General features: G+C 38.0%; 1 protein-coding gene across 3 annotated transcripts; it reads right to left on the bottom strand.

The window, feature by feature from the left end:
• Positions 1-36,655: 36,655 nt before the first annotated feature.
• fgfr3 (fibroblast growth factor receptor 3) lies at positions 36,656-141,072 on the bottom strand. 3 transcript variants are annotated; one of them, XM_020919789.2, is made up of 18 exons: positions 140,675-141,072; positions 129,527-129,733; positions 99,435-99,698; positions 92,898-92,951; positions 81,595-81,764; positions 66,920-67,043; positions 65,884-66,074; positions 62,802-62,946; positions 57,345-57,520; positions 52,998-53,146; positions 51,783-51,904; positions 51,577-51,687; positions 49,771-49,961; positions 48,144-48,266; positions 46,967-47,037; positions 42,502-42,639; positions 41,763-41,868; positions 36,656-39,665 (listed from the first exon to the last, which is right to left on the bottom strand). In XM_020919789.2, the coding sequence occupies exons 2-18, from the start codon at positions 129,669-129,671 to the stop codon at positions 39,501-39,503; spliced, it is 2,445 nt and encodes an 814-aa protein (XP_020775448.1). In that variant the 5' UTR covers positions 129,672-129,733; positions 140,675-141,072; the 3' UTR covers positions 36,656-39,500. The 3 variants fall into 3 exon arrangements, with proteins under 3 accessions (XP_020775448.1, XP_020775447.1, XP_020775449.1); XM_020919788.2 differs by lacking the exon at positions 62,802-62,946 and adding an exon at positions 58,641-58,785; XM_020919790.2 differs by lacking the exon at positions 62,802-62,946 and adding an exon at positions 58,641-58,785 and having other exon boundaries at positions 52,998-53,143.
• Positions 141,073-144,179: the final 3,107 nt, after the last annotated feature.

Genomic DNA, 144,179 nt, shown 5'->3' with positions numbered 1-144,179 from the left:
AAATGTTACATCGTGCACCTTTTAAATTATATGAAACAATCAGGCAACCCATTGTACATTTGCATAATGCTTGATCTTATGTGCATTAATGTAATCTGTAGTACCTTGTTATTGTACAATAGCTCTTAAAACAGTCTTCAAATTTACAATCTTGGTCTTGTCTGCTAGTAATACCTATTTTTTTCTTTTTTCATATACCACCATGGATATTTAAAGCTTGTTTTTGACTATATATTCAAATGAACTTCCAACAACAAGAAATGTAGGGCATCTTCTCTTTTCTGGATATGTACTAATTCTTGGTACTATACATGGTACACTCACATGTTTACATTGTTTTACAGAACTCTTATTATAGACACCAAATGTTTGTATTCACTTTTTAACAGGTGCTTCATACAGGAATGGCTTCATAACAACACAAGTGCACAATAAAATCAAGGGCATTCAGCTTGTAATATTTCACACTTTACACAGGTGCTACATAAAAATGATTTTATCTTTTACTTATTATAACTACATTTTTCCTTTCAGCTCAAAGCAGTTTACATCTTTGATGCTTCATGCTCAAATATCATACTCTTTGCATTTGTCATATATTTACCACTTCAATAGCCTAATGCACTTATGCACTTCCCTATTAAATTCAGTGGAACCCATGTAAACATAATCCTTTACAATTTGGTCAAATATTGAGTTTCAATAATTTTCTGTTGAATTTGTGTTTTGGTGTTGGACTTAACTTAGTCATGTTTGGACCTACCCATGTACTTGTATGCCTTTTAATGCTTTCATTTTTAAAAACCCACGGAACAGGCACTTTGAATCAGAGCACTCTGCTTCAGGCTCATAAGTCTATTATTTTGTACCTTCTGTAATAACACGACAACTACATGCAATAAAGCTGATAACTGTTCTTATGTGAGTTTTGTAAATCATTCCAGGAAAAAAAAAAATCGAACCATAAAGTGGTTTATTTGCTCATACTTTGACATCAATTCACGTTTTGTCCACTAGATGGCAGTAGCAGATTGTGAATTTGTCCAGTCTGAACACCACCAAAGGCCCTTTACTGGGATTGTCTCAAGAGTCTAATAATAATAGACAAAGTAATTTCTCAGGTTTTCTAATATTAAGCTTGAAATTTAATATCCAAAACACATTTTCTTTTCTTTTTTTACTTTTTTTATTTGTGTACCCCTTTGAACATCTCAGAAAATGGCATACAATATATTTCTGTGATCCTGACGTCAGAGATGAGATATCCTGCAGCATCTTACTTTTTCTTACATTCTTATTACTTCCTCCTTCTCCCATTTGACGTTCTTTGATTTCTTTCTTGATGTTTTGTTTGTTTTTGCATGGCCGACCCTCGACGCTCCACTGATGGGTAATTTGAAGGGCCCAGCAGGTAGCAGCTCTGATACAAGCAGCAAATGAACCAATTTATGCCTCTCCCAGAGCTGCAGACCCTGACTGTAATAACACTGAGCCCGGAGCCAGTGGACTTCATTACCAAAAGTTTTCTGCCTCTGAGATGAATGAACAATATGGGGTTTTGTAATTCAGGGAAAGTATAGAGTAGCGTGCAGAAGCTGGATTCAGGCTGTAACACAGAAAGGTGTATCAGTGCAAAGTAATTTATGAGAGCACTTCTGACAAGGAACTGGTGTCATGTAGCAGTGATGAACCCAAACATTTTATAATTTTAGAGAAAACAACGTTTGATTATATTATATTATTTAGTTAGTTATTTTTCAACTGAAAGATTTTTGCTTTATTGGAGAAATTCAGTCAGTGGTCAGGACCATGGGTCAAGTAGATCATTTTTATTTTGAGTTTGTGTCCTGAAAAATGGTTCAGTTATATAATCACATATTCTAACACAAAGAAAATTTGACAAAAAGTTAAATTTTATTCATTTTTTTCAGACCATGGTTTAGTTTGTTTTCATACCAGACAGTTTTACCAGCTCTTTGGTCTTCCTCAGAGTGGTCATGTGATGCAGGTGTGTAAGAGTAAAAAAGCCCCCTCGTCTCAGTTTATAGTCCTGTGGGCATGTTTCTGTATTTCAATTGCCTCCTTAATCCAGCAACAATGTTTATTGTCCTCTTTTCCAATTTGTTTTGCATTGTCCCCAATCTATCATGTGGATCTCTCTTCTACAATGGCCAGAAAATAGTAGTCGGCAGTGGCAGAGTTAGCAATTTGGGGACCTTAGGTGAATTTTAGTTTGGGGCCCTCACATAATGCACTGTTTTGTTGGGGTTTTTTTTGCATTTCTTTAATAGTTATTGTCTGTTTTTTCCCATTGATCACGAGACACACACAACTTTATTTGAATTACGGTGGACTGAAAACTTATCTTATTAGTTAGGTAGCCTACTAGATAACCAGAGCTGAAAGTAGTTTTATTATTTTGTTAGTACAATAAAATTTTTGTTTACATCCATTACATATGATTATGATTATGCTATGATTATGTCCAGATCAGACAATCAGATACTATTTTGATGGTGTTTTCTTGTTTAAAAGTAAACTACTCTCATTTAATGTAATGGTAGTGCCGCCTCTGGTAGTTGGTTAGCAACAACCACATATGTCCAGTGCTTTGGATTAGACTTCATCAGTGGTCTTGGGCAGTGACGAATACCCTCTGAATCTTAAAACAATGTTTATTATTAGGGATGCAAGTATTCATGGTTTTGAATACTTGGTAAATGTGTAAAGCTATTTAAAAGTTATTGAAGTTAAGAAAATATTGTACAATTTATCAGTGCCAAATATGTAAACTTATTAATGAATATAATGAATATGAGGATAGTCATTTAGTGCAGCAGTATCCAACCTTTTTTTTTTTTTAGAGACTGGTATTGTCACAAGAGCTTGTCTCAGGGACCTGTTGAAAGGGGCAGGTCCATCAGCAGTGCAAACTGTACAACCCTTAATCCTTTATGTTTTAAAAAGGTCTGATATAACTCATGTTTGGTGTTTATTAGGTTAATTGGCACTACATTGTCATGGTAAACCACAGGGACATATCGATTAAAAAACAAAACAAAAATACAATATATTTTCCTCTGGTTTCCTCTGCCTGGTGGTTGGGGGCCCCTTTTTTAGTGTATGCCTCAATATCTGGCCTGACTAACGGGCCACTACAGGTTGTATCCCTTATGGACAAAGTCAATTCAACACCACAGCTAATGTAATATGGATGATGATTGACAAGGTAACTGACCAGGGGTTAGTAGTAAAAATCTATGACCAAAATGCATTACCTCTGCAGGCAGTTCTTCCACAAATGCGCTTGTCTCAGTAGCAGCAGGTGCAGTATTTTGGCTCCATCTCCTCATGACGTATATTCAGGTGCCCATACAATGCGCCCCCCCGTTCCTCTCTGTCCGTTGAGCTGTCCCTGCCCCTCTAATGAAAATAAATGGTGTTGTATCCGCAGTGCAGTGGGTGACCTGTAGCTCATCTATCAGCATCCAAACTAACCACACACCAAAACACACACAGAGAGAGAGAGCGGTGTGAAGTAAAAAGGGTTGAGACTACACAGGTTTATGAACCCAAAGACCAGTAAGTACATCTGACCTATGCAGACTCATTCATATGCTGAGAGATTGAAGGGCAGACATAATCAGATTTAGCCAAACTTTACTGATCCACAAGGGAATTTATGTGGACACAGTGCAGTACTTAATGCTAATAATGAATTCAAAATAAGTAGCATGTAAAATAAAATAGGTAAAATAACAAGAGACTGTTGTCAAATAAATACCTCCCCTTTGTATTCAGAAGAGGATTAATTTATCAATCATTCAAGCGTGGTTATTTGCAACATGGCACTAACAGATCATTGTTTTCTATTGTTCTATTATTATAATTTCTCATAGGGCTAGGGAGAACACTATAGTTTCTGCTCTATAGTTTGTGTAACCCCTTCATCATCCAGCTCAGGCCTTTAAATCCTTCAAGTGAATATGTTTTGTCACTTATCTGCATCACTATAATCAGTCATTATGTCATAATTGGCTAATTTTATATTGCAATATTAATCTAAAACAACTTAATAAAAGAAACTAGTCTGTTGACTTCTGTGTTAGAAAAATGCACTCTCCAATGGGAGCTGATGTCGCCGTAACTGTCATCACAACAGAGTTGGCACCTCTGATGGATAGTTGCAGATCACACCAGCAAGCAGCAGATTTTTCATTTCATTTGTACCAAAATGACTACGCAACTCTAGCAATTGACTCAGCATTTTTGGTAAACTTCATACTTTTACGCAATCCTCCAAGGGCGTTCACCCAAACAGGCTCAAATTTGGTATACATTATTTCAAAGGGTGGGACATAAAAAATTATACAAATTTTTCACACACGTCTGCGCAGTGAAGCAAGAATAATTGCCCAGAATTTCGGAAATTATTCATGTTTACAGATTGCTCCCCTTTGCACATATGGACATTTGAAACGGTTCTTAAACTCTCTGCCCTAAAGCTACTTAATGTGAAAAAAAATACATTTGGTGCATTAGTACCCCCTACAGACTGAAAAAAAATGTAATATGGGAGAAAAAAATGTCATTCACAACCAAGTCATATTTTTAATGCAGTTGCCATAGCGATGACATAAATGCTTCATATTATTCTAATGGAAAAATCACCAAATCACACAAAATTTGGCCAATTTCACTCAAACTTTAATCGTGGGTGCACACCCCGACCCTGAACAGATTGATATAAGAAAATATAAGAATGGGTGCAATAGCTCCCCCTAGACAATTTGAATGGAACAATGTTTTATTTGTTGTAGATATACAAAATTTGGTGCACACATTTGTTACATGATCTTGATCAAAAAACTCAATGATGCGCACATCCCATTTACATTGTGCTGCCATGGCGACAAGGCAAATATCTGTCCTTGCCAGTGGGATGTCATTACACAAACTTTGGCATAACCAAGCCAAATTTGGTAGGAACAAAAATATATATTGTGGCCATGCCCCTTTACAAACTGGAAGTCCGCCATCTTGGATTTTTTTTCTTTAAATAAACGTGTCAGAATTTTGAAAAATGGCAGGATTAGGTTAAGGGCTATGTTTAGGATTGGAGTTAAAACTAGGGTTAGGTTTAAGTTTAGGGTTATGTTCAGGATTAGGCCTAGTGTTAGAGTTGGGTCTAGGGGTTAGCGTCATGGTTGGGGTTTACAGTACTGCATTTGGGGGGCGGGCCGCGGCATAGGCACACTTGAGGGCTGATCATTGCTGCTTGCAGCTATATTTGGCTCTTGTATTCAAAACTCATCACACACAATGTTATGATATCTAAATATTTTTATTTATCATACTGTCTTAAATATGTTACACCAAAAATAGTTTAAAACTTGCTGCATGGTACGTCATTGTAGCTTCCTGTCACCTCTTTTGTGTGATTTTGTGCTGGTCGTCTTCATATCCCCTCACACTCAAACAGCTGAGGGCCCATGTGATTCTGCTGCTGCCATTACCAGAGTCTGAGCAGCCTCCCCCTGGGCCCAGAGAATAAGTGGCAAACCATTTCAGACCGCAGCCTGCATTTTGTTTTCTTCACAACAGCACGCTAAATTCTCAAGGGCTGAAGAATCCTCCATCTCATCTCGAAGCAGACGACACTTGAAAAAAATAATGGTGGGAAACAAGTGGGACAAGAATAGTAGCATTATTTTGAGCGGACGAAAAACAACACTGAAATAGGAAGAAGATTCACAGAGAAATGGTTTAGTGACAGTTTGAAAACACAAGAACAAAATTGTGGTTTCCCCATGTGTGAATGTGATAGACAGAGCAGGGATGTGTAGAGGTCCCAGGACAGTGATAGGGGTGTGTGAGGGAACATTATACTGTACCATATATGTCAGACTTGAATACTGGCAGGACTGAAGTATGTTTTAATAAGATTGTAAGATGAAAAATGCAGGTAAAAATCATGTATGTTGGTGCAACAAGGCCCTGTACTGGACTTTAACTTCTTCTTCGGGTTGTAATATATTAAAAATGAGACTTAAAATCATAATCTATACAGTACTTCGAACTATTTTGTAAAGTAATAACTAAAGGAGACGCTACTGACAGGGACACTAGTTTCATTCAGGGACACTGTGTACTAAGAATCATGGGAAATCAACTGCCTGACACTTTCCCAGACAGTTGATTCTCTGTCATGTTTTATTATCAAGAGAAACAAAAAAAACAAAAACACACAAAGTAGGCAGAGATAGAGTCACGTAAAAAGAACCACATAGAAATAACTATCTTTCAGTTGTTTCTATCTAATATGAGAGTGGCAGAAAACGGGCAGACTCATGGCCCAAAATCAGGTACAGGTCCTTTAAGGTCACTTATATCTCTGGACAGTGAAAGAAAGAAATTTGTGTCAAAAATTTTGCTTTAAACCAAGTTTGTTTTTATAATTAAGCAATCATTCAAAATCCAAATTTACAAACTGGGAACGAACACAAAGCCTCTAACATGGTTAATTGTTTATAATAAAATATATAAAGCACTATACAGTACTGCCCCCTATTGGCCACTTTTATCTGTATCAGTTTCAGAAAAAATTCATTCAGAAATAATTCACTTAAAATGTCCCTTGTTGTTCTGGAGATACAATTTGGCAGTGTCTTCCCGGAGATCCAGCTTTAAACAAGTCTCTGATAATCCTGCTTTATGGTTTGTCATTCCATCCCCTCCAGTCTTTACATCAACAGATATTCCCCTGAAACCAAATATGTGTACGTAACATTGAGCCCTGTTAAACTGTGCAGAAATGGCAGAGGGGCAGGTTTTAAGTGGCCTCTGAGTGCTCTCCTCGCGTGGGACCCTCCATCTGAGACCCCAAAACTCAGGACTCCAGGTCTGAATATATCTCTCAGTCCTGGTCTAATCCTCTCCCCTGTCCCGTCAGCTGTCCGCACCCCTACAGCTGTCCCGCTAATGATATAGCTAATGAGACATCTGGGGGGTCTGCTCTATGCAGCACAGTATGAGATAACCCCAAAAGTAAAGGGGGATGTCTGAGGGCCACTTTCCCACATGTCCCAGTATAGACCCATACCAAGTGATGCAATCAACGAATTTGTATTTGTTTTCAAAATGGCTGTCAGTCCAGTGTATTTTAATGAGGAGGCAAATGAGAAGGTAATGCCATGTATGGGTCCCATCTCTCAAAGGTTTAGAGCCACAATCTAGACTAAAACAATCATTCTGACAGTGTATAATGGTAGTTTCTAACAAACCCAGTGCAATATTGTGGTCACTAAGTTATAGCACACCTGTATTTTCTGTGGGTGAGATTGAGTTGTGTCACCCACATTTCTCCATGGAGATATATACATTTAATGCCATAGTGTGCCTCCACCAGAAATGTAACCTAATAATGCTACAATGACAAGTGACTCCTAGGAAGACCTCAGAAATTAAAAATACTCTGTCCTAATTTCTAGCCATCCTAATCTGAACCGTTATCAGTTGAACTGATCGTTAATCAGTAACCTGATTTTAACACAACACACAATTTTTTTTTTTCCATAATTTTACAATCATTGACTGAATTTTTCAGATCCGTATTCATCCAGAGGGATAAAATTGACCATGACGTTGCAGCTCGAGGCCTAAAGTTATCCGTGAAATCTGCCAATATTTGACATTCAGAAAGGGCCACATCCACTTGGAAAACTTTGGGTCGATCAATTACTTTCTCACAGCAGATCTAAATAATGTCATGGTGAATCAAACAAGGCTTCTGGTATTTACTCTATTCTGATATAAACTCACCCCCGATAAGGTTTATTGATTCATAACAGTACAGAATTTTACAGTATTTACAATAGAGCACTTTTCACCCTTCACAGGATATAATATTTAGTTTTGAATTGTTGATTGCAATGGCAATGGTGTTATTTTGTAATTACTCAGAAACCCATTGTTGATAATAATAATAATAATAATAATAATAATAATAATAATAATAATAATAATAATAATAATAATAATAATATCTCCTCACTCACCAACACTCACACCACTTTCATACTAGGTGATGTGGGTGAAGTGCCTTGTCTAATGACAGAATGACTGGCGCCCCACTGTGGCACCTAATTTTCTCCCATCCAAGTACTAACCAGGCTTGACCCTGCTTGATGAGGTTATGCCACACTTTGAGGGTGTTAAAATGGGAAAACCTAAACTTTACTATTAAATTGCAGTGAATGAATCTACTAGTGACTCCAAGAAACAAATGAGTCATTAACAGATATTTCAGACTCATCCTTACAAGAGAGAGTCCGTCAATTTTAAACTTCCATTTAATTAATGGGAATCCACTACCAAGAAATAATAGACTTTTCATAACAACATAAAGGATCAGAGGAAAGAATATTTTATTAAACCGAAACAAATCCTTTTTCAACCTTTTAGCTTAATGGATGTCTGAAATCAATTACTGCTGTGTGTTTATTCACAGTATAAGAAACTCCTTCATCCTGGCACGTGGCTATGGCATTAACAAATAGTGAAACAGTTGGATAAATTGTGCTTTTAAACCTACACAGTGGTGAAATAAAGCACAGGGGGACATTATAGCAGGCTGTTGAGTGGCTTCTGGCTTTAGCTTCAGTCAAATGTGCTCTGCGATGGCTAATGCATCACTGTAGCTTAAATTATAGCTTTGCTCTCACTGTCAATGGAGAAATTAATGACAAGGCAAACGGCTGCAGTTTGTTCACACTTGTGTATGGTTTTCACATTTAGGCCATGAAAAGTTGTTCCATTGCAGCATCAGAGGGAAAAGTCAATGAAGGTGCGGCTGCAAAACTTAAAAGGGTCTCTATTGTGCTTCTCCAGCAAGATTTTTATGATTTAGCAAGCACTTTACTTTCTGCAAATAACTGATGGGAATATTGCACAAGTGAAGTGTAATAGGGGTCTAAAGATGGCCCATTGGCAGGGACGAGCTTCATTTAATGGGTGGATAGGGGATTCATGCAAAGGCATATAGGGCTACAAATTGCTGCATAACTGACTTTGTAAGTATACATTAAACCACACACAAAATATCCTACTTTTCAGTTTTCAACCATTAGGCAATTGCCGTTTTTTTTTCAAGATGATTGTGGAACCTTTTCTTTTTCTGTCACCTGCTTATTTTCATGATGCTATTTCTGAGTATGATCCACTGTAGAACATTAAACATATTCATATTATATTTATTTAAAGGAAAAAACACCCATCAATTTTCTTCCACTTTATCTAAGAAGGGATGACCAGACTTCCTGCTCCACTCACACTATCTCCAGCTCTTCCAGGGGGATTCCTGAGGTGATCCCAGGCCAGTCAAGAGACACAGTCCCTCCAGGGTGTCTTGATTCTTCCCTGGGGCCTGGGGACATGAACACCTCCCGAGGGAAACAGATGCTCAAGCCACTTTAGCTGCTCTTCATCCTATCTCTAAGGGAGTGCCTAGTCACCCAAGCGAGGAAACCGATTTCTTGTATCCGGAATCTTGTCCTTACAGTCATTGCCCAAAGCTCATGACTATAGGTGAGAGTTGGAACGGAGACTAACCGGTAAATCAAGAGCTTTGCCTTTCGACTTAGCTGCTTCTTCACCACAACAGTCTGATACAGTGACCGCATCACTGCAGACGCTGCACCCTAATTTACAGTGAGAAGGGTCACCACATAATAAGAGCTGTAACTTGGCCTGGTGCATCATGTTTAATGCTATAATGTGATACATTTTAGGCAGCAGGTGGCATACTAGTAAAATCCACCAAAAAAGTGATTGCACCTTTGAGCTATTCTACAACAATAAACAAAAAACATTTAGAGTCAGTCAACATGTAATCATATATTTTAGGCTAGTCCCAAATGCCTTGTTTGAATGCATATGCCCCACATGTGACTGTGGTAATTGCCCCAAAGCTGAGAGGGCAGGAGCGGACTCATGGTTTACATTCTTGGGGTATTGCATTCTGCTTCACTTCTGCTCTTCTTAACAATGTCCCCCCTGATCGTGCCATGGCCGAACGAACTGGATGACAGCTGCGAAACCAAAAAACAAGACGCCATTTTGGAGCGAGAAATTCCTGGAAGATCTACGGCCATATAATGCACTGGTCTAAGGTTACATAATGAGGCCAATCCCCACTTCCTCTCTGCTTCCTCTTACTAATGTCACACCTTCTTGTCGTTCTCGTACTTGAAGTTGGGATGTCTTCGCACAGTCCGTCATTACTGTCTGAAATCATCTCCCACATATGAAGGATACAGAGGCACACAGCTGCGCCAACACAGCTGTTCTTTGAATGGACGTGTGAGTTTTGGAAAGATTTTTTTCAATGTTGGACAAGAGCTCCATATAAGTCTATACAAGTCAAACAGTCAATAACCATCAACAGGTAGCCTTGATATAGGTCTAGATTACAATATAGAGACGGGAAATTAAATTGAATAGAAATGATTCAAATAGAAAATAATAAAAATAGTACAAGTGACAGTAGCTCAGGTGGTACAGTGTTCATCCACTGATCCAAAGACTGCCAGAGTGAATCCTGCTCTCGACATAAAGATCATGGGTTGACAGGTCAGATGCACTCACCTGCAGGTTGGTGGTGCGATTCCAGCTCCCACAGATGAATGCTGTCATTGTGTCCTTAAGCAAGACACTTAACCCACCTTGCCCCCACTGTCTGCGTGCACTGGTGTATGAATGTGTGTGTGAATGGGTGAGTGGTTCCTTGATGTAAAGAGCTTTGAATGTCTTGAAGGTGGAAAAGCGTTACATAAACCATTTTGTATCATGTGTGAGAAATAAGTCCATGATGATAATTGTACTGCTGTGTGTATGAGAGGCCACCAGCCCCTTCATTGTCTGAGAAAGTTGTCTTTCTACCATGTGGACAGAACCATGATGACACTGTTCTATAAAATGTTTATGGAATCAGTTTTAATGTTTTTATTGGTCTCATGGTTTGGGAGCATCTCTGCTAAAAACAAGAGCCCCCTGAATCAGTTGGTTAAATGGGCGAGTGAGGTGATTGGCCATCCTCAGAGCTGCCTGGACTCCCTGTACTCAAGACGCTTACAGAGGATGTCCCAGAGTATGATAAAAGATGTGCAACATCCACTAAACTCAGAGTTTCAGCTGCTTCCCTCTGGTCAGAGGCTTTTAGTCCCAAGATCTAGAATGAATTGTTTTAAAAGGACCTTCGTTTGTACTTATGAATAAATTGTAATCTATTTATCTACCAATTTTAGTACGTTTGTCTTGGAAAAAAATGTTGGCTTTTTTTATATATATGTATTTAATATTTATTGTGATTTTAGTCAAGCATGAGGAATGAATTTAACTAATTGTTTATAGAACAAACTCTGCACTGGAGCACTGTAACACTATTTTGTAATTGAGTTTTTTAATGTGTTTATTGAACATAATATGGACGAATGAAATGTGAAATGTGGGACCTACCTCTCAAATCTCCAAAACAAATTTACTTACGGGTACGAATAAAGCAACCTAACCTAACCTAATTCCATAGGCTTTATTGGACAACAGATGTAAACTTGAAACGGGGTGAAGAGTGGGGAGAGACAGTCAGTACATAGTTGGAGCCAAGAGCCTGTATACCATATGTTCCGCAGCGATATCTGTAATCATGTAGCACCAGATCTGGGTAATTTTTTATGAATGAATTCTACAATGAAGACAGCAGATCATAAACAAAATGCTATATTGTTAAGATACAAAGCAACCAGTAACCATAGAAACAACCAAAACGCATTGACAATTTATGTGACTGAAAAGGTTTGTTGTGAGTCAAGTCAACATGATATCATAACATAGCTTGTAGTTGTAATATTTCTATGGACTACAGAAGACTTATGCTATAGATCTATCATAATGTTTCTTTTCCTTTGCTTTTGTCTCAGAACAGACTAAACTTGTTTTCATCTTTCCACATAAACTTTGATGCTATGTTGTAAACGGCACCAAAATCCATTTAAATTATGTTGACAACAAGAAAAGCTGCTCTCATAACAGTGTAAACCAACATGACTCTTCACCACAGCGGTTTTAAACAAAGTGATTGCGTTGTCCTTTGTCCTGTCTTTGCCCCTCTTGTCTCTGAGTACATGTGAAGTGGGTGTTGCATGAAAGTCCTATTTAAACCGGACCTATGAGACCCTGTGGTCCTAACAGCTGCCCACATGTGGCTCATGTCCAAACCATACTTATGCACTACAACTGTGGATCACTCATTCACTATAGACTTCAGAACGCATGGGGTTTATTCACTTGTGTTTTTGCAAGATACTTTTTGGAACCATAATAGAGAGATTTCTTAACCCTGACGTCACCCACTTCCATGCATACAACATCAATTTCCTCAACCAACAAGGCTATGGGTTAAATGGCGACTATCAAATGTATAGGACGTTAGACTTGGGCAAGAATATTGATCCACAAGGGAAATCACTTTGACAAAGCAGCTCAAAATTACAATGATTTTATAATAACAAAAAGCAAATATTAACAACATATTAACAAAAGCTGAGAGATACATTTATATATTTATACAGTTATGCCATATTTGACACCAGTCTCTTGTTATTTTGCTGCATATTTTGAATTTATTATCACATCTTATTTGGGATGTGACGATATCCATGTCTCAGGATACAATATCGTCACAGTATGAACCTCACTTTATGATATTTATTGCGATATTGTGGGAAAGCTCACGATTAGGGATGTAACAATATCCAAATCTCTCAGTAAGATATTTTCACGATATACATCTCACGGTACGATATTTATTGCAATATTTTGTGGAGGCTAACAAAACTGTGAATATGCTATTTTTTCCTCTCAAAATGCCTTAACAAGACTTAATCCAAAGAACTAAGGCTTCAAAGTGCTTAGAACTGTTATTTCTTCATGTAGTTTACACTGAAATGGAGCAAAGGATCATGGTCTATGTAGTTCCTTTTGTCTTTTTTTAGCTGTTGCTGCACCATAACTATTAATTTAAGCAAAGAGACTTGTAATTTGATATTATTGTGATGAACTTTGACGATATGATATCACAACATTTCGGTTATTGTTACACCCCTACCATTTATAAATTTGCTCTTGTTGCTACATTATATTGTGATGTGTGAGCTACAGTGTCCAAATAATTTCCCTTGTGGATCATTAAAGTTTGTCTAAGCCTCACCAAAACATGTTGCAAATAAAGGTGCAAAAATACATATTTTAATTGTGTTGTAAAAATGAAATATAACTAAATATAATATCCAATAGAGTATACATAAGAGGTAAAAAGTATATATTGTTCTATTTTTCCGGTTCTATTATTATCCTGTGACTATGTATATAAATTAGCCTATTCAAACAGTTTTTAACTAATTAAATTTCAGTGTAATGCTAATTGAAAGATGTTCTGCTTTTGAGGACCCCTTGTGGCGGCTGGGGGTCCTTGCGTCCTGTCTCTGTACCATAAAAGAGGACTGGGAAAAATGGACAGTTCTTGTGGGGTGTTCTCGGTCTACACAAGTCAGAAATGAAACCCCAGTATATTCCAACACGCTTTTATCTCCACACAGCTTCCATAGTTTTAAGGCACGTCCAATATTTTTTCTTTTATGATTTCTTAACTTTAAAAAGGCGTTCCTGATTGAAAAGATGAAAATGTCTTTTTGAATGTAAACCACTGTGAGGGGAATGGTAATGAGGGGATCAAACGGACACCTCTCCAATCACACAGATTAACCGTGATTGGTTGACCCTCACTGGGCATTGTCCTCTCCCTCTGTCTCCCTCGGCGACAGACACATGGATCAAAGACTACACAAGGAATCAAGTCAGGTGTTATTTCTATTTTCCATAGTATAACAATAGTATTTTTTAAATTATATTTCTGTATTTGTTATGGCAAACTCTTACTTTAATGTCATTTTTTTTTTTATTTTATGTTTATTATTTTAAAGTTGTTGTTTTTTTTTTTTAATGATCTCACAATATTTTCTGTATCAATGGATTTTTTTTTTTCATTATAATTTTTTATACCCCACAAAATTAGCATTCCTTTATTTATTTTTTGTCCCTTTTTTGACATTTTTTTGATCTATCATTAGCATATCATTTTACCTCAATACTAACTTAAATTAGCCAGGTTGGTGCCACCTAGTGCCTCCGCTCAATTTAATTTCTCTCCAGCGACTAGGTCAGGAATACACCAGATGGTTTGCAAAAACCCCAAAAGTGCAAAGTTCAGGCACCTGGTGAAAAGTTCAGTCAGCGAAGAGCCATGCATTCTGTGTTGGCAACAATTCCCAAGATCGAGGATTTAAAGCCAGAACAAAGAGAATGTTTGGTGAATTTTATGAAGGGGAAAGATGTTATTGCCCTTCTTCATATGGGATTTGGGAAAAGCTTAATATACCAGTTAGCCCCATGAACGGCGCATTACATACATCATGACCAAATAGCAGTGTAAATCTACTTGAGTTGTATTCGAGTGACTAGTTAACATGTACTTTTTGCTTACTCTCCTCACGTCTCATAATGAGGGTTCTCTCTGCTCATTTCCCGCGGCGACAGCAGTACAGATCAAAGAATTACACTTCCTGCATCTTGGCACTCCACTTGACCTCCAGGTTTATCCTCTTCCCCCCGTCTCTCCTCTGCCCTTTTTCATAAACCCCTTCTCTTGTCCTCCGCTGCCTCTTCTCTTTAAACCCATGCCTTTCTCTCCCCTAAACCCACACCCCTCCCCGATTTCTTGCTTTGCTCTCTTCTTTCCACCTTGCTCTCCTATTTCTCTCCTTTTCCTCTCTCCTCCCTTCTTTCTTTTTAACCTCTGTCTCTTTCTTTCTTCATATATCCATCCCCACTCTCTTTCGTTATTTCCCTTCTCTTCCTTACCTCCTCTCTATCTATCTATCTATCTATCTATCTATCTATCTATCTATCTATCTATCTATCTATCTATCTATCTATCTATCTATCTATCTATCTATCTATTCTCTCTCTCTCCCTCTCTCTCACCCATATCTCTCTCTTTCTCTCATCCATCTCTCCCACCCATCTCATCCGTCTCTCTCTCACCCATCTCTCTCTCTCACCAGTCTCTCTCTCTCTCACCCATCTCTCTCTCTCTCTCTATCTCACCCATCTGTCTCTCTCTCTCTCTCTCTCTGTATGTCTGTCTCGCTCACCCGTCTCTTTCTCTCTCTCTCTCTCTCTGTATGTCTGTCTCGCTCACCTGTCTCTTTCTCTCTCTCTCTCATCCGTCTCTCTCTCTCACCCGTCTGTCTCTCTCTCTTTGTATGTCTGTCTCTCTCACCTGTCTCTCTCTCTCTTTCTCTCTCCGTCTCTCTCTCTCTCTCTCTCTCTCTCATCTCTCTCCTCTCTCTCTCTCTCATCTGTCTGTCAGTCTGTCTCTCTCACCTCTCTCTCTCTCTCTCTGTCTGTCTCTCTCACCTGTCTCTCTATCTCACAAGTCTCTCTCTGTCTCTCTCTCTCTCGCTGTCTGTCTCTCTCTCTCCTCAAATCACCCCTCTCAACTTTCTTTCATTTTGTTTCCCCCACACTTCTCTTTCTCCATCCATATTCCCTCTCTCCCTCTCCTCTGGTATCTTCTCTTTTCTTTCCACCCACCTCTCCTCTTGCCCCTCTCTACTTTGTTTAATTCTTTTTTCTCTTTCACCCAATCTCTCTCTCTCCACTCTCTCCTGTATTCCCTTTATCTCCTCTCTCACTCCCTCTCACTCTCTCTTTCTCTCTCCTGCATTCCCTCTCTCTGCTCTCTCTCTTCTCTTTTTAAATCCAGACCCTTTCACCTGAGCGCCCCTCTGGCCCTCTCGGCGCCTCCTGCTGGTGCTGCAGAGCTGATAACCTCCTGATTCTGTGGGTGGCATCTGCAGCCCCATTTAAACTCTTTCTAACCGACTCATGAAGGAAACGGCTTTTAACCTCAAGTACAACACTGTAAATCACTTTCGAGTTATGTAACAGGCCCACATCTGTAATTTTATAATGTTTGAAACTGTGGAAATTGTGGCGAGGCTTATCCATCATCACCTGTGTTTTAATGCATAAAACATTTCCAACTTAAATATTTCCATAATCACATAATCACACTGTTGGAGTCTATATGATGTTTGAAATATGTCCTGATAATCTGTCTGTCTTGGACCACGCTTTCTAGTGGTACTGTGGTACATTTATCCAGCTCTGAAAAGAGATATTCTACTGCATTACTACAATCTTTTCTCGCCAAACTGGCACAGGTTATTGCTCTCACCTCACAGCAACATGGTCCTGAGCCTTCATGTGGTCGAGCCTTCATGTGGACCCTAATAAATCTTACGTCACTTTTACATTAAAATATGTTTGTTGACACATTCAAATCTGATTTTATTTTTGCTTACATAAAAAATATAAAAGACGGTGAGGCGACATATGTTTATTAAAAGTCAACATTTACCCCACACCATTTAAACATGCAAATAGGTTTGATTTAGATCTGATGAAAAGGTTCCAGTGGGTTTTTCCGAAATGTTAAAATCAGTGGTGGAACCCAGTGAAGTAAAAAATGAAGCAAAGTACTGAACTGGATACTTTTTGTTTTTACTTCACTACATCTGTGAACTTACTTTTTACTCTTCAAGTACATTTTTAACTGTACTCAAAAGTAAAAGCATTTTTTATTATAGAAAAAAAGCAAGGAAAAAAAACAACAGCTTCTGTTTTTTCTGTGAAATAAAATTCAACACAAATCTTCTATCAAAACTCTACATTTGAAGCTTTATCAAACCTCAAAATAGGTGTAAAATAGTTTTACTTTTTACTCTTCAGGTACATTTTTACACGGGAACTTTAATACTTTTGCTTAAGTTGATTATTTCATGTGATACTTTTACTTGAGTATGTTTGTTGCTTTGCTTTTACTTAAGTAGGCTAACAAAACTGAGTACTTTCTTTCACCACTGGTAAAAATTCATTTAAAAATGATAAATACTTTCCAATTCAGAACACTGAAAGTGGTAACAATGCTATAAAAACACCCAAGGCAGGAATTCCTCAAGGCTGTTCAAAGACAAAGAAGACATCACCAACAAGAGAGGGGAAAAAAAGTATCTAGATGAACTCAACATGGCCACTGCACCTGTCAGACCCGTCGCTATGGCAACACCTCCCTCTTCCTCTCTCTCCTCCCTCCGTCTCTGCTCTCGATCGCCCTGAAAACCGGCTCTTCTGCTGACACCGGCGTTTTGAACTGCCCCAAATGGGATGCTCTCATTTGGGTGGAGGGTTACAGTGGTGAGCCCATCAGCTGCTGCGGCGCGGACAGCTTTACCGCCGCGATAACTAGCCCTGGGTCTCTCTGTGTTTTTTTCCATTGGCCTCCCTCTGCTCTGCCCTCACTAACAGCCATGAGAAATCAGGCATGGGATTATTCAAAAAGCAATTCGGCTTGAAACAGTGGGGAGGATATGGAGAGAGAAAGGAAGAGGACTGAAAATGTGCTGCTACCACCACTCTTCATTTCAGACTCCAGTGATTAAAAAACTAGTGACTTATTCTGGCAGAGTTAAAGACTTAGCTCTATATGTGGCTCTGGAAAAACCCACAAAATCTAACAATAATAGAAAGTAATGGTTTTACTGATCTGCACATTGGATTTTTTTTTGTTTAATTACACAGCGTGGGAGTCATGTAACGCAACTCCAATTTCCAAACACAAACTCCTTTTTGTTAAATTGTATTCTTCCACTTAAAAGTCCTACATTACACAAAACTGACTCTTGTGAGCTTTATGTCATGTTAGAACAGTGATACTCACTATTTTCTTCACAAGAGTCACATTGGAAGAGCAAAATTAAGAGGAGAGCCACTTATACCAATCATACACCAACATACCAAGTCACCTTTGCAAATGTGCATTTCTACAGATAAACTGGACATCCCACAAAACAGAAACACAGACAATACATTTTCAATTAAAACCAGATTTACCTTAATGCTGGCATGAGCAGAAGCTGGCATTCACACCCTTCACTTTCTTCATGTTCATTAAAGTTTTTATATTAAAATGATCAGTGTTATTATTACTAATCTGCAAAAATATACTCAACTTTACAACATATAAACCATAACCACTATAGAGCCACATCAGCCCGTTTGACATTATAATGTATTTAATACAGCTTTGCCGCATTTGTTTACGTTTTACAGAATCAAAACTTAAAACCACATGGCTCATTTGCATAAACTGTAAGCCTGAAAAAAGCATCTTTCCTTGTGCGCTGATGCAGTTCAGCTTCAGTCAGAATAAAAGACACAACTCAGTGGAATATGAGTGTTCTTTCTATGACAGAGGGATGTAGATGATGATGATGGTGAGTCTGTTTTGTTTGTATGTCACACTGGAGATGGTTCATGTTTTCAGAGATCATACGAGTGCAGGTTTAGCGCAGCTCTTTATTTAACAGTCATTACACTCAGTCACTACACAGAGCATGGACGACTTCAAAATGAGGCTTGGGCATTTTAAAAATGTTGTTGGGTACAATATTTTCAAATATTTTTTGTGGGCGGAGTTGCGGGTGGGTTAGCCCCCTTTAGGAAACAAAATTAATGAAGCCTTCATTTATAGTTAGTGTAATGCAAATGTTTGTGTTGCATTGTCCCCTACATGTTTATCTAGCACATTTGAAAAAATATATTGACTGTGTTACTATTTTTGGTATAAGCTTGTGAGCCACCCATTAAATCTTGGCTCGCGAGCAGCGCAATGAGTATCCCTGTGTTAGAATATTGTTACCTACTCAAAAACAGACTTAGAGTTGTGTTTTATTTCATTCATGCATGTTTGACTAAGTCTGCATTATTTGTTTGTTGAGATCTCCAAAGCTCAGAATGCATCCTTGTGATGTCATGTAGAGGTAGCTTTCAAGTTAACAGCTAATTTTTACCTTCAGTAGAGACTGGCAATTCCAGAGCTGAAATTATCCAAATGATTCTGGTAAAGGTGAATGGAGCTAAAAACACTTTTTGAATTACCACATGACATATGCGCAGTTTGTATATTAAACATGTGCAAAAGAAACAAAACACAACTCCGGGTAAGTTTTGAGGAGGAAACCACCAGAAAAGTTACACAGTTAAAAGTTACACTTAACTGTGATATTTGTTGTTGGCTGCAGCAGTTTGATTATTTGATGATTTGCTGCTATGAACCTGGGAAAAAAAATCAAGAGTAAAAAGTGCACAGATGCTTTTCAACATATAAAAAAGTCTGCAATAAATTAAAATAAACAGTCCAAATGTGAAAGCCACACAAAGCATTTAAGGGAACTTTCATGAAAGTGAAATTATGATGCAACAAAAAAAAAAAGAATTATGCTGGTTTTGCTCCCTGGACCTCAATAAACTGTGACTCTACAAATGAGAGGTGAAATGTTTATTTATCCAATCTCAGACCAAACAGGAGGTCTATGGGTGGTCGGCACTCAAATGGTTTTCTATTGTGTTTCTGGATTTTTGGTCGATTTAGCAAGTTCCTCTCCATTGGGTGAAAGAGACAGATGGAGACAGTGCTGAAATAATGAATGGGAGTGAGACATGCAAACTCCATATAGCCAAAATTAATCTTGGGACGTTCTTGATGTGAGGAATGATGTAAGGAAAGAGTGAACACAATTTTCAAATATTTGCTTTTTTGAATTTGAAAAACTGATTTTGACTTTTTTGTTAGATTTTTTGGTATTTCTGTCTCAATTTCTACTGAGCGCTGCAGCCTACAGGAAGTGTTCTAGCAAAGAAGTGTATTGAGCGTGCTCAGTGTGTCTCTGCTGGGCGCTGGTTGGCTGTGGGACAGTTGTCATGGACAGGGGCAAAGAAATCCAATCTGAGTTTCAGAAGGTCACTGTTGTAAGAGAATTTAAGTAATTTATCTTCCACATACATCTCAGTTTAAAATTGTCTCACAAAAGCTATATTTACACCATGATCTTCCTTTGGCATACCATGGCATACCTCTGTCTAAATTGTGGCATATTGCTCTAACTCGGGCCTTCATAGTCTCACCACTTGCTTTAGAAACCTCCTCCTAAGCACCGAAAAGGGGCTTGAACACTTAAAGATTATACTATGTTCACTTTTGAAATCATACTGACTTTTCAAGTCATACCCCCAGGCTTGTATTATTGATGGTAAATATACTTCTCCTGCTTAAAACTCCAGTTGGTCTCCAACCTTTTACTTCCACCCTTTCTTAGACAAGCTGAAAACTTCTACAACAACTGTCAGGACTCAATATCCTACATGAGGATGAGTGAAGATTATGATGTGATACAGAATGTGTATTAATTAAACTATTTTGGGGACCTGTAAAAATAAAATAAAATAAAAAGTTATATCAGAGCATAACATCCTTGCCTGAGCAGTCAGTCCCTTTTATATTCTGTTTGAATCCAGCAGGGACTGGAGTCGGACCACTGAGCATGAAAAATCTCTGTCCAAATTTGAAACAATCCAACCATAGCAGCTGATTTGTAGCATGTGTCGTCCCCCCCCAAACTGTGATAATTTGGAGAGGCTAATATAATTGCACATGGGACACTTTTTGACAAGATTTTGGTGTGAATTATTTCCAACATAATCCCAAGAATTCAAGTAAAAAACATCTATCTTCATGTTGTCTGCACTGAAATTAATTATGGGATATGTAGTTCCTGATGTTCATAAGCTAAGATGTGGTCCAAATCCACTCATTTTTAAGTTTTGTCAAAGCGTGTGGCTCTGGCTGGTCAGGTAAATGTAGGTGGCACTTTTTGCATCTTCATGAACTTTAACTATAAGTTTTTTAAGTACAGTAATTTACTTTTCCCGCCTCTAAATTAAGACACGATCAAACTCTGGCTGTACTTCTTGGTGGTACAGCCGGAGCGAGTTTGCACGATATACGGCATCATAGGTTTGAGTCCAGTCTCAAATGGGCAGTCTCTCCATTTTCTCTCTTCCCATACTGTTCTGCAATACCAATAAAGCCTTCTATGACCAAAATGTCTTGCCCAAGGACACAACAACAGTTTGTAATGAGAGCCTTGTGTCTTTTATAGGCTAATTATGGAGAAAAATAATATTGCGCTACAACTGTGGTAAACTGGGCATTTTCTTCCCCAATTAAACTAGACAAACCGCAAGCTCTTGGACTTGACATCTACAATTATCTGTAAGACAGCCATCCAAAACCAGGATTCCCATTTTAATGAAAAACACACATAATTACTGTATAATTTTACTCCTTCGATTGTAACATATATTTTAGAAAGCTGAATGCAGTTGTTTTCATTTTATTTTTGAATCTGGGAGCTCAGAAACGTAAACATGCAACTCTTCATGTGTTTGATAGTTTGGTATTGTGTTTCACTCAAAAGAAAAACACATGGGGAATATACAGGAGGCTACATACATATAATTATAATGTAACCAATGGAGACCTGTGTTTAGAGATATAAAAGGCCATGGTACAGACAGAAGGTAGTTTTTGTAAAGCGTATTTCAACAGCAATTATGACTTTAACTTTTGGATTTTTTTTGAGGTGGCAACTTTGCAGTAATAATTCTTGACTAAAAGTATTCAAGCAGTGATGGAACATAAAGTAAAGTACTGTACTTAGTAGGGCTGGGTATCATTATGAAGCTGCCGATGCGATATATACCTCGATACATAGGCCAAGATATATGCGATTTCAAATCGATTCGATATGGTTCAATAAAAATAAAGGCTAAATCAGAGCTGTGATACTAGTAGTCTTTGTTAAACCATTTTTTGTGCAAAGTTCATATGAAACACAAATATTTTAATCCTCAAAGCAGTGAAAATGTCGCATAAATGAGTATTTTTCCTCTGAACAAGCAACAAAACTGTAGCACTGTAACAAAATAATTTTGTAAAATATGCCAAAAAATAGACTTGTCGATATATCAATACAGCAGCCCACTATATCAATACTGTATCATTGTATTAAACAATATTTTGATATTTTTGCACACCCCAAGTATTTAGTATAAAATGTATCTGTACTTTACTGATGTAGCTTTTAAAGTGCTTTTACTACAAAGTGTTTTTTAAAGTGCTTTTACTTCCCTACATTTTGAAAAAAGGTATCTGTACTTTCTACTCTACATTTTTGAACATTCTTGAAAAGTAAAAGTATTTTTTATTATTGCTTGAGACCTGTAAAGACAATCATAGTTTTAGTAAAAAAAACAACACACAAATAAAAACTGCTAGGAATATATAATCTGTTTCTGTTGAACAAAATTCTGCACTAAGTTTTGTCAGAATCACTACATTTGAAGCTTTATCAGACCTGAAATTCTGTGCAAAACACTTTGACTTTTTACTCTTGAAGTAAATTTTTAAACAGGCACTTAAATAAATTTTTTTCATATGACACTCTTACTTTCACTTGAGTATTTTTTTTGCTCTGGTATCTGTACTTTTTCTAAAGTTTCAAAAAAAGAAAAAAGAAAAAACAACAACAACACAGTATTTAATTTAGTTTCTCTTTACCTCCTCTATGGTCAGACAGTAATGACTTTATGCATGATATAATTCTCGACCTATAGCATAGGGTTACATAGGCTTTTAGTTTGTACTTTTGACAGCACAGAGGAAGCAAAACATAAACAAATCAATAATGTTTTTTCTCAAACATTGTTGAGAAGAAGCCAGTTGCTTTAGATGTAAAATAACATTTGGCAGGGCATGTTTCAAGCTGCGTCACTCGAGAAACACAGAATGCAATTTGGTGGGGGGCTCCAGGATTTCTTTTTGGGGGCTATTTATCATGGGGCAAAAGTAGCTCAGCGGAAAGTTGTTTGTCAACTGATCTGAAGGTTGGTGATTCGAATCTCACTCTTGAATGTTGTTGTTGTGTCCTTGAGAAAGACACTGAACCCACCTCACACCTACTTTCTGCGTACATTGGTGTATGAGTGTGTGAATGGGTGACTGATTCCTTGATCACAAACATCACATTTATTCAAAAATCTAACTCATTATGTTTCTAAGTTAATGAATCATAATTGTTGTAAAATAGCAAGCATATTTTGAGAACAAATATCTGCTCCAGAGTTTCAGTTTTATGCAGTTCAAACTTGGAACAGTCTTCTTACATGAAAAATGAAAAGACAGGCCTCTACTTTGACTATGTTTGAATCCAGGCTCAAAACAGTTCTGTTATGATTTTAATGTCTTTCTTAGTCTGTATAAGCACTTTGAATTACTTTGTGTTTGAATTGTGCTATACAAAAACTTGCCTTGCCTTGCCTATTTCACTTTCACACTTTCAGGGGACCAACAAACATACAATATTAAACTTTCTTTTAAAATATAGAATTTCTCTCACAACAAAGTAGTACCCAGTGTGTGTCTGTGTCGAGTGCTCCTTTTTCTCCTAAACATCTTGTATTTTATTAGCTGCGGGTCGACCAGGTGATTTTTCTTCTGAGCTAAAAGCGTGAAGTGCAGGTGCATAATTAGCCCTGGGTCTGTTTTATAATGGGTTTAGTCCTATGTGGGTCGTTCCTTTAGGCTTTACAAGCAATTATCATAATGCTGCAGTTGTACGGCTGTTTCCCTGTTTGGTTAAAAAAGGAAGAGATGCACACTATATACAGAGGGGAAATCTAAGGATGAAAAGTGTTCTATTATTTCAAATGTAACTTTATAAATGCAGTGATTTGAGAGTGGGAGGGTTGGAGAAGTACTATTTTTGTTAAGCTTTCTTTGGATGTGTCATACATAATATTGTTTATTTGGCTATGTTACAATCTTCTATGTTTTTATTTGTTAATAAAAATGTTTAATAAAGGTTGTGTCTCCACTGGTTTAGAAGAACAAAGGATGACTCAAAAGCTCCTCAAGCAAGGCCCTGAGGTCAGGCTTCTTGGACATGTACAAATTAAGGACAGACCGGCATTCTGCAACACAAAAATGGAAAAGTGTAGGAATTTAGCAAGGTTAAATATAAACCCAGTTATTTATCTCAAAGCACTCAATACTTAACATGCTTATAAATGTAATATCCATACCTTCGGACAGGCCAGTGTTCAACCTCATTAGCATTTAGTTGTTTTAAAGGGCTTGTTCTGGAGGAGGTCATAGAGGAGTGTGTCCAGATGAAACACTGTGGTGGGCTCAGCTCTGTGCCATTCAGGAGGAATGGATTCCTGAAATCACACAATGTCAGGTTTAATATTTTTTACACCTTATAACTCAGTACTGTTGGGAATAGTACTAAAAAGGAGATGAAGTACTTGTATAGTAATCATAAATCCCTTCCTTGACGAGACACGAAGTCTTTGACCCAGACTTTGAGGCTTCCGTCCCCAGTCTCCACCAGGATGTTCTGGAGTTACAAGTCATGGTGGAACACATCATTGTTGTGCATCTGGAGGGAGGCCTCCACCATCTGCCTCAGAATCACTTTGGCCTCGTCCTCCTCCACCACATCTCCTCTGACCATATTATAATACGGCAGGTCCATTGCGGGATAGGACCGCTTCATAATCAGGATGACCTCCTCTGGGAGCTCAGAGCAGTCCAGTAAAGAGGCCACAGCAGGTAAACTGTCCCCTGGGACAGTTTATCCATGAGAACCACCTCCTCGATCAGGTTATACTCCACACAATTCTGCACCTGACAAACACAAAAGCATTTTTACTAGTAATGCTCCCTTTAATCTTTGTAATTTTGTTTTGTAGAAGTTAAAGGTGTATAATTTAACTTACCACTTTTTTTTTTTATAGAATACTTTCTGTGGCGGGATGTGCTTGATGGCCACCTGTAACAGTTTTACAAATATTAGTGCTTTATACTTTATATATAAAAAAAGCTTACAAAGTAAAAGTCATTTATGCCAAGATTGTACAGCTCAAGGTACTTGGACTGGAAGTACTCAGCTCTGCTGGTGCTGACCTGGAAGCTCACATCATAGAGTTCATCTTCAGGAGAACTGGTGCAGTTGCCTCTTTGTGGCTTGTAGTGGCCTCATTGACTCTTGGTTTGGTTTTACTAAAGTACTTGTTCTGTCTGTAAAACGGGTCTGCTCTCAAGCAGGATTTGGTTTGGACTGACAGAATCTTCAGCCACCCTTACAGAATGTTCCTGCCTTGACATGATGGCCATGAAGTTGCTGTACTGCATTCCTTCATGGCCATAATTAATTATCTGTTTCAACTGTTTTATAATTTGTAATTCATCAATAAATGTGTTTAGATTTTGTCAAAATGTATTTTCCTTTTCGTAACTATTAGAATACTTTAATGGTTTTGCTTAAATAGTATGAATTTACTTAACCTCAATACCACAACAGTAACAGGGTATTTTTTGCAAAGTATTTACAAAGTGTTATTTGTTCTGCATCAAAAGTCCATCCTGGGTCTTGGTCTTTTTTGGATTTCACTTCAAACCTCCATCCACAGGAATTTTTATATCTAGTTCAAATAGTGCAAGTCCTTCTTCTTTTTGTCCAAAGATTTGTGTCTGGCCTCAAAGCTATTGTAAAAGCACATTCACTAATGGTTCAAAAATACCACAGTATTTTCCCTTGGTTACCTTATTTTTTGTCATCTCCAAAGACCTTCCGGCCCACTCCTCTTCTCCCTTTGATAATAAAGATGACACTTGTCTGGACTATGGTAGTGAAGTTTAGCAGCTGAGGGTAAAATTCCACACAGGTAGAACAGAGCTACCTCAGCGCCATCGCTCATGTGTCCTGACAGGACAGGAGAGAGAAAGAGAGGGTGGGTTGGGGTGTGAGTGTTGAGGTGCGGCCCTGGAAAAGAGTTATTGATGAAAGGATATGATTCTGACATTGAGGTAAGTGCTGGAGGTCGGACCACTTCACATCAGTCAAAAGGAAACTTTCAATCACTACTTTCTTCTTGCACATAATTTTTATTCTTTCTTACATTTATGACACATTTTTCTGAAAAGAAAATTAAGCTAAAAACTTGAAATGATTGTGTGTGTGATTGTGTGTTGAATTTATTACAAAAAAGGACTGAATATATAGAAAAAAGAGATAAGCCAAAAAAAAAAAAAAACTGAAAGAAATGGACCAAATACTGATCCTTGAGGTACACCATTTTTACCTTAAAGGGTGAGTGCTTATCAGCTGTGCCATTGCCATTTTACATATTAGGTAAAATAAAATAAAAAAAGATGTAAATTGGTAATGGCACAGTCAATAAGCACTCGCCCTTTAACCAGATGGTAATTTAATGGTAACGGGTTATTTTATGTTATGTTGGACTTCTCATATGTTTTTTTTTTTTTTTTTTTTTTCTGCTGTTCTTTCTTTTACCTGTCTTCAAAGTGCATTTATACAAAGTGTTTTACTGATGCGATTGTGACGAACTTCTGCCTCATGTGGAACAGTTTACTCCTGGTCTTAATGACTGTAATTTCACGGTAAATAAACAAAACAAAACAGCCTTGGGTACATTTAGAGAAAATCTCTTTTTTTCTGGTAAGTGCAGGTTAAATGGTCCCTCCTTATCTCTTGTTGGACCAGAGGCTGACCCTGGTATCTACTGATCCTGATCTGCAGATTTTGGATTGAATGTACACAGTTTTGGTCTGAGTCTCGCACGCAAAGTATAAAATGTTACACAGTCTAGATCTCAACTGTTAAGAGGCCAGTTTGCCCAAGTTAGGTGTGCAAAATGAAATTGCATGCCTTATGCGTAGAAAAGAGAGGTTAAATAAGGATAGACATCCACATTTAAAAGTCCCACATTACACAAAATTGACTCTTGTGACCTTTATGCCAGGTTATAGTATTGTTACCACATATCTGGAGTTGAATTTTTTTTCATTTACACATGATTGAGTAATCCTTTATTATTAATGTGTTTGTTGTTTCAATGTGATGAGTGGAATTGTGGTACTTTTCAAGTTAACAGATCCTTTTACCTTGAATTCAGTAGAAATTGGCAATTCCAGGGTTGAGGTGATCCACATGATTCTAGTGAAGGTGTATGTTTCAAACACAGTGTAGCACTTTCTGTATTGTCACAAGGTGTACCGACAGAAGAACTCAGCCTAAATATGCAGGGTTTATGAATGAAACAAAACACAACTGCAGGTCTCCTTATAAGACATATACTGTAAACTCAGACACTATACAGTATGCCTGTTTTTGTTGAAAATGCTTACCGATATATAGTATAATTTTCATTTAATATACACAACTTTTTAACTTCTTTCTCTTTAAGTATGACCTTTTTCTTGGATGTCGTAAATCACCTCAGGCCTATGGCTGTCAGACACTGCCCAAACCACAACCAACTGTCCATAATAATAAAGGTCAATGGGGAATAGAATAGTTACACACATATGGTAATAAAAAAGGTTGGTTGTTTCTATATACGCCTTTGAACTCTGCTTGCCGAGTTGCTGATGAATCAATGATGCAACATATTTTTGAAGATCCAGTTGAAATGTGACCTCTTTTTTCTTGACCCCAATAGCCCAACATTGAATGATGTAAATGCCTTTTTGTATTTTCTACAGTTACTTCTGTGTCGTGGGTTTGAACAGTGGCTCCTGGTCCAGTATCTGTGTGAAGCGTCTCCCTCTGAAACTCAGTTTTGAAGTCTGCTCCGGCACTTTGACTCAAAACTATTTTGCTTCTAACACAAGGTTTGTGTAGGATGGTCATGTGGTTTGAATGTATTTATTCACTATTGGGCTCATTTACTTATACATATTCACATGAACACTGACAAAAATACAGTGACAGTGATTATTTAGGCCAGATGCCCTTCCAGTCATAACCAATAAGGATATTTTAAAACCTTGATTTAATGATCTCAAATATGATTTACTGTTGTGTAAATATGTGTTATAGGTTTGCTTCCTCCAACCAGATAACATTACTAAGATGAAATGGTGAATCTAAAATTACTTTGTGATGAAGGAATGCATATTATTTCAATTGTATCTGCTCTGTATCTTATCTATTTGACCAGACAATAGATTTTTTTATGCAAGACAAACAGACAGAAAGACAGAAAGTACATATTAGTACACTTGTACAAGGCAGGTAAGGAAGTGAATGCTTAACTGGGTCAGGAATTGTAAACTATAAAAATGTCAGATGCACTTAAAGTAAGTAAATAAGAAAGAACACACATTTGGGTTTGGATATGTGCAAGCAGTAAGTTCAAACTGAACACTCAACTTAAAATAAGAGGAGTTATCAGTTAAATAATCCCTAAGGAAATTATTGCTCCAGAAATCACATAAAATAACATAAGAAATTGTATAAAAGTCAAAATTTTAAATGTAAAAGTAGTAAACTTAAGTACTTAAGTACTTAAGTTAACATTTTAGGTATCTGTACTTTGCTTAAGTACATTTTAAAATGGAGACTTTTACGTCACTACATTTGAGAGCAGATATCTGTACTTTCTTCACTACATTTTTGAACAAGACTGAAAAGTAATAGGAAAGTATTTTTTTATGATAGTAAATTCAATTGTTTATGCTCCGGTATGTGTACTTTTACTTAAGTAACAAAACTGAGTACTTCCTCTTCCACCAGTGGTTGTAACCTTTAATAACCTTGTGTGGATATATATGTGAATGGCACGTTGACCTCTGTGTGTTTGGCTCCTTTCCCCTGTGATTGTTTCTCAAGTGTTTAGGGCACGCTCTGTCTTTGGGCCGGCCCGTGTTGCCCTGTGAACTATCATCAGCTCTATTCCTGCTCGGCGCAGGGACCTCCGCGCTCAGAGGAGACCCCATCGTCCCCGGATACTGTTACCATGCACCTGTCCCCCTGCGTCTCTCCACGACACGCCTGTCCCGCTGCACTGGGGATAATCGCTGATTTGGCACACTTACAGTAACAACATACCAAGGTCCGCTTTCACACACCCACCGGGCGTCCTATCTCTGCGGGGACAGGAGTACACCCAAACATTATCATATGTCGATAGGGAAGACTCAGTAAAGTAGCATAGGGTTAAACAAGAGGTACTTCAGCATGTTTCAAGTGTTTTTTTCATTTCCTTTCCCTTTTTTAACTTGTCTGTTTTGTCTCCATGGATTTATTTCTTTGCTGCCGAGAATGTTCATTATTGCATTCAACTTATCGATCCTACATTTACTCAATTTCTGGTGTTTGTATTGAACAAAAATGCTTATTTCTTACAGTGAGCCTAGTCTTGTATCCAGATATCTGACTTCTGACTTGCCCTGGTGACATCCCAATGGAAATAAATAAGAGAAAATACCATTGTGTGACTCATTCTAGGCAAAAAACACCCACATCAAGAAAAGTTACATAGCGCAAGATTTGTTTTTATTTTATTAATTTAATTTATTTTTATTCTCCTTGGAAATGTTACTGCTTTGCCTTGATTATTTTGCAGTTTGAAAATAAACTTGGTTATCACAATGGAGACAAGTTGATGGTCAGATCTATGGAGAAGCAAGCCTGCACATAGTTAGAATTAATGTTTTCCAAGGTATTTTTGAGCTATAAAACACTGGTTATTGAATGAACGACAGACAGATGTGCTTAATGCTATACTGTGCAACATTCAGCGGAAAGAAAAAAACATCTCCATGGAGACATGCAAGCAGCAGACCCTCCACCTTAGAAGTTACATTTGTATAATCATATTTGTCTAATTTTGAAACATAGCATGGGGACAATTTAAAGTTTTCAAACCTTATTGCCTTATTATACACTTAGGTGTTATCTAATTGCATTTTTTCTTTTTATACCTATTTTTTTAGACAAAGGGGATATGAAAAATTTATGGATGTCATTTTACACTGGTTAAAATTCCTAATATAAAGAAGATAGAAATCTACTCTAGTATAGGCTAGGTCTTTCTTGCTGATAAATACGTTGCTATCATGGTGCCCCCTCCCCTTACTGTGCATGTGTATGACTTGAACATGTGTTTAGTCACCCATAATGGAACCAACTGAAAAAAATGAATGAATGACCTATACAGATATTTATGAATTAGCTGTACGCTTGAATGCCTCAGTAAATCTTCATGAAGTAGGTCTAAATCACACTGAGTGCTGGGTCAGTCCATGGTTTGTTAGTGAGAGCTTATACAACAAGCTCTTCTTATGCCCATTTGAAAAGTGCTTATGTCGTCCCAGGACATTTAGGGGCGTCTGGAGGTCGCCTGAGCGTGGAGCCAGGGTTTGATAAACGACACAGCAGAGGAGGAGCGTGAGGACCACAAAAATCTAGTGTGTAAGGGGGGCCGAGCAAACATGTACCAAACAGAAACAGCTATTTAGGCCTGAAAAACAAGCCCCCTCCCCTCCACCAGCAGGACCGCCGTGAATGGGGTACTTGAGCGTCTCAGGGAATGGGCAGGATGTTCCTCTCTGGATGTGCTCAGGATGGGGGGCAGAGGCGCACACAGAGCACCCTCTCTCTGGGTCATGATGACAATTTAACCAGTGTAGAGGTTTATAATTGGATTAAATTGTTTATTTTACAGAGTTACACACTGCTCGCAACAGTATGCAAACTATTTTCAACAGTTCAGCTTTGGTCCCTGCTCTTATTATTTTTAAAGTGGACTATAAAATGTTCCAGTGAAGCTAAATTAAGCTTAAAGGTGCACTGTGTAACAGTTCTGCTGGAGACAAGGTCGTAGCAAACCACCAGAAATATTGTTCAGTGCACCTTAATAACTTAATAATAACTTAATAATAATAATACTGCAATAATGTCGCTTTAATAGCAATCAGTAGTTAGTAAGTACGTATTTTATTTATATTGCACTTTTCACAGACATATGTCACAAAGATGCTTTACAGAGCATTATTTAATTCACTCCATACCCGGTGGTGGTAAGCTACTGTTGTTGCCACAGCTGCCCTGGGGCAGACTAACTGAAGCGCAGCTGCCATGCCAATTGGCGCTATTGGTCCCTCTCACCACCATCATCACTCACACACACAGACCACTTTCATACTAGGCAATGTGGGTGAAGTGCCTTGCCTAAGGATACAGCAGCAGTTTTTGTGACTGGCTCCCCCCTGTGGCACATGGAATTCCCAGTGGTCTCCCATTCAAGTACTGACCAGGCCCGGCTTTGCTTAGCTTCTGAGATCTGACTGGATCAGGCTTTGACAAGCGGATGTGGCCACAAAGCCAGTACGGCCACATAGTCCTGCATTAGACATCTGTAGCGCTTTTCCAGATGTTCAAAGTCAGTGCAATTTTGTACATTATTCATTTAAGCCATTCTCGGTGGTGGTAGCCACAGCTGCCCTGGGGAAGACTAATGAAAGTGAAGATGCCAATATGAGCCATCATCCTCTCTGACCACCAGCACTCATGCACACACCACATTCATACTAGACGAAATGGGTGAAGTGTCTTGCTTAAGGACATATCAAGAGTATGCTTTATGCACTGTTGTCCTGACTGCACTATGGCACCTTGTATTCCCCGCTGTCTCCCATACAAACATACAAACATACAAACCAAGCCCAGCCCTGCTTAGTTTCCTAGATCAGGTGAGATTGAGCATTGACAAGGAAGCATGATTCAGGATCTCTGTGAACTTTACTACTGTTTACCATGCAATTAAAGAAAATTATTTGGTCAGTTTTACTTCCATAGTTCACAGTCACTGCATTTAGTCATAATAAAAATGTATTATGATATTATTATTATTACAGTAAGCTCATTTCTTAGTCCTTTGCAGATATGACAGTGCCAATGCTGATTAAGAGCTGTTAAGGTGGTATTAAAGGTGGTCTTAAGGTGATATGCTGGTGAAAAGATGACTTGTTCACAGATGCGTGCTCCTGCATTTCTCCCTTTAGTTCACAAAATCTCACTTTGATTACACACAGTTTACCGAAGGCGGTTTACTTTTCCTCGCACCACATCCTGAACGAAATTATACACTCGTTTGAACATTTTAAAGTCATCTTTGGTGGAAATCAGCTCTCAGTGCTTATGATTTCTGCCATGATTAAAGCAACCATCAAATAACCATTTCACCATGTTACAGTGAACGCAACACTTGATGACGAGGATTTGTATACTGTGGTTTAATGAGATAATATTCGGATACTACGATGGAATAAATATTTATCTTCTTAGCTTCTCTGCTGTTTGTCCGGATATAAGCAGTGGATTAGAAGTGTTGACCGGAGCGTGCTGTTGCTGTGTCCTTGAGCAAGACACCCAAGTCACCAGTGTAAAAAGATGGTACGTGAGAGAGGTTTACAGTAGATAGTGGTCAAAGGGGCTGATGGGGCAGTTTGGTAGATTCACAGACGTCACCCTAGGGCAATTATATGAGAATACTGTAAACTGATGAAAAACACAATGTGGAGCTCTGTAAGCAAAGCATTACAGTCTGTGCTGATGTCTATGGCGCCTGAATGTTTCCTAGACTGTTTTTATCACAAGCTTTTATTTATTTTATTTATTTTTTATCACTCTGTCTTGACCAAATTATTATTATTATGTTTTTTGTTCAAGACTTTTTTGTCAGTTCATTAAAGAAAAGCTTGTTTGTTTCCGGGTGAATGCTATACTTACCACAAAGTCATTATACTACAAAAATTAAGCTCTAATCTGTTCATGCAACTGTCCAGTATGGGTTTCAGCATAATGAGAATCGTTGCCATAGTGATTTACAACATTTACAACAAAATATTATATTTTTTCAGTGGGAAAATCCTCAAAATATTGTATTTAAGACAAACTGGAAACCCATGAATAATGTAATATTTATTTTCAGATTATTATTATTATTTTTTTAAACTAACCTCATTGAATTTTGAGTTAACATTGAGGGTCCATTATTACACAAAATTAACTCTTGTGAGCTTTAAGCCCTGTTATAATGCTGTTAACTCATTAAAAATATAATTGGAGTTGTGTTTTATTTCATTTACAACTGTCTGACCTCAAAATGCTCTGTTCCACTTTGTGATGTCATGTAGTTGTCGTTTTCAAGTTGATACCTTTTATATGTAAAATCCTGTCTCAGCCCATAGGATTTTTTTTCCAGTGAGTGTCACTACATCAACTGGAGGCAACTACAAGCAGCAACAACCTATCTAGTTATTTTAATAGATCCATACATCGAAGGCCCTGCAGGTGTTTCTTTAGTTCCAGTGCCTGCAGGGAGTCACTGATTTACCCAGATACCATTGGAAGAAAAGTTGTGATTGGTCAATTTCCATTCCATTATATTAACCCTTTGTTTCCCAAGAAATATTAGTCCATGTTTATAACAATGATCTAGAAAGTATTACTAGTGTAGTGTTTATACTCACTGAACAAAAAATATAAAAAAAATATATTAGTAGTACAAAAATTCATTCAATATTTTTTTCCTGGGCCTTCACTAAATAACTTGAAGGCGCCAACTTTCTTTCTGCTGCTTGATTACCGTTTTAAATTTTCAGTGGTACAGAAGTAATGATACGATTGATGAACATGATACAGACAGAAGAGCGGCTCTTACTGCAGGAGACATGCGCAGTGACAGTGGTACCGGAGGAATGGAAGCAGCAGATACTGACACACAAGCCTAGAGCCTCTTACGAATTAGATTTGTCAAAGTAGCCATCTAGCTGGTGTATTTAGTATTTATCTATCTAGTAGTAGTATCTAGTAGTGTATTTAGTACTTTGTGCATAGTTCAAATGTTCCATGTGGATTTACTTTTTGGATTTTTTGGATTTATTTTTTGTTAGAAGTTCTAAGTTTGGAAATACACCATGACTTTTTTGGACTCTGGAAACACTGTAAGTTTGGTAAGTGAACCTTCTGAGTTTGTAATTAAGTACCCCTGCTTTATGATTTAGAACACTGCTTAAAAGCCTGTAATAAATCATAAATATTATTTTAATTAACTACCATATAATTTTCTTAACCCCATGAGGGCCTCTGTCTTGTATTATATATACAATAATATGGTATCCTAATATTTTATGATTATAACATATTATTATAATAATTCTGATCAATTGTAGCCTATAAAAAATTATATATGTTATATAATATGCGGCCCACAACCACAACACTGATTTTATAACTTCTGCCCCTCCTCCAATTGAGTTTGAGACTGGACTAGAGGGTAACTTTCTCCTTAAATTCTAAAAAAAATTCTTACGTGCATGGGGATATGGGAATACTAAACACACACAACCATTTAGCATTCCTCATCACCAGTGATATCAAAATGAAGTAGCATCAGTCACCAAAATGTTATTTTAAAACTAATGATAGTGATGATAGTGAGTGAGAGAGTTGTCAGTTGCTCATCCTAAAAGAATAAATATATTTTTTTTAAAAAAAGGTAGATTTTACTCACAATTTCAACTGTGTACACCTTTATTTGGTCTTGGTATAAGTTTTAATTTTGCTTCACATATTGTGTCAAAAAATGTAAGTATCTATATAATATCTTTATCTCATATCACATGGCCCTTATAAAATATATCAGACTACGATGCATTCAAGTTTAGTCTATGTGATAGTTTGGTTGTCGTATATAATACGCTGATTTTATAACTTTGGCCTGGCATGTCAGTCACATACACTGAAATATTTTTTTTTTGGTATGGTAGCCCTACCATACCAAGCATTAAGTATCATTAAGATAATATTTAACATCATAATAATAAGTTAAAACATTATTAGTCACATTTAGAAACACATTTTTGCAGGACAGGGAGGGCTCTTCTTTATGACAGATGCTGAGTTTTGGATTTACATCTGTTTCCTTCAGGACAATGTCTGTGCACCTAAACTAACTACACAGCAACAGTCAGTATGCTATGATAGCCTCTTCAAATCAAATAAAATAATAATTTCCTCCACAACCAACTAAATCCTAAACTAAGTCTTATTCTGCATACAAACTGCTAAGCCTGAACCCTGAACAGATTAATAAAACATAAATCACAAGCCTAAATATTTAACAAATTGTGACATTGATATAGTTCAGCCAATAGTGGCCAAAATGACTGAATGTTTTCTGGCATTCGTTATAATACTATATAGCCTATATATAAAATACATATATTTATCATATATATTTATAATTTTGGCCCATGCACCCCCCACCCAAAAAAAAAGTTAAAAAATTATACCACAAGTCGCCACTGAGGGCACCTTTAACAATCACCATGGAGACCAACCTTCTGACCTCCTTGACAGAAAACCCCTCTCTCATTTCTCACGGGACTTGCGTGTTTACCAATAACAGAAACACGTCTTTGGCAGTTTACTCCTTACTTCACTTTCAATGGAGAGGATTCCTGCGTCACTTGGACCACAGTTTGTCTTGTCTCTGTCTCATGTTGCAGTCTGTGTACCAACCATCAGTTCTCAGACAAAACATTCAAAAACAAGATTCAAACAAGGCCCGCTGCTGCACACTCTGTGGCATTTTGGTCATGTTTGTCAAACAGAAATCCCCCTAAACAGACACAAAACTCAACACTGGCTGCTATTGTAAGATGTTTATTTGAAAACCTTTTGACAGCAACTGTGTCGGGCACAAGGAGACTGAAGTGTGTTTTCGTACTGGTGGGATGTGACTCATTCCGCAATAATGTATTCAGGTATAAATGATATGAAAAATAAATGAAATATGAAAAAATATAATGCCAATGTTTAGTGAAAGCTATTATTATTATCGTTTAGTAGGGGTGTAACAATAACCAAAATATCTTGATATCGTATCGTCAAAAGTCTCTCAATAATATCGTGGGCCATCAAAATATTTCGAAGTTTCTTTCATTGTTATGGTGCAGCAATAGCTAAAAAAAACAAAGGGAACTACATCGACCATGATCCTTTGCTCAGTTTTGGTGCAAACTACATGAAAAAAAATAACAGTTCTAAGCACTTTTTAATCTTAGTTCTTTAAATTAAGTCTTATTCACAATTTTGTTAGCCTCCACAAAATATCGCAATAAATACCATACCGTGAGATGTATATCGTGAAAATATCATACTGTGAGATTTGAATATTCTTACATCCCAATCATTTAGTCTAATAAAAAGGATAAATAAATTTGTGGGAAAAAGTATGTGTTTTTACTGTGGTGAATACAAGATAAATTTAAAAGATACTAAACAAAATTAAATTGTTAGCTAAATTTTATCTCGAAACTCAATGATAATGTACATGTTGACTTTTTGAATGATAAGGAAATGGTTATATAGTCTATTTCACATGAGTTATTCTCACAAGAGGTTTAGAACTCAGTCATAAACAACAGACAATAGATGAATCATATATGTGAAAAAAGGTTGCATTTTTAGCATAGTAGCTACAAAACTAGCAACATGAGCTTTCAAAGTTTGCAATGATTTACTATATTATTATTTTGGCATAGGTCGTCACTTAGAGTACTTCTAGTTAACTATGTACATTTGAATGTCTTATCAAAATCTGTGCAAAGTTGTTTTAACATTTATTATCTATAATTCTCATAACCACAATTCCTCTCGGTCTTCTGTTGATTCAAAGTCAATAATAATCACTCATGGGATTTGTAGTTTTCAACATCTTGTAGTTTTATTCGAAGCAGATTGTGTTCTGTTACAAAACATGTTAAAAACGTCTTATTATATAAAATGCTTGGTGTCCATTTCAACTTGAGTTTAATCACTGCCAAAAGCTACACCTCCATTTGAAGTAGTGATCTAACAGAGACAAAGAAAACAGGAAAAGGCCTTATAGGATTTCAAAATAAAAGCATGAAAAGTCAGATAAATACAGCAAGGCCTGATGGGAAAATTCAGCATTCAGACAAGTGAGCGTATGGTAAAATACAGTTGGATAAAACACTCTCACCATAGGGAAAGCTTTTTACTCAACACGGAAGAATAAATTATCATCAACAATTTGAAGTGCCTCTCTTTCTCGTAAAGTAAATTATATGTTTATTTGTATTATTTTTTTTTACATTTTTTTTTTTAAATTTTACATTCAAAATAAAATGTAACTCTCCAGGCACTTCAGATGTAGACCAAAACCAAATATATTGAAAAAAAGACAAGCTTTTGTATTTCCTGTTATAGTTTACTGTACAAAGGCCTTTATTTTGTTAACAATAAAAACTGGCATTTTTAAAAGAAAACATTTACAGCCAAGCAAATAAATACGTGTAAGTACTCACAAAAAGTTGGGAGGATAATAAGTACTGGGACAGACAGAGGGTAAGACCAGACTGAATAGAAAGATGGACATAGGTGTAATATGAGGTAATTTTTCTGTAGCGCAATCTTAAGTTTGGCTCCAGTTTTGCAGGCAACATTGTTGTCTATGCCTACTGTTTTTTGACAAGTATGGGGCTTATATTATCCAAATATAGAGATGACAATAATTATCTATTGTTTTCATCTAGTAAGCCAATAAATGTTAACATTTTCATTCACAGGCGATTTAAGAAATTTAAGCCAAAACATCTCATTATTGCTTAATGTATGACTGACATATGCCAATAATTGAATAGCTACTATCTGGCTGACGTCAATATTCCCTGTGTCCATCTTTATATCAAATTCAAGGGCAGAAAACCATAGAAAATACTGAAAAAGGCCATTGCACAGTGAAGTGTATTCGTTTAGCAGCGAGTGAATGAGCGTCTAAACCTTCAATGACACTAGAAATCGCCCTCCCTTTAGCGATGTGGCTCTGTGTAAACATTTCACCCCTGCTTTGTGTTTGGGGTCAGCTGACAGATGTTGAAACAGGAAGAAAAAAGAAAAAGATGTCCGTTTGGCAATCCCATGATCCTTCACTGCACCCGCCTGCAGCGAATCAAGCGAAAATAAGACTAAATTTGGCACTTTTTACTACAGTTTCCTTAGACAAACTGATACAAATATACTGCTTAGAAATATTTATTAAAAGCTGTGAGGGCCAGCGACCACACAGCATTCCTTCATTTCAGTTTTAATACTAGACAGCAGCGATAACATCTGGGCAGCTGTTCTACAACAGCTCCTTTAGCTTTAGCATCACCACAACCTCCTGCTACAACAACAGGCCTTCTGAATAAAAGAGTAGGACATATCAATCAAACATAAGTTTACTTTCTTTCAGCCAATGGTAATTGACCAGTTAGGTGCATGAAATTCACATTAATAATTTAAAACCACCAGATTGAAGTTTAAATAGGTGTATTTTGTGATTGAAAACATTATGATTTTATTCAGAAGGTCATCCTATAGTGAGGAGTGGTCCATGTCTCTAATGTCTCTAAGTACTTCAGTCGTGCTGAAAGGCCTCTCTGGCACATAGAGTGAAGCGCTGCTTTTTCTTGCCCAGCAAGAGCTCATCGTTGCTTTTCACTTTCGCAAACATCAACAAAACCACGAGTCTCTGCTGGGGCTCGAGTCACACTCGCTTTGTACAATAGTCTTCTGTCTGTCGTACATTCGCTCTTTAAAAACTTGTAAACAAACCAAACATCTAAGATGGATCAAACTCAGAGAAGCCTGCCAGGTGTGAAAATCACGTTGCAGTTCTGCCATAAAATAAGTTACAAAAATCAAAATAAAAATCTGCGTACAGTACTAAAACCTAGACTAAACTTTTCTTAGGAACCACATGTTAACTCTATAAATATCTTTACAAATATACATGTTAATTATTCAAATAAACCTTTTCTTAAATGATTAAATGTTTTACACATCGACAGTGTCTTCTAGACTGCAACGCTCCGGTCCTAAACAGTATTTAAAAATGTTTTTTGTCTTTTACAGCTGAGGATATATCATACATATTTGCATTTGTATATTTACAATAAATCATTTTTAGATACATTAAAAAACCCTCCAAACATTTGTACTTATGACTGAGCGACCCTGAATGTATCACAAAAACAGCTTGTTCGGGTTGTGGGCGTAGAAACTCAAATGTTCACATAATAATCCTTTGAAAAATGTGTGAAAAATGTTTTCGGAAGAATTAGTCCCATCCAAGTCAGTTTTATCTTTTCTTGCTGGTAACATTTCGACCAAACATCAAATGCGTTTGTTGCAAGTTCCTTCCTGGTGACTGACCAATGCCCTTCATTACGTCGTTTTAAATGTTCGTCATTTACTTTTTGAGTCTGAGGAGGTTTAATCCCAATAGGCACGGAATGGTTTCTCCCACAGATTGTCCGTATAACAAAAGACTGGCCCATGTACAAAAATATATAACTTTATTCAAGACAAAAACAAAATAATCCTTCACGTTTTCTGGAGTCTCGAAGTTGAGGAAGAAGTCTACAACTCTGAGTTTTCACAGAGTTTAAGACGGTGTATTGCATGAGTCTGTAGCTGAGATTGGTAGAGTGGGTGGTGGGTGACAGGGGGCGGGTGGTGGGTGAGACGGGGCGTGCTTTAAGTCCGGATAGCCCCGTTTGAAGACAGCTGCTTGGGAAGACAGGGCTCGTCAGGGAGGGGGTCATGGGCGAAAACAGAGTCATCCCCCGAAGAGCAGGTGGAGTTTGAGTCGGGACAGGTGGGGGAATACTGCTCGAACGGGACAGACAGGTCCAAATACTCCTGTGATAAAGAAGAAGATAATGGTTAATAAAAAGTTGCATTTTGATTCATGCATGTCTGAGGCATCCTGTCTTGTCCTGCATTTGAGGGTTTGCAAATTTCTGTTTTCACCTACCCCATCTCCACCCTCAGATCTATATTTACTTGTGATAAATTAAACAAATCACACTTTAGTTATACACACAAGATTCAAACATGCCACTTTGCCAATTTTCAACAATGAAAACATCTTAATGTTCATGTTAAAATATACTTCTGAGTTCTGCAGACCAAACAGACCAAACCTGCACCCATTTTCTAAAGTCCTTTCCAAGTCAGTTCTGTTTTTTAAGGTGCTTTTATGAGTTACATTAAAATTGTTAGTGTAATGACATGTTGTAATGTTGTGAGAGGTTTGGCTAGTGGGTGGGAGAATAACTAATGAGGATGATTCAGGAAGAAAAATGACTAAACAAAACATATTAAAACAATTCCTTGGCTGTTGCTGTTTTTGTGCAATTTCTCGAAAATATAAAACTAAATATTTGTATCTAAATGTCAGTGATCCCACAGTGTCTCGTCTGAACTAAACCTGTCCTTGTGTTGTCCAGACTGAGGTCCAGCCTTTGATTTGGTGCCATTTATCAAACTGAGAATAAGATCAAAACAGGTACATGACATTTCAGTGACAGCACGTTTGCGGAAATCTTCAGGTCACCGCTTTGTACTTTAGACAGGAATAAAAACGGATTCACTTGATCAAAACACAGGACCCAGAGTCTTTGATGTATTTGCGATCAATGACTCTCTGACATGTGTAGTCTATCCTCAGTGGGGAAAATGACCTTGAAATCAGAAGGGTACTGTACTAGTATTCTAATAATAGAAGTAGTAGTAATAAAGCCTGCATTGCTGTTTGCTTTCTTGCTTAATTTTGAGCTCGAATTGTACTATATTATAAAAGAATCTGTAATGCTAAAACAACTACAACAGCAAAGGCCCATAACTCTCCCATCCGACAGAAATAAATAGTATTCAGTTACATTTACTAGCAGTTTTTAATTTTGACACATATTTTCTTTTTAGAGTGTGACTGTACTCTTACATGAATAATGGTTTTGGTCATTTGTCGTGGCAAAAACAGTTGTTGACACTATTAATATTAGAGGTTCTTGCACTGCTCTTTTAGATATGATTAAGGGTGTGCAAAAAGATTGAAATATTGATATATTGTATCGTTCAATGTGCTTATACAGTATCGATATCGTGGGCTGCTGTATTGATATATTGCTAAGAGTGTTTTTTGGTATATTTTACTCAATTATTTCTACAGCGGTACAGTTTTGTTGGTTGTTTAGAGGAAGGAAACTTGTTTAATCAACATGTTTGACATTTTCATTGTTTTGATAATTAAAATGTTTGTGTTTCGTACGAATTTTGCACAAGAAGTGGTTTAACAAAAAATTTTAGTATCACAGCCATGATTTAGCCTTTATTTTTACTGAACTGTATCTAATCGATTTGAAATATATCGAATCGTATTGAATCGAAAGCTCACTGTAAAGTGCTGCGGGAAACACTATATCGTATTGTGGCCTATGTATCAAGGTATGTATCATATCGGCAACTTCTTGATGATACCCGGCCCTAGATGATATTGCTTTTTATCCTTTTGGTTTATCCTCCCATGTACTAGATTTTGTGCATTATTTTTGTTCTGTCCTTCCAATTACATTAACGTGTGAAGAATTAGCCCCATCCGAGTCAGATTTATGCTTTCTTGCTGGTAACGTTTCAATCAAATACTACTCTACTACTATAATTACTCTTGTATATTACTGTTACTGCTCTTGGACCACTACTTTGTACTTCTACTTAAGTAATTATCGAAGTAACAGTATTCTCATTCTCTCACTTAAGTACACTATTTGGCTCCTCTCCCCTCTCTGATCTCAGTAAATAGCGTCTATCTTTGTTCTGCTGCTTTGGCTTGGTTCCACACTGTAATGCCCCCTCTTAACCGCTCTGATATGCCTCTCTATGGCCGGGGCTGTTTCTAATCTCTGTTTTCCTCCCGTTTCCTCAGTCTCAGTGGCTGCAGCTGTCCAGAGCACTCACATCTGTGGAGGTCATAGATAAGATCCGGTCGTGGTCCTCCACCAGTTGTCTGAACGTGGGCCTCTGGGATGGAACGGCGTGCCAGCATTCCCTCATGATCATGTACCTATCACACACGGGCAGAGGAAGTACATTTTAAATAAACTTTAAATACACAGGGACATGTTAAGCCCACATAAATACATATGAACAATTTAAGTAAACTTTAAATACACTTTAAATCTGTAGTTGCTCTGATCTGCACATGGAACTAGTGGTGAAAATATGTGTAAACTAAGGGAAAGTTTACATTTGAACATTCACCACATCAGAATTGGGACTAAACCAGGACTACACCACAAACTATAAACCTGGATTAGGTCAGGACTAAACAATTGCCAGAACTGGACCAAACCAAGGCCATATCAGGACTAAAATGGGAGTGCACCACAAGACATATTTTGGATACATGAGCCTATAAACCTACATTTTAATCTTAGTTGTTGATCTTGCTTTAAATAGAAACAAAACTATATACTTATGATCAGTGCTGAATGTCTTACAATGCTGTTATGTTTACAGTTTACCTGGTTTGTTTAAATGTCAACTTGAACCTTAAGTTGAAAACACAATGTCCTCAGTCTTTGCTCAATATCTAAGATCAGTATAAACTTAACTAAATAAAACAGATTGCAATTTGTGAATCAACACTTCTCATCCATACATATGCGCTTTTTTTTCATATGTGATGCACTCTTACAGTTCATGTGTGCAGTTGGCTGGTTTGTCCATCCTGTGTCCCTCCTTCAGCAGTTTGAACAGCTCCTCCACTGGTATCCCGGGATACGGAGACCCTCCCAATGTGAAGATCTCCCAGAGCAGCACGCCATACGACCACCTGCACACAGAAAAAAGCAAATATAAGAAAAACTTCAGATCCAAAAGAAAAAATTAAATTATTATTTTGCACCAGTACAAAGCAGTAATGAGCGTCAGTTCCTATTTACTTATTTACTGAACTTAAAATCTAAATAAAAAAGAACAAACAGCCATAAAACAAAACCAGGAACCAGAATAGTTAGCATATAGTTTAGTACTTAAAGTCCTATTACAAACTGCACAAATACAATGTAAAAATACAATATCAGAAACACATTACAGGCGAGACAGAGCCTTGAGCTGTTTAACACAGCTGAATGAGAAAGATGAGTAGTATTGATTCTCTATGTTTGTGCAGTGAATTTAAGACTTCACTTGACTCTTATTGTTGTGGACGGAAGGTCAATAATTATTTAAACCAACAGGCCTCTCCTCCAGACAGGAATAAAAGGAGCACATCTCCGGTGCAATAAATGCTTTTTTAAAAATCTATAACCAGCTCAAGGCAAAGTCAATCATACAGACTTTTGTTGCCCAAGCTGTAACAAATATCCAACTCATATACGGCCAAATGCAATAACAGCTTTAAATGTTGGCTTCCGACCACTGCTGTTTGATCAGTTTGATTAGTTAAAGATGCACTATGCAACTTTTATGACAGAGTTATGCTTCTTGTTTGGTTTCTAAAGCCTTGCCTAAAAGGTTCCAGAGTATGGCATTAAATTATCTTTTGCCATGAAGAAAAGCAGGGGATGTTATCAGGTTACAGGCCAGATCTGTGGAGATGTAACCAAGTTCATAATGCGAATGTGTCTTTTTCAAGCTATTTTTTTTTTTTAGCAACACAATAGACAGATAAGGTGCTATACTGTGAAATATTCCAGGGAAAGCAATAATATCTCCATGGCTACTGGCAGGTAGTGGACCCTTTTAAGGAAAAGTTTCACAGTGAACCCTCTTTAGGAAAATGCACAATTACTTTTAAATCACTTAATGTTTCTCTTTTTACCAAAACATTCTTGACAACTACGGAATGAATTTGCTTTAAATTAATGAATTTAAGTGAATCCCACTGTGCATTTTTTTAACTACTGAACCAAAATGGCCTTCCTCCTTTTGCTGCACTTTGACAGTTTAATCTAATTATCCACGCTCCCGTTCAGGAAAAACAAACTGTCCCAATGAGGCCACCGTACCATCACTAACAGAGTGCACAGGGGAAGACAGAAGCTTCAAAGAGGATTGAAAAAATGCATGAATGAAAAATCTGGGGACAATCTGTGTGTCGTGACTTGTGCATGACATGAACCAAGTGGTGCGTTCAGGGTCGTGGTGCGTTCAGGAGCAGCAGGTGTTTTGTATTCAAAGTTGTGTGCCTGGTTTAATATTCACAGACCATTAGAGGCCTAATAGCAGGAGACAATTAAACATGACTTTATTTAGAAGCAAACAGAGCACAGAGGAGCGAGGAGAGACGGGAAGGTCAACACTGCCTTAATGTTACAGGTTAGAAGACTTAAACTCATTTGAATTTAGCAATAACTGAATGCATTTTCCCAGAAGGCCTAGTTATAAACATATCTACAGAAGTGTATTGCAACTTAAGGAGCTTACCACCCTGGTGTCAGACTACAGAGTAAATACTAAATAAATGACAAATCTAAGTGCTTAGGTTTGTTGAAATGCTGACTAAAAACGTCAAAGCAACATTATGTAATTTTGTGGAGATGGCACGTCGCCTGCATGAATCCATGGAAACAGAAAGTTTAAACCATACTTGAGAACATTCTCCATGGTTTTATGCCATATTGTGGAATATTATAGCCAAAGGAACAACATTTGCATGGAAACAAGCAGGAAGACGCCAAATAAGAGTCAGGTTTGTGGAGATTAAAGTCTGCTCACGATTGGAAACATGTCTTTTTATGTGTTTCAGTGCCATAAAAACTTCCAAAATGAAAACAAATGTCGCTTTTATTTTGGTATATTTTACGGTTGAAAAGTTACGAGAAGTAAATTTGGTTAAGTTTTACTAAATCGTGATTGAAATTTAAATTCCTGCTCTAGTCCTGCTTTAATTCAGGATTAGTTTGGTTTTGCAGGTGTCATAAAATGGCAGGTAAACTGTACTTTTTTAAACACGTGCTTATAAAACATATGGGAGCTATAAACCATCACAACCTCTCTAAACCTAAGATAGCAAACATATGAAGCTATAACTTTTGGCTAACTTGAAGTAATTTTCTTGGGTTCACTTATGAGCCGAGATTAGCTGTCTCGCTCCCTGATAAAGCACAGGGGTCAAAGGTGAAGTGTCCCGCGGCGTTTGGAGAGTAAAGCACTACTGTAGCACGAGGAGGAGGAGGAGGAGGCCGTTTTAACCCAGAGCTGCTGTAATAACAGACTGGGCTCTAATCGGGCCATACTGCTGCTGACAGGGCCCTCTGTTTGTGTTGGACCCCTCGCATGGGACAACGTCTGGAGCAACGGGAGAGAGAGACGGAGAGGAGAAGAGAGAAGAGGAGGAGAGAGGAGGAGAAGGAGAGGAAGAATGAGAGGTGAGAGGAGGAAAGTGGAGGAGGAGAGGGAACAATGAGAGGAGACAGAAGGAGAGAGGAAAAGGAGGAGGGGGAAGAATGAGAGGAGAGGAGATGAAAGGAGAGGGGGAGAGGGAGGAAAGCAGGAGAAGAGAGAGGGGAGGAGAGGGAGGAAAGAGAGGGGAGGTGAGAGAGGAAAGAGAGGAGGAGGAGAAAGGGGAGGAGGAGAGAGAAGGAGGAGAGGAGAGGGGAGAGGGAGGAAAGAGGGAGAAGAGAGAGGAGAGGGAGAGAGCAGAGAGAGAGAGGGGAGAGGGAAGGGAGTGAGGGGAGTAGTGCAAGAGAGAGGAGGGAGAGGGAGGAAAGAGGGAGGAGAGGGAGGATGGAGAGAGGGAAGGAGGGGAGGAGGAGAGAGAGGAAAGAGAGAGGGTAGAGAGGGGAGAGGGAGGAAAGAAAAGAGAGCAGAGTGGAGAGAGAGAGAGAGGGGAGACGAGGGCAGCTAATAAGAGACATATTGACCTGTTAACTCGCTGCCAAAACAGAAGCAAGAGGTTAAAAAGATGTGTTTGACTTGATTGTTTTGGAAAGTGGCGGCAGTGGAGCGTGCATTTCAACAAGTTTAAAGTATTTTTTTGAGGTATTTCTCAAGATTGATGAAGGAGCTCTTTTCAAAACAAAACTCTTTTTCTAGAGGTTGTATGCTATAACTTTTGTTACATTTTCCTTTGGACAAATTGAAATAATGACGAGACATATAAGCAACAGATAAATCATTGAACTCCAGTTTGTCAGTATGTGTGAAAAAAGGGTAATTTACTGCATATAAAAGACTATTATCCATAATGAATCACAAACATGCTAACAAGAATAATAAATTATAGTAATTTCACTGGGCAGTTCGTTGTAACTTGGTGAGAAATAACTGCAATGTCTAACAGTTTTTCAATCCAATTACAATAATGCAGTTGAGTTATATGTAAAAAATGTATGGAGTATATGCAGAGTACCGTATATACAAAGTAAAAGTAGTAAAATACACTACTTAAGTAAAAAAAAAATATATAGGTATTTGTATTTTACTTAAGTAGATTTTAAGATGAATATTTTTACTTTTACTTGACTACATTTGATAGCAGGTATTTGTACTTTCTACGCCACTACATTTTTGAACTGGACTGAAAATTAAAAGTATTTTTATTATTGTTTGAGACCTGAGACAGAAACTGAGTTTTTTTTTTTTTTAACGGGTTTGTAGATTGAGCAAAGAAAAATACTAGAAAAACAGCTAGGAAAAAAAAAAGTTAATTAAACTGTTTCTGTTGAACAAAAATCAGCAAAAATGTTTATCAAAATCAATACATATGAAGCTTTATTAGATCTAAATTTTCTACATTTTAAATGGGTATTTTAAGACTTTAACTTGTAGATTATTTCATGTGATACTTTTACTTGAGTAACAAAATGGAGTCCTTCTTCCACCACCGCCTCTACATTATAATGAAACCAGTAGCTTCTCAGCTCTTATTGATAATCTCTTTGACAGTTTGGTTTTGAGCTGATAAAACAACATTGTATCTGCCCCTCTGAAGTTCAGTCCGAAGTTTAAAGAACAAACGCGCTGAGGAATGTCCCCGTTTAAACAGGAATCTATGGGATTAGGAGAGATTTTTCATACTGGAGAAGTCCATAGTTTTACATTCACACCAGCAGTTTGACACTAACCTGCTCAGTCATGGCATGTCAGCACTGTAAAGAGGCATACATGAGCAGAGAGCTGGTATTTGGATCTGGTTTTGCATTATGAAAACTTACACGTCGCTTTGGTGAGTATAGACCCGGTCAAAAAGTGCCTCTGGTGCCATCCATTTCACAGGCAGACGACCCTGGAACAACAAAACAGAATGCATCGTCAGCACCGTCAAAATACAGATAATAACATTTCTGATGATGCTTTTCCCTGTAGACATGTTGTTGCTTTGTCTGGAATGTTTCACAATAAGGCTTTAACCTTTCTATCTTCATGGAGACTAAACCAGATCCGGTCAGATCTGTGGAGAGGCGATGCTGCTCACAGTCAGAATGTTTGTTTTTTTTAGTTATTTTTGAGCTATAAAACCACCTGTAATTGGATAAATGTAAGAGAGATCTGTTTAATGTAATGCTGTGGAATTTTCCAGGCAGAGCAGTGACATCTCCATGGAGACAGGTATGAAAAGTTGCACAGTGCACCTTTAAATATACACGACATGAGCTATAATGACACACATCAGGTTCAGCAGTACAGAAGAAAATGGATTAGTAGAGATTGATCACAGGGTGTAAAGTATAATCGCTATGAACAACCTGACCTCTTTAGATTACATATGTTTGGGTCAAAAGGTAATCCTATCATTCTTAGAGACAGGAATCATATAGGATTACTTTAAAGAAGTTAAGGTTTAAAATTTCTCTGTGCTGATCTATCTTTAAAGCGGGTGTATTATTATTATACTTTCTGATGTACAGTGTGGTATCTGAGATGTTCCTCATCAAAAACATATGTGGAGTTGCATTTTGTTTCATTCACACGTTTAACACACAAACCCTGCACATTTAGGCTGAGTTCTTCTCTCAAAAAGAAAAAAACACCCATGTTCCACCTTGTGTATTTAAACACCATACACCTTCACTAGAATCATTTTGAAGATTTAAACCCTGGTATTGCCAAATCTCTACTCTCCATCTGAACTAAAGGTAAAAGGTAGCTGTAAGTTAACTTAAAAACTACCACTTCTTGACATCACAAGGTGGAACAGAGCATTTTGAGCTTTGGAGATATAGACAGACTAATAATAAAGGGTTACTAAAACATGTGTGAATGAAACAAAACACAACTCTAGTATGTTTTTGATTATAACATCCCTTAAAGCTCACAAGAATCTATTTTGTGTAATATAAGACTTGAAAAAACAACAACTTATTAATTAGTGTGTGACTGTGGTGGGCTTACGTTGGTGGTCTTTTTGTAGTAGTCGATGTTGTGCACGTCTCTGGCCAGTCCGAAGTCTGCGATCTTCATCACATTGTCCTCGGTCACAAGGACATTTCGGGCTGCCAGGTCTCTGTGGATGCACTGCAATTGGAGGGAGAGGAGGAGAACGCATCAATAAAACAGTTCAAAACCATGCAAAACACCAGCCACCTCGGGCCCACTGGAGTTTAACTTTGGGTAAAGTCAAACGCATCATTTATACATTCAGGATAAACAGTGAGTGACAGTGTACTACGACGTAACCTCATCATGAACACAACCAAGCAGAACATTACGTGGATTAATTCTCCTTCCAAGAGCATTAAGTTTAAGTTCATAAAGTTTGATTTGTGTTATGTGTTATATAATATACTATATAACTTTTCTGAACAGGGCTGTGTATCATTAAGAAGTTGCTGATACGATACATACCTCAATACATAAGCCACGATACGATACATATCAATGCAGTGCGCTTTTGATTCGATGAGAAATATTTCAAATTGATTCAATACAGTTCAATAAAAAATTGCTGTGATACTAAAAGTCTTTGTTAAACCACTTTTTATGCAAAGTGAAAACACCCAGTTTAATCATCAATCAGTGAAAATGTCAAATGTGTCGCATAAACAAGTTTTCTTCCTCTAAACTAGCAACAAAACTGTAGCACACATATTTATACAGCAGCCCACGATATCAATACTGTATCATCACATTAAACTGTACGATATATCGATATGTCAGTATTTTTGCACACCCCTATTTCTGAAGAAAGGTACGCTACCTACTTATCCCATTACCTTAAACCAAATATCTCCATGGAGACAAGTTATACGTTAGATCTGTGTAGCAATAAAAACACCTGTAATTATGTACATTATGAACAGTAGAGAAGTTGAATACTCTGCTGTGGGTCATTCCAGAGAAAACAATAAATAATATCTCCATAGAGACAAGAAAGTAGCAGACCCTCCACCAGAAAAGTTACACAGTACATCTTTAATGTTCTGTTTGGTTGAGTTCTCCTATGTACATCTTTTTTTAATGTGTACATAAATATTGTATCATGGATCTGTCCCTCAGTTTCTAGTCAGAACAGTGGCAAAACGTATTCACTTGAAAACTTTTGTCCAGCTGACAGTTAAATTTCCTTTTGCTATTGTATAATGAACAAAATATTGCTTTTGTATTTCATTACAACTCTATTTGTGTGTGTTTTAATGACTTTAGTGTTTTTCACAGTGCCTTTGTTGTGCTATTGAGTCACTGACCAAGTAATTTCCCATGTGGATCAATAAAGTTTGTCTTAGTCTTAGCGACAAGCATTTTTTTCTATTCGTCTCTATTAAAACTAAACAGTCCAATTGAGTAATGTGTTGGTTGGCTATATAAGAGCTATTTGCTGCCGGTGTTCCAATCAGTGAGAACAGGCAGAGGGTACTCTTGGAAAAACGATATCCAGGCACTCCAGAATGTAAGAGTCGCACAAGGACAAGTATATTTAAAAGGTCTACATTTCAATTGTTTCGACCATGACGAGTCTTCATCAGGGCTTAGTCAGAATCATAACCTGTCCCTCTTTAAGTGTCGATGATTTGGTCCATACCTTCTGTGAGGCGAGATACTCCATGCCTCGGGCCACCTGGTACGCACAGGACACCAGGTCTTTAAAGGTGAGCGTCTCATCGGGGATTTTACACGTGTCAAAGGAGTAGTCCATCCCAGGAGGTCTCCGTGCTCTGAGGTACTCCCTGAGGTTTCCTTTAGATGCATACTCCACCAGCACGTACAGAGGACCTGGAAGGAGGTGAATAATATACGTAAGTATGTGTGCTTTTGGTATGGTGCTGTTTGTGAGTGGGACAAGGTCACATGGTACAAGATCTCACATGATTTCCTGGTGTCCACTGTCCAGGAAAATCTTGTGAATGTAATCTTGTGAATTGTATTTAAGTATTTGAAATTTGTCACTGCATACAATATAGGTTACTTTATATAGACTGCAGAAGTATGTGATAATAATATGATCTTGCCACCAGTCTTTGCTCGAGCAAAAGTGTTAATGAGGGGGCGTGTCCAAGTCGGACTGTACGTGGTCGCTGGGGGCTGGAGTGGGATGGTACAAGTACATATTGTATATGGTGACGGCCTCTGAACCAATCTGTGACCGCTGTGGCATTTAAAATTACTGCCAGCGTAGGTAATGTCTGCAATCTTTGCCTCATTACCAGGCAGTAAAGAGGGGTGTGAGGAAAAAATAGAAAAATATATAGCTCCGGAGCCCCACGACGTAAGTATGCACTAGTAGAGGAGCCAGGACTATAGAATTTTGGATGGGCCGTCACAGAATCCCTGTAGGTCCATGCATGCGCACCCACATCAACTATAGTTTTACTCTGCATTCCTCCATTCTTTTGCCCCCCATTACGCAGCAGACTGGTGCACTCGCCATCCCACATCAGACCCACCAGATGTGGGGACTTCAAAGTCGTAACTTAGACTCGTGTCAGACTTGAGTCTCTATTTTTAGGACTTGAGACTTGACTTGATAAAGTGGAGTAAGATTTGGAACTCGATTTGGACTTGAAGGTCAATGAATTAGGACTTGAAGTGGATTTGAGGCCTGTGACTTGAGAAGACTTGAGAAGCACTTTTAAATCTGAATTCTTTCTACTAAGATCTTGTCATGACATTTAAAAAGGAAAAATTAACTAAATTAATTTCTACAACTCTTATATACTCATAAATACTGATATACAAATATTCTATGATTTTTTTAAAAGTACAGTTTATCATAAAAGTCATATAAATTGCAAAAGTTGCTAAGCTATATTTGGTACTTTAGTTTAAAGACTTGAAATGACTTGAAGCTCAAAGCAGACGATTTGGACTTGACTTGGACTTATGAACCAGTGACTTGAGACTCGCCTTGGACTTGCCTTTATTTGACTTGGGACTTGACTCGGACTTGAGGTCAAAGACTTGAGACTTACTTGAGACTTGCAAAATAAAGACTTGGTCCCACCTCCGAGACCCACTGGTCTCTCTCCCCCTGTTCGCACCCGCTCTCATCTGTCCCGTGCTGACAGTCCTCTTTGCCTGTCCCTGTCTCTCACCTGAGGTACGAATTTCCACTGCTGCTTCTGCTGACCACTCACATTCTCGTCTCACAGGTGCATTTGGTCCCAATTGGGTTTGCAAATTATGAAATATGTTTATTGTCATATAAATATTTCTGATTTCACCGCTCGTGCAAAGACTGGAGGCAAAATACGACCTTTAATGTGCAACCAAATCTCACAATTCAAATAAAAAAAAATGTTTATGAAGTGTTCAGTATTTTTGTATATACTGTATTTTTTCATTTTGTTCATTTTTGTTTACAGAGAAAATATTCCTGGTCACCACTCACCGTCCTGTGTACATGCTCCCAGCAGGTTGATGATGTTTTTGTGTTTTCCAATCATCTTCATCATTTCCATCTCTGACACCAGGTCTGACAAATCTTTATCTGTCGCGTCATCTACAAATAAGTAAAAAGTTAGCATTATAAGTATTTTTAATCTTTTAATACACACTATTTTGAAGTCAAAATAAATTTATGTTTTGAGCACTTACCTTTCAACATTTTGGCAGCAACAGTGAGGGGCTTGTTTGGTTTTTCTTTATCGATGCCCACAGCCTCAGCCATGACCACCTGACCAAAACAGCCCTCTCCCAACGGCTTACCCAACGTCAGCCTGAAATCACAAACATATACACAATATTAGTCCTGTATTAGTTAATTAATATAACACATAATATATAAATGAGCTGCTGTACAGATGAGTAACGATGGAGAGACCCTGATTCTGAAGTCCATGTTTTCTTCACTTTATTCATAGCACAAGGACAGAACGGGGCATTCAGTGTGAGATGACTTGTTGCCTGGCAGCCAAAGACATTCTACAGGGTTTAACTGTGTCTCTATTTTCTACAGACATTAACCTGTGAGTGGGGGTCATTAAAGGTGAGATATTTTCTTCAGTTCACTCATTTGAGCTTTTAGCTGCGTCATCTCCTCATGAAAAACATACCTTGAGTTGTGTTTGTGAATGTGCAAGTTTGTATAGCTTTAGAAAAGATTATGCTTTTGTCTGCTATGTGGGTATATATGGCCCATGTGGATCATGACTTCGATTTTGGTCATTTAAAATCGTAATACTGATCTAAAACAACTCAGTAAAAGAAAGAAGTCCCTGGATAAGTGACTATTTAAATGACTTTTAAGCATGGCCTTCAATGAACGTCAGTAAAATTAAATAAATGGTATAAATAAAGCATCTGAACTTTGCAAAATGTTGATTCTTGTATGATTTCAGCCGTGTTATAATGCTGTTACCTCATCAAAAACATACATGAATTTGTGTTTTGTTTCATTCACACATGTTGGAGTAATCATTTATTATTTATCTGTTTACACTTCCAATGCTGAAGATGCTATATTCCACTTTGTGATGTCATGTAGTGGTAGTTTTCAAGTTACCTTTTACCTTTAGTTCAATAGAGATGGGCAATTCCAGGGCTGAAATCATCTAAATGATTCAAGTGAAGGGGTGTGGAGTTTAAAAACACAGTAAGAGAAATGAACTCCTAAATATCCAGGACTTGTGGGTTAAACATATGTGAATGAAACAAAACAAAACTCCAGGTATATTTTGGATGAGGAAACAGCATTAAAACATAAATCAGTAAACAGCATAACATGGGCTCTTTAAAGAGAAATCTCTACATCCTACATTCCATCATCATCTGTATCTTCAACAGTTAACAATATAGCAGACCCCTCCGTACCTTGTGCGTGGAAACTCCCACTTGGGGTCCGAGGGCAGCTCCAACTCGGACACGTGGGCGAGCATGGGCCCATCGCTGGAGGAGAGACGGGCGATCCGGACCAGAGGAGTGTTGGAGTTCATGGAGGAGTTTGAATCCAAGGAGACCTGCTGGGAACAAAAGCACCATGTTATAACCTCTGCTAAGGCTGTGGCACCAGACTCTGAGAAAAAACACAGGGAGAGGAGAGACAGGAAGTGATCTGGATTAACATGTACATTAATTAATAGTTTACTATCCCTGAATTGCTGTTCATAAGCTGCTTTTCTTTCTTGGAATACTGTCATTTTTTAATAGGTTTAATAGTTTGTAGTCAGTGTTTTGTTTTGTTTTGTAGTGTTGCAAAATGACTGAATAAACTACTACTACTATTACTACTAATCATTTGGTTGCTTGTTTGTGTGTAGATACCTCCGTCCAATAGAAATATACTGTATATATTTTTCATATTTTCCAGTCCATTCTTGTTCATGTATGCAACTCTGATTCCAAAGGTGGATGCATATTCATTAATTCATTGTGTTTTTCTTTCTTTCAACAAGCCATGGGTTTTAGAGTAATGGAAAATGGATATAGATGTTGCAATTAAAAATTAAACAAAAAAATAAATTAAAAGTCCTCAAAATGGCACCATAACAGGAGATAGTCATGGGATGGGTCTGAAACCCAGAAATGTGGACCAAATCTTTTATACAGAGAAATTTGCCACTCTAGCCAAACTGCATTTCATTTCATATTTCTGAAGTAAAATATGCCACAAATTTGTCCAGTGGGGCTACTTTAACAAACAGCTGAACACGAGTCCAGCACTAACAAAGACAAATGGAACAGGAAGTGTGGGCAGGTAACGAGAACTGCGCCGCGACAAAAATCAATCTATCAAAAAACTCTTATTTCCACCTTCTACCGCCAAACCCAGCTTTTGTGATCGATGTGCTAGACCCAGACAAAATACTTACCAACTTTTTCACGAAATGAGAAAACGCTATGAAGCTAAAATTGGACAAGAAAAACTGCCTGAATATAATTTTGCAGGTATGAAAAGTAATATGGGACAGTACATGCCAGTAGCTTTAGGGGCAGATTTAGAGCGAGCGAAGATTAGCTCAAGAAAACCAAGTGAAGATTACTGAAAAATGCAATAAAGGCTCTCTCCACACAAACCTACATGAGCAGGACGAGGTGCAAGGGTGAAATAGGACAGGAGTCTCAAACTGTGGGACAAGTATAAATGCTCATACGCTATAGTTTACCAAGTTTAAATTTGAGTTTTGTCCCAGTTTTGGTCATGATTTTGGATTTAAAATGCAGATCAAAAGGCTTCGAAATGCTGGTTTAGACATTTGGCCCTGGTTTAGTTTATGACTTAATGGAAACAGAAAGTTAAAACTATATTTCGGAACATTCTCCATGGAAAAAGATGAGTTTAATGTCATACTCTGGAAGATTATAGCCAAACGTTAGTCAGGTACAGTAGTAGTAGTAGTAGTAGTAGTAATAATAGTAGTAGTAGTAGTAGTAGTAGTAGTAATAGTAGTAGTAGTTTATTCGGTCATTTTGCAGCACTATAAAACAAAACAAAACACAGACTACAATCCCATAGATCATGACCCAAAGGGTTTAGGCTGAAGTAAAAGTACTGTACTTATAATGCCTAACCTTATTAAAAAATTCCAAAATTCCAAGAAAAAGCAGCGTATAAACAGCAAGTTAACATTTACAATTTCACTTACGACTTACTGTATATATAGAGACAAAATACAAATTAAGACAAACAAAATCAAATGCATAATTCATTCATTCCAGAGCTCTATATCTTTCAAAACATAACACTTTATACTGTATTTTCCCGACTATTGAGCTCACCTGAATATAAGCCGCATCAACAAAATTTTAGCAATTGTAAAATTGTACATATATAGTACAAACCATAGACCGTATATCTGAATGGACAATGTCCTAAACAAAGAATCCGTCCATATATTAGCCACATCATTTATTAGCCGCAGGGTTCAAAGTGTGAGAAAAAAGAAATGGCTTATAGTTCAGAATTTACAGTACTCTTTTTTACAAGGCTTCTACAATATTAGACTTTTTAAAATCATCACTCAGGTTATTCCATATACTAACCCCTCTAAAAGAAATACAATCACTTTTTTTCTTAATTCTAATCTTATATAATCTTAGATTCTCTAAGGTTATACTGACTCTCTCTGCTCAAATAACGCCTGTAAACAAGGAGGAAGCAGATTATAGGCTTTGTATATCACTACAGCTGTGCTCAGGTCAACAAGATCAAAAAAATGTAAGTACTTTTAGCTTAACAAAAAGAGGATTTGTTGGTGCATAATAATTAGCATGATTAATAATCCTAATAACCTTCTTTTGGAATAGAAACATTTTATTAATATTTTATTTATAAGTATTTCCCCATACCCCCAAGCATATGGACATGTTTTTCAAGTGCAATAAGAACATCAAAAAACTAAATTAAAAACATTCTTTTATTTTAGTCTGCTTTTTGGCTAAATTTTACATATTGAGGCTTTAATTTTAAGTCCATGTTAAGTCCTAAATTAGTCCTATAAAACCAGTTTTAGTTCTGGGCATAGGCTAATCAGAGTTAATCCTATTTAATCCTGCTTTATTCCTTACTTGTCCTTTATTCTTTAGAAAAGTCCACATTTCATCGTGGAAGGCGTATTTTCTGAGACAGTAGTACACTTGAGGTTCACAATATTGGTCATAACACAAGATCGATGTTGAGAAAAAAGCAATATAACTCACTAAAATAGAGTAAATCATGGTTTTCAATGAGAAGCTTTAGTCTAAAAATGCTACTTTCAGAAATATGAAGCCTTTAATTTCAGTCCTGGAAAGTTGGAGCGCAAATTTAGTAACCACATAGCAACTGCTAACAGTGGGAGGCCACCAGAGCAAAGCATTATGGGTAGGATAAATAGACTGCGTACGCTCTTTATTGTTATGCGTACAGTACTATAATTGTGAAAATGTGAACTGAAAAAGTGTCATCAAATACCATTGAGGAAACTATTAAAAAAAGTCTATTCAAATGTCAAAACTCAAAATGCCAGCAAAAACTGTCAGTGACTTCTTCAGACACACACAGCTTTGGAAAAATGTTTCGTCATTTATGCCTGTGTGTGAAAAAGAAAGAAAGAAAAAAACGATGGCACGTTTTGTATCATCTTGAATTGTAGTTCAAAGGCGGTTCTCACGCTGGTGGAGAAACTGCAGACAAATAAAGAGTGTGTGAGGTTTGGAGGTGACGCACACGGAGCACTGGAAACCTCTGAGATGGTGACATGTGCTGGCATCCATCCTGGAGCAATTTCAGGGGGATCTGAGATATTTATGCCCCCCTCTGAGTGTCAGAGCTGGGGATGAGATTTCACTCTCTGCCCCTCTACTGTTCACATGTAGTAGGTCTGATTCTGTGTCATTCTAAAGCAGTTTTAGACCAGCAGAGTTTTACGGGGATCCAGAGAAGATGTGGGCCCCTTCTGAGTGCCAAAACTGGGCTGATATTTCACTTTTAGATCTCATAGTTTTTTTATTTATTCATTTAATATTGTACAAAAACAATGAATCAACGCAAATATAAAGTGGATGTTATTGTCTGTTACAAATCAAGTGAATACAAATGTATGCAAATATATTTTACGTGGCTCCTTTTGTGTTACTTGGGATAAATATATGTGTAAATAGTGACAATGTCTTGGCCTTGGTTTGGACCTGTTTTGAACCCAGTTATGATTTATCTTGTTCTAGTCCTGGTTTAATCTAGTCCAGCCCAGATTCAGTCCCAATCAGGGGAGTCGACAGGGGAGGACAAAGGGGTCGGTTGTCCCGGGCCCCAGGGTCTTAAGCGTCCAGAATTTAATCCTTTTCCTATCTATTCATTTATAATATAGAGGGGGCCCATATGAAGTGTCTTGCCATGGTTGACAGGCCTGGTCCCGTGTATGATATAGCAACTGGGGAAGAGCAAACACATCTTAACAAACCTATCTCTCTCTGAGGTTATTATCATGCTAATTATCACAAACATCGACAAATCAGAATGAACTCAGTAAGAAGGAGGACTTAAAGCACTTTGATTGTGACTATTAAAGCAACCAATAAGATGTCAAAAACCATTACTGGACAATTGAAAATGATCTTTCATCCTAATTAAGGTTTAGGGTTAAACTGCTGCTTGATTTTGTCTTGGAGAGTATAGGTAGTGGACAGACAGTGAGAGAGAATAGGTAAGTTTGTGCTAATCTTGTATCTACTTTCTGTTACCTGTCTCTTGAGGGGGAACTTGGAGAGTTTTTGAACAGGGGGAGTGGGCAGGGTCTTCTGGGTGGTCATCCTCATCCGGCACAGAACCACGATGATGACGGTGAGGATGACGAGCACACAGCCCGTCACATAGATCAGGATGTCGGCGTAGTAGTCGTCCTTCTCCTCACTCACTGCTAAAGAGTGAACATAAATAAGATACATGCAGATCAAAGCAAATACAATTACTAAGCTACAAACTATTTACTAAGAAAGCCACAGTTACCTTCCACAATCTAGATTTAATGCATGGACCTTGGGACTGAAAGTATGTCTACTTAGTACTACTAGTATCAGTAGTAGTAGTAGTAGTAGCTGAATCCTAAGTATCCTAAGCATCCTGGGTATGTTTTTGATAAGGTAAGGACATAATTTGGCTCAAAAGACTCAATGCAGTATGCAATATAGGACCTTTGAGCAAATAGAATGTCATTATTTTCTAAAAAGAATTACTGGAATAGAATCAAGATAAAAACATTTTACTCAGTATCAGAGAGAAGAAGCATATCCGAACATGCTTAAGTGAAATTTGCTGATGTTTTTTTTTCTTCTTTTAAGAGAGACTGAAGTAACCCTGGTATGCCTTCTGAACCCATGGCAGGTATTTTCACCTGCGAGTGCTCTCTCCTCAGGGAAGTCATTATGAGCTAAACAAGTCTTTGAAATTACCATTTAGCCCAGAGACATGTGAACGCACCACCAGCCTGATCAAACAGACACTCGGCTACGTGTTCAAGCAATTATAACGGCAACATTATACTCTTACATTGTTCTTAATGAGCTGTAAAGAGTGTAATTATGCAGCTATGAAAATGATACTGAGTAAAACACCTTTTTACGAAACAATAATAGTGGCAATCATGTCTTTATGGCTTTGTAACACCAACCTACATGTGACTATGGTGGCTGAGAAAGCTCAAGCACCGCAAGTCAACACAATCCAATTCAAATGGGTTTGTAAAAGGCGAATTGGAAATTCTATCCAATCTAAATTTGTTATTGCACTCAAAATGAAATACTGACTTAAAATAAAGATACTACATGATCTTTTTCTAGGTGATTCTTTTATTTGAACCTATTTTAAATGTTGAGTTAATCCATTAATACTTAACATAAAATACAAAAAAAAGTCTATTTTAATTTTGTGAGACATGATGATCAAATACAAGAGCTAATCTGTATAATAACTGATACATAATAATAACTCATAAGTGCATATTATAAACGAGAGGAAATGTGGTAGAGAAAGTCTTATACCTGGCAACACCGTGAGCCAAGCAGAGTGGTGAGTAAACCCAATAGAGTTCCCCGCCAGGCAAGTGTACTCCCCAGCATCCTCAAAAGTGACATTGGTCAAGAACAGCACCTCTAGCTCCTTATCTGTAGTGTTAATGCCCGCAGTCTGTAGGAGAGAGGGAGGAGGAAAAAGAGGAGGAGAAACAGGAGGAAGAAGAAGAGGGAGAAATGGTGAGCCCAACACCAAATAAATCAATTTTAAAAGATGGATTGTGTGAGAGGGGAGAGGAGAATTGAAGTTAGATTGTTGTCATCCACCTGGAAACACCAAGCAAGCAGCACCTCCACCTGCTGCAAAAAATGAAATTGACCAGCTCAGTTTGAAACCACGTTTACAGTGCTTTAAATTCAAAAAGTTACGGGAAATGAAATGGGATTTTTTTTTTTTTTCGGATGAGAACAAAAATTGATAATTTGGGACATTTTTGGGTGGATAGTGACAGATCATTTTGGCAGAAGCACACACTGATAAACAACCACTCTCTTAAATATTATTCTTTTCTCTGTTCATGTTTATTTTGATTTACTATTATGTGCAATATTTAGGACTTTTCCCCTTTGAAACATTTATTATTTTGTTTTAAATTGTTAATCACTATAGCGACAGTTATAGATAATCTAAAAAAAAAGAGAAAAGTGAAGTCCTTGGGCGGGCTAACCACTCTGCCACAGTGAATACACATATTCTATAAATACTTTGCAGCTGAGGTCATCGACATTCCCTGCTTACAGTAGGCACTGCTCTGTTTGAAGCTCTGTTACTCAGATTTGACTTAATTAGACTATTAATCTAACTTTTGTTTTACCAAAATTTGATCCTAAAGAACTGTCTCAAGTTAGTCAGCATTAGCCAACAGCTTTTCAATTAGTCCCTCATTACCTTTTTGTTGAAAATACCTAAACAAAACCATGAATGCTCGTATTGATCGCAGGCTCCTGAAAAATGTGCTTTTTAAATCCATTTTGTGTCACCATGGTAACGCCTACATCTCTATTGGTGGAATGTTTAGAGTGCTGCAAAGTATCAATTATGCACCTACTCAATAACATATAGGACACAATATAAAGCAGGACACAGCAAGGACACATTTAATGGAAGAAAAATAATAAAAGCGACAGCAGTGTGTGGTGGTTCAAACTGAGCTGATAAATAGTTTACCTATTGGAAAATCTAAGCCCTTCTCCACAGCCTTGATCGTGGCTGGCAGCAGAAATCAAAGGTGATGAATTAAACCGGACCACATATCCAATCACTTTACATGCCATAAAGTGAATAAAGACATCAAAAGACCATCTGAAATATTAACTCATTTAACATTTGGATTTTAGAACACACCGAGATCAAAGCTGCATCTTCACAAGCTGCAAGGATTAGAAATAAATAATTTGGGGGATGTATTTTGTGAAGATCTCGGCGCAGTGTTACCTTAGGGAGACTTCTGGTTCATTTTTAGAAAGCTTAGGCCAATATATATTTAAAGGTACATTATGTAACTTTTCTGGTGGAGGGTCTGACAAATGCTTTTCTCCATAGTGATGTTATTGCTTTGTCTGGAATGTTTCACAGTATGATATTAAACCTTTCTATTTTCATGGAGACCAAACCAAACCAAGTTACAGGCCAGATCTGTGGGGAGGCGACCCCACTCACAGTAAGGGCCTATTTAGGTTTTTAGGTCTTAAAAACGCAAAAATCTGAAACCACCCTCCAGAGTGGAAAAACTGAATATGCTCCGCCATAGCGGTTCTGTCTACACTGCCCAAGATGCAAAACTCTGGTCAGATCTGCTCATATCACGTACGCGTGATATGAGCACACTTTTATGTCACAGTATGCATGCAAATTTCCTCCCGAAAACACTCATCTAAACGCGGGATAAAAAGTGAAAATGTGATGCCACTTTTGCGTCTTCTGTTCAGACCATCTTCAAATAAATGTAGCCTAAGAATGCTTGTTTTTCGAACTGTTTTTTTGAGCTATAAAACCACCTGTAATTGAATAAATGTAAACTAGAGCTGTTTAATGTCATACTGTGGAACATTCCAGGCAGAGCAATGACATATTCATAGAAACAAGCAGGTGAAAGACCTCCAACCAAAAAGTTATATAGTTCACCTTTAATACTAATCCTATTTCATAAGATTTTGTATGACAGAATTGTTTGTAATGTATTGACTTTACAATATAAATATTTGTCAGATTATTTGTGTAACTGTAAAAGATGGTAGAAATGATCGATTCTTGAAGAGGGTTTGTCCATTGACCTTGTATTGATTCATAGTTGATTTCTGCCTCTTGTTCAGTGGGGGTTGTGTTGAGACCACTTCCCATGCCTTATTACAGCTCCAAGAGTCATATAAGGACTTGCTAAAACTACTGCTGACCGAAAGAAATCGATATGACTCTGTGTTGTACAAATTGGTGGGTGTTTCTTTTGACCTGAGTCTAATTAAGGGTAAAATAGTGCAGTTCTATTGATTATTGGAGGGCAAAATCAGATATACTGCAGCGTAATGGGATCTACAAAGTACAATGGTTATTTTTCATGTTGGTATTTCTTGTTCACTGACTTTGAGTCTATAAGCCTTCTGTTCAGCTGTTTATAGGCGCCATTTTGAGTACTTTTCTAGGCCGGTGACGATAACACATTTTGAGACTACATTATGCCACTGTCACAAATGAGGATAATCCTGTAAACCCGTTTTTAAAATAGAAAGTATCATTAAAAGGGCTGAGATGCAACAGATAAATGGCAGAATTAAGTCACAATTAGGCATAAAACTTATTTATTCTACCCTCTACATCTTAAATCTTACGTAATTAAATAAAAAATATCCTCACTAGTGCAAGGAAAATGAACTCAATGCAAATATTGAGTCTAAAAATATATCACTGCAGCTTTCATACATTGAACAATATGTTCATATTATAATTATCATAACAAGTGTATACTTTTCTTCATTCAAAAGACATAATTATTTGTTTTGAATTGTTATTTGCTATGGTAAAGGTGGTATTTTTTCATTACAAAGCTATCAATTGCCTTAAGCATATGTTCTTATATAATGATAATAACAGAGCTTTTTCACAATGGCTGGAAGTGCCCCGCTGTAGGCTTGCAGGACTTCCAATTAATGCTTTTCTTTGGTGAAATATCTGTGGAAATGTCTCATGTATTTTCCACCATCTGTCTCATCACCAAATGTTCATCTGACAAGGTCAACAAAAGACATATTCTATCCATGAACAATTTATCCACAACTCTCAAGATAAGAAAGATGAAAACCTAAAGGTTAACAATGACTAGCATTAGTGAACTACTGAGCAAAACTAACATTATGGTCATGAATAAAACATAAATTCATTAATAAGTAAGTTGTGAACTCAGATTGATTCTACAATTAAAATAAAAAATCGATTTCATGATGTAGTTATCAACACAGACAGAGAGCTTTGTGCAGGTCAAATGCTACAGAGGTTCACAGATTACATGTCTCACATTCAACCTGCACAAATTTCTCAGTCTATGCTAATATCTACATCATAAAATCAAATTTTTATTTTAATTGTAGAATCAGTATGAGTTCACAAGTTATTTCTGTTTTATTCATGACTATAATGTTTGTTTTGTTCAGGAGTAGTTGACTGATGCTAGTCGTTGTTAGCATTTACGTTTTTGTCTTTCTTACCTTGATAGCTTTGGATAAATTCTTCATGGACAGAATATTTTCTTAGTCGACCTTGTTGGATGAAGATTTTGTGATGGGGCAGATTTATGAAGGTGGTGGAAAATACGTGAGACATTTCAACAGATATTTTGCCATAGAAAAACATTAACGTAAGTGACGTTTACCTACATTGCGGCACTTCTGTCTGTTGTGAAAAAGGTCTATGGCTAAATTTCACTTTTGTCCAACATTTTTTTTTAAATTCTGTTTTATATACACCGACTTTTAATTTATCACATCCACATAAGAAATAAATAATGCTGATTGGCGAATTAGCAAAGAAATATGCGTTTACCAGTAGATCAACCCACAACCAAGCAGAGGCAGGAGACAGGAACACACCAAGCAGAGCCCCAAGACGGCAGCCGTTTTGCCTCTAGTTTGATTCTTTACCTGGTTTGTGAATCTTAAGCCAGAAGGGCCTCTCTGATTTGCCTACAAAGTTGGACGCTCGACACCAGTATTTCCCAGCGTCTTTCTCTGTGACATTGTAGATTTTGAACTTATCATGGATCTCAGTGTGTTTACTCACAAAACTCTGTGAAAGGGAGAGTCAAATGAACACAAATTAAATATAACTTCATATAAATTTAAACATTTACAATATGGTTTTCAGACTGCATGATTACAATTGGATTTTTTTTTTCTTTTTTGCAATTATAATAAAACAAAAATGACACAATTGAAAAGACAGTGCAGATTAATTTTGGTGTACACATTCACAGATTAAATACATGATAAAACATTGCATAGTCCATCCTGTGTGACAAAAAGACACATTAAAAGAATAACAGTGAGTGTCAAAACATGGAGAAAGTTCAAATAAGAAGAAAGAATAGAATATCAGAGAGTTAATGAAGATCCAGGGCTGACATCCAGACGCCTCCTTTGCTCCTTACAATAACCCAACTTCAAACAACTAGTCCAGGCCAAAGCACTCTCTTCTCCTCCCTCTCTTCCTCCCTCTCTCTCCTCCTCCTTCTCCCCCTCTCCCTCTAACTGCCTGTACCACACATGAGATGTCACACAGCGGCAGACTGAGACGTGTGGGGCAGATCTGGGTAAATACTGTTTCAATTATGCGGTGGATGAAAATAGAGCATGGAGTCGCGGTCTGCCTCCTCCTCCTCCCTCTCTCCCCCTCTTTCTCTTTTCTTTCTTTCTGTCTTTTCTCTCTTCTTCACTCTTTCCCTCTCTTCTTTCTATATCTTACACTGTTTCACACCCCTTTATGTAAATGTGCTGTCAGTCTGGGGTTGGAAAACTCTGCTTAAACACACTTTTCCACTAAGACATTTAAAGGGCCAGCGCCATGCTGTTTTCAATCACCCGTGTTATTAGCCGGGTTTGGCAGGATAAACATGCAATATAGGCATGAATAATTGTGATGTTCGATTTTGAATATACAATGCAAATATGAGACTATGGTTGGATCTTAGTACTACTCCTTTACATAATTCTATATTGAAACAAAAGGCAATGTAATTTGACTTTTAGTTTATTCAGAATATAGAGCATTTTTTATAAGAGCATTTAGAATATTGTCCTAGACAGAGGTGGGGACTCGCAAGTTGTGACGTGAACTCGAGTAAGACTTGAGTCACTATTTTTAGGACTTGAGATTTGACTTGATAAAATGGACTAAGACTTGGGACTCGACTTGGATTTGAAAGTCAGTGACTTGGGACTTGACTCGGACCTGAGGCCTGTGACTTGATAAAACTTGAGAAGCACTTTTAAATCTGAATTCTTTCTATTCTAAAGAGATTTTGATTTTGTCAAAACATTTAAAAATGAAAAAATAACTAAATTTGTTTATATACGAGTATATACGAGTTGTATAAATTCTCATATATAAATATACTGTAATTTTTTAAGTACAATTTATCTTAAAAATCATATAAATTGCAAAAATCTAAGATATATTTGGTACTTTGGTTTAAAGACTTGAAATGACTTGAAGCTCAAAGCAGACGACTTGGACTTGACTTGGACTTGCCTGTATTTGACTTGGGACTTGACTCGGACTTGAGGAAAGACTTGAGACTTACTTGAGACTTGTAAAACAAAGACTTGGTCCCACCTCTGGCCCTAGACATACTAGCAAGCTATCAATTTTGTTTTTAGATTTGAATTAATTTGAGAACTACATACAAATATATTATAATAGTATTTTAATTATTTATTTATTTTTTTTACTTTTATATTTTTGCCCTTTGTTATTACAATATATTGTGATGTGTGAGTTACTTTGTTCAAATAATTTCCTACAACAGTTTAATAAAGTTTGTCTAAATCTAATGTTGTTTAATACTTAAAAATAGGCATGACTGATCTTAAATGAAACCTTTAACTATACCATAAAGATTTACAGCTGGACATAAAATTAGCGCCTGATATCTCTTTAGTCTGGATGCCATTAGCCTGCACTGAGCTCAGTTGTGGTTCTCTGGTATTCTTTGGGCCTGTCTAATTATTATTGATATGTTCCCAATTACATCCACGCAGTCTGGCCCTCCTTCTTTGTCTCCGTACCCAGCAGCCTGTCACACGTCTCCCTCACTGCTGACTCTGCCCTTCTGTTGCTCCCAAACTCATTTTTTCCGTAACTTTTTCTTTTTTTCAAATCCTCCGCCTTCGTCTCGTCTTTTTGAAAACGCAGCAACATCTAACAGCGACGTCGCCACCGCAGCACTTAACTTAGCCCAAACCAGATGTTGTATAGTCCTCGTTCTCTCCTCTGAAAATCATAAGGCTTGGAGTTGTCCTCTTTTTAGACCAAAATAAAAGAACAGCTGGGCGGGGAGGGACTGCTGCCGTATTGGGAAAGGCACTAAGGCATGCAGCGGTCTATTTCCTGATGCTTAAGTTGTTTCAAGTACATTACTCAATGGACCAAAACAAAACTAAACACAATTTTAAGTAGGAATTTAGGAAGTGAAGAGTGGGAAGGTGCACTGTGTAACTTTTTTGGTGAAGGGTTTGATTCCTTTCCTGGATTGTTTCACTGTACGGCATTAAAGTTGGAGACAAGCAGATTACATAATAAGCCATACAGGTCAAATCTGTGGAGAGGCGAACTCAATCCATAGTAAGAATGTATGTTTTTCAAGGTATCTTTGAGCAGTAAGAACACACATAATGAAATAAATGCTGTATAAAGAAGTTTAATGCCAAACTGTGGAACATGGAATCTAAATGGAGACGATCAGGCTGCAAAGTTACGTAGTGCACCTTTAAGATGAAAATCTAGCAGCTGTAGTCATTTTTTTCAAAGTAAAATAAAAATAAATACTGTAACATTTGTTACATACATCTTTATATTATCTTAAGTCATCACCCAGACCCACTTGTTTGTTAAAGAAAATCATTCTTTTCTGGCTTATTATGACCAGCATATTGTACTACTTAGGTGACAGTTTCTATATCAGACCATGTTTCTGATGGTACATTTCTCATGGCTCTAGACACTTACTTTGAGTATGTTGACGTATGGCGCCCCGTCAGGAGCGTAGCGGCTCCCGTTGACCTCGATGTGTTTGAGCCACTGGATGTGCGGCTGGGCGTCGCTGTACACTTTACAGTGAAACTCCACGTCACTGCCCACTGCCACCGTCTGATTGGCCGGGAGTCCAGCCTGAAGGATGGGCCTGTGAGGGGATCGCTCTGGAACATGGAAAAATACAGGAGGTTATCATGGGTTATGCAAAGTTGAATTAGTACAGTGTATAAAAAGGGGATGTTTCAAAATTGGCAATATTATAATTTTGGACTTTAATACCAAATGTTAAGCAACACTAAAATTTCAAGTTTTAGAAATCATAGGAAACTATACTAAAGGTCAAAAGTTTTAGAACACCACACTTTTAACATTTTTTTTTTTTTTTTCCAGTTTACTGTTTACTATTGACCAAAACGTGTTCCCATAAATGTGTGACACTTCTTCTGTCCAGTTCATCCCAAAGCAGCTCAGTGGGGTTTAAGTCTGGTGACTGTGCTGGACACTCCATGTTTTCAAGCTCACTATCTTGTTCTTTTTACCTGCAGTAGTTTTGGACTTGTGTTATCTTTTCTCTTTTTTTAACCTCTGTCTGTTCAGTTCTTACCTTTGTACCATTTCAAGCTCTTCATTGGACTTGCAAGACTTGAATTGCAATAAATAGTAAAATTTGTCTTGCCCCAGTAAAGCAGTTAAGGATGCAAGGTGAGATTGCTGTGTGCTGTCGTAATCTAACTATAAACCCTTTTTTAAGTCCATGAACTCAGAAGTAATGCCAGTGTGCTGGTAGCTCGCTAATTGTTGTCAGCAGTAGCCTTAGGACAAAACTGCTCTCTGGCCTCTGATAGTTGTGAAACTGACTTATGAACTCATCATGGTGAATAATTCATACTATGAATGCATTAGGAAATATGAACATGATTGGACTCCAGCTAACAGTTAAAAATGAACATGTTTTTTGTTTTACCTTTATAGACAGTAAAAATTTGGTGGAAGTTGTTGGTGAGCTTACCGAGTACGTCGAGCTGGTAGGTGTGTGTGATGGTGCCGTATTTGTTCTGTACCACACAGGTGTAGTTCCCCCGGTCTGAAGGGACTGCACTCTCCATCACCAGACTCCACTGTTGGTGTCTCAGCTGCATGGGACAAAGCAGAGACAAGCAGGGTAAGTCCTAGTTCATCATTACATAAATAGCATAACAGTGAAAAAGGAAAATATAATGGCAAAATATATGCATTTGTATTAACTGTTGAAAAGCTAGAAAATCCTGTGCCTGGATTCATCTTCTCGTCATATACAACATTTTAAGGACTTTTCCCCATTCAAAAGATAAAATATTTTGCTTTAAATTACTAATCATTATGGCAACGATCTTAATTTTCCATCATTCTGGACCCATGGATGAGTCACAAAATTCCACACTATTTTCCAACCATGAATCAGTCAAAACGTTCATTCATCCATTCTAAGTCTATTTGGAGATAGTCCTCTGCCAAGGCAACAGTTCTACCTTTATTATAACATTCTTTTTCCTCGTTTATATGTTTAATTTTGTGTATTTATGGCCAATTTCTTCTTATCTTAAAGCATATACGTGTACTATTTGTCTTTCTGTTACACTGTAAAATCTCCCCTCAGTTCAAAGCCTTGATTATAAAACCCTTTCAGTATAGTTTAGTCTAGTGGCCCTCCTATCCCTTTGTATACCTCTGAAATTACATATTTAAAAGTACCACATATGCTGTATAATCTAGAGCCACGTCTGAAAACTATTAAAAACCCATCAGTGACGCTCTGGTCTCTAGACACTGTAAAACCAAAGCCCTGAGAGATTGTATGATGTTTTATCATTAGGATCATTAGTGCGTGGTGTTACAGGCTGCACACAGAGACACGACGAAGACATAGCTATAGTTAATTATGCACTGAAACAAGAGGAAACAATGTTATACTAATATGCACATAATGATGTTTTTTTTTTTCTGTAATGTGCTGTGGTATTATCAAGCTTCATGTAAAGATCGAGTGTTCTTTTTTCCATTGGTTTTGTTACATTTCTGTACACTGACACAAATGGAGAATGTGAACGTTATGAAGTTTGAGCCCTGGTTTAGAACTAGTTTACACATGATTTAGTCCTGATTCAGTTCTGGTTTAGTTCTGGTTTGTTTCTGATTTAGTCCTGGTTCAGTCCTGGTTTAGTCCTGGTTTAGTCTTGGTTTAGACTTGGTGGAGTCCTGGTTTTGTCTTGGTTTAGACCTAGTTCAGTCCTGGTTCAGTCCGTATGAGGTACAAAAGTTCGTTGATGGTTGACAGCCGAGTCGTGTCTGTGAATTCGTATTCATACTGAATTCATTTCGGTTGTAATTCTTGATGTCATAACAGACAATACATTTTATGTAAGACTGGACTCATTCGAGAGTTTACGGATATTTATTTTATGCTCAACTACAGCCAAATATGCACTGATTTCTATCCTATGCACACAAATATTTCCAAAAGCTTTCTCCATAGAACTTATTTAAAGGTGCATTGTGTAACTTTTCTGGTGGAGGGTCCATCAAATGATTGTCTTCACTGAGATGTTATTGCTTTGTCTGGAATTTTTCACAGTATGGTATTAAATCTATAACTTCACGGACACCAAACCAGACCAAAGTTACAGGCCAGATCTGTGGAGAGGCAACCCTGCTCACAGTCAGAATACCTGTTTTTGTAGGTATTTTTGAGCTATAAAACCACCTGTAATTGAACAAATGTAAGGTTAGAGCTGTTTAATGTCATACTGTGGAACACTCCAGGCAGAGCAATGACATATCCACAGAAACAAGAAAACAGGAAAGTACCTCATAATTTCATTTATTATACATTTTAAACTCCCCCCCATGACTTTATCTAAACCACTGGTGTCTCATTCATATGCATAGGTCCTTTATGGCCATATAGCCTTCTGTCTGGCTCTGGTCTGTCCTGAGCTCTGGGGTGAAGGGGTTGTACAAACACCGGGCGCTCTCTGCACATTTTTCCGATGCAGGTGAGCGCATGAAAAGCCTCTTGTTGTTGACGTCAGTTCTGTGGTGGCTCTGACCGGGTCCACTCAAGTTCAGGGCTGTTTCACTCGAGCCAGAGACACAACTGCGGCTGTGTCTGCTCAGAGTGGGGGATTCTACTGTGGGGCTTCTTTTTTTACTCTTTCCAAGTAACTTTTTAGTATTTCTGCACCAAAATGCTAGTAGGCTATGCAGTAAAATCACTCATGTTAAAGGTGCCCTGCAGAACTTTTCTCGTGGAGGGTCCGCACCTGCTTGTCTCCATGGAGATGTTATAGCTTTGCCGAATGTTCCATGGTATGACATCTCATGTATCCAGCTAGCATTTATTCATTACGGGTGCTTCTTTTCCTCAAATACATTTAATTCCTTCTGTGAACAGGGGTGACTCTCCACAGATCTGAATTGTAATATAGTGCTGTAAGCTGCTTGGAGAAAAGGCCTATGGATGTAAATGAGACACCAACAGTTCAGATAGAGTGAAGCAGGACGTTTAAAATGTATATGATTAATGGATGAAATTATGTCTTAATGTGTAAAAGTTGTGCATTAAGATCTCATTAAATGATCTGTAAGCAGTTTTCATATTTACAACTTAAAGGCCCAATATGTAACTTTTCAGGTGAGGGGTCTGCCACCATGTTTTTACTTTGCTTGGAATGTTTGCATGGAATATGGCATTAAACTTTTATTAAATATGTTTAATGTTTAAATATGTACACCTAGTGCCTCTGCTCAATTTAATTTCTCTCCAGTGACTAGGTCAGGATTTGGACTACACTAGATGATTTGCAAGAACCCCAGAAGTTGTAGACCACGCACTGGCCAATCAGTGAAGAGCTGTGACGCGCCTGTCTGGGTCCCTTTTGTGGTACAGCACAACAGTAAGTCAAGTGGTAGAGATGGATGTAGATGAAGCCATACATTCTGTGTTGGCAACAATTTCCGAGATCGAGGATTTAAAGCTGGAACAAAAAAATGTTTAGTGAATTTTATCAAGATGTTATTGCCCTTCTTCCTACGGGGTTTGGCACATTACATACGTCACGACCAAATAGCAGTGATTAATTAAATAAAAAAGTACCCGCCTACCGTCGAGCGAACAAATCCTAATGCTGGTAGGTCAGATGATTCAGGCTAATAGGTTTAATGCCACAGTGTGGAACATTCCAGTAAACTAAATGACACCTGCTCAGAAATAAGCAAGTAATTGACCCTCTACCAGAAAAGTTACATAGTTCACCTTTAAACATTACATTCACCTTATGTTCAACTTGCGTTCAACTTCAGGAATATTTTGCATATGTATTTTAAGTACGATGCTGAGAACAGGCACATATACTACATTGTTTGTGTGTAGCAGGTAACATGTACAACAGTGCTTTGGTCCATTTTCAAGACTTTTAAGCAAAATCGTGACAAGAAGCAATAGCTGTAGTAGTAGTCTTAGTAGTACTAGTAGTATAGTAGTAGTAGTATCATTCATCTCTCCTCTTCTCTACTCTAGGCTGGAGGTGAAGGTGGAAAATCCTCCCAGAGTAAATATTATGGCTGTGTGTGCATTTTGCTTTGTGCAGTCGCGTAGTAACCCCCACCACACCAGTTCCGCCCCCTACGCCACCTGCCCCGCCTCTAGCCCTGTCCCGTACACACCCATGCAGTCCCGAGTGAATGGCTGCTCTCATTGGGGTTTGAGTGACGTCCTGACCGCGTGCAGAAGAAGAAGTGGGGGCGGAGAGACGGTAGTAAAATACGAGCTGGAGGACAGACCACCAAGAGGCTGTACTTATAGTTATGGACCATTTAAAATCCTAAAAGCCCCATGATTTAAGCCATAAATGAGCATAACTCTTACATAGAAGCAATTGAAGATAGGCCTGGAGTAAGTCACTATAATTTGGAGTTTTTTAAAGCCTTCAAACTACTACTAGGGATCAAAAGCATTTTCAAAATCATTACCATGCCACTATTAATATATTTTCCAGACCGTGTTACTTTGAATAAGTTTCATTTGAAACGTCTGATTTATTTTTAAGTGAAACCAAACAATTATGCAACATTAAATTTAAATGTTAGCAAATTATACACATTTTCAGAGAGTAACTGAGGTGAATAGGAACAACATATCATGGTACCTCATAGTGGTAGTAGTAGTAGTAGTAGTTGAAATAGCAGTAGTAGTAGCAGTGTAGTACTGTAGTAGCAGTAGTAGTAGTAGTAGTAGTAGTAGTAGCAGTAGTAGTAGTAGTAGTAGTAGTAGTATTAGTATTAGTATTAGTATTAGTATTATTATTAGTAGTTTTAGTAGTAGTAGTAGAAGTAATAGTAGTAGCTGTAGTAGGAGTAGTAGTAGTAATAGTAGTAATAGTAGTAGTTATTGCAGCAGTGACAGTAGAAATTTCACGAGTGCATTTTTCAAAACAAAATATTAAGCCAAATAATAATAATAAAATAATACTAAAACTAAAACTAAAACTACTACTACTACTACTACTACTACTACTACTACTACTACTACTACTAATAATAATAATAATACACAGTTTTAAACATTAGTGATGCTATTGTTTTTTCTGTATCCAGGGAATAATCAGTTGTAATTATGTCCTTTCATGTAAACTGTCTTCTTTCCGTAAGAAGTGAAAATGAAGCTACATTTTGGGAGTTTTGCGAGGTTGAAAATGCTAATTAGTCGAATTTTCACGGTCCGCTGAGAAGTGAATAAGGCTCAGTCATGGCAGAGACGGGAGGGCTGCAAGAACACAGGAATAAACAGTAGTTAGAAGTCATTTGTATTTTCCACTACTTTTAATTTTAACCTTTTACATAAACAAAAACAGGGCAGCACGAAACCCTTTTGGTGAGCCAACTTTGAAATTGAAAGAAAAATCCAGTGTACAAATATAAGTATGGGGAAGCTTCTATCCACTTGACAGTACATTCAAACAGGTCAATAATCATCTTGAGTCTTTTTAATAGAAAGGTCTACAGCCAATATTCTGTCAGTAAAAGCGTGTGGTTTGGAGCAGACTGCAGACAAGGAAGAAGAAATTCAGAAAAAAATGAACTGAAAATCAAGATTGATGAATATGAAGAAATAGAATAACTTTATTTATGTTTTTGGTTTATTGCCCAGACCTACTTGCCAACCTTTCAAAGATAAGAACTTAGATTAAAGGGCTCATATTACACAATATTCTGATCTGTTATAATGTTGTGTCCTCATCACAAACAGACCTGGAGTTGCATTTTATTCATTTGATTCATTACTTCTCAAACTGAAAACACTCTGTTCCACCTTGTGATGTCATGTGGTTTTACAGAAAATGCTCCATTGTACTTTTAAACTTCCTATATCTTCGCTAGAATCATTTGGATAATTTCAGCCATAGAATTATTAGTACCTTACTGAACTACTCTTAAAGGTAAAAGGATGAAAAATATTTAAAACTACTACTATATTTTGAGCATTTTGAGCTTTGGACATGTAGACAAACTAATAATACAGGGTTGCTCAAACGTGTGAATGAAACAAAACACAACTCCAGGTATATTTTTGAGGAGGTAACAACATTCTGTCAAAAAGTCAATTTTGCGTAACACAGGACTTTTAATATTTCAAACACAACTGACTCTCCCGCTCGCCACTATTTGAGTTAATTGTTTTCGCTGCAGATGTCCCTTGCCTTTACGACTGTTACGGACACTGACCCCAGCTGAACTGGGGCATTAGTTGCTGGACGTGATAATCCCATTCATTCCAATCATGCCAGATTCCAAACAGAATTAAATTATTAAGGAGCTTATGTCCCAAGTCATACAAGCTTTAAAGCTTTCAGGGGTTTGACTGAGGCTGTAGAAGGACAACAGGCCTGGGAATGGACAGCAGACTTTACACTGACAACTTTAATAATCTACACTGTGGATTATAGACCATTAAGAAGGAAAACAGAGCTGTACAGTAACTTCATATGTGTTTGAATATGGGTAATTTTTTGAATATGTATTGGTTAAAATGCACTGTACTTATTTATTGCTATTTTTTTTTTTTATTCAAGTAGGTTAATTGAGAGCAAATTATAACTTTTTTATATTTGCCAAAATGTAAAACGTCAATGCAGTTAAAACCCCACAAGCAATTCCAAGCCATGATTATTAATTATTGACAACTTAAAAGGAAAGAATATACTATATGGCCAGGTAAATGTTCAAGATTAAGAGACTAATTATGTGACAGTTCGATGTTTGATATGTAAAAAGGGCTTGTAGATGTTTTCTTTATATTCTAGTTGCTGGTTGTTACTGGAAAACACACAAAGCACTATTTGGAAAGAAGCACATATTTCTTTTATTTTGTACGGGGTATTTTTGTCTACTTTAGCACTATTATCTGTGTGTCTACAATTCTAAAAAGATGACATCCGCCACGCTGCACAGTTTTTGTATTTGATTCTCTCCTGGCTGGAGGGTGGCAGCAGTGCTAAGATTTGCACACTGTAAAACGAACTGTAAACTTTCTCCTTTGATAATAAAGCTGTGTTTGTACAACGCATCAGGAGGGAAAAGTAAGGACTAAAATTAAAAGTAGTCCAAAAATAATCTTATTAGAAAAGTGGCATTCCTTAGCGGCCTTCCGAGCCCCATAATCCAGGCTGTGTTAAAATGTGAAGTGGAAAAACAGGGATTTAAAGTGCTTAAAGTCTTAAAAAGTGTCAGTATGGAGCCAGTTTAAGGGCCCTGGCAACCTGTCAAAATACAGATTGAAAAATCACAGGGACCCGTTCGGACTGAGACAAACCTATAACAATGTGTGCTTTTGTTTGGCTCGTTTAGCATTAGCACAATAGCACCGCAGCACCGGCTTTAGCTGTCAAGGACTCACTGTGTCTCAATAGGGCATGGTTACAAAGTCAAAGTACCTCAAATGTTACTCGTGGAGATGTAAAAGACATAACAAAATATATCTAAGTATCAGAAAGTACTAGAATATATGTTTTGTTCACTTCTTAATGGATGTTGGTTGAAAAGTTACCACAAATCAAACCTCAGATAATTCAAATAGATTACTTCTCTACCACTACTATTACTATTACGACTACTACCATTCCCTAACTACTAGGCATGTAACGATATCCAAGTCTCACGAAATTAACACGATAATAACACTTCTACTTTCTTATGAACTTCAGATTGAGATGCAATCATTACAACGTACGCTTTTGTTTGTATCCATTTAACATCGTGACAATACAAATGTGTGGAGCATACAACAGCATTGGCTTTGGCTGTCAAAACCACCATGCGTCTCAATAGAGCGCAGACCCTCCCCTCGTTCTCAGTTTCTATCTGATGGCTCAATAGAGGTTGACCTTTGACCCCTGGCCCCGGCCGATCGAGGCACCGCACGGAGAGGGAGCCACAGTTGTCTGGGAACGCTCACAATGCATGGCCCGGCACTGCGCTGGAATCTGATTTTGTATTTTACAAATGAGCCACACATCCGATTTACCGATTCATTTGGCTCCAACAAACGCATCGTTTAGCTGTCCGTGTTGCCTTCAATGGCTTTACAAAGTGTCGGTGTGACAGATATGAGAGTGAGTGAAAGCTTGAGTGCTCACGGAGAAGATGGTTTGATGGAGTCCCATTATAGAGCCTTGAAGAAAATAGAATACATTTACCCTTGTGAAATGTATTGGAAAATGACATTGCACAGGCACAATATGAAGGAACAGAGATTTATTTGCACCTTCTTTTTAGTTTTTTCTGTTTTCCATTCAGAAGTGTTCACGGTAACATCAGCTAAAACATGCATAACTGACTATACCTAAAAAGGCCTAATTAGTTGCCCCAGTGGTATTAAAAGGGGTCAAATGCAGATGAATATTTCCCTTAATCTAACCTCCACCAGAAAAGTTACACAGTGCACCTTAAGGTTCTCATTCTTATTCCATCCTTATAATAAACAAAAAGAACCTGGATGCATTTCGGTTTACCTTCTTCTCTGCATTTGTCTGCGCTCCATTGCCGTCTCTAAAATATTCGCACAAGATGTTTGTTTGAGCGTGAGTGCTTTGATAGACTTCCATTACAGATGCACTAGTAGTTTGGACGATAGTGTGATAGATTTGATAAAGGAGCAGGAAGCGGCTCGCTCAGATCCACTCGAGTGAGGTGACAGGATGTATTTTTACTGAAGGGTAATGGCTGCTAATGGACGAGTATTTCTCTCACTCTTCTGCACATCTGAAGCCACTTACAGAGGACAGAGGCGGATACAAAGATGGAGCAGCCCTGGACTACAGTGTGTCCATCAATAAAGATCCCTCAGCAAAGGGCCTATGTACAATAAAGCAATATTAACTTCATCTTAAAGGCCCCTCTCCTGTTATTACTTTGACTGGAATGCATTCATAGCTCAAAAATACATGCTCTCTCTTTGCATATCTGACCAGCAAATCACCAGTGTGTGTCCATTTAGATAGGCAAGTTTGTGGTACAGCACAACAGTAAACAAAGTGGTCAAGATGGATGCAGACAAAGCCAGACATTCTGTGTTGGCAATTCCCGAAATCAAGGATTTAAAGCCGGAGCAAAGAGAATGTTTGGTGAATTTTATCAAGGGGAAAGTTATTGCCCTTTTTCCTATGGGTTTTGGAGCATTACATACGTCACGACCAAATAGCAGCAACTGGTTAAACAAAAAAATACCCGCCTACCATCAAGCGAATGAATCCTAATGCTGCAAGGTCAAACGGTTTCCACAAAGTGAAACCGGATAATGAATCAGGCTAGAGCATTCCAGGCAAAGCAATAACATCTTCACAAAGACAAAGTGGCTTCCAAATGTCCATTCAGATGATGTTTCTTTTGGACGTATACATTAACGTATTAAGACTATTTAGTAGTTATATTTGGTCCAGAAAGTCTCATAGTGTTTGATTTTTTTTTTAACAGAAAGCTCTTCTTTAGTTACGTAAGTACAGATACATAACACATTTGGATCAGTCTTGTCTTGTTTTTAAGGAAACAAATGCAGTTTTTAGTCTGCACTGGTATAAAAAAAATATGATTAGATTAACTCGTCTTACTTTGACACATTATGGACACAGGACAAAGTGTGGAGCTGGGAAAGTGATTGTGTTCTTGTAACGACCTCCCTCTCACATCTTCATATGGGACAGTGATGTGTTCATTTGGCGGGACGGGGGGTATCAGAGGGGTGGGGGTCCCGGGTCACATGGGTCCTGACAACATGACAATGGCCTACTGAAGCTCCGCCCACGTTTGGGGTCATCAAGGTGATGGTGCTTCCTGCTCCAAGTGACAAGATCATGTGAGAGTGACAGCCGTGGAGAATGGGGCTGAATCAACCCGCTGTGATTTTTAACTCCGTGATGGGATCCTGACATACGCCCCTCACTCATCTATCAGAAGAATAAAGGATTGATTTGTTATACTGTTTTATTGTTATGCTAAAGTTATTTTAAAATACATATGTGTTTAATACAGGCATAACAACAGACTGACCTTTTCCAGTGAGTAAGTTATAGATGGATAATGGTACTTGGTTTTAAAAAGTGAGAAATAAAAATTTATTTACTCTTTTAGTCATGTTACCTCATCGAAAAAATATACCAGGAGTTGTGTTTTGTTTCATTCACACATGTTTTAATAACTCTTTATTATTGGTGGACACCACCAATAATAATCTCCAAAGCTCAAAATGCTCGGTTCCATCATGTGATGTCATGAAGTTAACAACTACCTTTTTCCTTTTGTTCAGTAGAGATAAGGGCTGAAATAATCCAAATGATTCTAGTAAAGATAAATGAAGATGAATGAATGAACTAAATATGCAAAGTTTGCGAGTTAAACATGTTTGAATGAAATGAAATACATCCCCAGGTAGGAAACAACATTATAATATGAATAAAAAAATTGTGTGAGCCCTTTAAAATCTATAATACTACTAATGCTGTAAAGGATTTATTGATGAATCACAATGATTTTAATTTTGTCTCACTGAACCTCAGAAGATCGTTGAAGTTGAGCAGATTTTTGGACTTGAAAAGCGCTGGATACCCTCCCCTCTGACCCTCCATGGTCCTCTGGTGTCAGTGAGCCGTCTGTCCCCCTCTGCTCTGGGTCAATCTCTGCATTCACCCTCCTCAAGGCCAGTCCTAACCTCATAGAGGGCACTAACTGGTTTAAGAGCTGCCCCAGGAGAAGAGCAGGGGTATGGTGGGGCGTCCCAATACAGACACAAAGACTAATGTCTCCAAATTCAACAATAAGATCTTTATCCATTGGTGTGTATGGTTAAGACATGGACGGTAATGTCTTAATAATACCCTATAATGATTATTCATAGTTCTATTACTCAAGTGAAATTCAAATGATACTCTTCGATCGATTGCCATGAATTTAAAAGGTAATATGTTTTTTTTTTTTTGAGAAACAGAAGAAGCTATTTTGAAATGACATTTGGAGAAATTTTTGTGTTCAGTTAAGATGATTTTTGGACCAACCAAGACAAGAGAATTGATTTTCTCAGTATTGAAACTCAGACAAGTTTTACTAAAAGAAAATGATGCTGATGATTTTGTATTTGTCTTTCAAGTTAGAACCACTATTTTCTTATATTGTGGTTCTTATAAAAATGTCATAAAAATGTTGAGGTCAGTGAACAAATTGGACATAAACTTGTTTGTGTTTAGCATGAAAAGAAATGCATTGCTACTTTACTGCATATAGCCTAAAAATATAGGCCTAAGCCACCTTTTCTAACCCTTATGATGGACAAATAAATTACAAATGACAAAACAAATCCATCCTTCTTTATTTCATAACTTTGAATATGCTATCACAAACTTGCCCCTTTCTTCATAATGATATTCCACCTGACTTTACTTTTAGCCTAATTGGCCACAGTAGGACTCACAGAGCTCTAGTAACCACTTCAGCTATGCCATGCCAGGCTTAAAGCGCCCGGGCTATATTCAGACCAAATCGCAGGGCAATCGAACGATGACAACTCATAATGTCAAAGTGAGTCCGGACACCACACAGGACAAGGCCACTGGGTCCAACAGGCTCTAGAGGCCTTATTACACACATATCCCCGCTCCATACATCTATAGATATACATCTGATGACACCTATTATAAGCCAGCCATAGAGCAACTGGAGCACAGGGACACAAAATGGCCGTCACAGCAGTTAATGTTTTGCCAGACTACTTCAGAGAAATCAGAACTCCATTGTTATTGACTGACAAATTAATATATCTATATCAGCATCATGGAAGACTCCACCCATCCAGCACATGAACTTTTTACAGCTCTCCCATCAGGCAGAAGATTGCGCCACCTACAGGCCAGGACCACGAGACTACGGAACAGTTTTTATCCTGATGCCGTGAGACAGATTAATTCTGTCAGAAAAAACACTACAAAACAGCACTGACTTGGAACGCACTTTAGAAAATGGGGGCGGGTTGACATACAATATTTTTAACTATTTTATTCTTGTTATAACTATTTATTCTTATTATAACTATTTGTTCTTATTGTTATCTGTGCTGCTGTTGACCTGGACCTGAGTGCATTGTTTCGTTTCTGTGTATTTTTTATACTGGAATGACAAATAAATTTGATTCTTCTATGATTCTATTCTATAATTTAAATGGCAGGATTGTGAAAATATAGATAAGAAACATAAGAAACATCCAACCAACAGACATATTTTACAATTTAATATTTGTACAATTGTGCAGAAGAGCAGGGGACTCTCTGGATTGTCAAGTTCCGGTGAATCCTGGCTAATCTTTTGTTGACCCATGGCTGTCACTGTTTGATTTCCTAACTTTCAATTAGTTAAATCAACAATTTTGTGAAGCCCTCTGAGACGACTGCTATTGTAATTTTGGGCAGTACACACTGAAATTTAATATTTGGATGCAATTGAACTTAACTGAGAATGAAGCAGGAGTAGTAGTTGTCTAGAATTTACGCTATGGTAAAAAGTTATATATATATTTTATTTTAAGCATCTTTCCAAGACATTTAGCACCATGGTTATAAACTTTCTTCAGTAAATCTTAAAATCTTGTTATAATCCCACCAAATTAAGTCAAAATTAGAGAATCATAAAAATCTGTCACACACACTTTACGTCTCTGAGAGTTATAGCGGGAGAGTGAGCGGGGCTGACAGGTGTGAGGGCCAGTCCAGAGCAAGACAACTGCAGAGGTCCACTGGGAGCAGATGTTAGAGATCTCTGTAAACTGTTAATAGCTGCAGGATCTCATTACATTTAACTCTTTGGAGGATCAAGAACACTTCTGTGACAGCCCTCTCTCAGCACTAAAGCATAGCACAACTACAATTTAAAGGTGCAACTTTCATAGGAAGGGTCCGCCATCTACTTGTCTCTTAGTTGTTTTTATTGCTCAAAAATACCTTGAAAACCTGCTGTCTTACCATGAGAGAGGATGCCTCTCCATAGATCTGACCTGTAACTTAGTTTTGTAGTGTCACATGCTTGTTTTTATCGAAATAGTCAAGCCTAAAACCATAATGTGGCACATTCCAGGCAAAGCAATAACATCTCCATGGGTACAAGTTACACAGTGCTCCTTAAAAGCTCTGTGGTCAAAATGACACCAAAAAATCTCAAAACACACACTAAATTTGATTCTTTTGACTTATTGCAGATGCTGATGTTAAAACACCTTTGCGTGACTCTGGATTTTGGAAGCTTGAAACTGCGTGGATCATCTCCTCAATCTAATCTCTTCAAATCCCTTAAAAAATGAATGGAACTCAGACAATGTTTTCAAAGCTTTGTTTCTCACTCAAAATGAACTTGTATCTTTATTTTACTGTTTGAACAAGTGGGGCCTGATAAGGGGTTAGGACTGTGCAAAATCATAACGTGAAATGATTTCAACAAAGCAACAGTAGAAATAGAAGCATGAATTAAATATGTCAAAAAAGTCAAATTTAAAGTTTTTGTAATCAATTCTTTTTTAAGGTTCAGGTATGGCATATACTACTAACTAAATAATGTTTATGCTGTTAAAATCACCAGACATAATTAACAAATGTATTATTGTGACAGTTTTTACAACTTTAAAATTGGACCTACATTGAATCAAAACTACACAAAATCCCAGGAAATTGCAAATATCTGGTTATAATTTTGTACTTTGATTGTTATTTATAGGTGCACTGTGCAACTTTCTCAGTGGAAGATCCGTTACCTAGCTTTCATCAGCCAGTTTCATTTGTGGAAAGCATCTGACCTCGCAGCATTAGGATTTGTTCATTTGATAGTAGGTTGGTACTTTTTTTAATTTAACAAATCACTGTTATTTGGTCATGATGTATATAATGTGCTGCTAATGGGGCTAACTGGTATATTAAGCTTTTCCTGTAGGAAGAAGGGCAATAACATCTTTCCCCTTGGTAAAATTCACCAAACATTCTCTTTGTTCCGGCTTTAAATAAATAAATACAGTCATTCTTTCGACTCTCCACAGATCTGATTTGTTTTAAGCAAAAACATTTTGACTATTTGAGTTTTTTAATAGCTACTTTACAACAATCCTGCTCTTTTGAATATGACATCTTCACATCCGTCTCTCAAACACAGACTTGGCCCTGTCCCTTTAAGCCACAGCAGATCGTAGTGTTTAGGAAGAGTCCGATGACAAAACTGAGTAGAACAGCTGTCCACCGCACTACATTACTGTCAACACAGGCCTATCAGTCCACTATCCGGGCACTATCTCTCCTCTCTCCACGCACTTGCCCTGTTTATTTTAGTTTAGTTTAGAGACCTGGATCATGGCGTGCTGTTTTGTGACCTTTATTTTTACCGTGAGAAGATTTCAGCACTAGCTCCACTTATAGACTTTCACTGTAAGAAGCATCCCAGCCCCGTGCAGAGGGCAAAAGAGCGGACTAGCAAGGATTTAGAAAGGCCACTGGAGGAAATACAGCCCGCTCTGGTCATGACCTCTTATCAGTGCTGCTGAAGTGTCTTCATTGACTCACCAAAAGAAAGGTTTTCTCATACTAACTTTTGAAAGAAATTGAAGATTATAGGTTAAATGGTTTGTGAAATATGTAATAAAAGGTCAGTGAGATCTAGATATACAGTAATAACACTAAAAGTCAAAGGTGCACAAGGTAACTTTTTGCTTGGGGGTCTTTACCTGTTTTTACATGCATGTTTCTATGGACATGTCACAATGCCACAATATGACATTAAACAGATTTATCTTACATGTATTCAATTACAGGTGTTTTTATAATATTTAAAAAAAAAAAAAAAAAAAAAAAAAAACTGTGCGTGGAGTTGCCTCTCCACAAATCTGACCTGTAACTTGGCCTGTTGTCATAGTACTACTAATTCAAAACAAAATATTATCTCTTTTGAATGGTAAAAAGTCCTCAAAATGTCACCTATAAACACAAGGCAGGGAGCAAAGTAGTTGTCCTATCAATAATGAATCAATAATGAATATTTATATCAACATTCAATACAGATGCACATAGTTAGGTTACACATTTCTACATAAATACATACTTTGTAGCTCTGTGGACAGATTCATATGGTGTCCCTTACCTTAATTCCTCCCATTCGCTGCTCTCCTTTGAACTCTTTTTCATTCTTCAGCCAGTGGATCGTGGGCATGGGGTTTCCAGCGGCCGCACATCGAAACTTCACCGTGTTGGCAGCTGGGACCGCCAACAGCTTTTTGTCCATTCGCTCAGGTCTGGTCCAATAAGGAGCTTCTGTGCACAAAACAAAGCTGGGGTTAATCATCAATACCATTTGTGCTTTTTAATATTTTGAGATGTTACTATAATTGCAATAATTGTATTCTAGTGTGTTTAGAAACGCCAAATCTACTCAATGCTTGGAGAAAAGACTCACGTGACACAAGTTCAACATAAGGGTCAGACGTTAAGGTCATAGGTTATTTTAAATTAGTATTTGAACCGTCTGAAAACATAAATCCTGATCACATGAGTTCAGATGGTAAAGGATTTCTGGTAAACCAATATGCGCACGCCACATCAACATTAGGACTAAACAGAGACTAAACCTGAAAATCAATCAAAACTAAACCAGAACTAGAGCAGAATTAAGCCAAGTCTACACAGAACTAAACTTGGATCAAGCCATTACCAAATTTGGACAAGTATGAATAGTCAATTTGATTAATTTATGGGAAGAAAGCAATAATAAGAAGAGTATATATACAATTGTAAAAAGGGAACCACTGTAAGCCCTAAGCAGCATCATACTTTTGTACCTAATTTGACTTGTGTCAAAAAGAAAATTTAATTCTGTCAACTGGACAAAGGTTCTGGAGGGACTTTTGACCACTCATCCAAAATGCTTCTCCAATTCCCTGACCGGTGCATTCCAATTTCCCCATCTTTCTCCTCCGCTACCTCAAATCTAGTCTGGCCATGTTTTCTATTCCTCCAATAATCTCAGATCACAGGAACATTTTGGGGAAGACCCTGCAGGACTCCATTCTCACATGTTTTGGTAATAGCTCAAAGATGGCACAGGCGGGGTTGTTGGTTTGCCCTGTTTTCAAATTGGCCCATGTTGGAGGAGTTAGGCTGTCATGTAGTGAGCAGATGTGGGTTCTTCCCTCAACGCTTCACTCCCCCAAACAACAAGCACTGGAGCGTGGACATCATCACCGAGAGGGCTCACAGGCTTAATAAATAACTTTAATTAAATGCATAATGGTTTGAAGATGCTCGGTCAGATCAGCAGATTCACTGACAAAGTATAAGTGAATTAACTTGACAAGGTAAAACAGCACAAAGGTGATGTGCAATATAGATATACATATTTGATCAAAGTAATTTATATTGTTTACAGTTAGTTAGAAAGAAAGAAAGGCAACTTGATCAAAATGGACATGCCCATTCTGAGAAACTGTTAGCTGGTCTATTAAAAGGCCCATATTATGCAATTTTCTCATGTTACGATCTGTCATAATGTTGTTTCCACATCAAAAACAGACCTGGAGTCATGGTTTGTTTCATTCACACATGTTTAACACGCAAACCCTGCATATTTAAGCTGAGTTCTTATTTCAAACTGAAGTAAAAAAACTCCAACTTAGGAGGTAACAACTAGGGATGTAACAATAATCGAAATATAGTGATGTCTTATTGTCAAAGTTCTCAGAATAATATCGTGGACCATCACAATATATTGAATTACTTAATTAAGTCTATTTGCTTAAATTAAGAGTTATGGTGCAGTAACAGCTAAAAAAAAGACAGAGGGAACTACATGGACCATGATCCTTTGCTGCATTTCAGTGTAGACTACATGAAGAAATAACAGTTCTAAGCACTTTTATAGTCTTAGTTCTTTAGATTAAGTATTGTTTTATGCATTTTAAGAGGAAAAAGTAGCATATTAACAGTTTTGTTAGCCTCCACAAAATATCTCAATAAATATTGTACCGTGAGATGTATATTGTGAAAATATCGTACCGAGAGATTTGGATATTGTTACATCCCTAATCATGAGCTTTCCCAAAGTATCGTGAGCTTTCCCAGGATATTGCAATAAATATTGTACCGTGGGGTTCATACCGTGATGATATCGTATCATGAGACTTGGATATCAACATTATAACATGGCATAAAACTCACAAGAGCAAATTTTGCGTAATATGGGATCTTTAACTTTTGACAATTTTCTATTTCACTATACAAACAGGTCCAAGAATCTGCTAATGCTTGTGAGGTCCAGTGCATCTTTACATACTTCCCGCCAAAACCTGTACTGTCTTTTCCTCTGAGCGCTGTAAAACTTATAAAACCTATTCTGACGGATGCTCCATGGGTGTGAATCACTGGTATGGAGCTGTATGGGACAGGGGACAATGCTGGTACCCCTGTGCTCCAGGACACTACAATGGCACAGTCCATTTGAATCATCAGGTCTTGTGAATTTGGGAAGCTGTCAGTGCGATTTATTGAGTTGTATTGAGAAGATTGGGCACAAAGGAGTCAGAGCCCGGCCATTGTCCCGTGTGTGGATAGAGAGAAGGGTAGTGATGCGTAAAGGGGGACAAAAAGGCTGGGGAGGTGGTTGACCGGTCATCAGATGTCTCTTTTTACTCCCTCAAACACAACCACAGAGACGAGCTAATTACCATCTCAATGTAGCATGGAGCAGCAGCAGCACACAACTGTCGCACACAAATTTAAGTCTGATAAAGTTTGTTAAAGTGGAGAAGATCTTAAAAGTTTCTGCAAATTATAACACAGTGTTTTTGATGGTGGGAAAAGTGTATGATAACGGTTATGTATTAGGTCAGTTAGGACAAATGAAAATAAAATACTGGGAATAATATAGACTCAAATTCTGTATATAATGAACTTCACAAAGCTCATGAAGAAGCACTAAAACAGGCCCAAAACTTCTGAAAGGCTTAACAGAGACTATGCTGAAACCAGATCCATACCTGGACCTAAAGATATTGTACAATATGTCACTTTTTCTGGTTGAGGGCGTGCCACTGCTTGTCTCCATGAACATTTTATTGATATTGCTTGAATGATCCACATTATGGCATGTAACCAGGCAAAATTTCAGGCCAGATCTGTGGAGAGGAGATTCCATCACAATATATCCAAGTCTTTTTGCTTAAATTAAGAGTTATGGTGCAGCAATAGCTTAAAAAAAAAAAAGACAGAGGGAACTACATTGACCATGATCCTTTGCTCCATTTCAGTGGAGACTACATGAAGAAATAACAGTTCTAAGCACTTTTAAGTCTTAAGTCTTGTCAAGGCATTTTAAGAGGAAAAAGTAGCATATTAACAGTAGCCTCCACAAAATATTGCAATAAATATCATACTTGAGGTGTATAATGTGAAAACGTAATTTGGATATTGTTACATCCCTAATTGTGAGCCTCCCCACCATATCGTGAGCTTTCCTGCGATATCGCAATAAATATCATACCGTGAGGTTCATACCGTGACGATATCGTATCCTGAGATACGATACATTGGATATCATTACACCCCTAAAAATGCATGATTTGATACTCTTGAACAATACAGACTAAGTAATAACATCTCACCCCCAACAAACGTTTGCATAGTGAGTCTTTAACAGGCCCAAACCAGGTCTTGACAGGACTACTTCCAGATCCCAATCCAAAGTGATTTTATTTGTTGTTTGCATTCACAGTAACAGTACTTTTACTTCATCTAGATTACTTCTTGCCCATTTATTCTCACTTCATTGCCGCAGTTTGTCCCAAATTTGTCTCATTCAGACCTAGTTCATGAGGTGGACCACACATTGGGCCTGTTTAAAGACTCTAATCCCAGCTTTATTTGTGCGTGTGTGTGGCTGCTTACAACGCCAAGAAAACAGTGTGTACAAACGGCAATGGGACCACGCTGCTCCAGTCACTCTAAATACAGCACGGAGAAGCCCTGAAATCTAACAGATATTATCCTTTTATGGGCCAGTGTTTGTGTTTGCGAGCTGGGGAGTCTGATGCGAATGCCAGCAGGCTATTCAAATGCATTACATTCGGTTACAAAGCCAATTTATGTTTGTTTGTTTTCAGGGACACGTCTTAAGTTTTTGGTTGGGGTCTCTAACCCTTCATGTATCTGTATGTGATTACTACTCCAGAACCAAGCCAAATGTTGAAGACAGCAGCCAGAGACAAACTGTGTGCCACAAGTCAATCACAAAGGCAGGATAGTAAATACTGAAGACAATGGATCAAAGAGGAGAGGGTTAGAAGTAGAAGTCTAGGATTATTTTCCGATGATGACTGTAACACTATGATGTCACCCTTAAAGACAAGTAATAACTCAATAGAAGAATTAAGCTTAAAGAGATGGACATAATGTGATTAGCCAAGACAAAGTAGCCTACTTAACAAATATGAGAAAGATATATACTAGTATTCTTGCTGAAGACAGAAACATATTCCTCCCTTTACAGCAGTTCAACCCTAACCAGGATTGACATTTGCAGGACACGACTACCATCTGGCAACCCAGAGCTCACTTATCTTTCTTATTGGATAATTGGCTTGAGAACCAAAACAAAAAATATAATGTAAAAAAATTCTCACTTTATTTATTTATTTTTTTTTCTTGCCTGCATAATTAAACAAAAGGTTACATTACAAGTGTTGTCAGTACAGAAGCAGAGAAAGCAAATGAGCAATGAAGTCATATGAAGTATCCAATCTTACAAAGTATACAATCCAATGAAGTAAAATTTAGGTAAACAAATTTGATTGCTAAAACCACCAACCACTACCGCTACTGCATTTTCCACAACTACTGTACCTCAAAGAGTAACTCAACCTACTTCAATTTATTCTAATTTACCGTATTCATGGATTTCAGAATTCTGAAAAGTTTGGATAGTTGCCAAAGCAATTAACATCCAATCAAAATATGATATCTTTTGGATGGTCAAGCGTCTTAGCACCATAGCATGAAGCTGAAACCCATGAAAATTGCAGAAAAAGTATAATCAGAAAGTACAAAACTATCTGCTGTAGACCCTGAACGAGACAGTGCCAGGGGTCTCTTGTCAATCAGAATAACTGCACATATGGGCTGGAGTCTGTCAGTGATTTGAAGTAAACGCAATCCACATTTGAGCTGCAGAAATGATGACAGTGTGTCTTATGAAGGCTCAGACACATGTTGTATTGTTTGGAGCTAATTGGTCGGCATAGAAACCATAATATTTGACTTTTGAAAGACACATTAGAGAAGACAGACAAAACCATGAAGGCTTAGTTCTTCAAATAATTTTGTCGCATACAATAAAAACATTTTATACTATGCTCTATCTTAAAATAGCTTCAAATATGAAACAGGTCTGTCCATTTCAAAGTGCTGTTTTGAACCTTGAACTCACAAGTAGCCTACTTAATGGTACACTACAAAGAAGGATACCACACCAGTTTAAATATTCCACAATATAGCAATAAACTTATCTACCTTATATTTATTCATTTACAAATGTTCATTTGCTCAAAATACGTTGGAACAAAATGCATTCTTATTGTGATCGTGCTTGCCTCACCATAGATCTGAAAAGCAACATGGCTTTGTGGAGTCGCCTGTTTGTCAAAATGGACGTTTAGTAACATATTGTGGAATATTCTCCATAGAAACAAGCTCATGGAACACCTTCCTCCATAAAAGTTTATAGCAATAACATTGTTATCACAGACAATTGCTCTTTTGGCTTGGCTCCTGTTTAGATATGATTTATTGGGCCTATAAATCACCAATAAACCTGCACATGGAACACCGTTTCAAAATAAGATTATTTTTAGATTTTATCAATCTCTCATTATATATACATCAACCTTAGTGTCTATTTTTCTCCTCCACTACTATCAACATCCCTTTTTACACTAAAAGCTTTTGCATATTTAGCACATACAAATATTGTGTGAGGCCCCTTTAAGAGTCCCTTAAGCAGCTTGGTCTCAGTTACAGTGTACATTTATATGCCATGGTGCGTGGTATACAGTTAACATACCGATCACACCAGCCGTGTTTCGGAGTCCATTTTCACTTTCAAACCAAACAAACAGCACACCGGAGTACGCCCATGTATTTTAGGCCCCTCCTCAGTTCACCTCTCACTCTATGTGACATGCTATACCACTACTACATCCACACATGGGACAAGGGGTTATCTGTGACCCCTGGCCCTGTGCGTGTGTCCCAAAGTGGGCTTGGAGTGTATATGTCTTGCCCCTCTTTCTCCTCTTCTTCCAGGCTTCAGCTCCAAACCAGAGTGGAGGAAATACCAACCTGGCAATTATACACGGGCCGAGCAGAGAGGACCCGTAAATCAGAAACACACAGAATAAAAAGAACAAAAATGTCTATGCCTCCACTGCTGCTGCTGGTTCAAATGGAAAACATCTATTTTTACAGTTCTGGGCTGAAAAGTGTCCGTATCAGCTGCTCACAGTAAATGGGGAGGCATTCAGAAAACCACCTGAGCTCCGTGGTGAGTCTACAGTCACGCTCTATAGAATAAAATAAATCAGAAATCATTAAAAAAACTTTTGCTATACCAGTTTGTCTAACATTGTGTGGGATTATTTATTTATTTATTTATTATACAATACAACAATTCACAATTTTTAAAATCAATTTGAATAATCTACTATACAATTTTTGTTTATTGTGATTACTTAATATTTTATACAATTATTATAATTACATAGTTATTAATATCTAATACATCAATTATACAATACAAAAACAAATTATTAAACGATTAAAAAAGAGTAATGTTGATGAGTTAATGACCCAAGCCTAGATTCTAGTTGCTTTATATTAAACAAAAATAAGTAGATAAAAACATTTACTTTGAGCTATTATTATACTGAGCTATACAATTTCGCCTTATTTAGTCTATATATGAAATTATTGGTGTTCAATTACCATAAACCATAGGAAGCAAATATTTAAATCCATAGGTGTTTGGGGTTATCAGCACATAATCCCATAGACTTGAAAATGGGAGCACATAATCCCATAGACTTGAATATGGGAACGCGTAATCACATAAACTTGAATATGGCAGCACGTAATCCCACAGACTTGAATATGGCAGCATTATCACTCCACACCCATTGAACAACTACACGGCCACTGATCCCTGGACAACCTAATCAGGAGGGTCATTCTGTAATGGTATAACTTGGCTGTAGAGCAGCACACAGCAGATCGGAGAGGAGATACAGTGGAGCCTTTGAAGCAGGAACAGCCCACCCCCCTGTCCCACCCCCCCGTCCCACAGACCAGTGCCCCGCGCAGGTCCCCTCTGTTGGGCTGCCAGAGTCAACATCATGGTACATAGCTCCGGAGAACAGGCCTGTGTGTACTGACTAACAGGCTCGCAGTGTGCCACAGATCTGATAGAGAAGAGTTTATAAGTGAACCGTGGGAGGTAGAGTTCAGAGGAGTTAAATACTTTCCTCAGTGATGAAAGATTCTTGTTGTGTTGTTATATTTTGGGGAGTAAACATAATTTAAAGCCTAATAAATATGGGTGAACCGATGGTAAATTACACAAAGGGGTGACGATGGAGAATGATATGGTCAAATCATCTGTTAAATTAATTTCACTGCAAAAGCAAAATTAGCAGAATTTGATTAAAATACTGTGCACTTTGCAAACTTAGCCGTGTTTCATCTTAAGAAATTCACCTCTATGAAATATTTTAAAAGTTCAATAGCAAAAATATATAACACTGTTTAAAAAAAATTGCCAGAAAGTAGATTTTTTTTTGTTACCGTCTTCTAGAGCTATTAGCAATGACAATAATCTATAGAGGAAGGAATAATATTTTAATAGCAATAAAATACAATTGGCTTTCGAAAATATTACTATACTAAGTAAACTACAAGCCTCCAATTGCTTTTTCAAATGGCACTTATCTGTTTTTCCAAAAGACAATATTGTATTCCCCAAAGTCTAGTACTCAGAAATCCAATAGAGATTCCATGGCTTTCTGAAATATGAAAAATTAGAACCGTTGTCTTAGCAATTGACAATTTAAAACAAAAATATCATATCTTTTGAACAGTGAAAAAGTCCTCAACATGTCATCTATAAGAGGAAGGCGAAACCCTTGCCAATGCACAAGATGAACCAACCAATCAAGCGTGAGAATGAACATTATCAAATTAATATGCATATTGCAATACATAAACCTCTCTCTATGTATCAAAAAGCATCTGCATTCACCTATGGCCAGACACTCCTCCTCCAAAAATAGCAACGACCATCCACTTTCCAATGTGCCTTTTCCCCAGATAAAGAAGTGAGACAAATTCAATGTCGATCTCACAAATTGGTCTTTCAGTGCAGTCCTGGTTGGTGCGGCTGCCGGGTCTCAGTCTGGTGCCATTTCCCAGAAGGCTTTGGGGGACAGCACAGAGGAATGAGCTCACGACTGCTCTCCTCTGTCTTTCTGTCTGTTCGGCTGCAGTTTGGGCTGGTAGCATCATTTCATTTGGCACACACAGAAAATGAGTCAACCTGATATCTCCACTCACTGACCCACTGTTTCCTATGGGCTCTTGTCTGTCTACACAGCTTCAAATTGAACTGTGTAGTGGAAAGTAACTAGATATACTGCATTACGTCTTTAACGAAATGTGTAAATAGTAGGGGTGTATTTTAAAGGTGCACTACGTAACATGTTGCAGTTGTCGCCCTTATTCACAGAAGGAATGATTCTATTTTTGAGCAACAGAAATACACTTAATGAATAAATGCTATGGACATGTTTGATAGCCAGGCTGGCACCACCTCGGCTCAATTTCATTTCTCTCCAGGACAGGAATCAAAATACAGTAGACGATTTGCAAGAACCCTGGAGGTTGTAGCCCGTGCACCGTCCAGTCAGCGAAGAGCTGAACCAACCCGAGTTGGGATAGCAGACTGCATACGCTATCCTCCTTTGAAATTCCTTTGTCAAATACAAACTATGCGCTTTTTGTTGCACCTTTAATTCGCAACAAAACGACAAAGATCGTTGACAGACATGTTCACTCTCTGCTTTGTTTGCTCTTATGCTGGCAATTATTTGGACACCACTGAGCGTTCTGGCGCTCACGACCAAACAGCAGCGACTGGTTAAATAAAAAAAAGTACCTGCCTACCGTCGAGCAAACAAATTATAATGCTGCGAGGTCAGACAGTTTCCACAAAGTGAAACCAGCTGATGAATCAATCTGCATTTTTGATGTCATAGCATGGAACATTTCAGGCAAAACAAAGTTTTGCAGTGCACCTTTAATGTGATACGAGTGAATGCTTTTGACTGTCGATATTACTTATCCAACAAACAGACCAATTTCAAATGAAATTTCAAATGACAATGTAAAAGAAAATAAATAAAAAGCTGGCACTTCTTTACAATCTTAAGAAAATGCTACAGTGAATATAGCCACACCTGTCCTTGGGCTGAGTAAGAAAGTCATGACAGCCAACCATGCACCAGATTCATACAAATGCAAAGGCAATGTGAATATAGTGTCTTGACCATGGATAAAGCAATAGTATGTGGTTGTAGCAGGAATCAAACCCCAGCCAACTGAGCAAAAAGCATCCATCAATTGGGTATTAGCACTAGTATGCTAGAGTGCCCGAGCAATAGTGTTTGATTGAGTGTGACTTGAGAAAATATTTAAAACCAATTGTTTGACCTAAATGACGTGTTTCTCATTCTCTTACCAGCGTCTTCCAGTGGATTTGTCTGTTTTTCCGTTTAGCATTGGGCGACTTTAGCGTCACATGGCTGCCTTCCTGTTCTGAAGGCTAATTAGCGCAGGCTTAGCGGACATTAAGCAGCGATAGCAAGGGTTTAGCATTTCTGGGCTAATCCCTATCCTTTTGGCCAGGAAATGGGCGCCTTGTATGTCATGAGGTAGACTTACACCAGTGATTAAGTCTGAAGCTATGAGGCTATTTACCCACAAGTCTTTGCAGCTCTGAGGCCATTTAACCACAGCCAGGACCCAGACTGTGCTGAGCTGTGAGTAGTGGCAGCGTATACAAACCAACACAAGGTACAACATTCACTACAAAGATGCCCTTATACTAGTAATGTCTTAGGTTAGATGTGGAAATTCATGATTTAAACAATTTATGACATGATTTACAGGTGCACTATGTAACTTCACTGGTGGGACGGATCTCCACCTGCTTGCATTATTATCTGTGGAGCCAAACAGGAGACACCACCAGGCCAAGTTAATAGTCAGACCTGTAGAAAAGCAAGCTAACAATGCTAGGCAATAAAAACAATAAAATACCAGCAATTGTAGAGTATAGTAGTTCATGATAAACTTTACATTCACTACTTGCTACTAAAGTTCAAGTTCTGATAGAGTTTGTGCAGTAAACTAAATAGTGTACTCTTGTTTTGAGCTCAGAGTGAACCCTGCACAGAACAGGATTCTGAAATTGCCCTCCTTGATCACTGTATAGAACATTCTAGACACTCCTCTGACGGTTGAACTGATAAAGGCCATAAAATCCAATTTACAGATGTTATGAAATGTAATTAGATGCTATCAGTGCAATAATAAATCCAATATGACTTATATAATGAGCCATTAAAGAGCCTATTGAGGAGAAAGCCTGGTGCTGTGTTTATCAAAGCCACAGGGAAATAGGAGCCTCAGTTACATTCACAGCAATATGGCACTGGGATTAAAAAGACTTACAGCTGTAATTGTGTTCAATAAGAGATGCAGCATGAAGGTAATTGGCTGATATATTATCAATATTATGACCTTTGCTTAATGTAGGCTGGTAAATACATTTTTAACAAGAACATTTGTTTTTGAAGGACCTGGATGCCACTTTTAAAGGTCGCAGATAATGCATATAAATGGCCACTATGTTAAATGCAATATTGTTGACACTTTTATAGTGTGTAGTGTAGTATATTTTCTGTTAGGTTTTAACAAAACTTCTTGCAAAGTCAAAGATCAGTAATGAATCTGACTAAAACCAAATTAATAATTATTAATAAAAGGTCTTTCTTCTAATTTTTCATAATTTTACCCTCTCTGGGTCCACTGTAAATTGTAAAGTCCACAGGATTTATTAATGTCTGTTAAACTTGTGCCAGCATTCTATATTTCTGTTTACAATGAGCGACAGAGTTTGTGTGCACGTCCACCTTTGTCAAATAAGAAGAAACAGCAGTCATCATATACACATGTGTCTTGTGTAATTGTAGGCTATATTTTGTATAGCATAGCCAAGAGACTGTAGCTGTATGTAAAATTTGTGTGTGTGATTGTGTAAAAAGGTAATATTGAATTCACCATTTGCATTACCTCCATCTTCTGGATCTTCGTCATAGTCTTCATCATCACCAGACGACAGAGAATCTAGAAAACACAAGCAAAGTATAAAATATAAGACTCAATTATAATACACCGTGTATGTGAACTTATGGCCATTTGATAAGAACTAAAAGTGCAAGTCAAGTACGTGGGAGTATTTGATTTGAAATGGGGTGTGCAGTAATTGGACAATGGCACACACAGAGAGGCCTGTGCGTGTTCTACCTGGAGCATTATAAGTTTCCTGAATGGAGTACAGTTCTGCTCCGTCACGCGTTACAAGCAAAATATTTCCACAAACTGCACAAATGTACCCACTCATTAACTGTGCACAAGAGTGGAACGCCAGAAAACAATTTAGGAAAACACTACAAGAGTGTAAATACTGTATATTTTACCATAAGGGATAAATGCTTGGGTTGTACAGTAACAGCAAAAGTAGTTGGAGCAGTAGTAGTAATAGCAGTAGTAGTTGAAGTTATAGAGGTAGTAGTAGTTGTACCCATAGTAGCTGTTGTAGTTGTAGCCATAGTAATAGTAATAGTAGTAGTAGTAGCTGTAGTAGTAGCTGTAGTAGTAGTAGTAGTAGTTGTAACCAGAGTAATAGTAGTAGTAGTAGTAGTAGTAGTAGTAGTAGTAGTAGTAGTAGTAGTAGTAGTAGTAGCCAAGTAGTAGTAGTAGTAGTTGTAGTGACAGTAGTAGTAGTAGTAGTAGTAGTAGTAGTAGTAGCCATAGAAGCCATAGTAGTAATAGTTGTAGCCATAGTAGTAGTAGTAGTAGTAGTAGTAGTAGTAGTAGCAGTAGTAGTAGCTGTAATAGTAATAGTAGTAGTAGTAGTTGTAGTCATAGTAGTAATACTAGTAACCATAATAGTAGTAGCAGTAGTAGTGCAATAGTTGTGGTCATAGTAATAGTAGTAGTAGTAGTAGTACTCATAGTTGTTATATCCATAGTAGTAATAGTAGTAGCCATAGTAGTAGTTGTAGCCATAGTAGTAATAGTAGTTTTAGTACCAGTAGCCATAGTAGAAATAGTTGTAGCTGTGGTAGTAGTTTTTGTAGCTGTAGTGGTAGTAGTAGTAGTAGTGGTAGTAGTAGTAGTAGTAGTAGCAACAACAGCAATAGTAGTAATATTGGTATTAGAAGTTGTAGTAGTAGAATATCGGCATATTCTGCAGTTCTAATTTCATTTAATTGTATCAATTAAAGTTTATAAAATGACTTTTAGACATGACTAGTTATTAGACCATTACTTTAACTTTTCATTTAAACTTTCTGAAATCTGTTTTATTCTTTAGCGTAGATCTACTTTAGCTATTTTTAAGTCATTTTTGCCCTGTAAAAGTAGCACAATTAGTCGTTTCTCTTGCATTAATTCTTCACTCCCTACATACTCAGCACTAAACACCATTCATTTGGAGCATGTTAAATTGCTGTAATCACGCCTCCAGACAGTGTTATCTCGAGTACAGCACATTAACAGTGAGTTTTGTAATGATTTTGGAGCCTTTTCCTGGTTCAGCGGCTCAGGTTGGTTTAAATGAGAACCAGCTGTTTCCCCCGACGACCAGGTTTGTGTTTCCACCACTTGACACCTCCGTCTGCTGCTGTTCAGAGGCTGAGCTCACGAAAAGCGAGAGATGGGGTGATTTAAGACTATGTGGAGTTAATATGGAGAAAATTAAAAATAAATGCATTCAATTATTTTTTGAGGCACATATTTCATAAAATATAAGGTTTCAAAGTGGCTCAGTAGGCAGTAAAAGCAGGGATGAAATTTATGGAGAATTCTGACACAACAATATGGATTTTGGTGAGATGGCCTAACTCTGAATCAATAATCCAGCCTATCAACATTTAAACAGGAATTCTTGTTAGTTGAAAGTAAATTAAAATAAAATAAGTGAAATAAAAACACAGGGATCATGTGGAGTAGCCGTAGTAGTAGTAGTAATAGTTGTAGCCATAGTAGTAGCCGTAACAGTAGTAGTAGTTATAGCCATAGTAGTAGTAGTAGATGTAGTAGTAGTAGTAGCTGTAGTAGTAGTAATAGTAGTAGTGGTAGCTGTAGTAGTTGTAATAGTTGTAGCCATAGTAGTAATACTTGTAGCCACAGTAGAAGTAGTAGCAGTAGTATTGCAATAGCTGTAGTCATAGTAATAGAAGTAGTAGTAGTAGCCGTAGTAGTAATAGTTGTGGCCATGGTAGTAGTAGTTGTAGCTGTAGTTGTAGTAGTAGTTAATAGTTGTGGCCATGGTAGTAGTAGTTGTAGCTGTAGTTGTAGTAGTAGTTAATAGTTGTGGCCATGGTAGTAGTAGTTGTAGCTGTAGTTGTAGTAGTAGTTAACAATTTTTCACTGTAAAGTCAATAGAGCCTCAGTCAGTGGAGCCAGGAGCACCTCCATGGTCACCTCCTATTTGGAAAACAGCAGCTAGCGGGTTAGCTATGACCATTTATAAATACAGTCGATGGAATAGATCTTTGAACTGAAAACAGAACAGATCGATGGAAAAGGATAACAAGTCAACATTTCCCTGTTGTACTCCACTCACAGTAGTTAGCTCTTCATTATAGTCTTTATTTTCACAGTTTCCTGGTCTTAACTTTCTGAATTCAATCCTCTTTTCTTCAGTGTTTCCGTCTCTTCAGTCCTGACAAGATCTTAAACACTTTGTACGCCGCTAAGTGTCCTTTCAACTGCTCGCATTCCTCTACTGGCTCTGCTCTGTACACTGTAAAAACTGGCCTCCGCTCACGCCTGGCCCCTATCCAAAAGCTAAATCTGATACCGCGGCGAAATATCTGACACCTTACTCAAATATTTGACCAAAAACACAAAGGCCTATGTGTACTTTAGAGAGCGTGTTTGCAGAAGAGGGAGGAGAATGGACATGCTCTATACCAGGATATTATGAAAAAGTTAAGAAGGCATGTAGTTAAAAGTGAAGTAACTGTGATAAATGCGTTTCAGGTTGGGGTTCAGTCCCACAAATCAAACAAGAGACAAGTCTGAGATGGATGTATGGTTGGAGCGGAATATGGGGAAATATATTTTGATATAATGAACACAAAAGTACAGAGATTTGATAAAATAAACAAAGGTTTTATGAAAGGATTGTGTCAGTCTATTATTTTTATTATCTTTAAACAGCTCTACCTTACATTTATTCAATTACAGGTGGGTTTATAGCTCAAAACTACTTAAAAACAAAAACAGGCATTCTGACTGTGAGTGGGGTCGCCTTTCCACAGATTTGACCTGTAACTTGGTCTGGTTTGGTCATCAATACAGAAAGGTTTAATACCATACTGTGAAACACTCCAGACAAAGCAACATCTCCATGGAATTTTGACGAACCCTCCACCAGAAAAGTTACACAATTGTTAAAAAAACAAAAAACAAACTTGATTTAACAGAAATACATGTGCTGACTATAGGTATGTTTTAAGGTCACTTGGCTCTACTTAATCCCGCTGTGAGTGTCCAGGAGTAGAGGCTGCGTGCCCTGATCAGAAAGAGGAAAGTCTATTTTCCGCAGGGCTGTGGGCCAAACAACATAGCTTTAGTGAGTGTTTACTGTGAGTGTGAGAGGAGGAGGAGGTAGAGGAGGAGGAGGTGTGCAGGGCCCTCTCATTCAGCTCCATCTGTTTTCAATGATGAGATCTGGGCCGCTAATTGCTTTCTAATTAGTTGTCAATAACGGGCTCAGTTGGTGTCCATAGGTTTATAGGACGAGGCTTTGAAGTGACGGTGTGTATATTATGCCCCCTGTAAACGCACTACCAACACCTTTTCACCTAAACCACTGTACGGCAACTGTAATAGAAACAATATAATATTATCCATGGTTTGTCCAGACAAGTGTGTTATTAGCCTTCAGGTAAGTCTTTTTTAGTCTGAATTAGGGATGGGCATGATTAATCGATTAATCCATAATTGATCATTAAGAATTTCATCGATTACGTTCATTTTAATCGACAAACCGAATGTAGGTTGCTGTGCGTAGCGTGACCAAACAGGGGTCCGTACATGTGTCTCTCTGCACTCAGAAGGAGCGAGCAAACACAAACATTCGGTTAGTCTGCAGCGTGCCGAAGCACAAATGTGTATTTAACGATGACTTGTACAAGAAATTCCACGCTTTCCGTTGCGTTCGGGACAAGTGTGAGTCCATGTGCACAGTGTATAAAGCAGGAACATATGTTTCGGTGTCCAGTGGGAAAAAGTTTTACCAGGTGAGAGTCGCGCAATGTCAATGACGAGGACCCACCTCCCTCCCCCCGTACGGTGTCCTGGTTTTGACAAACGCAAATCTGATCACACTAACCTGTATTCCACTGAATCATGTCTTTTAATCTGACAGAAATTGACCGCATCAGCGACACAAGAGCTGTAGTTTTATCTTCGCTGAGTTTATGCAAATTAGCGATGTGGTTTTAAGTTTCGTTTCTGTGAGAGTTGCGCAAAACTGAATTAAACACATTATAATGTCAAACGGATTGATGTGGCTCTAGAGTCGTTACGGTTTATATGTCATAAAGTTGAATTTATTTATGCAGATTAGTAATGCAGATAGTAATAATAATGATGATCATTTTAATATAAAAACATTAATGATTAATCGATAATCGATCGTTAATTCTTCCGACGATCGATTAAGAAAATTTCATCGAATGCCCATCCCTAGTCTGAATGCTATAATTATGTATCCCTATACCGTATTTTTCAGACTATAAGTCACTCCGGAGTACAAGTCGCACCAGCCAAAAAATGCATAATGAAGAAGAAAAAAAAACATATTATATAAGTCGCACCGGACTATAAGTTGCACTTTATGGGGGAAGTATATTTTATAAAATCAGAGACCAGGAACAGACACTTCATCTTAAAAGGCAAGTTATAGTAACAACAATAGAATAAAGAGCAACAGGTTGTTAACATCACATATGAACAGTTCTTCAGATAACTATAGCATAAACAACAGAACAGCTCAAGTTTACCAAACATATCACTCCAAATCATTTCATCCTCCATGTCACTTCTGAGTAACTCTGTCGTTAGCTGACGTTATTTTAATAGATCCATGAGCTGTTGTCAGACTCAGTTCCAGTTAGAATTAGTCTGGCCTTTCTGAATCCCGACAGTTTCTATTGTCTCTGAAGTTCAGGTTTTGTCAATCCATCCAGTGACTTCCGGGAAAGTTGCATGGTGCACCCTGCCATTTACCATAAAGCTGTGTTCTCCATCCCTGTTTTTCATCAGTTCCTCACAAGTTTCTCTCTCACTCCAAACTTTCTTTCTGCTGCTCAATTACCGTTTTCAGCTGCATATTTCACGACTTGCAGTAGGACAGTGGCTTTTTCTGCAGGAGACATGCTCAGAAAAATGGCACACAAGCCTAGAGCGAGGTCTCGTGGCTGTCAGTCTTAAAAAGTCTTATAAAATTTAATCTATAAGTTGCACTGAAGTATAAGTTGCAGGACCACCCAAACCATGAAAAAAGTGCGACTTATAGTCCGAAAAATATGGTATTTGAAATGTTCTTATCAAACACCATTGCTTGGTCTGCAAAACTTGTCAACATTACAACTGTGGCTTATTTCTTCACAAATGTTTTCAAAATTTCCTTGCGGATCACGTCTACCTGTCAAAGTAAACCACAATCATAATATTTTCTGTTTACTGTCAATTATCCATAATGAGCATGTTTTCGGTATCGTTCCATCTTCCTATTAGATGGTGCTATTTTGATTATGTTTGGCTATTCAAAAGATACATTTTGTTTTAAACTGTTTTCATCATTATTAAAGGTGCACTGTGTAACCTGTGAGGCTGCAACCTGTTTGTCTCCATGGAGAACAGTATAGCATTGAACTAATCTGTCTTGTATTTATTCAACTACAGGCGTTATTTATTGCTCAAAATAACTTTAAAAACATCTACTCTTACTGTGAGTGGAGTTGTCTCTCCACAGATCTAACCAAGGAGATTCTTAAGTTTAGTACTGTGGAACATTCTAGGCATAGCTCCATGGAGACAAGCAGGTGACGACCCCCTAGCAGACAAGTTACACAGTGCACCTTTAAATCCACATTTAGGGCCTGTTTACACGAGAAGACTTGCAGGTAAAACACGACAAAATATTTAATCGGAAGTGCCTATTGTTTAGACGGTGATGGCGTTTTTGGGGCTTAAAAATGCAAAAATCTGAAACCACCCCCCAGAGTGGAAAAGTTGAATATGGTCCACTGTAGTGTTTCTGTCTACACTGCCCAAGATGCAAAACTCTGGTCAGATCTGCTCACGTCACGTAAGAGTTTACATCACATACATCCAGTACACAGAAACCTGGCATGCATACTCATTTGAATTCCACACACTTTTGCGTCTCCGTACATATGCAGATTTCCTCCCGAAAACACTTGTCTAAATGCAGAATAAAAAGTGAAGACGCCAAGCCACTTTTGCATCTTCTGTTCAGACCGTCATCATATAAACGTAGCTATAGTTACATATTGAGGACCTCACCTGTCACTCTGAGGGTGTAGTTGCTGACCAGTGCGTTGTTATGGACCGTGCGGCAGGAGTAGACCCCTGAGTCCTCGTATGATACGTTGATGATGCGTAACATCCTCTGTCCCACCCTGGTCCTGTTGTGGGACACCAGACTGACCCCATCTTTAAACCACACCACAGGTTTGGAGGGGTCAGCCGCGTCACAGGACATCTCCAGAGTGTCCCCCATGCCCAAGACAAAGTCCTCCAGGAAGGCCGCTTCACTGGACACCGGGTCTGAAACAAGGGAGGAAACAATCATGAGAATAGAAAACACAGAAAGATTAGATAAATGTGTTTTGTTATTTTTGTTTAGGGATATTTGTGTAATCCCTCAGTCAGAAGACAAAGCAAGTCAACACTGTAAATAGTAATGTCTAAGTAAATTCAAATTACTCAAATTAAAAAGATTTTAATTGATTTGAGTAGAGTTCAGTTAATAAGTATTTTTACTTAATTCAGACAACATACAATTTAATTTCTTATTTTAATTCCAAAGAGTTGTTGTTTTTCTTATCTTCAGTGTAACTAGGTGTATTTTCCTATTTCAGCTACAATAAGACTTGTTCCATTGGTAGATAATTTTACTTGTCATGTGAAATGTACTCAAATCAATATTTTTTCTTAATTCAAGTCATTATAACTTTTAAATACAACACAAAATAAACAAATCAAAACATAAATAATCATCATAAAATTTACATTAAAAGAGAGAGAAGTGCAGAATAAAAACCTTTCTGTCATATGCACAGCTAAACAAAACCATTTTGAGCCTGGATTTAAATATATTCAAATAATCGGTACTGGTGATATCAGTGCTTTCACAGATATCGATATAGGTACGATACTGAAACTTTAGCCATTATTTGTTATATTTTTTTCTGAGCTGCCCCTGCCTCTGTGTTTCCATGTGTCATTCCCACTCTATCCTCATCTTTCTGAACAGACTCATGAGTAAAAATGGAAATCGAAGAGAATTTATGCTAAAAATATGGTGGTTACACAATGAAGCAACAAATTAAAAGCAAAAAAGTGAAGCAAAATAGTGAAAAGTTAATTTGTGAACTTTATTATAGCTTGATACAGATTTGTCAGCCTTGTTACGGACTTTAAATTTAAATATCAGTTTTAAAAATCCCTATCAAACCATCCCTAATTTAGTTGTCAACATTCTTTCACTGAAACACATGATGTTATACTTGATTTTTAAATGTTTTTCTTTGCACTATTTGTAGTTAAATTGATAAAACGCTGCAGAATCCACTGTTATTCCATGGTGGGGGCAACTAACCAACCTCACATCTTTTTAAATCATTTGTTTTAGTCACATAATAATTTCTACATGTTTTATTACTGCTAGTCAAAGTTATTCAGAAGTCCCACTCATATGATGTAACATTTAAAGGTCTCTTTCAGTGTGTAATCAGGGAGCCTAACCAGAACTGTCATTGCTGCTTTGGCTGACGGAGAGCTGAGTGTCTCACAGTTTTTCCAGCTCATCTCAGTCTGAGCTCCTGCCACTACTCTACTCAGGAAAAGACACCCTTCAGGTCAGAGCCAGGGAAAAATCAACATGTTTACAACAAGTCTCACACAGCTCCTGGTCCAGAGACAGGGACAGACAGGGACAGGCAGGGACACAGAGGACGGTCCTGTCACTGTGCAGGGGACAACACTCATCACCAGCCCTGTGAGTCAGCACCGCCAACAAGGAGAATCTGTTTACTCTCAACACATCTGCATAAACTACAGACTCGGTCATAATAAACAACTATAGCGCACTATTTATGAGTATTTTGGAACTTAAAGGTGCACTGTGTAACTTTTATGGTGGAGAAAGCCTGTTTTTCAGTGTATTCTTTAAGATTTAATGGATGCAAATTTTGAGACACATAGACCTTTTTCACAACGGCCCTAAGTGCCGCGATGTAGGGTAAATATCACTTCCAGTTAATGGTTTTTGTGGCAAAATATCTGTGGAAATGTCTGGTGTATTTTCCACCAGCTTCATAAATCTGCCCCATCACCAAATCTTCAAACAACAAGGTCCACAAAGGATAAAGATTTTCCCTTGAAGAATTTATCCACAACTATCAAGGTAAGAAAGACGAAAGCTTAAAGGAGAACAACAACGACAACGGCGCATTAGTGAACTACTGAGCAAAACTAACGTTATGATCGTTTGTCATTTCCGCTTTTTAGGATATTCCCTTTTCGCCAAGAACTTTCTTGTTCAGTTGTTTTGGGGGTTTGTATTTGTGTTTTTGCAACATGTAAATTTGTCTCGGTGCTTGTACAAATGTTTCATGTTTTGTAAATTTGTTAGCTCATTCGCAAATGTGTTTCAAACTTGTTAATATGTGCTGTGAAATGTAAAAGTGTTAGGGTTAGGGTTAATTACAAATATCTGCCCAATATATATCGACCAACCAATATATTGGCTTATCTCTAACAGTGATTGGTAAATAATTTAAAAGTTTGTATTCACATTCAACCATTATTGTATGTTGGTTAATTTTTGCCTAAAAAGTCACCAAATAACCAAGCTATTTGACAGTCAAAGGTTGCTATTTTATTAATTAAGACACAAGCAGAGCGATTCCTGTGCATTACTTAATTGGACTAAATATATGTTACCAAATACTAGTGCACACCACAGCCAGACAGAACACTTGAAGTCTGTTTAGTGTATGGGAGGGCTGGGAGAGGTGTGATTTATGACAGTCCACTCTCACTATTGACCTGTGTAAAGGTCAGCAGCAGAGCCCATCACACAGACAGAAGAGCGGCTCTGTGTGCGTCTGATTGGAGCAGTAACAGCAGCTCAGCACACAGCAGCGGAAAGGCCAAGTCCAGAGCACGAGACGCACTAAAGACTAATGGTGTACAGCAAGACCCACTGTGAGGAGGAGGCGCAACAACAACTGGAATTATCTGTGGTACAAACGTTAAAAATAACTCTTTCTTTTATTCCAAGAGTAAACTGTAGAGACTGCCTATTGTCTAACATGAATTTTTAAAATTACAGTTAAAGTTAGTTACAGTTTTTATTGCAGAAATACCTTGAAAACATGTATTCTTTGTGTGAGTGGGGTCATCTCGCCATACTTTTCCACTAGAAAAGTTACGTACTGCACATTTAAATCTATACAAAGCAGACGAACAAAAGGAAAATCTGACAGCTAACTTAAATATTACATTAGTAGACAGGTCAGAATCCATTGAGCTACATAGATAGAGCAAAACATAAGTAATAAGTCTTTTTTAGTCTGAATGCTATAATTATGTATCCCCATACGGTGGCCCTGAAGGTTAAAACTTATCAAATGAGTTGTAAAAAACAAGCAATAAACTGAACACTGTTTCGATTAAAGCAGCACTTAAAAGTAAATATAAAGTCTAATTAAAGTAATCCAGCTCTATATACTTCCCCTCAGTAATATAAATGTTTTCCAGAACTACTTTGAACCCTGATTTCATTGAAAACCACTGAAAAAGACTATTCTAGTGCGAGCCTATGATTTAAACCTTCATAAAGCAAATAGCTGTCTGGAAGAATTGTGAGTTGTTTTCCCTGTCTCTATTTTCTTATTAGCCATGTCTCAGCACTGGTCTGACAACAATATTTACTATGCATTTTTACAGACAAAAAACCATTGAAGAGAAGAAAAACACCAAGACGACTGCGCTGGACGTAAATCTCAACGCAGCGTGAAAGTCCTGCTACCTTTTCTTACGACCTGGGTGAAAGGAGAGGAGGGAGCAGGCTAAGAATACATGCTCCACTTAAATATATGAGGCGAGGGCTTTATAAGGCTGATATAGTTATCTCTGGAGACTCGTAGGTCACTTCTGAATGCACGGACTTCTTTCTCTCAATGAAAAACAGTAGCTCATAGACTAAACTGGAGAGTGTGGGGCTTTTAGTTTAGGGAATTTATGGGATGAAGTTGTCAACCAAGTTCTCCCATAAACTAAACAATGGAGCAGTGTTTGTCACCATGATCGATGTGTATAGGCTTAATGGTTGACTTGGAAGGCTGGGATTTTAAAGGTTCACCACGTAACTTTTCACTATTGCATTAAAATTCTCCAAAAAAACAAGTAGGTGACAATCAAGTCAGTTAAGTTACAGGTCAGATTTGTGGAGAGGAGACCCCAGGCGAACAGAAAGGATGGAATAGTTTTTCAAATAATTTTTGATTTAAACACCCACAATTAAATAAATGCCAGATAGATATGTTTAATGCCATATTGTGAAACATTCCAGGAATAGCAATGCAATCTATATAGGCCAACAAATGGTGGTTAATTATTTTAAAATTGTAAATAAAAAGTTGTAAACAGTAGTGTAGTAGATTTTTTAAGCAGGGGTATGCGATTCGTGAACCAGGAGGACTAAACAAGGACTGAACCAGCATGGAACCAGGACTGAACCAGGACTGAACCAGAACTAATCTTGGACTTGAGAGAAAGAGAGAACCCCGAGCCCACAGAGTAGGGTGTCTGCAAAGCATGATCAGGTTGCTCTTAGCCCTGTGAGACGTGGAGCTCTGTGCTGGTCCTTTCGCCTGTGGTCACCCGACAGTCTACGTGGGCACACCTCCGGGCCCGTCCCATGGTTTAGTTCTGGTTTAGTCCTGGTTTAGTCCTGGATCAGTCCTGTTTTAGTCCTGGTTTAGTCCTGGTCCCTCATGTCTCAGGTGCAGATATCATGAGCCTGTGCAGGTTGTTTTCACCATTGCCAATAGCTCCGGTTTGACATTTAAGTTGTAGCTATTTTATATTTGTTATTTTTTTTATATCTCACGTCGGGAGAAGTGGGTGGATGGCGTACCCCCCGCGTGCCATCCTTGGTTGTAAAGTAAAAATGTATTTTCTTTCACGTCTTTTGATTACCGTTCTCAAAATTGTCATTGTCAAAACCCAACTGTTGTAAGAGTGATCTACTAGTTTTAATATCTACCAATTTTGGGATTCATATTTTTAATTCAAGTTTTTCTGCCATTGTCTTTTTGCTCACATATTATGCTATTTTGTAATTGCCCTGCATGTAAATACCCTGGTACTGCTCCACCTAGATTAGAAGAAGATCTATAGTACTTCATAGTCACACGTGAACAAATCCTATTGAAAAAGTGCAGTGTGGCTTATCACTGTCCTGGTGTAATGGTGTTTTAATGCAGCCGCTGTGCCTCACCTCACTTCCTGTACAATAAGCCTTTCTTTCCCTTTGAAGTACCAGTCCCATTTCTTTCCTACATCCTCACTGCGCCCTGGGCCAGGCAAATGCAATTTACTGAAGGAGCAAAACAAAACAAAACTATATGAATCATACATTATAAACTCCATTCTCAGGTGTGAGACAAAACTGCAATAACATTTTTTTTAAGGGAATGCAATCAGGGAATATCTAGTGTTTCCTGCGATGGTGTACTTTCAAATGCAGATGGGAACGCTGCTTTGAATAGAAATGCATTGGACTCGGAAAGGTGTCAGCTCAGGGCAGGCCAATGTGAGCTAGAATTCAAATGGATTTTCATGTGTTGTCCTGTAGAGGTCTTGTCTCCAGCGTTTTATCTTGCCCAATACTGATGTTCATGTTTGGAAATATTTTAAATTATTTTATGATATTCCTGAATTTAATTTAATCACAGTGCAAAAATGTCTCAGTCTTGCATTCCATGTTAAAGTAGCTCTTAAAATAATACTGATAATCAATATTACCAACTGATGCACTAATTTCTTCAGTTTTTTCACAATCTCATATTGTATATCGTGACCTATGTAATGCGCCAAATCCTGTAGGAAGAAGGAATATAACATCTTTCCCCTTGATACAATTCACCAAACATTTTCTCTGTCCCAGCTTTAAATCCTCGAGCTCGGGAATCATTGCCAACACAGAATGTATGTCTTCGTCTACATCCATCCTGACCGATTTGTTTACTATTGTGCTGTACAACAAAAGGGACCCAGACAGGCGCTTGAGTTTGACGTCATGGCTTCACAGCTCTTCACTGACTGGCCGGTGCGTGGTCTACAACTTCTTGCAAACTGTCTAGTGTATTCTGATTCCTGATCTAGTCGCCGGAGAGAAATTAAATTAAGTGGACAAACAAGGGGGCACCTGCCTGGCTAAGAAGGACCTTGGTTCAATTCCCATACTAGAATGGGCCTTTCTGTGTGGGTTTCCTTTGAATATTCAAGATAATCTGACCACCAAATCCTTATAACTTTATGTATCTTATTTTTGTATTCTGTAATAAGACATGCCCTAAAACAGATGTTGCTAAAAAAAATAAAAATCTTATCTCTATTGCCCTTAAATACTTCTAATATCTTGCACTTTAAAGCTCATGAACTATTGATTCACTATACACTCCCACAATCGTCTTGGTTTTGTCACTCTGCTCTTGGACAACTCTTGGTGTCTGGAGTCTAGTCTAAAGTGGGGTCACATGTCCGATCGCCGTGACGACAGACAGGGGCTCACAGAAATGGGAGGAATGTGTGATTATTATGGGCTGCACTTCACACAGAGGTCCAGCTGTTGTGTGACCAGCTGTGGTGAACAATATGGATCAGAGGTCTTGTATGAAGAAGGGAAGATGTCGTCATTCAAAAGAAATGTGTACGGATAATTATGTTGTCCCAAGTGTCTTCAAATGTTACAACTGTCTATAAGAGTCATTTTGAGGTTTTCCTTCATTAAATAAAAGTTCAGATTTATAGTTTTCTATAGCACGATTATATTACAAAAGAAATAAGCATACAGGATATTTAATTGCAGTTGTTTTAAAGACACACTATGAAACTTTTTGTATGAGGAGTACATGTGTTTGTCTCTATAGCAATGTTATAGCGTTACCTGAAATAATTGGCATTAAGTAAAAAAGTATCTGTAAACTGTATTATTACTGTGTGCAAGGTTGCCACTCCATAGATCAGACCTATAACTTGACCTGTTGTTGACCTTGCTTGTCTATGAAAATGAAATGTACTTTACAAATGGATTGGATAAGTTTAATGCCATACCATGGGACATTACCAGCAAAGCAATAACATCTCCCTGGTTACAAATAGTGGACCTTGCACCCAAAACGTTGCAATGTGCATCTTTAAGTTTGCTGAAAAGATAAGCCAACCATGTTACTACAGCGTATTAAAAAACACATCTGTTACTTTTACATCTTTGTACCACCACAAATTCATAAGTTGGGGCTTGCTCGCTCTACAGCTCACCCCTCACTCACACTTTATGGAAATCTGTCTTCCATTGAGTTCCTTTGACTCTTTAAACTTGAGTTTGCTCTGAGGGACCATGGCAGGTGGGTACGCAGTCATTCATCTTCTAAATCAGATAACATGACGCTTTATTGGCCCACGTTTACTCAAACCCCCAGCTCCAATCTGCACATGGATCTATGGGAAAGTCACAGAGGCTCAATCTAAACTCAACTTGTATGAACTTTGAAATGGTGGAAAAAAACAGTTCTAAAAGTGCATATTGTCCTTGTTATTGCCAAATCCCATGTGATACTGACAAAGCAGACAGTCGCATCCTTCTGGTGTCTCCTCACTGCAGACTAAGCACAGACACTGGTCCTGCTGTTCACTGCTACAATATGTGATGTGATGGAGCTAATGTGCACTATAAGCCGTGAAATAAAACTCCATTTGTGTTTTGAGACTCTAAATTTATGCATTTGTTAATACAGCCAAAACCCATTTCTGTCACTGCGGTATTCCCAATTCACATTTAGAAAGATTTATAAAGTAACATGTTGCCATAAACTATGTCAAAAAATATGACAAAAGATTTGAGTTTGTGTGGTACGTTTTCTGGAGGAGGGCACGCCACCTGCTTGTATCCATGGAGATGCTGCTGCTCTGCCTGGAATGCTCCACAGTATGGCATTAAACTTACCTATCTCCATGGAGACAAGCAAGTAACCGAAATCAGGCAAAGTTACATGTCAGATATGTGGAGAGGCAACTTAGTGCGATCGCATCAACAATACCCATAATGAAATAAATGAAATATACATTAATCCCTTACTGTGGAACATTATAGGCAAAGCAATAGCATCAATAGAAACAAGCAGGTGGTGGTTTAAGGGCCTGTTTACACGAGAACGCTTGAGGGTAAAAATGACAAAGTATTTTATCGGAAGTGCCTTTCTATTAAACTGTGACAGTGTTTTTGGGCTTAAAAATGCAAAAATCTGAAACCACCCTCCAGAGTAGAAAAGCTGAATATGCTCCGCCATACTGTTTCCGTCTACACTGCCCAAGACGCAAAACTCTGGTCAGATCTGTTCATGTCCCGTACGTGTATACGTCACATAAACACAGTACACAGAAACAAACATGTCAGATCATTTCCATGCTTCGGAACTTCAAGCTGCTCTGCCAGCTCTAATAACTTTACAGGAGGCTCTCAACAAATGTACAGAATCTGCAGAGATACTATTAGTGAACAGAGAAGAATCTGCAATCACCTCTGCCAAATTCTGGATGCACCAATTCATCGAAGGCGAGCCAGACAGATATGGACAAGACCTGGAGAACCAGATGATGGTGGGACAACTTTGTGGAAGGAGGAGCTGATGAAAATGTGTGGTTTGAAAACTTCTGTATGTCCAAAGATGTCCTTGTTGCTTTAAGTACATCCATACCCAGTCAAATTCCACACACTTTTGTGTCACCGTATGTTTGCAGATTTCCTCAAGATAACGCTCGTATAAATGTGGAATAAAAAGTGAAGACGTGACACCACTTTTGCGTCTTCTGTTCAGACCATCATCATATAAATGTAGCCTGTACTATGTGATTATTGTGATTGACGATTTCTTCCTGCTACAGTACATTTTCAACAAATACTCGGCAGCAGTGTTTACAATGAATTCAAGACCTATTCGACTGCCAGCATGTGATTGGCCAAAGTTTTTATATAGAAAACACAGTCATCAATTAAAACTGCAATGTAAGGAGGCCATCTTAGGTCTTTTCACCACTGAGTTCTATTACAATGTTCTATTAGTTAAACTTTATCCAAGAAAAAAAAACAAAAAAACAAAAATGCATGCCAACTCCTGAGTGGCCTATGTGCAGCCTGGGCACTCCATAAATCAGTGCACCCCCCCGACCCACCCCCCTCTGGGCTCAATATCATAACAAACAGCCCTTCAGAATAATATAAGTCCCTCTTTGAGACCGCGCTCTGTCCGCTCCATCTTTTCTGTGCGTCTCAAGTGGTTTATTTATCCTCTCCAAACTTGTGCAGGGGCCCGGCTTGCTGCAGCGCTGTGGGGTTGAAAAGGCTTCTTTATGTGGCTAGCTTGTGCGCGCTGGCTCTGACTCTCTCTCTCTCACACACACACACATACACACACACACACAGAGGCCATGCACACAGGCTGGTGCTGCTGCTGCTGGTGAGGGAGTCTACATGGGACAGGAAAAGCTCCAGACCAGACCAAAGGGGGCTAACGTATCAAGTCGCGACAAGGAGAGATTAAGAGACACTTTAGATCATTGTAGCGTACAGTGGTGCTGCTTCATAGGTGTCCAGGAAGTCCTTTAAGTGTTGGGTAGCTCACCATCGCTACATGATCTCCAGTTTGATTCTTCAGTTTGTGTGAGGCCAACCACCAAAATTATGGTTTGAAATAGTTCTGTTTGAATTTTTCTTTCTTAATCATGAATAACAATTTACACATTAACTCTACTTGACAAGATAGAGGTCAGATCTGTGGAGAGGTTACTCTGCTCACAGCATGTTTTCAAGGTAATAAAACATAATCAAACCTTTAATACCACACCATTAAATATTTCACGCAAAGCAATAAGATTTCTGAGGATACAAAGGCGTAGAATATCCTCTATCTGAAAGGTTATGCAATGCCTTTAATACCTTTAAAACCTTTTATTTGGGTCTGATTGTGTCCAGGTTTCATCATGGCACATATCAGTAAAACACAGTGTTCTGGGACGCCCCTCACACTGCTTTGCATAAGGAACATTCTGCACGTTCAAACAGGCCAAAAAGGATCGTAAACAAGAGTCAATTACAACTACCTACTTTTTCTTTCATTCGTTTTTTCCCTTTTTTCTGAGTTAACAAGTCCTTTTATTGAGTCCGGTAGGAGCACATACCTTTTTAAAGCAGATCTCCCCAAACTGCTTGTGAAGGTGATGGATTCCAGATGGGGCTCAGAGACATTTATCTTTATCAAGCTGCTCCTGTTCCCTCCTCCAAACTTTAGCGAGCTAATAATACAACAAGTCTGTGCTTCCACATCTGTAGACAGGGCCAAAGGAAGAGAGAGAAAAAATCCACGACAAATGGTCGATTTTATTGCTGGTAATTAGTTGTTGGCTTCTTCTACTCAAAAGACGGACTCCTCCTTTTTGAACGCGGAGCACAAAATACTTTCCACATTTCTGATTTCTTCTTCAGTGGCAGCGACTGTGAAGTTAATAAATGTACAGTTGGAGAGTATATCCTGGCTTATAGTGTCATAACATATTTGATCCAGATATTAAATTCATTCATATGTCACATTCATTCAGTTATTATCAACAGATTCAATTAAAATGGGCCTGAACATTTTTACTTTTACTTGTATTTGAGCAAACTTTACAGTTATTGAGTTCAAAATAAGTTCAGTTCAAAATAAGTCCGGTGTGTACTAAGGCTGATCATTGAGAAGTTGCCGATACTATGCATATCTCCATACATAGGCCACGATACAATACGTTTTTCAGTACAGTGCACTTTTGATTCGATACGATAAATTTCAAATCGATTTAATACAGTTCAAATAAATCAAGGCTGAATCATGGCTGTGATACTAAAAGTCTTTGTTAAACCACTTTTTCTGCAAAGTTCATATGAAACACAAACATTTTAATCATCAAAACAGTGTCACATAAATGAGTTTCCTTCCTCTGAACAAAAAAAACCAAAACTGTAGCTCTGTAACAAAATAACTGAGTAAAATATACCAAAAAATACTATTGGCGATATATCGATACAGCAGTCCATGATATTGATACTGTATCATCACATTAAATGATACGGTATATCACTATTTTAATATTTTAGCACATCCCTATTGTGTACTGTCTGTATGTAAGTATAAAGCATTTACGCATATTGTCCAATAATCAGTAAGTGCGCGGTTAGCATGCCAGTTGTTGTTAGAATTATTGTGACATGAGAATTGTGCACTGGCCTTGGAAAGTTGTGAAAAGCGTTTTTAATATAAAGTTATTGCGGTGAATACAATGCTCGGAATATATAAACGGTAATAACATTGGACCACTAAAATGAACTAGTGTTTTTCACCTTTTTAAGACCAAGTAAAAATCAACATAACTTAAGGCAATCCACTTTCTTCTTGAAAGCCCAAGTCTGACAGGTGCCAAGATTAAAAGAAAATCTGTGTTATTCTCTTTACTTCTAAGTGAAATGTTATGTCTGATTGGTGTAGACTATATGCAACAACTTAACTCTTATCTTAGGCTTTTTTTTTTTTTCTTCGATGTAATTCACCGTGACTTGTCTTTTTAAATCTATGCCAAAGGACTTTCTGTGACTTCTTCCAAAACTGTAGCTGGTCCAAAAGTTCACCTCTTTCCTTTGCTTCAGACTGGTCAGACCAAATATAGTGCTCTTGGTCCAAGCCACAGTCAATGGGATCCTTTACACCTGACGCTCTGCTTTGAATCACACAGAGAAGTCCTGATGCTTTCAGACACATAATAAAGCCTTTACATCATAAGTATTATTGAAGTCCACATATTACTTATTTTTAAAGGTCAAACACCCTTTCTATATCACAGTTCAAACTATTTAGGTAATTAGCCATACAATTTGCATTGGCTCTAGTAAAAATACGCAAAAAATGAAGTGCTGACCCTATTTAAACGTCCTATATTACGCAAAATTTACTCTTTAAATCATGCTATAATGTTGTTACCTCCTGAAAAACATACTCGGAGCTGTGTTTTGTTTCATTCGTACATTTCAGGAACCATTTATTTAGTCTGTTTATATCTCAAAATGCTCTGTTGCACCTTGTGATGTCATGAAGCAGTAGTTTTCACATTAACAGCTTTTTTACCTTTTGTTTAGTGGAGTTTGACAGTTCCAGGAGTAAAATAATCCAAATGTTTCTCATGTTTTTAGAGCTTGATTACATTGGTTCTTATGACAAATATACACTGACAAACTCACAAATGGAGAAGTCACAAAAGGATACTGAAAAAGTTTTACATTTCAAAATAATCTGGAGTTAAATATATATTCTATAGGCACACAGCTTGGTTGGGAGCCTGATCACCTCACCGCTGCCGTCTGTTGCTGTGTGATGCCAACACATTCTCCCACTTCCTAGACGGAGAACGGAGACTAACTGCCAACAGCGTCTGGCACCAGGACAGGACCCCCTCAGACCCCCACGGACCCCCACATCACATGACCTTCACACAGAACCATGTAACCTGCACTTTACTTCCTCCTAAATTGATTACATAGACCTAGAAATATAAACTGATTAGAGGCTACAGTAATATTATGTTATGTAAGAAACAGCTGCTTACCAATGAAAAAAGAAAATATAGTTCTCAACCAAAGCAACAATTAAACAAAGTACTGCAATAGTTAAAATAGTAAAAGTAGTAGTAGTAGTAGTAGTAGCAAAAGCAATGATGCTACTAGTTGTAGTACGAGTAGTAGTAGTTGCAGTAGTAAGAGTAGTGGTAGTTGTTAGCTGTTTAGCAGTAGTCGGAATGATAGCAGTGGTAGTAGTGGTGGTGCTGAGAGTAGTAGTAGTAATAATAGTAGTAGTAGTAGTGTAGGTAGTAGTAGTAGTAATGGGGGTAGTAGTAGTAGTAGTGGAGGTAGTAGTACGAGTAGTAGTAGTGGAGGTAGTAGGAGAAGTAGTAGTAGTAGTAGTAGTAGTAGTGATGGTGGTAGTTGTAGTAGTAGTAGCAATAGTGATGGTGGTAGTTGTAGTAGTAGTAGCAATAGTGGAGGTAGTAGTAGTAGTAGTAGTAGATGTAGTTTTAGTAGTGGTGGTAGTAGTGGTAGTAGTAGTTTTAGTAGTAGTAGTAGTGAAGGTAGTGAAGGTAGTAGTAGTAGTAGTAGTAGTAGTAGTAGTGGCAGTAGTAGTAGAAGTAGTAATAGTTGAGGTAGTAGTAGAAGTAGTAGTAGTGGTAGTGGTAGTAGTAGTAATAGTAATAGTAGTGAAGGTAGTAGCAATAGTGAAGGTAGTAGGAGTTGTAGTAGTAGCAGTAGTGGCAGTAGGAGTAATAGTAGTAGTAGTGGAGGTAGCAGTAGTAGTAGAATAGAAGTTGTAGTAGTAGAAGTAGTTGTAAGAGCGGTAGTAGTAATAGTAGCATTAGCAGATGTAGTAGGTAGTAGTGGTGGTACAGTTTTATAATACAGCATGTTACTAATGTATAACCTGTAACTGCAGGCAATTACTTAATTCCTGTATCTTAGTAGTAGTAGAAGTAGGAGTGGTAGTAGTACTAGAGACAATAGTGAATAGTAGACCTCATACATACTTGTACATCATCCCACTATCACCTTCACACAGGATCTACCCCCCCTCGCTCTCTCCCCTCCCCCAAAACACATTTCTTTCTGTCCATTTCACCACTGTGCCAATGCTAAGCCCAGCTCCTTTAGACTCACTCTGACACTGTGCGGGGAAAAAAACACCCTAATCTCTCTTTAATATGGTTTGGCCGGATGTGAATACCACCGGACAATAGCTCTAATCTGGGCCAGCCTGACAAGCTCACACCGTAGAGAGGGCCACGACTGCCAGGACGAGAGGAGGAGGAGGTGGAGGAGGAGGAGAGGATCGTGAAGAAGAAGAAGAAAAAAAAAGTAGGATGTCCTGAGTTAGATCAAGGAGAGAGGCAGAAAAGCTGTTCTTGGGCGGGCGTCTTGAGCTTGTTGCCACTATTCTCCAATTGGACTCAATACAAGAGAGTCCAAAATCCAGTCAAAGTTAGACATTACCTCTAAACACCCCGCCCCGGCCTGTGCCAGCCCTTTGCCCTGGCTCCAAATGACACCTCTGCCCCGACCAACTGCTGCCTGTCCTGCTAATGAGCGCCGGAAGTTACTGCACATCCTCCACTAAGGCATTGTCCCTATCTCGCAATGGTAGTATAATAGTAGTAGGAGAAGTGGTAGCAGTAAGTAGCAGCAGCAGTATAGTCATCATGAGTACTATGAGCACTATGTTATTAATCCTTTATATATTTCCCGTTTCCACGAATTAAACTGAGATGCTGGACTCTTGCACCACATGTGGACTGAACCAGGACTAAAACAGGACTACAAGAGGTCTAAACCAGGACTAAAACAGGACTAAAAGAGGTCTAAACCAGGACTAAAACAGGACTAAAAGAGGTCTAAACCAGGACTAAACCAGAAGCAAAACAGGTCTAAACCAGGACTAAACCAGGACTGAACCAGGACTAAACAGGTCTCAGTCCCGGTCTCCATCCTGGTCTAGTGCTGGTCTCAGTCACGGTGTGGTCCTGGTCTGAGTCCTGGTCTCAGTCCTGATCACCTGACAGTCTACGCAGCCGCACCTCCAGGCCTGTCCCTGCACTCAATCCTGGTTCAGTCCTAGTTCAGTCCTGGTTTAGTCCTGTTTTAGGTAGAGAATATTTTGTCTTCCCCAAATATTGGTTGTGACATGTCCCCACTGTCCCTATGTGAACCTACACCCTTGGATTGGCATTTCCAGGTATGTTTTTGATGAGGAAAGAGCATTATAACATAGAAAATATCGTAATACTGGCCCTGGTCCTTAAAAAGATTCACACTGTTTTAAAAAGCACACAATTACTATATGTATTTGGCAGTACATATTTCAATGTTCTTAATGCTCCAGGATGTTTTAGAATGTAGACTGTAAACTGAGTCTTCTTTTAATAAGTAACTCACAGTAATCACAATATAACCACATTTACATATTTTCCCCAAGCTGTCGTGCGATCAAAGACTATGTGTTAGCAGTATAAGTACAGTGTGTGCCAGCCTTTGCCCCTACCTCATCACATCCACCCCTACCCCATCTCATCCACCCCTACCCGCTGCTGTCTGTCCCGCTAACGAGCATCGGAAGTTACAGTAGGTCCAGAGCGGAGCATTGGCACGGCTGAATCGGCCCGGGCCCTTTCATGCTAGCACGCGGTCGCCCCCACACCCCTTCGCGCGTTGGGTTGGGTCCATCCCTGGTTAATTGTCATTCCAAAGACGAACTGGCCTACTTTCAATTCAGCAGACAAGTGCGAGGACTAAGGAGCGGCGGGCCACAAAAGCCAGGATGTACGCGGAGTGTGTGCGAGGGGCGCCCCACCAAAGAATCACACTTCCCCTCGGCTGCAGAGGCCCAAGCCGATTACAAGATGCCTTTATTAGTGGACTTTGGATGGGCCTTTATGGAGTTCTAAGAAGACCCTGGGTTATGCCAGTCCAGATGTGGAACAAAAGATTCTTAAAAATGCACGGATAAATAGGTAAACAGCAGTTACATCTTCCTGTTATATATATTTTGAGGCCTTTTTCCATTCAGTAATATTTTGTTTTAAATGGTCCATTTTATGTTATTTTCTGATTTACTGTATGTTGTTTCCTCATCAGAAACATATCAGGAGTTGTGTTTTGTATCATTCACACATTAACACAGAAACCCAGCATATTTGGGCTGAGTTCTTCTCTCGAAAACAGTGTTCCACCTTGTGATGTCATGTGGTAATACAGGAAGTGCTCCACTGTGCTTTTAAACTCCAGACACCTTCACTAGAATCATTTGGATAATTTTAATTGCAGTATTATACAGGGGTGTAACGATATCCAAGTCTCACGATATCATCATAGTATGAACCTCACGGAATGATATTTATTGCGATATTTTGTGGAGGCTAACAAAACTGTGGATACTTTTTCCTCTTTTCCTCTTAAAATGCTTTGACAAGACTTAATCCAAAGAGCTAAGACTTAAAAGTGCTTAGAACTGTTATTTCTTCATGTAGTCTACATTGAAATGGAGAAAAGGATCATGGTCTATGTAGTTCTCTTTGACTTTTAGCACCATAACTTTTAATTTAAGCAAAGAGACTTGTAATTTGATATATTGTGATGGTCCACGATATTACTGTGAGAACTTTGATGATACGATATCACAATATTACGGTTATCGTTACATCCCTAGTATTATAGTATACTGAGTACCCACATCATTAAATATTGTATTACAGTATTACAATATTGTTAAAGAGCTTCTGAAAACACTGATAGATAAGAGTAACTTGCGAGCCCCCCTCCTTCTTTTTTACAAATGAACTTTAAACGTGTTTGGTGACTCTAAATGTCAGCCCTGTTATGAGCACAGGGCCATGGTTCCCAGTCTAAAGCCCACAGTTGTTAGGGTACAGAAAAGAAGATAAAAGAAAGAATGAATGGAAAATATATTGGCACTCTACAAAGCCAAATTGTTGGAAGCTTCATCAGCAGTTTTAGTGGCCAAAGATTTTTGCTGAACCAGTAAGTGATGAGAGACAAAAAACAACTTCAGTGGTCTGTGAAAATGTGATAAAAACACATTTGCAAGAGTGCGAACAAAGGGATCAGGCAATAAATCTTAAAGGTGCACTGCGTAGCTTTTCTGCTGAAGGGTCTGTCACCTACTTGTACCCATGGAGATGTTATTGCCTTGCCTGAAATGTTCCATGGTATGACATTAAACATATACATCTAGTATTTATTCAGTATAGGTGTTTTTATTGGTCAAAAATACAATAATTCCTCCTGTGAACAAGGGTGACACTCCACAGATCTGAATTGTAGGTTTAATCTATACTGCGGAAGAAAACATTAATATTTCCATGAAGACAAGCAGACAAGACAGAGATGGACGCACCACTAAAAATGTTACACAGTGCACTTTTAACTATATCACTGAAAGGGATGTAATGATATCTGAATTTCTAGTACGATATCATCACGATATGGATCTCACGGTACCATTATTGCAATATTTTGGAGAGGCTGTTATAATTGTAGATAGGGCACTTTTTTGCTTTTAAAATACCTTGACAAGATTTTGGTGTGAATTATTTCCATCAGAATCCCAAGAATTCAAGTAAAAACATATGTCTTCATGTTGTTTGCACTGAAATGAATCATAGGATATGTTGTTCCCTATGTTTATAAGCTGTTATTACTATAAAACCATGCATTTAAGCAAAGGAACTTGTGATTCGATATATTGTGGCAGATATTATTGTGAGACTTTTAACGATACAATATCACAGTATTTCAGTTATTGCTACATTCCTAATCACTAATATTTAAATTAAAAAGCTTTAGAACCAAAACGATTGTAAGATATAGAGGCTAAGTGCATAGTTTAGGACCATTTACTCTTATCTCCAAAAGGGGCAAAGGCGTCTTGAATTTTGAAGAGCAGAAACAGCTGATAGGAGGTGTATTGTACAAGGAGAGGCCCGATTGAAACGTTAAACTTTGACCCCCCTGACCCCGACCACGACCTCACCTCTGACCCTTTCAGTGTGGCCAGTGTACCCGCCAAATAATGTCCAGTCCCGCTCCGGTGGTGGGACTGTGACTGTGAGCAGACAGAGACATCGGTGTCAACAATAACTGAAATGTTGTGATATTGTTTCATCAAAAGTCTCACAATAACATCATGGGCGTCACAATATATCGAATCACAAGTTCCTTTGCTTAAATGCATGGTTTTATAGTAGCAACAGCTTATAAACATAGGGAACTACATATCCCATGATTCATTTCAGTGCAGACAATATGAAGAGATATGTTTTTTACTTGTATTCTTGGGATTATGATGGAAACAATTCACATCAAAATCTTGTCAAGGTATTTTAAAAGCAAAAAAGTGTCCCATCTACAAAATATCGCAATAAATATCGCACCGTGAGATGCATATCGTGATAATATCGTACCGTGAGAATTGGATATCGTTACATCCCTAGTCAAGGTACTCAATAAAGAGAAAGAAATAATAGTAAGTAATAGCAAGTAATAGTAAGAAATATGAACCGATGTAGGAAAAAAATCCCAATAAATTCACTGTCATGTTACCAAACTATCATAATTCTCTTTTTTAAGGATGTTGGAATGTTTCCTAGAATAAACATTTCTATCTAGCGCTTATTTAATTAAAGGTGTTTATATTGCTCACAAATGTGGCTCTCCGCAGATCTGATGTGTAAACCTGACCAGGTGACATGAAGAAAACAGTATTCTCTGCCAAAAAAGTTACATAGTGCACCTTTTTGTTTTCGGGTGTGTGGGCGTGGCTTGTACAGGTGAGTTATTTAAGTCTTTACGGACCTGTTTATGAAGCTGTTTAAAATTATTATATGCATGCTAACACACGCACTTCCTACTTCCTGTCCTGCACACAGATCTGCTACTGGACGAAATACTGCATTTGTCCCTCCAGACTGTAAAAATCTGAAAATGAATAGCATTTTAACATATGAATTGTGCATGTGGAAAGTTGTTTACTAGCTCTACCACTGCTCACTTCACCCCATAAACCTTCACATTCAAATATCTCATAATCCTAATCTCTAATTCCCGCTCATTCATTTTTATAGTTTCCATTATCGTAAACTTCATTACATGTTTTTATTTATTCCACACATGTTGTTGCCTATTGTGATTTTCCTGCCACTCGTTTCAAAGCAGGCTGTTTGAAGCCTAGAAATGACTAGACTAATCCCGTGTGTGGTTTGGGTCTTTCCCCGAGCCAACTATCTGGTTTATGCCTGTTAAATTCAACTGTAATTGGGGGTGGCACTCGGCAGGCCAGTTCATATGTTATAAATTATTAATCTGTTAAATGTCTTGAATACTGTTTCTTCAGAGCATTTTCCACGCAATAAGATCAATGCAGAATGAACCTTTTTACCATTTGAACCAGTGTTATAGTTCAAATGGTAATAACAGTTCAATTACGATTAGCACCATTATCAAAGGCTGCAATTATTTATATTACATAATTATATAGATGCAAGTCCAGATCTCACCAAGGCCTCAGAAAAGAACTAAATATCACGTTTATTTATAGAAAAAACATATTGTATCAGTAGTTTAAACCTTTACAAATGTGTTCTGAAATTCAATTGATTCTTGTATTAGTTGGAGTTGTTTACAATGTAATCAATCCTACTTTTAAACATTTATCACATATCACAATTTGATTTTTTCTCTCAAAATCATGCAGCCCTATTCCAGCGCACATTTTTAACTGTAAAGTGCACTAAAATATCAACATTACCGCACAGACTGCCTTAGCGGCCATAGTCCTTACATAAGTGACATGGTCGTTGTCCACAGTCTTATGAGAGCGGGACAGGAGCAGGAAAGCCCGTAATCCCCTCATCCCCTGTGTTTCCTTGCAGAAGATACACACACACACACACACACACACATACCCATACACACACATGCACACGCGCAGAGAGAGGAGCTGTATGAGGGAACAACAACTGGACTGAGCAGTTGTCCACACACATCTACAGCAGACATCTACACCGGCCCAAAATCTAGCCCAACCCCCACATACCCTCACCATGTACCTCCATCTACCCCCATGTTCCCCCGTCCCCACTGAGCAGTTTGTAATGTAACTGTAACTAATGTAAACGTGCCTAAAATGAAACATCTGCTTTCATTTTTATTTTAATATTCACTAGATTAACAGACTTTAACGCACAGTGTGTATACTTCAGGATGGTGTACCATGAAAACTTGGAGATACAGCTTTGACTTTGTGTAATAAAAGGAAAGTAATATAGAAATTTCAGTTTATTTACCAATGCAGTGTTCTGATCAGTCAAAACATAAAACAAAATTGATCCAAATGTGTTATGTAACTGTGACTAACTACAGAAAAGCTTTGAAGAAATAAATATTATAGATCAATAGTGGCCAGTAAATAGTCTTAGGAAACCAAAACTGATCTGAATCCAGATTTGAAGTTTTAAAGACACGAAACGAAACTTTATTTTAGCTGAACTATTTTCAGTGTGCCTTAAAATTGTGAAAAACCACACACACTATTACACACACTGCAGCAAAACCAGTGCATAAAACGCCTTTTGTTGTTGTTGTTCAGCATAACATCTTTAAGCTAGAACACAAAAAACGAATTTGAGATGGTTAAAAAAAGGCTGAGTAAACATGTGTTGAACAACAAAGCTTTGGAGTCTGACTGCACTGAAGTGGCTTGTTGGGTGACTGAGGCTGCATGGACCAAATTGGAGCTTTTTATCTATAGTCAAAATGGACCTTTAAAATCTCTTGATGTTTTTTTTCCTAAATATACTCCAACCACTGCTCCAGCTAAATGTTCAACTGTGCAATGACACGGTGAAGATAAACCACTAAAAACTGCAGCCCCAGCGAACGAAAGGAAAGTTGTCCCATGTGGAAAAAATGCCGCAAATTACAAGACACACCACATTCAGAAAAATACTTAAATGTGGGTCTCACTTTTTTAGGAGGGAAAACACAAAGTTGGAGTGACCTCAAGTGTCAGAAGTCTGTCTCGTCTTTCTTAGCAGCGTCCATTACAGCGCGCAGACGTTACTAAGTTTATTATTTTAACTCTTTTGGCAGAATAACAGAACCGAGGGGACAGGGGAGAGGAGAGGGGGGAGTCAGATGTGCTAGAGCTGCACTGGGGGAGGTGTGGGTGGCCTCAAACAGAAGCTGGAGGCTTATGGCAATACTGGATGGGCAGAACGTATAAAGTTGCAAAGAATGTTTTCATGCTTTATCTTTGACTAAATGTGTATGTTAAATCATTTTAAAATGTCTGCCCACCCAACGCTAATGCTGTTTCATGACCTTGTACTAGGTATTCTCAAACAAATGTCCTCTCAAAATGCTGCTTTCTAGGGCTGGGAATCACAAGGTCCCTTGTAATTTGATACAATACATGATACTATAGTAAGTTAAGAACCTAATAGATTTTAGTAGGGATGTAATAATAACCGAAATATCATAATATTGTATTATCAAAAGTCTCACAATAATATCGTGGGCTGTCACAATATATCGAATCACAAGTTCCTTTGCTTAAATGCAGGTTTTATAGTAGCAACAGCTTATAAACTTCGGGAACGTCATATCCCATAATTCATTTCAGTGCAGACAACATGAAGAAATATGTTTTTACTTGAATTCTTAGGAATATGATGGAAATAATTCACACCAAAATCTTGTCAAGGTATTTTAAAAGAAAGAAAGTGTTCCATCTACAATTATGTCAGACTCTTCAAAATATCGCAATAAATATCGTACCGTGAGATGCATATTGTGATAACATTGTACCGCGATAACTGGATATTGTTACATCCCTACATTTTAGCAACAATATTTCTTTGTTAGACCACTACTCAAAACAGCAAATATGTAAAGTTTAGAGGCAAATTTCCTCATACGAAATATGCAACAAAATTGTGGTGAGGTCAAAAAAGATACCTAAAACTCTGGGCGATATATTGACACAGCAGCACACGATAACGATACTGTATCACCAAATTTAATAACATGGTATATTGATATATCAATATTTCAGTATTTTTGCACACACACCTGATGTTACTCTCCTACAATAATAAAATATATATTTTTTTAAATGTCTATTCACTCAGTGACAGCACACAACACCACACACCCTGGGTTTTAATCACAACTTTTTCCTGTTTTGAAGAACCTTTTGAAGACTCAGAAGATATATTCTGATTTGACTTCATAATAGCTATCGCAATGATTCCAATTTTCCAATTTTCCAGCCAAGGCTAATCTTCCAGCAAGATTACTTTTTGAACATCATGATCGATGATGAACATGATGATCAATTGCTGAATATTCATTTGCTATTTAACTGTAGGATCAGATCAGGTCCTCGAGTGCAGTGAATGACTTTAGCTGGACACTGGATTAGATCATGGGGTCTAAAGGGGACCACTGTGGCCCTGTCCCATGAGTAGAGGGTCGCAGAGGAGGAGAGGAGGAGGAGAGGGGGGTGGTGTCTCCTCTTTGTGCGAGTTTGAACCTCTCAGAGTTCCGTGTACTACCAACCATCTGTCTGCCTCTGGCTCTTTCCCAGCCACATGTTTGGACAGGCAGAGGACACTGTCTCCTGGCACTGACACAGCATCATCCATCAAAAGAATTCAATCAAGTCTATGCAATTAACCCGCCCGTCTCCATACATTCTGTGAAATAGGAATTCTTACTCATAGAAGGTATGCAAACCAGTCTGGCATGGGTTTAAATATACAAAAAGATAAATTACTTTTAATCCATCATATTTTTGTCATGAGTTTGTATAATGACAATATTATGGGATCAACATATTGACTCATAATAATGATCAAATTTACATTGGAATTTAACCTGGTGTTAACTCTGGTGTCTGGATTCATGTAAAAACAATGCATTTTCAACTGTGTATTTTAGCAAATTTTTGACTATTGATACATGAAAACGGTGTATGTCACTTAAAACATGACTATTTTCCTTTAAATCTGTGCAAAATTTTGAAGATTTAAGACAAGGAGTTCATTGAATCGATCTTTGGAAAAGTCAAAGAAAATATCAATGAGGTAATCCCGGATCAGAAAACGTTTTGTCAGATTTGAGTCCTGCCCCTTCACCCCACAGCCACAGTCCGTTTGGGTACAACGCACCCCTTTGTTCCTCCATGTCTGTCTTATCTTCTAAGTATCTCAACAATTTCCTCAAGGGGAGAGTTGTAATTAAAAACCAACCATATGTCAACACGACTGTCAGCGCGAGGAGCGCCAAGCCAGAGGGAGAGCCAGGTACAGGTGTGTGCGTATGTTTGTGTGCGTGTGTGTGTGTGTGTGTGTGTGCCTCGGGACGTCCCAAACAGGTAGAGCGCCATCAAAGAGCCCCAGCAGTGATTGACATCTAGAAATTAGCCAAAAAGGTGATGAAAGAAAGCACAGGTCTAAGTTTAGAAAAGCTGGAGGTCTATGTACACTGTAAGAAATGGAGAAGACAGACGCTACAAAACGTTATCCAGTTATAGAAAAGACGACGCAGTTTGATTGTGGCTGTTTTGTTTTCAAGATTTTGCATTGCAGTTGAGAGTTGGACCTACAATGTTTTTACTAGAACCCTAACGACTCTGCCATTTGACTTGTGAAGTACACTTTATTTTATTACATTGTGTATTTTTGCTTAGTTTTTACATATAGTGCATTATTTTTTATCCTCTGTAATTGCATTTGAGTGTAATGATTATCTTAACACTTTTATCTAAATCCATTAGCACAGACATTCTAGCGCGGCCTCTCACTGATCCCTTGTTAAACAGTCACTGATCTGTATTTCATGTTTAATTCCCTTCACTAAAGTGTCTTAAGTGGCTCTGGATTAAAGCCCTGATGTTCTGAACACAGAGCAGCCATTGTTCACAAATCGTCTTTCTGCACAGCTTACTTGGCTCCTCCACCTCCTGTTCCTGCCAAAGATGATGTCTGATAAAGTTGCCGGGGGAATGAAATCCGTTAACACAAGTGTAGCTATTTGTGACATATAAGGTAAAAACATGGGAGTTAGTAACAGCTCATTTACATAAGAATATGATTAAAGACTGGAGTTGTCTAGTGCTTCGGAGAAAATTGCAGTAGCATCATCACAATTTGGGAAATAGTGTTCTAAAAGTGGCCATCGAGGTGCAAAGCCTCATGGGTAATAGCTATTTAACTCAACAGCCACTCAAACATAGTGTATAACATGGAGTATCATTATCACAATTGTACAATAAATGTCAGGTATTCTGTGTAGTATTTTTGGAATAAGACTCTCCTGAACACAGAATGACACAACATTTCTTGTAGAGGGTGCTATACCTTATTGTTTCCATGGAGATGTTATTTCTTTTTTATTGCTTTTGCCGAGAATGAATCATATATCTTGCATTAATAAAATTGCAGGTGTCATTTATTGCTCAAAAAAACTGAAAAACATACATTCATACATCTTACTTTAAGCTGGCTCACCTCGTCATGGACCTGACCTGGTAACGATTGGACTGGTAAGGTCATCTGCTTGTCTCCATAAAGATAAATAAGCTTAATGCCATAGCTTGGAACCCTCTAAGCAAAGCATGAGCATCACCATGGAGACAACAGGTGTTTTCAGTCTAACTTTCAAAGACATGTTAACAATATAAGTTCTAAGACATCAGAACTGCTCATGCTGCATTTTCAGTCAGGGCGTGTATACCATATAGACTTTAGCAGTGCTCTCTGCAGGGGGAGCTGTCAGCAGGAGGTGGTATGTGTGTGGGTCAGTAAATAAAGAGTAGAATAAAACAAACACAGCCTTTAGTCCAGTGTGGCGTCGGACGTCACTCTGGTTTTGGAAATGCCACCAGAGTCTGGAGAAATAAACAGCAGCGTGCTCTGGAATAACATTACAGAGGAGTCTATGGAAACAAGGCATTCAAACCACACTGTCTGTGCAAATATACCACGTATACATGTAAAACAGGGCTATGGCTGCAGGCTTATACAATGTGTAGGAGTGCAATGGAATACACAGCAAAAGGAACAAAATGTTATACTTCAATACTAACATAATTATTATTTTTGCTCTGGTGAATTCAGTAATGGGACAAGAATAAGTTCAGGTTTTACCTACATCATACAGCAACTTTTAAAAACTGGCCTACCAAAATGTAAATGAGGAAGTAGTTTTCTAAAATGTCTGACCAGTTTCTTGCTCTCAAAAACTCTTTAGCAAATTGCCAGTATTCACATGCATGATTTTTGTTGCACAGCTTTCTTGATGAAGAAGTAAATGGACCACCTAAACACAGCTCTCAAGAACAATTACATGTGGATAACTTGCAGGCTAACGATTAAGGCTGGGTATCATTCAGAAGTTGCCAATATGACAAAAGCCACGATACACATCTCGATACAGTGCGCTTTCGATTCAATGCGCTATATTTCAAATTGATTCGATATTGTTCATTAAAAAATGAAGGTTAAATCATGGCTGTGATGCTGAAAATCTTTGTTAAACCACTTCTTGTGCAAAGTTCATATGAAACACAAACATTTTAATCATCAAAATAGTGAAAATGTTAAATGTGTTGCATAAACAAGTTTTCATCCTCTAATCAAACAACAAAACTGTAGCACCGTAACAAAATAATTTAGTAAAATATACCACAAAATACTCATGGTAATATAACAATACAGCAGCCCACGATATCGATACTGTATCATCACATTAATTACGATATATCAATATTTCAATATTTTTGCACATCCCTAACAATGTGATATATATTTTTTAAACATTATAATATTATTATTATTAACATTATATATTATTATTATACAATAGCTTTTTTTTCTCATTTTAGAAGTGAACATTTTCTTCTTCTATGGTGTTCAATTGGCACTGAATGCCAGTTTACATAGCACACATGGAGTAAGTATTTTGTTTAGTAAACTTTGAAGGACATTTCTGCGTCCTTATCCCTGGTGAAGTCTGACCTGGGTCACATTAATCCTGCCTCACACAGACACAGTATAGATAGTGTGGAGCTGCTGTTGTGATGGAGCAGGGATGACCCAAGGCTGAGGGGAAACGTGCCATCTGCCCCAGTATGACAGTCACTTTAGCCCCACTGTGAGCCCATCTGTGGAGGAGGAGACATGAGACCTGAGACAGGGCATCAGGGGCAAAAGGGTGAGGGGTTGAGAACATACAGCTTGAGGTATTAAGATATACTATAAATGTCTGGGGTGTTGTTATTTAAATCTGTATTTAAGGTTTATTACTTTTAATTTGATCCCTTGGCTCCCTGTTTTATATCAGGCCGTTATAGGAGTCATGTAGTGCAGGGAGAAGTCCATTATTTGTTTTTAAAGACACACAATGAAACATTTCTGGTGGGTTATCTGCTACCATGGAGGTGTCATTGCTTTGCCTAGAATGTTCCACAGTATTTCACTTATCTATCTTGCATTTACTCAGTTGTATGTGTATTTATCTGTAACAAAAAACCTTGATTTAGTTTTGTTGTGTGTCCCTCAGTTTAATCACTCATTTTTGTATAGACCTGCGTGACCGTGACCTGTTTTTTGGCACAAAACTCATTGTATGTTAATTCTGTTATTTTATTTCTTTGTTTAGGTTATTTTCTGTAAATATTTTTACCTGTTTTGTTAAGTTACCCTTTTACATTCCTGTTAATTAAACATTACTTAAATTATTCCATTCTCCACTTTTTTTTTTTTTTTTTTTTTGTGTTGTAACACCGAGGCAAAACTATTATTACACCAGACTATCAATGCTAATACCTGTGTTGATAGAATAATTTTAGCAGTAAAACCAACCTTGAATTTGAAGGATTTATGTCTGAGCAGCAGCAGTGAGTTGTTCTTCCTAATAGAAAGCTTGGCAGTGGCAGACTAATATATGAGAAAATAGTCCCTCAACATGTGATGATTCATGTGATGCAAGGTTTTATTTCAAACATTATTCTATCAACACAGACATTCACATCAACAGTCTGGTGTAATAAAAAAATTGCTTTGGGTGATTTGTGGAGTGGGTAAGACTGTTTTTAGTGACAGGATAACTATGGCCATTGACATGCACTAGCCTAGCACCAGCGACCTCTGCAAATACAAGGACTGGATGGAATATTTTAAAAAGCATCTCCACACGTCTCCAACACTCTGGCTCACTAGGAAATGAAGTCCTATGTCCAAAATCCCAGACTGGCACTTTAAAGAGGCACTGTAACTTTTCTAACTCCATATAAACACGTTGATACCATCAGGTCATGTTACAGGTCAGATCTGTGGAGTGGAGTGGTGACTTTGCTTACAGTAAGAAGACATATTTAGCTATTTAAACACATCTAATTGAATAAAAATGTGATAGATGAGTTTCATGTCACACTGTGTAATGTTCCAGCTCCAGCTCCATGGAGACAAGCGGGTGAGGGACCCCACATGCCAAAACTGCACCTTTAACCTTATAAGACTTGACTGACTGTAACCACTTAAGCCCTTCCTGATCACCCTCTTTCCTCACATACCACCGCTACGCTCCTATTCACCCTGCTTTAAACAAACAGCCCTCCTCCAGACTACATGTTATCACCTGACCATCACCCAGCACCTTTTAAATTAATCAAACTCATTCAAAAACATTAGTGACTGGAAACAGGATCCGGTCATGTAGAGCCGCTCCACGGTCTTCTCAGTGCAATCTCTCACCACCTACGGGGCTTTTAAACACTCATTTGGCTGGAAGATGAAGTCTAGTTTGATCGACCATGATGGCTCCCAATAGAGAACGCAATCAAGCAAGCTAGATCACAACACGCCTATTGTAACATGTACAGAAAGAGAGGGCGAGACGGAGGGAGAGAAGGCCCATGAGGAGAAACAAGAGGGTTTAAAACTGGTAAAAAGCTAAAGGTTGGCCCATAGAGGGACTTTGAGTTAATATATTATGAGCACTCAATGTCAGATTTTGTTCAAGGTCTTTTAAATGTGAAATTCATGATGCTATGTGATAGTTTAGCACTTGATAAGGTCTACTACTAATACATGTTCATTTGTCAAGATTGTCATGACCAATTAACGAAACCTGAGATTCGACAATTCCCCGATTTCCTAAAATAATAGACACACAAGTTCAAGAAAAATCAACTTTAATCATTTGACTAACAACAACTCACTTTCTGTAGAACAACTCACCCTTATCTCATAGTCCCTACAACTGTCCCTACAACTGTACAACAACTCACCCTTATGTCATAAATAATACTCCCTACAACTGTACAACAACTCACCCTTATGTCATAAATAATACTCCCTACAACTATACAACAACTCACCCTTTATGTAATAGATAATACTCCCTACAACTATACAAAAACTCACCCTTATGTCACAGATAATACTCCCTACAACTGTACAACAACACACCCTTATGTCATAGATAATACTCCCTACAACTGTACCACAACTCACCCTTATGTAACAGATAATACTCCCTTGTCTAAGTCTAACTAGTAACTCAAATAATAGCACTTTTACTTTATGAAATATAATATCCTCTGTCTAACTCAGTCTCTCCACTCTGGTCTCTTCCACTAAATATAATAATAATAATTATGTATATGCTAAACCATGGACCATTATTACTGACAATATTTACATGAACATTGTATTCAGAGACAAATTGCATTTTGATTGACATGTGCGTGTGTGGTTTTCAGGATGCCATATTGGACAGATACATAAGTTTTATCTTGACATAGCCTCCCATATTTTTCTGCCAACACTTTCCAATAATAACTATCTGTCAAAACAGGAGTATATTTCTTTGAATAGATTCACTCCCACGTTGAGCATTTTTAAAGTGTAATTTAAGTGTCAGATTGTCTACAGAATACACGGTATAGATCACACACAAAGGATCTGCCACTCGTTCTACACAAAGTAAGTATCTTCAGTAACTAAAAGTGTGTAAACATTGTCAGAAAATCACTTTAAACACCTTAAATAAATTACTTCTTGAGTTGCAGAGAAAGAAAAGAGGTTGGTAGAAAATGTCAGAAATTGAGTGAAGAAAGTGTTTAGACTGGATTGATCCATGGGGTTTAACTCAGCTTCACAACAAAGAGCAACACAAACACGCAAAGCCCAGCAAGCCAAATGATCCAATTATGTTCTCCCCAAAATGAGCAGAAATTCTACAAAACAAAATTATTTCAAGTAGTGAACAGAGCGTCTCCTCCAAGCAGACATGACATCACACCATAACAAATAACTCAGTATCATCAAATTTAAGGCTGGTGATCTGGTCAGTGATACCTTAAAGGGCCCATATTACGCTATTTTCTGATCTATGTTATAATGTTTCTTCATCAAAAACAGACCTGGAGTTGTGTTTTGTTTCATTCAAAGGTCATTTTTAACCCACCAACCCTGCATATTTAGGCGGTGTTTTTCTCATGAACGAAAAAGACTGTTCCACGTTGTGATGTCTTGTTTTTCAACTCCACACACCTTTACTAGAATTATTTGGAAAATTTACTGCGAATCATTACTGACAAAAGCTAAAAGGTTAATTTGAAAACTAGCACTACATGACATCACAAGGTGGAACAGAGTATTTTGAGCTTTGGGAATGAAGACAGACTAATAATAAAAGCTCAAACATGCGTGAATAAAACAAAACACGAGTCTAGGTATGTTTTTGAAGAGGAAACAACATGTCTCATGGATAAAAGCCCACAAGAGTCAATTTGCATAATATAGGACCTTTAATTTATGTACCTGTGTTAGTGGAAAGGATGTAAACGTGTACATCTGCAGTTTTAAGGTCAATTTATAGTTCCGTGTCGACTCAACACACACTGTCGCCGTCGCCTTGTCACCGTCATTTTTGATTTATAGATCTACGTCAAGGTCTATGCTCCTTGAAGTAATTCACCACAACTCTACGAGGCTAGGATTTGGTGTTTGTGTATACAAAATGAAGGAAAACTTAGTTACAAAATTTCAGAGGCGCACGCTGGTCGACGCAGACGCTCTCTGGAGAGGGTTCAAGACAACCCAGACTCTCTGCTTCGTGGCGCTGACGATTTGATGCACGACCATAAATTGGGCTTAAGTAGTTCAAGCCCAGACTACGATCAGTGTATTGTTGTGCTTTTGAGCAGGACACTTAATCCAGCTTGTATGTAAGTGTGGCGAGGAGTTTGAAGAGGCTATTGAAGATAACAGCCACAATCTTTGTCACTTAGTCCCAGGGCAGTTGTGGCTATAGTGTTTGTTTCCATGATGACAGAATGAGTGATACAATGTAAAGAACACCACAGTATATGGGATCAAAGCATTCTTTCATTCATATTTGTTTTTATGCTTTAGTTTAGACTCAAACCTACCTGTGGGTGGGGCAGTGGGCAGACGGGCTGCAGTGACATAGAGAGGCAGCAGGACACAGCAGAGCCAGAGGGGGCGCCACAGAGCTGTCATTCCTCCGGACGACGAGGGGCAGTGTGGAGCAGCGAGGCCCAGCTCAGAGCTCATCGTGCAGGCTCATTCTGTCCACGACCTCCTGCCTCCAGAGCCAGGAGAACACAGCAGGGCTCCTGTAGGGGACAGGGAGGGTTAGGGCCTGTGCACTCAAAAGAAATACAATAAACATCCAAATGGTAATGTGATCAAATTTGTTAAAACTAGACTTCTGCTTTGTTCAGCAGTATAAACTTCTATTAGAATTATGTAGAAAATCTGAAAGTCTCTTTGTTTATTCCTAATTTAGACCCAGTTCAGGCCTGATGTAGCCCTAACACATCCTGGTTTAGACCTGGTTTGGACTGGATAAAGTCCTGACTTAGTCCAGTTTTAAATCTACTTTAGTACAAGGTTAGATGGTATTCAGCTTTCAGTTTTCAGTTTTTTTTTTAATTTAACTGTTGGACTAGGGGTCCACTACTTATTTGGAATGTTGCAAGGAATGTTTCACAGTACGGCATTAGACATATGTTGTATAATTTTTATTTAAGAACTTTATTGATGAAAAAATACCTTGAACGGATCATCTCTCCGCAGAGCTGACCTGTAACTTGGCTTGGTAGCATCACCTGCTAGTTTCAGTACAGTTTAAATAGAGGTTTGATGCCATACTGTGCAACATTCTAGATAAAATAATAACATCTCCATGGAGAAGAGCAAGAAAGTGTAACAAGAAAGTTACACAGTGTACATTTAACCATCAAATGTATGGTAATAGAATACACTCAACAGACAAAAACAAGGGAAAAATAACAATGAACAAAGTGCATTTGTGAACCTGCTCCATACTTCGACCTGACATTCTTCTCAGATTGGAAGGATTAGAGCGGAAATCCCACTTTACTAGAATTTGCAGGAACTTTCCACCTTTTTCTTCTTGTTAAGACATCAGCAACAATATTTGCCATTCACTTTTAAAGCTGCTTTTCACGCAAACACTAAGTCCAGAATCCAATTAACTGCACCGCAAACAGACTGGAGAAATACCCAAGGCAAACAACACGAGGCTGTCATTCCTCCTACATGACTCTTATGAGACTGTTGCACTTGGTTTAGCATCAGATTGACACTCATTGGCTAATCGCGCTGGAGGACTAGGAATGCACAAGTGTGAGCACCAACAAACCAAGAAAAGAAGGCATTTGGTTTACTGTTTATTTAAGGGGAATGTAATACAGCGTGCAGGTCTGTACCACCTTGGTACACACACATAACTTAGCTCAAATGAAGATATTTACGTGCCACCTGCTTGACTCCATGTAGATGTTAATGTTTTTTCTTACAGTATGGCATTTAATTTAACTACCTCTATAGAGACAGGCCACATCACCAGGTCAAGTTACACGTCGGGTTTGAGGAGAATTGGGCTCGCTCACAGGAATAATACATGTTTTTGCAGTAATTTTGGGAAATAAAAAGTTACATAGTCCACCTTTACATTTCATTGATATTAGTAGGTTGTTAGCCAGGCTGGTGTCACCTAGTGCCTCTTGTTAATTTCATTTGTCTCCAGCGACTAGGCCAGGAATCACAATACACTAGACGATTCGCAAAAACCCCAGAAGTGCGAGTCTGGGCACCAGCCAATCAATGAAGAATCAGACATTCCGTGCTGGCAAAGATTCCCGAGATTGAGGATTTAAAGACGGAACAAAGAGAATGTTTGGTGAGTTTTATCAAGGGGAAAGACGTCATTGCCCTTCTTCCTACAGGATTTGGGAAAAGTTTAATATACCAGTTAGCCCCGCATTACATATGTCATGACCAAATAGCAGCGATTGGTTAAATAAAAAAAGTACCCACCTACCGCTGAGCGAACGAATTTTAATGTTGCAAAATCAGACGGTTTCTATGACGTGAAACTTTCTGATGAATCAGGCTAGTAGGTTGTAGGATACACTCTTCAGTAGTTGCATTACCATGGCTTTAAATGAAAGGAATGATGCTAAACTGCATATTTAAAATTAACCACATACCAGTGAATATATTGCTCATTCACTAGTGATTCTCAAAATATAGTACCACTGAGTTACATGTGTTCTTTCTGGGGGTTTTAACTACATTTTTGACCTCCTCTCTTAAGTTCTTAGTGTACTACGGCACAACGGTCTAATTTTGGACCCTGGTCTATCTGGACCTTGTCTATCTCAGTCAAGTATGTTTTTAAAAATGGCCGATTTGTTTGTACATTTAGCTAAATTTTAACTCTTTAACAATATATTTCCTATAAGAGCCATGACTTCTTATGTGCCTCTTACAACATACAAGAGGAACACATTGTCCACTAATAATACTTCAAATATTTGCTCTCTCTCTGTTCTTTACCTGCCTGCCCCAGCTCCTGCAGGCTTAAATAAGTCCTGTATGTGTGTGTGTGTGGGGGGGTGTGCAGGCTTGCGTGTGTGGGTGTGTGTGTGTGTGGGACATTACAGAGGCCTATGGGAGCTGCACATAGGGCGTATTGTGCACTACGGGCTCGTGTGTTGTCTTAAGTTTTCCGGGTGTTTTTCTTTCCCCCAGAGGAGCATGCGACCCGCTCTGAGGCCAGCACATAGAAGCACGTCTGTGTTTGCAAATTATCACTGTCTCCAGAGTCCAAATCCAGCTCTGGGTGGATGCAGAGGACAGAAAAAGACCTTATCTCAAATGTGTACTGTTCTGTTTATGTATTGCAAAAGCTATATTCAAGAAGTCGGGCACAGCGAGGACACGGAGTCAAGGGTCAGTTATGTATTTACTACTATTACTACCATGCAACTCCTAGAGTTAGAAGTATTGGTAGTAGCAGCAGTAGTAGCAGTAATAGTGGTAGTAGTAGTTAGCAGTTGAGCCCATTATACAGCCTCACTGCCCACTACTGGTCACAGACTACGATTACTATACAACAGTTACAAACATTCAATCTCAGAAACTACTTTAAAGGTGCCCTCTGTAACTTGTAAACCTGTTTCCATGGAGACATTACTGCTTTGCATGAAAGGTTTCACAATTTGGCATTAAACTCATCCATGTTACATTTATTCAGTTGCCATATTTTTCAGACTATAAGTCGCTCCAGAGTAAGTAAGTCACACCAGCCAAAAAATGCATAATGAAGAAGAAAAAAACATATATAAGCTGCACCGGACTATAAGTCACACGTTTTGGTGAAAATGTATTTGATAAAACCAAAGACCGGGAACAGACATTTCATCTTGAAAGGCAAGTTATAGTAACAACAATAGCATAGAGAACAACAGACTGTTAATAACTTATAACGTTATAACGTTAACTATAACATAAACAACATAACAAGTTTACCAAACTCTCCATCTCACTCCAAATCACTAAATCCAATGAATTCTTCATCCTCTGTATAATTTCTGAGCAACTCTGTGACATCCAGAGGTAAGCCACTTCCTCTTCTCTATAGCAGTTGTCAGATTCAGCATCATTATTCAATTATTCTGGCCTTTCTGAATCCCGACAGGATGATTTCTATTGTCACTGAAGTCCAGGCTTTGTCGATCCATCCAGTGACTTCCAGGAAAGTTGCATGGCGCACCCTCCCGGTTACTGTGAAGCTTTGTTCTCCATCCCCGCTTTCAGTCAGTCCCTCACAAGTTTCTCGTTCACTCCAGACTTTCTTTCTGCTGCCTGATTACCATTTTCAGCTGCATATTATCATGACTTGTGACAGGACAGCGGCTCTTTCTGCAGGAGACATGCGCAGTACAGCCAAGTTAGCTTAGAGCGCCCTCTCGCGGCTGTCAATGTGAACATTTTTATATACAAGTTGCACCTGAGTATAAGTCGCAGGACCACCCAAACCATGAAAAAAGTGTGACTTATAGTCCGAAAAATAAGGTACTGGTGTTTTATTGCTCAAAAATACTATGAAAAAACATGCATTCCTACAGTGAGTGAGCTTGCCTTTCCACACATCTGATCTGTAATTTGGCCTGGAGGCACTGGAGGCTTGTCTCCATGCATATCAGTGAATTTAATGTAATACTGTGCAACGTTATAGACAAAGCAATAACATTTCCATGAATCAATCGACAATTGTGTGGACAGAAAGTTACACAGTTCACCTTAAAGAAAAGCAAAGGTCAAAAAAAGTTTATGTAAAACGTTGACAGCTCATTGAGATATATATCATAAAACAATATATTGCAATCAGAATTTCACAACACAGCCAAACACACTGTCAAAACTTGCTCATCATAAAACCTAAATTCAATTGCATCACCTTGAATCACTGTGTCATTTTGAACAAAGGAAGTACTAATGAAGCAATGGCGTTTGTAATGTTATCTTAGCTCAGTAAATGTGTATCTCATTTTATTTCACAATTTACATCTGGAATTAAAGACGTGAATATTTGGCACATAAGCAATAACAAAATGACTGGAACCGAAAGCCCACATAGTGTAAGTTATCGTCTCTTGCAATTACTGCTAATCAACTTTGTGAAAACTTGGAAAGCCACAGCGTTTGAATTTTTCTCTAATGGTCACTAATTAGACAGTAATGACACAAGCTTCAGAATAATGGTGAATCAAAGCAAATTACCCAAACAAAACAACATCATTAAAGTATGATATAATTCACTGTGTAATATATTCAGTATACTACTAACACATAAAAGTTTTCATCTCATTTGCAACACTAAAAAGATACTGACCAGAAATGGGACCAAGTCATTTTGCAAGTCTCAAGTCTTTCACCTCAAGTCCCAAGTCAAAGACAAACAAGTCCAAGTCGAGTCTCAAGTCACGGGCCCATAAATCCAAGTCAAGTCCAAGTCGTCTGCTTTGAGCTTCAAGTCATTTCAAGTCTTTAAACTAAGCAGTACTTAGAATGTCATGGTATTTTTAAATAAGAATTGTAGAAATGCAAATTTTCCCTTTTTCAATGTCTTGACAAGATCTTGAATCATTACGATCAGAACAGAAAGAATTCAGATTTAAAAGTGCTAAATAACAGTTGGTTTATCATGTAGTTCGCACTGAAATACAAAAATCATGTTCTATGTAGTTCTCCCTGTTTTACTGTATTGTACTGTATATTACTGTAGTATCTGAGGATACACATCACAGTACTTCAGTTCCATCCAAAAGTAACAATCAGAGAAGTGGGAGGGACATGTTCCAGTTTGTTCCTGTAAAATTAATCGCCGCATTTATCAACTGTAAACAGAAAAGTATTTTGTAAAAACTGTATATTTTTAAGGAGAAACATCAAGTCTTCTCAAGTCACAGGCCACAAGTCTGAGTCAAGTCCCAAGTCATTGACCTTCAAATCCAAGTCTAATCCCAAGTCTTAGTCCATTTCATTAAGTCAAGTCTCAACTCCTAAAAATTGTGACTCAAGTCTGACTCAAGTCCAAGTCTCCACTTGCAAGTCCCCACCTCTGGTATTGACAGTATAAAAACAAGTACCATACTCTTTACTACAATATTACTTATCACTACAGCTAATGCAACTATTTTTTGCTGTACATGAATTTCAATGACATGTTATGGATGCCATTTTGAGGACTTTTCACTATTTAAATGATCAAATATTTAGTCCTAATTTGATCACTCTGAAACCCAGAGACAGAGATGATACAGGTACACAGTTAGAGTTACAAGTACTGCAACCACTATTACAAATACACATTACATTTTCAAATTCTTAGTACTATTCTGCAATACGCCACCTGCTTGTCTCTATGGAGATTTTGAAAGCCATAATGTGAAACATTCCAGGCAATGCAATGCAAGGTAATCTCCAGTAAAACAAGCAGATGAACCCGTTAAATTATTAGTTTATCCAAAGAATTTACCACAACGTACACTATGTAACATTCTGGTGAAGCGTCTGCCATCTGCTTGTTTCTATGGAGATCTGGAATGTTCCACAGTATAACATTAAACAACTCTGCCTTACATTTATTAATTTACAGGTGATTTTATAGCTCAAAAACATCTGGAAAAACAGATATTCTGACTGTGAGCGGGGTCGCCTCTCCACAGATCTGACCTGTAACTTGTTCTAGTTTGATCTCCGTGAAGACAGAAAGGTTTAATGCCATACTGTGAAACATCTCAGACAAAGCAATAACATCTCAATAACTGCATTTGACAAACCCTCCACCAGAAAAGTCACACAGTGCACCTTTAACTCACACAGCACTGAAGATGATGAGTTAGTATCACGGCTCTAGACCCCGAGTGCAGTTCCAAGTGTTTTGTTGCCAATATTTTTGAAAGCATAAAAAGGAAACCCAAGCTCTGGTGTGAATAATACATGCACATGAATCATGCAGCAGGAGTATGTGAGCGTTGTAGTGGCTCGGAGGCATCTTTTAAACACTGGTTCAAATCCCTGTTAGTCACATCAGAGCTACAGCCCAGCGCTAAGTCACCACTCCTCAATAATTCACCAATCAACACGAGATGGTGCGAAAAGATAAGAGGCTCAACATTCTATTAACTCACTTTTTTTTATTGCCTAGACGAACTAAACATTGAATAAAATCTGCTCAAGGAAAAGAAGCTGTGCAAAATGACTACAGAAAAGAGCATTTAAAGGTGCACTATGTAACTTTTTGGGGATCCGTCACTTGCTTGTTTCTATGGATACGTCACTGTTCTGCCTGGAAATGTTCCGCAGTATGACATTAAACAGTTCTACCTTACATTTATTCAATTCAATTAGAGGTGGTTTTATAGCTCAAAATACCTAGAAAAACAGGCATCTTCTTCACAGATCTGACCTGTAACTTGGTCTGGTTTGGGTTCAATGAAGATAGACAGATTTAATGTCATACTGAGAAACTTTCCAGACAAATTGAGAAAAGTATTTGACGTTCCCTTCATCAGAAAAGTTACACAATGGACCTTTAAAGCTGTTAAATTTGGAGGAAAATACTAAAACAGTACATTTTATAGTAATTTCTGAACAAAACTATTTCAAACTATTATCTACAATTCCATAATATGTCTGGAAAGTAAATATTTTTGCTACAATTAAAAACGTACGTAAATGTGGAAAGAATTGAAACTTTTATGAAGGAATTTCAATTACTAACAAATTAATCTGGGTAATTTCATTGGATTGCAGTTATTTTTACAGTGTCTTAATTAGACGTTAGTTCTTTTCTACCACAAGTATTTGGGATTGTGTGGACCTGATGTGACATAAAGCTGCTTAAGTCAACTAAACCCTCCACTTCCCCATTTAAGACTATAGGCTTCAGCGCTGTTAAGAAGTGAATACGCCTTTGAAACCGATCCAAGGTCTGAGTCCTGTTGCTATAGCGACAGAGATGTGACAGAACCACTTCTGTCAAGGTCGATGTAAGGAACTACGCATTTCTTCTTTGTATTTCTTTTATAGCAGTATAGCAATCTCTACTATCTGAGGGGTTATGACCTATAAGTGGTTTTACTTGAAAACCTTGGCCATAGGGCAAAGTATTTTTTTTGTCTTATTCGAGTTCCAGTTTTGTCCTGACAAAGATTTGCTCCTACTCAGGTCCTGGTTTAGTTCTGATCTAGTCCAGTAATTATTAATTCAAAGGTTTGTCCAAGTTTAAACCTAATTTTGTTGTGAAGTAAGACACTATAGAAATCTTAAGATAACTTTTAACAGTACTTTTGGCTACATTTTAATTTCTGCTACTACTTCTTACTTAGTATACTTCAAAACCTGCCTCAGCTGTGTACACAAACCAACCATTTCACGTATCTATCACCTACCAACTGCACTTTTACTAGTATGTCACAGCTCCATGAAGTATAAAAAACTTCAAGAAATGAGCTAAAACCGAGAAAATTTCACCAAGGCTCCAGTTCACCCCACTTGCACGAGTCCTTTGTGGACCTGTTTCTCACTTGGGGCATTAGCATGTTATTAAACCAGTGTGTCAAAATGAGTGGACTGAACACATTATGAGAGCTGAGGGCAAAATTAAACAGACGCAGTGGGGAGGCGACTGTACTGCCATTCATAACACAGCTCAATATTAACAGCACAGAGCAGCTTGTGTCAAATAAAACTACTGTTCAGCCCATAACATTACATTACACCCTGATTAGAAAGGGGAAGTACTACACCTGCAAGATACTCAAGTTTTTATCAATGGTGGATGAAGTACTCAATTTTGTACAGATTCGGGGCAATAAAAGTACTCAAGTATTGAAGTACCTGCTTAAAAATGTACTTAAAGAGTAAAAAGTAAAAATGTTTTACAGAGATGTGAGTCAGTTACATTTTCTAGTTGTTTTGACGTTTCTGTGTATTTGGTTTGCTCCAAAATTGGGACATTAACCTGAATTAAATGTGCTAAAAATAGTTTCAGCCATTTCAGCAGGTCTCATATAGAAAAGTACTTTTTACTTTTCAGTCCAGATATAAAATGTAGTGAAGTAGAAAGTACAGATACCTGCACTCAGATGTAGTGAAGTAAAAGTAAAAGAGACATGTACATTTCTTCTTGCTGAATATCTTGTTTTCTGTGTTTTTAGTTGTTATATTGTGTTTATATTGTGAATTTTCTTGTACTATGATTGTCCTTGTCTATCCTGTGTTTGTGTACAGCACTTTGGTAAGCTGTAAAGTTTTTTAAATGCTTTATAAATAGAGTTGGTATGGTATAGTAAAAAAGTATCCACTGTAAAATGTACTTTAATTGCACTTTTACTATTGTACTTCGTTACCTTCCACCTCTGTTTTTAATATACTCACATCAGTAGTACAATTAGCAAAAGATAAGTATAACAAAGAAGCCTGCAGTCTACAAACAATTTGGAAGAGACACAGCCCAATCAGACAGTCATTTGGTGCTGAAATGTGTGAACGCTTTTGGCAGTAATTGGAATTGCGCTAAACTGGTGATTTCGCAGGTCAATGGAGGAAGATTAATTTATTCATCTATTTATCTAATTGAGCTATGAGATTTAGGCCGTACACAATGGGGGGGAGAATCATGTTGTGGGAATTTGGTAAAAACGCATAGACAGAAATAAAAGACCAAAGGAGCAGCAGTTTGGAGTTTGTGGTGAGTTGTACATTTAACATTAAAAACTTAGAGCCATAATGAAATAGGCAATATGTAAATCAGTATAATATGTTTAGTAAATGATGGAAGGTACCGTGAAATAAATGTAATCAAAATAACACTGTGTCCAAATCTGTATACAAGACTAAGAGTGGATTTGGAACAGTTAGAAACATTTTATTTACTTTAGCCAAACTATACATTTGTGTGCGTCTTTTAAAACAACACACTTTCAGTTACTGTGAATTTCTGATGATTTAAAACCACTCTTGAGTAAGAACTACACTTATACCAGTGCTGAATATTGTGGGCAACTGCATCGCTATTAGTTTGAACTATAGTACCATAACACAAGTTGCGTTCCCTCCCTCCGCTATCTTTACGCGTCGCCTTCTCCTTTCCAAACCGTCCTGCACTGGTCTCCTATCATCATCTGCGCACTCCCTGACGCCCCTGACAAGCGAAGGAGCCGAAAGCCGAGCTGAGTGGCCAGAAAGCCCCATCTGAAAGCTATTCAAGAGGCTCACAAGTAGAGAGATGAGTGATGTTCCGCGGAGGGGAGAGGAGCGCACGTCTGTTCTACACGTTCATTCAAAGAAACAGCGAGGAGCGAGCAGCGCGAGGGGAGGGAGCGCTATCTGGATGAACTTCAGAGATGATCAGTGCGCGTTGGAGGCAGCGGCTCGGGGAATACGGGGGCTTGACGGATGCGTAATTCATTATTCTGTTAACGGGAAGACGTCACCGATGCAGAGAGGGAAGGAAGGCGTGTTCGCGCCGATGAAGGGATACAGCCTTATGTTTGAAGATGTTTAAGATATTATTGTCAACTTACAGCTTAAAGTTGATACATATAAAGTTTAAAATATGTCTTTAATTTGATTATTTTCCCAGTTATGGAGAGAAAGCAAAAGTGTGTTGCGATCAGTAGACGTGGAGACAGGAGGGGGATGCCATTGAAAAGCGCTGTTGTGAATGATCCTATTGATTGCAAACACACTAATTAAAATGTTCTCAAGCTTTCACGTCAAATAAAGGATTTGAACTTTTGATTTGCTATAGAAATATTATGATTTTTTACAGATTAATTCAGGCTAAAAATCTTCAATAACCAGCAAAGGCTCCAATTTTGAAAGTAGGATAAATTAGTCAAAGCATTAATAGAAAACCGTAGAAAGTACTTTGGCCTCAGCGATGAAAAGCCTGACTCTAGCTAAATAGGAAATTCGAATGGAACTTATTCGTGCGCAATTTTGAGGCTATTTGTGCGCAATTGTTTGGCTAGACTCTGCATTCGAAGCTTCCAGACCGCACAATTTTACCATAATAAAAACGACTTTGATCCTAACATCAGCACCCACGGTTCTCCAGCACCACACGCCGCTCTTTCCAAACCAATGATCCTCTGTCACGGAACAAGCCTGAATTTAAAAAGATCTGTGTTTTCAATTGCACCAAAATGTACGTGCTTCTATGGTTAAGTGTTTTAATCAAGAGTGGAATAATCATCGTGTAATTTAGATGTAAGACAGTGCATCCTGCCACAATCATACAACATAAAAATAACTTTTACGCAAATGGAAAAAGTAATTGAAAATGTTTGAACAAATACTGTTAAGGTTCATATAAGACAGTTATCGAAGCAAATATTTAGTATAAAATTGCTAGCAACCGACAAATGACTTCAGCCAGCTGCGCGCAACGCTCTTAAACCTGTGCCACTATTACGCGCACACTAAAAGGATCTTTTTACGCATAAACCCGTTTTCGAGGCACCATTCCGTTTACGCACAGATTCAGGGGACGAGGAGGCGCCACCTGTGCGCTGTCACTGTCTTGGGCTGGTGCTGGATCACCACGGCGTCTCCTCGCACGCTGCACGAGACACCAAACCTGTCTGACTCTCATTCACAAGGAAGTGAAAGCAAGTTTCTCAATTTATTAGAAGGTTAAACAGAAAGAATACATCATAACAGGTACTTACTAAAGAGTCCCAATTGCCGTGTGTATCTCAGTAATCAAAAAAACAAGTGTTTAAATCCAAAAACTGAAGTAAGAATTGGTCCTAAATCCGTAACTCCACGCTTGAGTTTTTCGCCTCAGTGTTGAAGTAAATAAAAGTCCTCTAAAATCCACGTCTCCGGGTAACGAGTCCCGATCCGCTGCCGTTGTTCACTTAAAAGCTCCGAACTTCTCTTTCAACTAAATCCCGGGTCCGCGCTGCTGCCCACAGTGTCCAGGCGCCCGGACCATCCTCTCTGCGCGTGGAGCTGTGCGTGGACACGGCGGAGGACACGCAGAGTGGACGCGGTGGCGCGTAGAGATGTCTGTGTTGTCTGCACGAGCGGAGTGTGTTGCCACGGATCAGCCTCGCGCTCTGTGGCTCCGCTCCGCTGCTCACAGTGAAGTACTACAACCCGCCGCTCTATTCACTCAACGATCAGCAACGATCAGAGACTCTAGACAGTTCCGTTTTGAGTCAACAAAATAAAGGAGGGAAACCTCGTGACGCACAGCCAGCACAGAGGCATGTACCCCGTCCTGATCTGGGCTGATATTTTGAAATACGCACGTGATGCACACATTTCCATTAAGTCATAAACCTTTAGTTGTTAAAAAAAAAAAAAAAAAAAATCAACTGTTCAAAAAAGTTAACACAGCTAAACTTTTAAAAGGTGCAAAGGAAATTAAGGTATATGCTTGTAAATCAGTTTGTGTGGCTCTGATATCCATCCAGATATTTTTTATTTATTTATTTGAGCATACTGTGTTACTTTACTTACCCCTGTATTCTGGGTCGAATAGGTCACAATGTGCTTTTATTGTGAAGGCGCTGTGATGCCACTCTTTCCGCTCGGCTCTGAGCTGCAGTTCGAGCTGGTGCCCGTTGGCTGCTCTGTGCCTGCGGGACACACACAGCAGCGCAGCGGGCTCAGGGGGATCACATTACGGCGCACCGCCCCTTGAGGGGCCGCCACAGGCGTGAGACGCGGTCCAAGCGCCTCCCACCATCACACTCTCCCCGTTCATGAAAAGCGCAGATAAAAAGGGCACTAGCCAAAGTATTATGGACCATGCTTTAATGTTTGCATTGTTTGTATTTATATGAAAAGGTATATCATTTCTTTGACTTTTCCTCTCAGTTGGGTTGAATATGAGACTGAGACTTTTCACTTGTGACAGCTGCCCAGAAAGCACACATGTCACATGACACGTCTTATTTAAGGATGAAGCCACAGGGTGCCGTTCTAAACGGACTCAGGGGCCTAAGGATGGATTCAGATCATACTTGTGTTTGAGCACCTTTATTTGACGAACATATTTTATTTGATCCAAACCTTAAGGTGCATTGGGCTCAAGTAAATATGCTGCTCTAAAGAACTGCTAAGAGAAAAATGTATTTGTGCCCATTGGTTAAGAAAGGAATGCATTCTTTTCAAAGTCCATTTGTGTTGAATTAATAAACCTTATATATTGCAGTGTAATAAAAGAAATCAATTTGAACTTTCTTTTTCATCTGATTCAGCCATCAAAAGGCAGCATAAAAAGAGGGATCATTTCTTTTCTGACTGCACTGAAACCACCACTATCTAAATGTCCTCACTGTGTGAGTGCTAATGAGTCCATATTGTCCCAAATTGGCTTAAAGTCATAAAAAGATTAACCCCAAACCAACATTTACCCCAGAGAAGGTGAAGTGTGCCATGTTAAAGTGAATTACTACTGTTAAATGATCTTTAAACAGAGTCCACTCTGAGGTAACGGCTAATTACCACCGTCAGGACAGAGGTGACAGTCTCAAACAACACATCAATTACCATCGTGTCATAAAGTGTTTTTAGCAACAGTTTTATGATGCCATAAAGCAGTTTGGTGCTGAGCTGAGAGTGAAGAGTGTCCTGTCTTTTCAGTGGGTCCTGGGACAAGAGCCTATGAGAGGTGATTTGTGACCAAAACAGAGTCACGGTGCCTTAAATGACCGTAAATTACAGTGAAGAGGGATGAGACAATTCACCTGCAGCAAAAACTGCTGAATTTGTCTTTGGGAATGTGTGATAAAAGAAGAATTTAAAGTCCCAAATCAGGCTGTGCTTTTAGTTGAATGAGTTTTTTAATGAAGAGGTCTACAGCCAGTGCTTTGAATGTCATGTTTATTTTCGGTTAATTTAAATACATTTCCAACTAACAAATAATTTCCATCTAACAAAGTCCAAAACATTCTTATTTTCATATGCCGGATTTTTTTGCCTTCTTCCTTTTTATTTTCTGATTGCAACCACCAAATGTCTTGAGAAACTCTTCATGGTATTGTGTTCTTCTTATCTGCGGTCCAATCTTTCATTTCAATCATTATCGTGCACATTGACACAGCTTATTCACTATACAGTATTGTCGTTGTCAAATCTAAATGTCTTTATCATGATGTGGCTGTCGTTTATTCAGGTGTGAGGTCTGGAGATGTTGTAGAGAGAAGATGGATGAGTCCTGACCTGCAGTGACAGACTCCCTACTGTCTGATCTTTAACAAATGTGCTCTGGAATGAGAGGCATGTATAAGGTAGCTTCTTACAACTGACAGGTCATTAAACATTATTTAAAAAATCAAGGCCAGGAATAAGTTTTGTGCAATGATTTTTATAAAGAAGGCTACTGAAATAATTAACCTCTAAGTCCTGGGCTGAATTTGTTGATTTAACTTTGCAATGTAAATATGCACTGGGACAATTCATCATTAGTTTGTGTTTATTTGAAAAGCACACAGGAAAGTTGGGGTGTCCCAGGTGTGGAGTGTGTCACTTGTAAAGAGATAAAGAGAAAACAAAAGCATCTGCTAAGGATCATTACCCAGCTAATAAGAGACTACATCATTTTACCAACACAACTCTGTGCATGTTGTACACATGTCAGGAGAGGTTATCAATGTCTTTTCTAGGTTTAGCAAGTTTGACAGTTTTGTTGAAGTTTTCAATTACAATATTGATCACTAACTGCCAAGTAAATAGTGAAAATATATTCAAAATTGAATATGATATTATAATATCATCATATTCAAAATTGAATATGATGATATTATAATATAATATTGAGTATTTTCCCTCCAAATTAAGCAATAATTAGAAAAAACATGTGCACTATTATCCATACACATTCAGATTAAGACAACTTTATTAATCCCACCAGGAGTAATTAATTTGAGTAGTAAAAAGAAAAACAAAAACATCAAAAATGAACATCTATGTAGAATTTAAATGTTAATAGCAGTAGGAATAAAAGATTTCATGTCTCTATGATCATGGCATGTGTCACTGCTTTAACTGACTCAGTGTCTGCAGACTCAATAATTCATGAATAACTGTAACGTGGTCATATTTTTTTATTCGTTCGCAGAAGTGTGCTGAGAGGTTGTGTCTCATGGGAAAGTCAACAGCAGAACCAACAGTCATTAAGTCTGATGAAGAGGAGGAGGATGAAGGCCCTGCTCGCTGACC

This window comes from Boleophthalmus pectinirostris, unplaced genomic scaffold, assembly GCF_026225935.1.
Source record: "Boleophthalmus pectinirostris isolate CB_2022bp ecotype Guang Dong unplaced genomic scaffold, ASM2622593v1 HiC_scaffold_10, whole genome shotgun sequence".
NCBI classification, from domain to species: domain Eukaryota; kingdom Metazoa; phylum Chordata; class Actinopteri; order Gobiiformes; family Gobiidae; genus Boleophthalmus; species Boleophthalmus pectinirostris.
This window is presented reverse-complemented; position numbering and strand designations above follow the sequence as displayed.

Bases quoted from the DNA above. Each gene is read 5' to 3' on its own strand.
- fgfr3 (XM_020919789.2), bottom strand. From the start codon at position 129,671: ATGAGCTCTGAGCTGGGCCTCGCTGCTCCACACTGCCCCTCGTCGTCC. The intron at 92,952-99,434 runs GTGAGGTCCTCA...TGTGTTTTCTAG, and splicing joins CTACACCCTCAGAGTGACAG to ATTCTCTGTCGTCTGGTGAT. The intron at 42,640-46,966 runs GTAAGTTTTCAT...TTCTGTGTGCAG, and splicing joins TATACTCACCAAAGCGACGT to GTGGTCGTATGGCGTGCTGC.